General features: G+C 47.1%; 4 protein-coding genes and 1 non-coding gene across 9 annotated transcripts; all 5 read left to right on the top strand.

Moving 5' to 3' along the window:
* Positions 1-4,240: 4,240 nt before the first annotated feature.
* Positions 4,241-55,025, top strand: LOC145714938 (protein Shroom2-like). 5 transcript variants are annotated; one of them, XM_081794482.1, is made up of 7 exons: positions 4,241-4,368; positions 5,886-5,983; positions 38,790-39,369; positions 43,897-44,421; positions 45,328-45,499; positions 51,587-51,856; positions 54,759-55,025. In XM_081794482.1, the coding sequence occupies exons 3-7, from the start codon at positions 39,278-39,280 to the stop codon at positions 55,023-55,025; spliced, it is 1,326 nt and encodes a 441-aa protein (XP_081650608.1). In that variant the 5' UTR covers positions 4,241-4,368; positions 5,886-5,983; positions 38,790-39,277. The 5 variants fall into 5 exon arrangements, with proteins under 5 accessions (XP_081650608.1, XP_081650605.1, XP_081650604.1 ...); XM_081794479.1 differs by lacking the exon at positions 54,759-55,025 and adding an exon at positions 36,675-36,838 and having other exon boundaries at positions 51,584-52,311; XM_081794478.1 differs by lacking the exon at positions 54,759-55,025 and having other exon boundaries at positions 51,584-52,311.
* Positions 49,032-49,116, top strand: TRNAR-GCG (transfer RNA arginine (anticodon GCG)). Its single transcript has one exon. It is a non-coding gene; the product is annotated as a tRNA-Arg (tRNA).
* Positions 55,026-62,521: 7,496 nt separating the features above from the next.
* LOC145714871 (uncharacterized) lies at positions 62,522-85,983 on the top strand. Its single transcript, XM_081794407.1, has 3 exons — positions 62,522-63,211; positions 83,447-83,584; positions 85,241-85,983. Exons 2-3 carry the CDS (start codon positions 83,574-83,576, stop codon positions 85,956-85,958), a joined length of 729 nt encoding a protein of 242 aa, XP_081650533.1. The 5' UTR covers positions 62,522-63,211; positions 83,447-83,573; the 3' UTR covers positions 85,959-85,983.
* Positions 85,984-96,664: 10,681 nt separating this feature from the next.
* Positions 96,665-100,500, top strand: LOC145714881 (uncharacterized). Its single transcript, XM_081794412.1, has 6 exons — positions 96,665-98,443; positions 99,136-99,213; positions 99,358-99,469; positions 99,562-99,707; positions 99,801-99,885; positions 100,421-100,500. Exons 1-6 carry the CDS (start codon positions 97,220-97,222, stop codon positions 100,447-100,449), a joined length of 1,674 nt encoding a protein of 557 aa, XP_081650538.1. The 5' UTR covers positions 96,665-97,219; the 3' UTR covers positions 100,450-100,500.
* A 6,627-nt stretch (positions 100,501-107,127) lies between these two features.
* LOC145714903 (testis-specific Y-encoded protein 1-like) lies at positions 107,128-109,359 on the top strand. The gene is made up of 5 exons (XM_081794433.1): positions 107,128-107,324; positions 108,539-108,616; positions 108,773-108,884; positions 109,023-109,168; positions 109,274-109,359. The coding sequence occupies exons 2-5, from the start codon at positions 108,566-108,568 to the stop codon at positions 109,343-109,345; spliced, it is 381 nt and encodes a 126-aa protein (XP_081650559.1). The 5' UTR covers positions 107,128-107,324; positions 108,539-108,565; the 3' UTR covers positions 109,346-109,359.
* The last annotated feature ends 32,902 nt before the right edge of the window (positions 109,360-142,261 follow it).

Consider the following 142,261-nt stretch of genomic DNA (forward strand, 5'->3'; position numbering starts at 1 on the left):
CCCAGGGAGGCTCTGCGCTGTCAGCCCAGAGCCCGACTTGTGGCTCCAACTCACAAACCCTGAGACCGTGACCTGAGCCAACATCAAGAGTCGGACGCTTAACCCACTGAGCCACCCAGGCGCCCCTTGTGTTTTGTTTTTGTTTTTGTTTTTTTTGGGGAGTGGGTTGCAATTTTATTTTTATTTATTTATTTTTTTTCAATATATGAAGTTTATTGTCAAATTGGTTTCCATACAACACCCAGTGCTCATCCCAACCCTTGTGTTTGTTTTAAGAGTGATTTCACCAGTTCGGTTTCCTGTGTCCTTGCCCTAATCACACATTTTTCCCATTCATCCTGGTTCTCCCCAAACCTAAAGTCGCCAGGGTTGTGGTAGTTTTTCTTGTTTTTTGTTTCTTACCTTGAAGCCTGAATGTTCCAGCTTTGTTGAACTTTAATGAAAACAGTTTTTTCTTTTTTTAAATGTTTATTTTTGAGAGAGAGAGAGAGAGAGAGTAGGGGAATAGGTAGAGAGCTAAGGAGACAGAGAATCGCAAGCAGGCTCCACGCTCAGAGCCCCACACGGGGCTTGAAACCAGAAACTGTAAGACCGTAATCTGAGCCAAAATCAAGAGTGGGATGCTCAACTGACTGAGTCACCCAGGCTCCCCACGGAAGCATTTTTAACATGCTTGGATAAGTAGTTTTACCATCGAGAGCCATTAGCCTCCTATATACACTGTCACTACCTCATAGAATAACTGATTCCTTAACAAACATATCTCCCAGCTTGTAGCAACAAACCTGATTTTGTATTTCCCTGTCTTAGGCCCCATCCTGCTTCAGAACCAGTATTTTTGGCATTCAGGTACAGCTCCAGTGAACTCTGTCAAGTTAATGAGTCCCCTGAGCACGGCAGTGTTTGTTTTGCTAAGAAAGCCTGTGGCTTGGGTCCTTTATCAAATATTCCATTAACTGAGAGTTAAGAGGAGCTCTTGGTACTTTAATATTTGGGTGTGGAAAAGTAACGCTATCTCTGGATTTCCCCTTTTAATTTGAAAATTATCGTTATTTGGGGCACTGGGGCGGCTCACTCGGTTAAGCATCCAACTTGTCCTGGTCTCACTGTTCGTGAGTTCGAGCCCCACATCGGGCTCTGCGCTGACAGCTCAGAGCCTGTTTGGGATTCTCCCTCTCTCCCTCTCTCTCTGCCCCTCCCTGCTCTCTCTCTCTCTCTCTCTCTCTCAAAATAAATAAATAAATGTAAAAAAATTTTAAAAAGAAAAGAGAAAATTACTGTCATTTGATTGCTTCTTCGGTTTTGGTAATCCATAAGAAGAATCCTTTTATATGCTAAACCCCGGGGTCCACAGTCTTGTTCTTTGAGGGGGCAGGTAGGAAATATTTTAGGCTTCATGGGTCTCTGTCGGTTGCAGGTACCCAGCTCTGCCGTTGTAGCTCAGAAGTATTCACAAACAGTGTGTAAACAAATGGCCACAATTGTGTTCCAATCACAGCTTATCTGTGAGTGCTGCAATGTGAATTTCCTGTCATTTTCACGGGTCACAGAATAATCTTTTTTAAAAAATGTCTTTAATGTTAATTTATTTTTGAGAGAGAGAGAGAGAGAGACAGAATGCGAGCAGAGGAGGGACAGAGAGAGAGGGAGACATAGAATCCGAAGCAGGCTCCATCCAGGCTCTGAGCTGTCAGCACAGAGCCCGACGCGCAGCTCAAACTCACGAGCCGTGAGATCATGACCCGAGCCGAAGTTGAACGCTTAACCCACTGAGCCACCCGGGCGCCCCGGCATCTGGACGTTTCTGTGTGGGGCCAGCTGTGTTCTTGGTCCTGCTCTCCTCATTTGTCCCCTTTACTATTGCTCGCTTCAAAAGCAAACTCTTCTCTCTGGTTCTTTCCTCCTAGTTCTTCCTCCCATGACCTGTCTGGCACGTGGGAGCACACGAATCTACAGCGTACCTCTGACCACTTTAGTTCCCTGGGGAGCGTCGACAGCCTGGACCACCCTTCCCAGCCCTACCCCTCCAGACGCCTCTCCGCCGCCAGGTCCAATGGCAGCATCGACCACCTGGGCGGCCCGAGCAAGCGGGACTCAGCTTACGGCTCATTCTCCACCAGCTCCAGCACTCCCGACCACACCTTGCCCAAGGCTGATGCGTCCTCTGCAGAGAACATCCTCTACAACGTGGGCCTGGGGGAGGCCTCCAGGCCGGGCGGCCGGCAGGGCCAGGCTGCCAGTGACCCCCAGGGCCTGGAGGACAGGCTCGGGTACTTGCCACCCCGGGCCCCCCGTGACGGCAGCAGAAGCCCCAGGCCAGAGGACAGTCCTGAGACCAAGCTGGCCACCCCTGGGAAATCAAATTTGGGACCGGTTTGGTATGTCCCCGATAAGAGAAAAGCACCTTCCTCCCCTCCTCCACCACCTCCCCCTCTCCGCAGTGACAGCTTCACTGCCACCAAGAGCCACGAGAAGGCCCAGGGCCCTCCACTCTCAGACACCGCCAGTGTGCAGCACTTTCCAGGCCCACCCCGGGCCCAGCCCCGCAGTGACTGGAGATCAGAGCCCACCAGTCAGCAGTGGAGGCCGGCACGGCCCGGCAATGGGAAGAGAGTCGGGAGCTCGGGCCCTGCGCCCCACGTCCCCCTGGACGGTGGGGTGCCGACCCCTGACCACAGGCCGGGCGGCCTCCCGGGGGCCCCTGGCCGGCTTCAGGCCTCCCTGTCCAGCACGGACGTGCGTTTCCCGCAGGCCTCCTTTGGCTGCCAGCACCCGCGCCAGTACAGTGACGAGAGTCCCTTCTGCCACGACGGCCCCAGGGCCGCCTCGTCGCTGAGGGAGCAGCACTGTGTGGCCGTCCCTGGTGGCTGCCAGGAGCCTTCTGCCCACCGTGTCCAGGACGACGGCCCCGCTCGGCTCAGGTGGCCCGGTGCCACTGAGCAGAAGGGCGACAGCGGTGGGCAGAGCCGCTACTACTGTGTGACCAGCAGACAGTGCCCACAGGCAAGCGCCCAGGCGGGACAGCCCCACGAGGAATACTGGCAGTCTGACAGGGCCGCAGAAGCCCACGAACTCCCCACTGAGCACCCGATGGGCCACGGGCCCTGGGGTCACATCCGCCAGCACGAGGAGGAGGCCCCGCACACCCGTGAGAGCGACCAGGCAGCCAAGGGCCACCCCATGGGAAGCGAGGAGCCACAGACAGCCGCCCACTGGGCAGGAGCCGCGGGGAAGGAAGCCGCCGACGGCTTCCTGTGGGCCGCGGGAGAAAGCGGCAAGATCTCCCCTCAGAAGACACCTATGCTGCACTCGCTGGCCCGGGAGGGGGCGCGCCCGCCCGACGACGGCCCGGGAGCTGGTGCCGAAAGGCCGCCCCCGTTCGATGGCCAGGTGGGCAGAGCCACCCGGAGAAGCGACCGCTTTGCCACCACCCTGAGGAACGAGGTCCAGATGCGCCGAGCCAACCTGCAGAAGAGCAGAAGCACGGTGGCGCTGGCTGGGGCCGACGAGGCGGCTCGGGAGGCCAGCGGCTGGCAGGTGGAGCCGGGAGGCGTCCCCGGCGCCTCCCCAGAAGGTTCCTTCCGGGGCACCTATAAAGACCACCTGAAGGAGGCCCAAGCCCGGGTCCTGAGGGCCACGTCCTTTAAGCGCCGCGACTTGGAGCCCAGCCCGGCCGATCGTCCCGCGGGGTCAGCAGAGCCGCGGACTGAGGAGCACAGCACACATCTGGATGCCGCCCCCCACTTCTGGGAGGGGGGCCTGCCCAAGCCGTCCCCGTCTGGAGGGGGCCTGCCGCACGTTCCCCGCATTGGGGCCCGGAAACGGTTCACGGTGCAACAGAAGCTGAAATCATACTCCGAACCCAAGAAAATGAACGAGGTGGGGCTCGCAGGGCCCGATCGCCCCCACCGGCACCCGGGTGCGTCCGAGGACACCGTGGGCACATTCGCCGACAGGTGCAAGTTTTTTGAGGAAAGCAGCAGACCCATTCACCAGAGACCTGGGCAGAGGCAAGCGCTCTGTGGATTCCCGAAGGAGAAGCTGGAGAGGCCGCGGACAGCGGGCCACGGGTACGAGGGTGCAGAGCCTTCGTTCCAGAACAGGGCCCACACGACCTCCTTTGGAGAGAACCCCAGCAGTCACGGAAAAACGGCGAACATGGGAAAACCAGAACCGTCTCAGAGACTTGGAACCTTTACTGAGTATCAAGCCTCTTGGAGGGAACAGAGAAACACTCTAGAAGCCAGGAGTTCTGGGCGGTATCACTCAGCGGATGACATCTTGGACGCAGGTCTGGATCAACACGAGAGGCCACAGTACGTTCATGGAAGGTCCCGTTCCTCACCATCCACAGACCCCTACAAACAGGTAAGGTTTGTGCCCCAACCAAGGACGAGCTGCCCCGGGCTGCTGTCTTAAGGCACATGTAGGATGCCCTGAAAATACGATGGCCCAATGTCAGTGTCGCTTGTGTCCCGCCGTTTGGGCATCGTTTGTGTGCACCGGCTCTTCTCGTGTCAACTTGTGTGAAAGGTACCTGGGGACTAAACAGGTACATCCATGACAATTTAACTCCGTATCCGTGTGCCTGTCCTGAGTCCCCGGCCTCCCCATCGTCACTTGCTTCGGCTGTCTTTCCTCATAATTAGCTTGCCCCAACCATAACACCACGTAAAGAATTTGGGGGGAAGCCTAGAAAATGGTCAGTTCTCTGAAATGCAAAGGGGTGAAGACAGTGTATGATACATGATAGCCACTCTTCAAATGCTGAGGCCTTTAAAATTTTTAATATTTATTCCTTGTAGTATTTTTTTTCAAATATGTTTGGATTCCTCCAGAACAAATGTAATTAAACATGCAATGCATTAAACTGTTGCACTTTTTATAAGGTGAGAATTCTTTTTATTTTTTTTATTAAAAAGAATTTTTTTAAGTTTATTTTGAGAGAGAGCGAGTGAATGAGCAGGGGAGGGGCGGGGGGAGAATCCCAAGCAGACTCCATGCTATCAGCACAGAGCCCAGTGCGGGTCGCAGACTCACAAACTGTGAGATCGTGACCCCAGCTGAAACCAAGAGTCAGACGCTTTAACTGAGCCACCCAGGCGCTTCTATGAGCTAAGAGTCCTAATGCTGAAAGTTGACTTCAAGCTTTCTAGGAAATTTAAAGAAAACATTCCAGTGTCATCTCGCCTCTTTCTCTCTCTCTCTCTCTCAAAATATAAATAAACATTAAAAAAAATTTTTTTTAAAAAAGAACCAGTAGTAGGTTCAATACACAATATTCAGGGGGTGCCTAGCCTTAGTCGGTTGAGCGCCTTTTTTTTTTTTTAATGTTTATTCATTTTTGAGAGACACAGTGCAAGCGGGGGAGGGGAGAGAGAGAGAGAGACAGACAGAATCTGAAGCCGGGTCCAAGCTGTCAGCACAGTCTGACACGGGGCTCGAACTCAAGGACGGTGAGACCATGACCTGAGGCAATGTCAGACGCTTAACCGACTGAACCACCCAGGTGCCCCAAGCGTCTGTCTCTTGATTTCAGCTCAGGTCACCATCTCACAGTCCATGGGTTCAAGCCCTGTGTCAGTCTGTGTGCTGTCCGTGCAGAGCCTGCTTCAGATCCTGTCTCCCTCTCTCTCAGCCCCTCCCCAGCTCGCTCTCTCGCTCTCTCTCTCTCTCTCAAATATAAATAAATACTAAAAAACAACAGTTTGGAGAGCGGAGCTTGTGAACCCTGTGGCTGAGTGTCATTACAAGGCGGCAGGCTGCGTCCTCGCCTCCGCGGCACAGGCTCGCGGGGCAAACCCACAATGAGGGGGTTCATAATAATAGATGTCTTGAGGAAGGCAGCTTGATGATTCGGTGTCTCACTGTGCTGCTCTTGGCAGGAAGCTGCCATCGAACCACAACAGCAAGTGGGGGACGCTGGTGAGCACAGGCAACTTTCTGCCACCGTCCGGGCCGAGGAGGGACGCCCTAATCCGAGGTGGGTGAATTCTGGATTTGGGGTTGCTAAGAAGACATCTTGGAGGTGGCCTTCTCGATGGTGGGTGAATGCTTGGTTCACGTGATTGGGCCTCTGGTGGTGGTTTTTTTGCCAAACCCAGCATGGCTGCTAACTGGATGCAGTTTCCAGCACCTCAGCGTCCCCGCTGCAGACGTGGTGCCGTTTGAGCAGAGCCTGTAGCCCTGCGCCGCCTCCAGCAGAAGCGTCTCAAGGGCGAAGATGTCTTCTGATGCCATCGTGGCTTTTTTTTTTTTTTTTTGGTTCTTAAAATGGCTGCTGTGTTTTCTGTACAGTACGGTTCTTTATGTTCACAGAATGAGAAATCCAGTGTAATGTGCTTGAATGAAATGCTCTATCCAGAATGCTCGTTGAAAGGATGCTTTAATGATCTAGTACACAGCTGGGCTGCCGGGGCGTGGTCTCCAAATTGGAGTTGCCTGCGAAGATTGTCAGAAAGGAATGGAGCCAGCCTTTCTAAATCGGGCTTATTTCGAGCTCGAAAATAGAAATCAAGTCCGTTGGCTCCTCAAGAGGATCTGAAGGACTGGTGGATGGTAGCAGTGTTATTAGCACGTTGTGTGCCGTAGTTCTCAAATGTGGCCAGTGTAGCTGTTTGACTGTAGTGAGGATAGAATTTAGACTGATTAAGTAAATGAATCAATAGTGTCATCTCGCCCTTGATACGCACGAGGAGGGAGGGAGATGGAAGCGTAGAACACTGTAGGACCTGTGGTATCAGCTTATTTTGAGAGGGCTGATAGGGGCACCTGGGTGGCTCAGTCGGTTGAGCGTCCACCTTTAGCTCAGGTCAGGATCTCACGGTTCGTGAGTTCAGCCCCCACATCAGGCTTGCTGCTGTCAGCTCAGAGCTCGCTTCAGATCCTCTGTCCCTCTCTCTCTGCCCCTCCCCCATGCACACTCTCTCAAAAATAAAACATTTAAAAAAAAAGAGGGTTGATAGAACAGTGGAAATAAAACTACACAATTGGGTCACTGAATACAGATCTTTCTAATGCTTTGAGAATCTCTGGTGATTGGTGTGATATTCAAATTTAAACACTTAACCTCAAAATTCAGGGTTCTGTTGCAGAAATAACCAATTTAAATGTTTGCTTTTGAGAGCCTTCTATACTGGGGTTTTATTTCGTTTGGCTTTAAACTCGAGTGCTGTTAGCCTTACAGGAGAATATCCAATCTTTACGTGGCTCTGAGGGGACACGAGTGGTATTTTGTGTAGGAAGTCTGTGTAATTATCTGCATGGCTAAAACCAAGAATCCCTGGGTAAGAAGGAATGGCCGCTGAATAATACACCTATGGAATCGAGCAGATTCTGAGAAACACAATCACAGCTTTATTACTATACATTCTGGGTAAGTCACGTGCCCAGCAACAGCTGTACTCTTTCTTCCAAGCCCACTTCTAGGCTGTGTTGCAGTTGTGAGAGCGCTCGGTGCACCCTGCATGTGTGAGCTCTGGTTTCACCCCTGTGCTCCTGCCATGTATGTATTTCACTGATCCTGCAGAGGGTTTGTGTGGTGGTTAGAGTTAGCGCCCCTGCGGTGAACAGAGTCCTAATGAATAGCTCTAATGTACAGTGTGTGTGTGTGTGTGTGTGTGTGTGTGTGTGGTAAATGGCACTATCAATAGTGAAAGGGTCAAGAGGAACAGGGGTAGGGACCATATGCTTCATTTATCATTGCTGTGTCTTCTAGCAGACTGTGTAACCACCTTGAAGAAATTAGTTCCAGAAGCTTTCTGCTTTTGAGCTACAGACCCAGCAATTTTCAGAATTGTGTGCACTTTCAAAGAGTGGCAGGACTCAATGAAATTCTAGAATAGGAGCATTGAAAAGCCATTCCCAGTTTTTTTCAGAGAATGTTTGTTTTTTGAAGTATCAGTAAGAAATAATGTACTTAAAACATTAAATCTGGGAATAAAAGAAATGAAAACTCAGGTTAAGGACTGTCTTTTGCTCACCAAAAATAAAATCCTGTAATACAAAGATTTTAAGATACCTAATGTTTTGCATAAATTTTTTAAATGTTTTATTTATTTTTGAGAGACAGAGAAACAGCACGAGTGGGGAAAGGGCAGAGGGGGAGAGGGAGACACAGAATCTGAAGCAGGGTCCAGGCTCTGAGCTGTCAGCACAGAGCCCAACGTGGGGCTCGGGTTCACAAACTGTGACATCATGACCTGAACCGAAGTCAGACACTCAATCAACTGAGCTACCAGGTGCCCTGCATGAATTTAAAACAATATAAGTGTGTCTATAAAAAATATGAATCACTGGGGTGCCTGGCTGGCTCAGTCAGTACAGCATGGTACTTTTGATCTCAGGGTTGTGAGTTTGAGCCCCACACTGGGCGTAGAGATTGCTTAGAAATAAAATCTTAAAAAAAAATTACTGATCTGATAATGGGGCAGGATAATGAATGGTTTTCATTGTATTCTGTTGAGACAACAGTAGGGCATCAAGATAAGAGTTACTTGTTTACGCAAACCACATAGAGAACATTTTTGTGAGGGTCAAGGTTCTGTTCTATATAAAGATAAATAGGACAAAGGTTCTGCTCCCGAAGGACCTCACAATGTAGGAGGGAAGGACAGACACCCATACTTAACCACTGAAGAGGTGACACATAAGTATAATTTGGGTGAAAAGTTATGTGGTGCTTCAGAATCTTGGAGGAAAGAGGATGGGGTGACTTCTGGATGAGTCCTGGGGAAGACGGGTGTTTGAGATGAAATCAGCCCACTCCCATGAGAGCAAATCCAATCGCATGCACTTAGTACCAGCTTTCTCTGTGGTGGGCAGCGTCCCCTGCCCACACCCGACCCTCAGTCTCCTGGCTTCTGTTCTCTGAGGTTTTGTACCAGCTCTCCAAGCCCCATCATTCTGGCCAGCACAAGTCTGCTTCCTGCAAAGCTGCTCCCCCACTGACTTGGGGTCCCTCGTAAGTCGGATGCAGTAGCTTATTCTGGCCATCGTAACAAAATACCAGAGACTGGGTAGCATCCACAAAAAAAAAAAAAAATTTGTCTTCTCACTCTTCTGGAGGCCAGAAGTCCAAGTTCGAGATGTCAGCCTCATTTCCCCCTAGGCGTTTTTCATGACTTGCAGACAGCCACCTCCTCCCCGCGTCCTCACGTGGTCTTCCCTCCACGTGTCTGTGTCGTGATCTCTTGTAAGGCACCAGGCTGGATCAGGGTCCCCTCTGATGACTTCACTTTACCTTACTTACCTCTTCAATAACCCTCCATCCAAATAGTCACATTCTGAGGTCCTGGGGGTGAGGACGCAAGCGTATAAATTTTAGGGGGATACAGTGAGTCCGTAACACTGGGAGGAATGTCGTTTCTGCCTTATACCTTAAACCAGTGCTGTCTGCTACATCGGCCCTCTCAGGAAGTGTCACCCCATCACTGAGTGGCTGAGGCCACACCTGATAGGGGAGCATTTAAAATTTTTTAAATATTTATTTACTTGCTTCTTTCTTTCTTTCTTTATTTTGAAGTGGGGGAGAGCAAGAGCAAGGGAGGGGCAGAGGGAGAAAAAGAGAGAGAATCCCAAGCAGGCTCCGAGCCATCAGTGCTGAGCCCGATGCAGAGCTCAAACTCACGATCCATGAGATCATGACAAGGGCTGAAATCAAAAGTCCGGTGTTCGACGGACTGAGCCACTCGGGCGCCCCGTTGCGGGAGGATTTAAAATAAAAGGAAGAGGGAGGCGGCCATCCTTGAGTGTGGCTGGTGAAGAGAGAGGAATTTGGCAGAACCTCTCTGGAGGGCTTTTTGGTGGCCCGTAACCACTGCAGGCACCTTCTGGTGCACTGATCCCACTTTGAAGAGTTGCCCTTCGAAGTGAACGGCAGCACAGAGGCATTCCCCACTGAGGTGCGGACTGATGCTCACTTGGTGGGTGTGTTTGCACCCCACCCTTCCCAGTTCTCATGGAGTCACCCCCTTGGTGCCTGCTGGTCTCCTTGCCTGGATGGCTGGTAGTGCCTTTGAACGGGGTGGAGGTCAAAATCCTCTCTTTTGAGGGCTGAGATGGTTTGGGAAAGCACCCACTCACAGCCATACACATTTAAATACTCCTTACGTTAACGCTGTTCATTTTGACAAAGGCATTGGCAAAGTCTGCTTTTCCTCCTTTGGAGATCATCTTTTCTTCCTGTTAATTTTTGTAGACTCTTCTGGTCGGTTGTCTAGTTAAGGTGCCTTCCATTTTGACTCAAGAACCAAGTTCCTATTTCTTATTTTTTTAATTTATTTATTCTTAATGTTTATTTATTTTAGAGAGAGAGAGCACAAGTTGGGGAGGGGCAGAAAGAGAGGGAGACACAGAATCCGAAGTAGGCTCCAGGCTCTAAGCTATCAGCACAGAGCTGGATGCAGGGCTCGAACCCACAAACTGTGAGGTTATGACCTGAGCCAAAGTCCGTTGCCCAACCGACTGAGCCACCCAGGTGCCCCAGTTCCAATTTCTTCTAATGGGACCTAGCGTGGCACTCTATTTGATCCATATTAAGTTGGCTTTCCTACCATTAGTGGGTGAAGCCAAATGTCTTAATCAAACCTGAGTGATTAACTCAGGTTAGAAATATATGCACATCCCTGGGACTCCTGGGTAGCTCAGTTGGGGTTGAGCGTCCCACTCTTGATCTTGGCTCAAGTCATGATCCTAGGGTCACAGGATCAAGCCCCGTGCTAAATGTGGAGCCTGCTTACGATTCTCTCTCTCTCTCTCTCTCTCTCTCTCTTACTCTGCCCCCTCCCCTGCTCATGTGCACGCTTATTCTCTCTCTGTCTCTCTCTAAAATAGAATTTTTTTAATTAAGAAATAAAAAATAATATATACACCTCTCATCCATGACCAATAAACATTGCCTTTTAGTTCCCTGCCCTGCAGAAAGTACAGCCTGTGAGGGGGCATGATAGCATTCTTGTAGGGTGGTCACATGATTAAGCATCATTGCAAAAGTGGACATTCTAAAATGATGGCAGACTGAAAACTTGCCTCACAGAGAGGAGCAAGGTGTAGGGCCGGCAGAGTCCTCCCTGATGACCCAGTAGGGTCCTGGCTGAGTTGATGCGTTCCTTCTATACCTGCCTACCTCAAGGCCACCATCCATTCAGCGTCATTCATTTTTAGAAACTTTGGACAGTAGACGTGCCAAATACAGGCACGTTGTTTGGGGCCAGGATAAGGCAGCCTAATGGCAGGTTTCGCCTTTGCTCCTTTTCCTTTGTTGGCATTTTTATATTAGAACTTTGAAATCATTGTGTGTGCAGAAAACCGTTGGGGAATGCCAGGCCCACCAACGCTGAGCTCCCCACAGGATGACTGTGAGGACTGGCCCGCTGTCTGGCTCTCAGTTCCACCTCCTCCCCTTAGGACTCACAGGCTTGTAGGTTTCTATCCAGAGGGCCTCAGTGGCCGTTCTTTGTCTCTGAGGTTACTCCAAATTACTTGCCCCCCGCCCCCCGCCCTTCAATGAGGTTGTAAAGATTTATTTGTGGTAAGATGCAGACAACATAAAATTTCCCATTTGAATGTGTGCCATTCAGTGACATTTACTACATTGATGTTATGCAACCATCACCACTATCTAATCCCAGAACATTTTTGTCACCCCGAAAGAAAACCACCTACCCACTAAGCAGTCACTCCTGACATAGGCTTACTTTCTTTAACTTATGAGATAACTTGACGTGATCCACCACGTGGGGCAAGGGTACGTCTTACCAATACGCAGCTGTCGCCAGATGCGGGTGAGATGGGGACTCGGCTCTCGGCACTCACTTGCCACAGGCTTGGTTGTCAGGTTCTCGCACCCAGTCTCCAATCGGCTTAACCCCTGCATTTGCTGAAGGTCCACACACCTGAAATAAGAAAAGTCACCTATTTCTCTTAAGCGATTGAGATTGCGTCCCAATATTTCTAAGCATGTGTTAAAACTACACATCGCCCAGGACTTCATGGAAGAGCACACAGAGCCGGGGGCGTGTTTTACGTCTGTGCCCCCAGCCCCACCCCAATAGCCCTTTTTCCTCCCACTCCCAATACGGAAATCCTTGCCACCCCCACCAGAATTCAGAGGAAAGGAAGGCGAGGGAGGAAGACAAGCACGGGTAGTAACAGAATGGTTGCCTGAAAAATAGATCTCCTTCAGGGGCGCCTGGGTGGCTCAGTCGGTTGAGCGTCCAACTTCGGCTCAGGTCATGATCTCATGGTTCGTGGGTTCCAGCCCCACATCAGGCTCTGTGCTGACAGCTCAGAGCCTGAAGCCTGCTTTGGATTCTGTGTCTCCCTTTCTCTCTGCCTCCCTCCCCCCTCCCCCCTGCCCCCTGCTTGTGCGCTCGCACACTCTCTCTCTCTCTCAAAAATAAATAAACATTGAAAAACAAACCAAAAAAGTTATTGAAAAAAATAGATCTACTTCAGGTTTTCTCAAACAGCATTCGGAGCATGTTCTTGGGAATAAGCATGTTCTCCGTGTGCGTTTACTTTTCTGTCATTGTTTCCATACTAATTCTTCAATTCATAAAAGGATATTCTGGGTGATGTGCGTAACCGCACCCTGTACATGAGGGAGTGTCTCATTGTCAGTGGCACTCACATAACTGACCCTGGTGGGGAGGAAAAAACCTGTCCACATTCATCCATTAAGCTATCCTTCTAGATCGGCAAAAGATATCAAGGTGCCTGGCCCCCAGAGCTCCTTGTCCTGTCAGTCAAAAGAAAAGCGACGGGTGAAATGAGGCCTTCTGTGACATCCAGAAAACCGGTAGCTGAACTGGAAAGAAGTAGTGCTGAGTATCAGGTGGGGCCACGGGAGAAACAGTTTGTTCCCAGAAAACTCCCCCCACCATCGGATTAAACATTTGCTTTGTAGTCTTGCTCTCATAAAACGTGCAAATTTGTTTTGTGTTTTATAGCCTAGGAGCTATGAAAACAAAGAAAGTGAAATGTTTTATATTTAGACATGTTTCACAGTACAGTAAGAAATAATCAAAGCCGTATGTGAGATCGCATACGTCGGCAGAATCTACAGAGACACAAAGTACATTCATGTTGCCAGGAATTTGGGGTCGGGGGCAACGAGAATGGCTGCTGTGGTAGGTATGGAGTTTCTTCTGGGGGTGGCGAGGATGTTCTGGAATTAGATAGCATAGATAGTTGTACAACTCTGTGAACATACTAAAAAATACTGAGTTGTATACTTCCATGGGGTGAATTGTATGATATGTGGACTTTATCTCAATTTTTAAAAATCTGTGAACACTGGGATTCCACAAAAAATAAGTTAATTTAAAATAAGTCTGGGGGTAACAGAAACCCATGGGGGAGGGGAAGGAAAAAAAAAAAGAGGTTAGAGTGGGAGAGAGTCAAAGCATAAGAGACTCTTAAAAACTGAGAACAAACTGAGGGTTGATGGGGGGTGGGAGGGAGGGGAGGGTGGGTGATGGGTATTGAGGAGGGCACCTTTTGGGATGAGCACTGGGTGTTGTATGGAAACCAATTTGACAATAAATTTCATATATTGAAAAAAATATATAAATAAATAAATGACCCTTCCGAGGAGTCCCACATCTCCTGGGGAAGTGCCTGCCTTAGTATCATCCTGCAGCTCTCAGTTGTCAGTGGGGAGCAACTCTGAACAAAGGCCTCAATGAAAAAGTAGTAATAGGGTTCAAAAAAAATGAAATAAAATAAAATAAAATAAAATAAGTCTGGGGGAACCTGGCTGGCTCAGTCAGTGTAGCATGTGACTCTTGATCTCAGGCTTGTGAGTTCGAGCTGCATGGTGGTGTAGAGATTAATTAAAATCTTATTTATTTAAAAAAAATTAATGTTTTTTTATTTATTAAGAGAGAGACAGAGCACAAACAGGGCAGGGGTGAGGGAACAGAGAGAGAGGGACACACAGAATCTGAAGCAGGCTCTAGGCTTTGAGCTGTCAGTACAGAGCCTGACCCGGAGCTCAAACCCACTAACTGTGAGATCATGACCCGAGCCAAAGTTGGATGCTTAACTGACTGAGCCACCCTGGCACCCCAAAAATAAAATCTTGAAAATAATTGAAAAATGAAATGAATCTGGACATGACTCAAGTCTGAGAAATGCAGCTGTAGCTCTGAGGTCGACAAAGTTTGTAAAGGGTCAGACAGTGACTTTTCTTGACTTCGGGGATCAGACTATTCACGTTGTGATGGCTCAGGTCTTGCAGCGTGGAGGCAGCGATGGCAGGTACATACAGGAGTGTGTGGCTGTGCTCCAGAAAAACGTGGCAGAAAGGTTCGCCGGCCCTGGGGTTTGGCCGAGGGATGGCTGTCGGTGAGTGTACTTTTCAGGGTTGGGAATGCAGGTCATGAATGGAGCTCTCTTTACACATTCCAAAGAGCCTTCTTTTATGATTCTCTTGCCACATGAGATCCATTTCTCTTGTCATCTTCATTGTACTTGTCTCCTGGGAGGTGGTTGAACTTCTGGAGCTTGAACGGTCCACCGAGTAGAGGTGCTGGGGCTCCTTCACAGCGTAGGGGTAGAGGACGGTGCGGGATGCTCGAACCACGGGCTCCTTTGTGATGTTCTGACTCGCAGTGATGGTGTGGGGTAGGGTCCTCAGACCCTAATGACCAACTCGGGAAGGGCTCAAGGCTTCACCAAAACTTCCCAAGAGGCGAGGGAGAAGAGTTCTTCTGGAGTGTAAGTGCTAAGGTGCTTATCTTGTTCTGTTCCCTTTTTATTTGTGGAATTCTTCAAGAGCGCAAATGTTCTGTGTCAGTTAAAGACCAGGACTTGTATGTAATTTATTACAAGTGTTTATAATATAAAGTCTTTTTTTGTAATTAAAAAAAAAATTTTTAATGTTTGTTTATTTTTGAGAGAGAGAGCGTGAGCAGGGAAGAGGCAGAGACAGAGGAAGACACAGAATCTGAAGCAGGCTCCAGACTCTGAGCTGTCAGCACAGAGCCCCACATGGGGCTCGAACTCATGAACCGTGAGATCATGACCTAAGCCAATGTTGGGTGCTTAACCGACTGAGCCATCCAGGCGCCCCTTTTTTATTTAAGTTTAAGTTAGTTAACATGTAGCGTAGTAATGGTTTCAGGAGTAGAACCCAGTGACTCATCTCTTACATACGACACCCAGTGCTCATCCCAAAAGTGCCCTCCTTAATGCCCATCACCCATCTAGCCCGTCCCCCCACCCACCTCCCCTCCAGCAACTCTCAGTTTTTTCTCTGTACTTAAGAGTCTCGTATGGTTTGCATCCCTCCCTGTTTTTACCTTATTTTTCCTTCTCTTCCCCTATGTTCATCTGCAGTGTTTCTTAAATTTCACATATGAGTGAAATCATATATTTGTCTTTCTCTGACTTAATTCGCTTAGAATAAGACCCTCTAGTTCCATCCACGTTGTTGCAAATGGCAAGGTTTCATTCTTCTTGATCGTTGAGTAATACTCCATTGTGTGTATATATATAAACCACATCTTCTTCATCCATTCATCAGTTGATGGACGTTTGGACTTTTTCCATAATTTGACTATTGTTGAAAGTGCTGCTATACACATTGGGGTACATGTGCCCCTATGAATCAGCACTCCTGTATCCTTTGGATAAATACCTAGTAGTGCAATTACAGGGTCCTAGGGTAGATCTGTTTTTAATTTTTTGAGGAACCTCCTGTTTTCCAGAGTGACTGCACCAGTTTGCATTCCCACCAGCGGTGCAAAAGGGTTCCCCTTTCTCTGCATCCTTGCCAACTTCTGTTGTTTCTTGAGTTATTAATTTTAGTCATTCTGATGGGTGTGAGGTAGTATCTCAGTGTGGTTTGGATTTGTATTTTCCTGATGATGAATGATGTTGAACATCTTTTCACATGTCTCTTTGCCATCTGGATGTCTTCTTTGGAAAAGTATCTATTCATGTCTTCTGCCCATTTCTTCACCGGATTATTTGTTTCTTGGGTGTTGAGTTTGGTGAGTTCTTTCTAGATTGTGGATGCTAACCCTTTATCTGATATATTATTTGTAAATATCTTCTCCCATTCCGTTGGTTGCCTTTTAGTTTTGTTGATTGTTTCCTTCACTGTGCAGAAGCTTTTTATCTTGATGAGATCCCAGTAGTTCATTTTGCTTTTTTTTCCCTTGCTTCTGGAGCCATGTCTAGTAAAAAGTTGCTGCAGCCGAGGTCAAAGAGGTTGCTGCCTGTTTTTGTCTCTAGGATTTTGGTGGTTTCTTGGCTTACATTTAGGTCTTTCGTCCATTTTGAGTTTATTTTTGTGTAAGGTGTAAGAAAGTGGTCCAGGTTCATTCTTCTGCATGTCACTGTCCAGTGTTCCCAGCACCACTTGCTGAAGAGACTGTCTTTATTCCATTGGATATTCTTTCCTGCTTTGTCAAAGATTAGTTGGCCACACGTTTGTGGGTCCATTTCTGGATTCTCTATTCTGTTCCTGTGATCTCTGTGTCTGTTTTTGTGCCAGTACCATACTGTCTTGATGATTACAGCTTTGTAATACAGCTTAAAGTCTGGAATTGTGATGCCTCCAGCTTTGGGTCTCTTTTTCATCATTATTTTGGCTATTCAGGATATTTTCTGGCTCCATACAAATTTTAGAATTCTTTGTTCTAGCTCTGTGAAAAATGCTGGTGGTATTTTGATAGGGATTGCATTGAATGTGTAGATTGCTTTGGATAGTATCAACATTTCAACAATATCGATAACGTAAAGTCTTGCTACCGTTAACATAGCACAAACAATGAGTGTCCCAGTGAGTGTCCCAGACACCGTAATAATTATGCCTTGCTCTAGTAAACATAGTTGACTTGGATATATGAAAACCCAAATTATAAACCTTAGTATTATAAAAGTGCTTTCTCTTTGGAAATAATTCATTGAGGGCGTTCTTTAAAAATTCCGCAAGCACAACTAACGTCCAGATCTTGATCTCCAATAACCTTCTGGAATCAAAGCAACCAGTGCTCCTTGGGAGAATGGCTGGGTTTAGGGCTGGGCCAGGGAATATGCAAAATGAGCCTGGAATGTCTTATAGTGCCAAAAAAGTAAGAAAGCACTGAACTAAATAAGCCAATGACAGTAGGCACATGTCAAAAGGACACAGGAGCTGTCTTAAAGAGCTTCCTATGACCAGAACTGGAATAGTTAAAACAAGAAAATAATGTTGGATTATAACCTAGTGTATAAAATAAATATTCTTGCGTCCATACTGATATACACAAATGATGGAATAAGTGGGGGAGAGAAAAGGCAAGTCTGTGCAGAAAAGTTCCAAATAATCTGTGTAGTTTGTCTGCCCTCAAGGAGGTGGCACACAACTCCCAGCTCTTTAAATATGTACTGTGTAGAGAGGACAGGATGGAAAGGTGGAGGGAGAGAAGGACATATGCTAGCCCCTGCCAGGTGATACGCAGAGATAAGTTGTGTTGACAGCATGACCCTCGATGTCATGTAATGAGGATGGCACTTTACCTTCGTGATCTTACCCCAAATCCTATAACTGCAGCGTAATCGTGACAAAACCATCAGACGGATCCTTGTTGGGAGATGTTCTATAAAATGCCTGAGCGATATTCCTCAAAACTGTTAAGGGCGTCAAGAACAAGGAAATTCTGAGAAGTTGTTCCTTAGGAGAAACTGGGGAGACACAGCTAAATGTAAAGTGGTACTCTGGGTAGAGTCCTGGAACAGAAAAAGGACATTAAGTTAAAAAAAATTTGGGGGCACCTGGGTGCCCCCAGTCGGTTAAGCGTCCAATTTCCACTCAGGTCATGATCTCATGGTTCTTGGGTTTGAGCCCCACATCGGGCTCTGTGCTGACAGTGTGGAGCCTGCTTGGGATTTTCTCTCTGTCTCCCTCTCCCTTTGTCCCTCCCTCGTTCTTTCTGTCTCTTTCTCTGCCCTTCTCCCTCCCCTGCTCATGCACGAACTCTCCCTCTCTCTCTCGAAAGTAAATAAACCTTTAAAAACAGCAACCACAACTAAAAAACAATCTAAATCGAGTGTGGGCTGCAGTTAATATTAATGTCCTCAGACTGGCTCATTAATTATAACAAATGTAGCACATTAATGTAAGTTGTTAATTGTAGGGGACACTGGGTGTTGGGTGTATTGGAACTCTTTTATTGTCATATTTTTTCTGTAAGTCTAAAACCATTCTAAATTTTTTTTTAATGTGTGCTTATTTTTGAGAAAGAGAAACAGAATGTGAGCCAGGAAGAGGTAGAGACAGGAGACACAGAATCTGAACCAGGCTCCAGGCTCCCAGTTGTCAGCACAGAGCCCGATGTGGGGCCCAAACCCACAAACTGTGAAATCATGACCTGAGCCAAAGTCGGCTGCTTAACCAACTGAGCCACCCTGGTACCCCTAAAGCCATTCTAAAATGAAGTGTTTATGTAAAATTTTATTCTTGTTTTTTTAAGATTTTATTTTTGAGGGGTGCCTAGGTGGCTCAGTCGGTTGAGTGTCCGACTTTGGCTCAGGTCATGATCTCACAGTTCCTGAGTTCGAGCCCCGCATGGGACTCACTGCTATCAGTGCAGAGCCTGCTGCGGATCCTCTGTCCCCCTCTCTCTCTGCCCCTCCCCTGCTCATGCGCGCTCTCTCAAAAATAAATAAAACATTGAAAAAAAAAAGATTTTATTTTGAAGTGATCTCTACCCCAACATGGAGCTCAAACTCACAATCCTGAGGTCAAGAGTCACAGTGTTCCCCTGACTGAGCCAGTCAAGCGCCCCTAAAATGCTCTTCTTTTTGTTTGAATGTTTACTTTCGAGAGAGAGAGAAAGAGAGAGCATGAGTGGGGGAGGAGCAGAGAGAGAGGGAGACACAGAATCTGAAGCAGGCACCAGGCTCAGAGCTGTCAGCACAGAGCCCGATGCGGGGCTCGAGGTCACAAACCATGAGATCATGACCTGAGCCGAAGTCCGCCACTTATCTGACTGAGCCACCCAGGCACCCCCAAAATGGTATTCGTATAATGCATTTTGAGTTACTCAGTTTGTAAATATTAGGAACGTACCTTTTGAACAGTGAGTGGGGTGAAATATCTAATCAGCCACCATCTTACTGGACGTGTATTACATGGGTGGGTGTGCCCTGTGCACTGAGTGTTAAGGGTGTGGCCTGAGGCCAATTTTGCCTTGTCTTAGTAACAGGACCATGTACTTGGTAAATAATCAGTGGACATGAGCAGTCTAGAAAGAAGGTAAGCTTTGGGGTTGAAGACACAGGTTTAAATTCTCATTCTCATTGCATCAGGCCACCTCAGTTAATGACTTCATGTCCCTGGCCTACAGCAGCCTTCCTCGGAGACTTATTTAAATGCTTCCTAGATATAACATTAATGCATCGGCACAGTGCTGAAGATAAGTAGGTGTGGATAAAAGGAAAAAGTCACTCTTACGAATATAGCAGTAGGTACTGCAGAGTAGTATGTGTGACTCGGTTAAATGAGCAAGACTCAGAACTAACTGCCATGAATTTAGAAGAGGATGATAGAAGCAGGTTGAAAAGAGAAAACCCATCTTGAAGTTAGGTAAGCACAAGACTCGGGAGGGCTGGGACTGTCCAGATGGGAGGGCGCTGTTAGGGCCAGTGGTGGGTGGGAGCATGCTTCCTGTACTGGGGCAGCACTGAGGTCTTGGGCTGCTTTAGGAAGGGAGGTGGAGGGCAGGGACTTTAAATATGGATCATTGTGAACTGATGAACTGGTAAGTCACGGTCAGCCAAGGCGCGGTCAGCCTGTGACTTCTTTGTCTTCTTCACTGAAGGCTTTGCACACAGTAAAACTTCCGGAAATACTTTATCAGTTGTTTGGTAGATTATGTTCCTAATGAGTGTGTAATAAACCCAAGAGTATAAAGAGAATGCAGATAGATATAAAATAGGCTTTTCAGTGGGGTTTTTTTCTTTCATTGTTCTGTCTGATTTTATTACGGTTTTAGGGTCGAACAGTGTATCGCACATGCTATGTGATTAGCATAGTTAAATAGACAAAGCTCCATAAAATACATTCACTAGGCTTTCCTGTGTTTCCTCCTTTTAAACGGTAAGGAGGAAGACACCCGAGCCTTTTGGTAGCTTTAAAAGGGCAAGTCTTTGGGGGTGGGGGTTCTAAGCATAGAAGCCTTGGGAATGTTCCCCCTGAGGTCAGGAGTTGTTGATGAAGTAACATGAAATACAAGGGAGCCTTGAGTCAGGGAGGTTAGAGTTGACAGAGCCTGCGTGAACTTGTCCATCACGAGGCAGCAGGCACAGACAGGCCAGCTGCTGTGAGCATGGCTTTGAGGCTCCTCTGTGCCGGAGGCAGCTAGACCCAGGGGCTGCGGCAGGGTGAGGCTGCCCCGTCCCTGGAGGGAGCACCCCGCCGTGTTCCCGCTGCTCCACCACGCGCAGGCAGCCAGCGGGGAGCCGGTAAGAGACTCCCGGATTTGTTCTTAGGCAGCTCGCCCGGGATGGGACCCGTCGCCTCATGCCTCTGCTGCTTCCATGTGTAGTTACGAGTGTCTCTTTTGTTCTCCTGTCTTTACGAGCAGGTTGTCAGCTCAGGCAGCACAGTGGGTGAGATCCGGGGAGGTCTGTAAATGTTTTCCTTGTTTATTGTGCTGCCTGGAAATGAAAAATGATGCAGGTTGGGGTGCAGATTCCAGCTCTGCACGCACGCACGCACGTACGTGTGCAGACACGCGCCTGTGCCGCTTCTGTGCTTCTGGATCCATGCAGACTTCGCAGCTTTCGGTTTGGCAGCTGGCTAAACGTGCTCTGAAATGAGAAGGCAGTGGCTTTCCGTACCGCATTCTGGGCTGCGAGCCATGGTGCCGGTGAGACCGGTAGCCTGGGATGTGGGAGCATTGCTCTGCGTGAGATCGGCGGAAGGCCGGCATGGTGTGAACAGCGTCTCGCCTTTGCTTTTTCTGTGCCAGTAGGAAATTAGCATTTTCATGACCGAGGCACTGACTGCGGATATTGAAAGGAAATGGTGAGTCGGCCACATGGAAATGGGGGGGGGGGGCGGGCAGCAAAATCAGGTGTGCACGTTTAGGTATGGAACAATGCTCTGTGGCTAGATTCACACGTAGACTGCTAATTGCAGTGAAAAATGCCTAAATGTAGAAAATGGAATCAGTGTGGTTCTGAGTACTGTGCAGGTCTTAGGTTTTGCTCCCCACTGTGATTGTGACAGCTTAGAGGCATGCCGTTTCTTCACAGGTTTTACTGTACGTGTGCTCTGAGTCTTTACCTTCTATATTGTAAAAGAAAGATTTGTGAAATGCCTTTGCTATTAGCAGATGCTTTGGTGTCTGGAGGGAGGATGCCATTTTCAGAGAAATTGCTGCATGTACGTGTGTGTGTGTATGCTCACACATGCATACACTGTTTGAGTCTGCATTTACTGACTCCCATGGGCAGGCGTTCTTTTAAAATGCATATGTAGTGGCCATGCTATTGAGAAGTAAAAAGGAAAAGGAGTTTGAAGAAAGGTTTTCAGAAACCTATAAAATGGCCTGCCGCCTTCCACACTGAAGACTTACAGAATGAATGAATGAAACATGTCACGTAAAATATCTGCAAATTGGGTGCAGGTCAGATGAAGGGCTGGCATATTTCCCTTGCGAAGCAGAATCTTTGAGGGGTATTCTATAAATATTTCTCATTATTGTGTTGCAGAAAAGTATTCCACGGACAGTAGTAGGAGGTACATCTCCACATTTGCTTTTTGTCATGCATGGTGGAAGAAATATGGTTTCCTTTTCTCTCTCACATACATACACACTCAAGCTGACACACACCCCTTAAAAATTTGCAGGGTATCGTTATAGATGCACGAACAGAACACACATGTATGTTGGTGTTAACCATACAGGTTGTACGAGGCATCTCTTGCCCAGCTGGAGTGACATGGCCCTGGGAAGCGCCTGTGCTAAGTGCCCCCTGTTTAACATGGACTGGCCGCTTCCCCCAAATCCACCTTTGAATTTCAGTGGTGTGTTGGGAAGCTGATATGTTATGTGGTTTTTAGAATGCGTTTGCTTTACTTTCACAGCCTTTAATTCTTTGCCTCTTATGTGCATTAAAATTAAAGAAGGTCAAGGTGGTAGAAACCAGGGCTGCTATTTTGTGTCCACTGGATCAACCCGTCTTTCCCTGGTTAGTGGACACTTGGGTTTTCCAGCTGGCTTTTCCTTAGATAATTAGGTCCTTTCTGGGCAGCTTCTAGACAGAGCTGGAGGTCTGACGAGATCCTACAGTTACTTAGTTTTTTGCCTTTAAAAAAACATTTGCAGAATCTCTTGTGTTAATTCTTAAAGTTCACAAGCATTTTCATACACACACACACACACACACACACACACACACACACACACACATATCTTGGGCCTGAGCACATTGCATACCATGTTCACTTTACAGTAAGCAAACCGGGGCTTAAGTGCTGGATTCACACAGCCCTTGCGTGCGGTATGGCTGGTTTTTAATCTGTTGGGTTCCTGCGGATTCATGCCACCTCTGACGTTGAAAGGTCCTACAAGGAAGTAGGAGAGGAGATGGCGGTGCTTGTTGGCAAAGCTAGTCTCTTCTGACCTTTCATGTCTCAAATCCAGGATGCTTATAGTGCAGTGGGAAGGAATTGCAGTGTGGACTCCCGAGGGGGCGTGTGGTACAAAGAATCCCTAACCAGGCTGAGAGACTGGGGACGTGTATCCTGAGCTGCGCGGGTATAACTTGCAGACTGCCTTTCTGACCCTCCGTTTCTTTGTCCATACGATAAGGAGTTTGGGGCGCCTGGGTGGCTCAGTCAGTTAAGCATCTGACTTCGGCTCAGGTCATGATCGCAGTTCGTGAGTTCGAGCCCCGCGTCGGGCTCTGTGCTGACGGCTCAGGGCCTGGAGCTGCTTCGGATTCTGTGTCTCCCTCTCTCTCCACCCCTCCCCTTCCTCACACTCTGTCTCTCTCAAAAATAAATAAACATTAAAAATAAATAAAATCTTAAACAAAAAATTATTTTTTAAAGTGTAATAAGGGAGAAGACGAGTCCTCACAGGAACTTAAATGTATTATAAAGCAACAAGAATTCAAGTAGTGCAGCAGTGGTTGAAGAACAGACAAAAGTTAATTAATACAAGAGAATCAGTAGCCCAAAAATGAGCTTATTTTTTAATTGAAGATTTAATAACGCATGAAAAACAACAGAAGACAAAAAATCATGTCACGGGGCGCCTGGGTGGCTCAGTCGGTTAAGCGGCCGACTTCAGCTCCGGTCATGATCTCGCGGTCCGTGAGTTCGAGCCCCGCGTCGGGCTCTGTGCTGACAGCTCAGAGCCTGGAGCCTGTTTCGGATTCTGTGTCGCCCTCTCTCTGACCCTCCCCTGTTCATGCTCTGTCTCTCCCTGTCTCAAAAATAAATAAAACGTTAAAAAAAAATAAAAAAAAATCATGTCACATATGCTGTTGAAAAAAATAGATTAGGAAAAAAGTATATTCTTATTTTGTGTCATCTATCAAGTTAAATTTCATGTGGACTTAGGAGATTTTTTTTTTAATTAACTATAATAAGGGGCGCATGAGTGGCTCAGTCGGTTAAGCGTCCGACTTCGGCTCAGGTCATGATCTCACGGTTCGTGGGTTTGAGTCCCGCATTGGGCTCTATGCCGACAGCTCGGGGCCTGGAGCCTGTTTCAGATTCTGTGGCTCCCTCTCTCTCTGCCCCTCCCCCGCTTGTACTCTGTCTCTCAAATATGTAAACATTGAAAAAAAAAAGACTGAGAAAGCTTTAAAATACTTATTAAAAAAAAAAAAAAGAAGAAGGAAGGAAGGATAAAGCGTTTGGAATCACTGATTTCTGAGGTCCCTTGAGACCATACTAGTTTTTCATTCGCAGGGACAGAAGCCAGGCACTGCAATCCCCCTTGAGGTCACACACCCAGCCCCCAGGTTGTATTGTCTTAGTGCCATCAACATTCATGGGAAAGAAGACCTATAAATATAAGTCACACACACACACACACACACACACACACACACACACACACACACATATTAATGTCTTTGAGATCCATTTAAAATAAAACGAGCTCCTGTCTGCCAATGGTGTTCCTGCCTGCAGGCTTTGTTGATGGAATAGCAGTGCCCTTGACAGTCAAACCCGTCCGGTGTCCTGTGATAATGCCTCATAAAGTCAGCTGCTAACAGATGAAGTGCTTTGGGGTATAACTTGCATAACATTTGTTATTTAATGACTCTTGCAAAGTCTAGCCAGTGGGCCCTTAAACATACTCAGAGGCCATTAAAGATGGAATAATTAGAAACTCTAGGAAGGTGTTTTAACATTTATATCCACGTGCATGCACGTATATGTATATATGTGTACAACATAGGCACACTCACATATTAGACATTTTATAGAGTAATAAAGTATATAAGGTAAGCTTTTATGTACAATTAATATATCTAAAGCCTATTGGGTAAATAACCCATTTCCAAATGTGGTTTAGCTGAGTGACAATAATTAGACAATCCAATGTATAGAATTTTGAGAATTTGGGGTCACATACAATTGTGGTAAGAGAAAGACAGCTGAAGCAAATGATTTTCTCTTAAATTATGGGGAGACTAGGGGCGCCTGGGTGGCTCAGTCAGTTAAGCGTTCAACTCTGGGTTTCGGTTCAGGTCACGATCTCAAGGTTCATGGATTTGATCCCCACATCAAGCTCTGCACTGATGGTACAGAGCCTGCCTGTGATTCTCTCTCTCCCTCTCTCTGTGCCCCTCGCCTGTTCGCATTCTCTCTCTGTCTCTCTCAAATATAAATAAACATTAAAACAAAAAAGTAAAAATATAAGGAAGTTCTTTGGTCAGCACAGAGCCCTCTTCGGATCCTCTGTGCCCCTCCCCAACTTGTGTGTCCCTGTGTGTGTGCGCTCTCTCTCTCTCTCTCTCTAAAATAGATAAACATTTAAAAAAGAAAAAGTTTAGGGGCACCTGGGTGGCTCAGTCGGTTGAGTGTCTGACTTCAGCTCAGGTCATAATCTCACACTCTCTGAGTTCGAGCCCTGCGTCGGGCCCTGTGCTAACAGCTCAGAGCCTGGAGCCTGCTTCAGATTCTGTGTCTCCATCTCTCCCTGCCCCACCCCACTTGCGCTATCTCTGTCTCTCAAAAATGAATAAACATTAAAAAAAATTTTTTTAAGAAAAACTTTAAAAATATATAAGGAAGTTCTGTGTATGATGCGTGGCATTGTAAGATACGAATGTCCAGTAGAGGTCCTGTAGACTTTTAGGATTATTTCCACACTTTCACAGTTATATAGGTGAGGCTGCAGCAAACATCTTGTGAAATACTCATGTTCTGGCATGCTGATTTCCCTAGGATCAAATTCTAGATACGGAATTGCTTGGTAGGCTTTTGGAAAATACGCGCAAATTGCCTTCCATAAAGTGCATGCTGTTTGTGCCCTACCACCTAGTAGCCTAGGGCAGTCCTGCTTTCTCAAAACTCTGGCCACATCAGACATTTATTTGTTCATTCATTTATTTGTTTTTATGCTTATTTATTTTTTGAGAGAGAACAGAGGAGGGGCAGGGAGAGAGGAGGACAGAGGATCTGAAGCAGGCTCTGCACTGACAGCAATGAGCCCAATGTGGGGCTCGAACTCACGAACCCTGAGATCATGAGCTGAGCTGAAGTTGGACGCTCAACCAACTAAGCCAGCCAGTGCCCCAACTATAAATTTAAAAAAAAAATGTAATGTTTATTTTTGAGAGAAAGAGAGGCAGAGTGTGAGCAGGGGAGGGGCAGAGAGAAAGGGGGAGACACAAAATCTGAAGCAGGCTCCAAGGTCTGAGCTGTCAGCACAGAGCCCGACACGGACCTTGAACCCACAAACCGTGAGCTCATGACCTGAGCTGAAGTCGAATGCTTAACTGACTAAGCCACCCAGGCACCCACATCAGACATTTTAAAAGTTCTGTGATTCGACAGGAAAAGAGCAATTTCATTTTTAACTTGCATTTGCCCAGTAACTAGCGAAGTTGAGTTTGTGTCTTGTCTAGCCATTTGTATTTTTTCTTTGGTTCATTACTTTTCATATCTTGTGTTCATTTTCCTGTTGGCAGTAGGACCTCTCTCTTCATGATCATTGTTATTTAGGTTGCAGATAGATCCCTGAAGTGCGTTGTGTGCTTTTCAAACATTTAGGGTTGGTTATGCTTAGTTTTGTCCTTTTCTGTGTATAAGTATTTAATAATCATGCCATTGCCCCTGCCTGGTGGTTTTGCACAGTCCATTCCCATCCTGCTGGCTCCTGGCCCCTGGCAGTTGTGTACTAGCCTTTGCGTTAGTGACGTCACAAGCATAACCACCTGGGGCTCTGGGTCTGTGACCTTACTATGAGCTGTAGACTGCCACCTGAAACATTCTACAGAGTTTTTGCAAAGAAGATAAAACTGGTCAGGAAGAGAAGAACATAGGGGTTTCAGAGGAGTGTCTCACGTGATGTTGTAGACAGAGAGTAGGAGTCACAGATGAATGTCTACACCCTAGCTCAGGTTATCAGTAAGTCACGTAGGCTCTGGGGCTGCCGTGTCCTCACAGGCCAGGCAGAAGTACTGGATTTTCTCAGTTATGCTTGCCCTCTGCCAATGGACGTTAGGGTTAGGGTTGTGTGTGCTGAAGAATCGAGAAGTGCCTGCCTACCCAGTACCCCAGCACCTCCGGCCACCTGCTCTGGTTGACAGGAGCCCGTCTGAGGCACAGCTGTCAGACTTCCATACCTGCCAGGGTCTGCTCGCTTGAGCACTTTTCCATGCCTGTGCCTTTCTCCTTTTCGTTCTCCCTCATCAGGATGTTTTTATGTTCATTATAATGTTCCTGTTGTGAGTTTTGCTGTGGCCCACCGCCCCAAAAGCATTTGATTGCTCAGGGTGTAAGTGCGTCCAAGTAAAATACATAGAAGCCATTTAACTATAGATACAAACACATTGGAAAGAGTAAAGGGCTAGTCAGTCCCCAGTTAATATTTTTATTATGGTCATCGCTTTGTTGAAAAATTGAGGGGCTTCAGATTGTGTTTAATGGGCAAGGAAACCTAACTGCTTCTGTGAGTTGCGTCGGTTTCTATAGCATTCATGCAACGTGATGTGAAATTGCAAGGACTGAGTCAGGACACGGCTGCGCAGTAGAGCTGACGCCGTCCGCCTCTCATTTAAGACCAGGTCGGGGCATGGAATCTTCTCCCAGGCCTCACAGCTCCAGCATACTGGGTGTGTGTGTGTGTGTGTGTGTGTGTGTGTGTGTGTGTGTGTGTTTGCCCCTATGTTTTAAGTAGTATTCGATCAGAACCACGGGCTCTGTGGACAGGTCTTTGGGTGACATCAGTATGTTTCTGGTTACTGATCTGTATTTACGTGGTGATGTGCCAGGAAGCCTGCAAAATGGAATCAGGTACAGAGAGAAGCTCCCTTGAAGGATCTTCTCCTCTGTTGTCAGGGAAGATAATAATATAACAGATTACCGTAGACTTGGTGCTTAAACAACAGACATTTACTTTTCACCAGTTCCAGAGGCTGGAAATCCAAGATTGAAGTGCAGATGACTTGGTTCCTGGTGAGACCCGTTTCCTGGTTTGCAGACAGCTCTGTTCTTGCCGTGTCCTTACGTGGTGGAGGGCAGAGAGAGGGGCCACAAGCGCTTTCCTGTGTCTCTCTCTCTCTCTTTTTTTTTCTTTTTAGAGAGAGAAAGAGAGCACGCACAAGTGAGGGGGGGGACAGAGGATCAGAAGCAGGCTCCGTACTGACATCAGCGAGCCCGATGCAAGACTCAAACTCAGGAACCTTGAGATCATGACCTGAGCCGAAGTCAGACAGTCAGCCAGCTGAACCACCCAGGTGCCCCTCATGTCTCTTTTACAAGGGCACTCTCCCACTGCTGAGGGCTCCATCTTTATGCCCTAATTACCTCCCCCACGTCCCACCCCCTAACACTATCCCCTGGGTGAGGGGGAGTTAGGATTTAACATATGAATTTTGGAGGGTTACAGAAATAAATACTGTGATGTCAGGTAGTCAGAAGGCCCAAGAAAATCAGCCTGCCGGCCTTGGCTTCCTCTCCTCCCTTACTCCCTCCCTCCTTTCTTCCTGTTACCTCACTGAGTCTTTGCTGAAGCCTGCCTTGTGCCAGGGCACTGCGTTAGGCCTACGGACAGAAGTGGGTGTTATCACCGTATCCAGGAGAAGTGATATTCAACGGAAATAATACAGATAAATTGAGTATAGTTTGGGGACAAACAGGTAAAGATTAAGTCCTTATGGGGGTTCATCAGAAGAAAGGCTTGTTTGTCAACAGGTCCTGGAAATGGGGGCACCTGGATGGCTCCTCAGTTGGGCATGTGGCTTCAGCTCAGGTCATGATCTTGCAGTTCGTGAGTTTGAGCCCCACATCGGGCTCTATGCTGACTGCTCAGAGCCTGGAGCCTGCTTCAGATTCTGTGTCTCCCTCTCTGCCCCCCGCCCCACCCCACTTGCTTACGTTCTGTCTGTCTCTCTCAAAACAAAACAAAAACAAAAACAGGTCCTGGAAACGCTTCATGGAAAAGATTGGATCTTAAAGAAAATCGGAATGGTGTCCATGGGGCGTATTCTGAAGAGTGTGGATCAAAGCAGAGATATGGAAACCATGAGGCATAAATGGCAGGGGAGGGCCTTTGGCCAAAATGTATGTTGCAGGAACATGCATCCCTGAGGAGTGGCAGGTGGCTTGGGAGGGATGAGAGGGAGCCTGCAAGATCAAGCATGCAGTCTGGCCTTGATCTGGTGGTGGTGGCAGGAGGAGCCAGAAGTTTCTGGGGGACAGGGTCAGGCATATCTACTTTCCATGCTAATGGTGGCTAAAGCATATGCATGTTTGTAAAATGCAACAAGGGGAGGACAGAAGAAGAGTGGAGATGCCCAGGGTGGCTGATCCTTCCCATGGAATACTTTGCTCACAGTCTGGAAAGGTCACTGCAACGTGGCTTTGCTTTCAGAACATTAATTTGTGCAAGTCGTGAATAGATTCACTCTCAAATTTGTTGAAATGGGCATTTCCCAATGATTTCAGTAGGGTTTGATTTGTAGGTGTTTTTTTTCCCCCAAATGTTTATTTTGAGAGAGAGAGAGAGAGCATAAATGGGGGAAGGACAGACAGAGAAGGGAAGAGAAGGAATCCCAAGCAGGCTCCACGCCGTCAGCACAGAGCCTGATGCAGAGCCTGAACCCATGAACCATGAGATCATGACCTGAGCTGAAATCAGGAGTCAGATATTTAACTGACTGAGCTACCCAGGCGCCCCTGACTTGTAGTTTTAAGGAATTTTAATCTTCTACGTCTGCCTAAAGTTGGCTGTCCTTGCAGACAAACACACTACGTTACAGGGTTTTCAGTCAGGGCTGCAGTAAGTGCCTTAGAGCAAGAGGGAACTTTCTGGGGCAGTGCAGTTGTATTTTGACTTGATTGTGGTGGTGAATACACAACTCTATACATTTACCCAAACCTCCCATCGCTTGAAGTTTATGGTGTGTAAACAATACCTTGATAAGATTGTGGTGTGGTCATGGGATCGAGCTCTGAGTCGGACTCTGCACTGAACTTGGAGCCTGCTTAAGATTCTCTCTCTCTCTCTCTCTCTCTCTCTCTCTCCCTCCCTCCCTCCCTCTCTCCTTCCTTCTCTTTCTCTCTTTCTCTCCCTCCCTTTGCCCCTCCCCCTCTTGCATGCATGTGTGTGTTCTCTGTCTCTCTCTCTCCCAAAATAAAAATAAAAGATAAAATTGTGGTGGGGTGTGGGGAGGAATAGAGGTGGAGATGTTCTATAATGTCAAGACTTCCCAGATCCATAGCTAGATTTCTAGGAATACAAACACGTGTTTTTAAAAACTTAAGTGGCTCAGGAGAAAAGCTTGTACATGTAGGGCACAAGATGTAGGGTAAACCCAAATTCATGTATCACTTGTTCCCTGTGCCCTAATGTTTGCAGCTTTTAAGTTTGTATCAAGAACATATCATACCTAATAAAAACTTACGCAGCCTAGATGTTCCCGAAACTATTATTGAGGTAAATGAAGTGTCTGCCATAATACGATACTAACCTGATTTTTCCTTCTGACTGCTTCTAATGATTTGCAGTGACAGGTTGCAACATTCACCATGGTTCACCCAAGGATGTTCACAAGAGACCATTGCTCCCACTAATAGCTAAAAAGGAGCCATTGCAGTTATAAAATCATAGCTTTAGAGGAACTCAGCAGGCCCTCCTCTCTGTAAAGTCTCTCCTCTTTTCTCCCTTGGCATTCGCTTCATAGTACTTAGCAAAAGGAGTTAAAATTGTTTAGAAATTAATATCTGCCTTGCCTTTTAGAGCAGGGTTTGACAAACTACGGGCCAAGGCCCAAATCCCCTGGGCCCAGGGTTTGAGAAGCCTTTCTTGGTGGAGAATGAAACATCAAGGCTTTATCCCTCCAAGGCTGGTACCAAGGGGTACTTAATCTCACTGTGTCTTCAGAGGATGATCGTCTGGTTTCGAAGGGACATGCCAAGCCAAGGATTAAAGCTTCAGGCATAGTTTGTAATACTCAGATCAAGTGGTTAGAACAAGGGGAGAGAAGGAATTTGGGAGGGGAGGGTCCCATAAAGCAGAGATTCTCAGCACTGGCTTGACATCCAGATTCCCAGGAAGGCTTTTGCTAAGATAACAGATTTGCAGGCGTACGTGTCCTCATCAGCCCCTACCTCTGCCCCGAGCTGGCTTCTCGTGGAGTAAGTTCGAGGAGAGCTTAGATTTGCATCTCTGTAGCATCATCCCCTACGTTCCTTTAGAATGTTCTTGAGAATTGGAGGGGTGGGTTCAGGAAGCTGCTTTTTTACACATCTTGGAAAGAAATATGGACAGGGTAACCTCATGCCTGGGAGGGTCGAAAGCCTCTGACATTGATTACGTTTCCCCTGTTTCCTTTGATAGGCTTCAAACTGGTAATAGCTTCCCATGAGTTGCGGAAGGAGCTGCCAGGGTCTCAGAAGGCAGAGAGAACTTTTTACTGTATCTCTCGTGGTTTGTATTGTGTGTCCTGCTTCAGGTATTTTCTGGTCGGACTTGGGCCGACCCATGCTGAGAGTGGGGTCCTGGCTGGACCAGGGGATCCCAACGCCCATCAGAAGAGACAGCAGGGTGCGCTGGGACTGTGGGGTGACTTGTGGCACACACTCTTGTGTCCTGCGGTTTCAGAAGACTAATCGTGCCCTGCCGGGTCACCTACTTAAAGCCTGCAGACCACAGTGAGTGCAGTCTATAGCCAGCAGTGGAGCAGTGTCATTGGCCAGCCCCACTTCCCCCTGAAATCTTGATTTGATCAGTTCGGCTAGTTCTAAAACCTTGCAGTTCGGATCGGGCTTGCCCACTTTGAACTTTGCACAGAACGTATTTTTAGGAAAGCTGATAACGGAATGCCTGAAGAAAACTTTGCTAACCGAGCACGTGAAAATGTCATCTTTAGTCCATTTGTGCCTGTTTCTCACTGGTCTGGAGCTTTCATTGGCAGAGAGAATTTGCCTGATTTTGGTTCAATCAAAACAAAACAATTCATCAATTTTCAGGGGTGCCTGGGTGGCTGAGTAGGTTAAGTGTTTGTTTGACTTTGACTCAGATCATCAGATCATGATCTCACGGTTCGTGAGTTTGAGCCCCATGTCGGGCTGTCTACTGTCAGCATAGAGCCTGCTTCAGATCCTCTGTCCCCCTCTCTGTGCTCCCCCCACTCATGCGCCCTCTCACGCTCTCTCTCTCTCTCAAAAATAAATGAAATAAACACATTAAAACAAACAAAAATTTCCAAGTGTCACATCTTGGAACCAGGAACGAGTGTCTCTAGCTACAGAAATGAAAGAGGCCTGGAATAGATTCAAAACACGTGTTCTGAACACAGAGTTGGATGCTTGAGGGGTGGTCACAGACTACAGTCTCTAAATCTAAGTATTTTCTGTGATTGGACACTAGTCCTTCAAGAAATCTGTGCTTGTTGTACGTTCTGATTTGGATCCTCTGTGTGTGTGGAATCTCTCTATTAATCTGTTCTCCTCCATTTAACTACAAACATCTTACCAGTCTCTCTCAATTCAGCTTCATTCCTATTTACCACCCAGATTCCTGCAAGTAAAAAACAAAACCCAAAGGAAGCAAGTCTTTTTATCCATCTGTTAAGATAATGAAGAAGTAACATTCATCTGATTTTCTAAAGTGATTTCTTTCCCCGTGTGGCATTAGAATCACAGAAGAGAGAGCCTCTTTGGGTCTGACGCAGAGGGAATAACTTTAGTGGAGACGTTGCAGTAAAGAGATGACTGGATTGAAAACGATTTCAGCGCCCCTCCCCTCCCAGAAGGTGATTCTGCGAGACACGGAATTGGGACAGGACTCATGGAAACCGCTCTCTCCCTCATCACTAGTGTACCTGTCCATGCATTTGGTAGATGTCGTTTGCATACTTGGAAACTGGGATACGACAGCCAGACAGCCTTTAGCCTCCAGGGGCTCACCATCTGGGAAATCCTGTGGTAGTCTGGCATTTCCAAGGAAAGAGTGGGTGGTGCCATTATCTCTGGGTGTTCATGCTGTTGGAGACGTTTCTAGTCGTTTCCGTCCGTTCATCAGTGAATCGGTCGATTGCCTCTTTCGCTTCCATGCCTTGCCCATCATCGTCACCTTTTCCCACCTTGTTTGGCCCTGAGGGGTGCTGTGTAGACAGAAGACCTTCCTGCGTGTGCTTCACTGAGGCCATGTGTGTGTGCTGGGAGTTCCCCGGGGCACACAAAGATCAGCGGAGACACCAGGGACTCGTTCCGGAGACTTGTACTTGTGGCGTGAGCGTCCCGTGTCTGTCCAGCCACCTGGCTTGTCTGAATGTCCGGTGGCAGTGTTCTTCTAGAGACAGCCTGCCTGGTGGTGTTCCGTGCAGATACAGGGAGAGAAGCTGTAATTTCTAATAAACGGTTCCAGCCTTCGCAAAATCGCCGTCCTCCATACCCGCAGGCAATGGATGTGTGCCACCTAAAACTGTGAATGTCGACCTCCACCACTTCTGGGAGGCCTGTCTCTGCCTGGAAGGCAGCACTTCCGAGTCCTACCCGGTTGGCCTGTGGAGTCATTTTGTCCCGTGTAGACCTGGCTTTGCCACATACACTCGCAAGTACTGCTCTTGAACCGTCTCCAGTACGCCAGCCACCCTGTCCGTCGCTGGCATCAGCGGCGGGCTGGCTTTGTGAACGGTGGGAGTTAGCATTTTTCGCAATATTGAAATGAAAGGAGGAAACACCCGAGTGTTGTCTTCCACCGGAAGGTTGTTCTGTCTCTCCCCGTCGTTCACTTGGGCAGTTCCATCCCACGGGATTGTGGCGGTACCATAAGCGCCCCGGAGCAGCTGCCACGGGGATGCCCTTCCCCAGGTGGAGGCCTGGGCGGCCCTGCCTCGCCGTGCCGCGCTGTGGCGTGGCGTGGCGTGGCGTGGCGTGGGCGGGGGGTACGTGGTACTGCCACAGAGACCTGCGTTTGGGTCTGCTCCGCCACACGGGGCACTCTCCCGTTGGGGGCTCTGCGCAGCGTGTGGCCGGTGGGGGCCGCCACATGGATCCCGCCGCGCGGGGGGCTCTGCCGCCTCTGCCTCGCGTGGCTCCCCCCCGCGGTATCCCATGGTGAGGAAATGAGGCTTGGTGACACACTGTCTCTTGCCGATGTCACACAGCTGGTAAATGGTGCTGTGATGGGAAGCGTCTGCCTAGTGAAACCCCAAATGAAATGTGGGCCAGAGCCTCACCATGGCCTCAGACACTGAAGTGCATCAGGAGGAAGAGCCGTGAGCAGGAAATGTGTGTCCAAGTCAGAAGTGACCGTGTGTCCCTCTCCTCTCATTGTCCCTCTAAGTACAGAGGAAAGAAGGACCCTGTGGTACGCGTCACGTAAGTCATCCGAGAGCTAGAAATGTTTCTCTTTTCCTTGATGGAGACAATGGTTAACCCTACTTGCAAAGCAGTGCTGAATTAATTAGTGATTGCAGAGCAGTCTAAAAATGTTCACTTATGATGGGAATGTTCACCTGCAAAGTTATTTCTCTGAGAACCTGACTGGCTGCATCTCAGAAAATGCAGCCTCGCGGGGCGCCTGGGTGACTCAGTCTGTGAAGCATCCGACTCTTGATTTGGGCTCAGGTCATGATCTCACAGTTTGTGAGTTCGAGCCCTGTGTCAGGCACCGAGCTGACAGTGTGAAGCCTGCTTGGGATTCTCTGTCCCTCCCCAGCTTGCTGTCTTTCTCTCTCTCTCTTTCTCTTTTCTCTTTCTCTCTCTCTCTTTCTCTTTTCTCTTTCTTTCTCTCTTTCTCTCTCTCTCTCTGAAAGTAAATAAGTAAACTTAAAAAAAAAAGAAAAAAGAAAAGAAAAAAAAAAGAAAAGAAATGGGGTACCTGGGTGGCTCAGTCGGTTAAGCGTCCGACTTCGGCTCATGTCATGATCTCACAGTTTGTGAGTTCGAGCCCCACATCTGGCTCTGCGCTGACAGGTCAGAGCCTGGAGCCTGCTTTGGCTTCTGTGTCTCCCTCTCTGCCCCTCCCCCACTTGTTCTCTCTCTCTCTCTCTCTCTCTCTCTCTCTCTCTCTCTCCCTCCCCCTCTCTCCTCCCCCCCTTCCTTCCTCCCTCCCTCAAGAATAAAAAATAAACATAAAAGAAAGGGGAGGGAGGAAGGGAGGAAGGAAAGCAACAGAGCCTTGCTCCTTACCATTGTGCACAGTGACTGAAAGCAGCAGATGCATTTGTACGTTGATTTTGGGTGACCGTGTGCCATGGTGCATGCAATATTTGCTTGTGAGGCTTCAAGAAGATAGCCTGGTCTCCTGCCCTCCGTGGAGGCACTTATAGGCCAGTGAGGCGAGTGGAGACTGTGAACCACACAAGCATTGGAGAGTGAGAGCAGTCCTGGGCTACGGGTGACCAGGAGCAGAGGGCCTGTGTGAGACGGAACAGAAACCTGTGGCCCAGAGAGAGGAACCCAGGGCCACAACAGGGCTCATCACAAGCAGAAAGAACCTGGAAATAAAACCGTCACTTCTCGGATCTAGAAAGCACAGTTAGACATGGGGCTGACCGGCCGCATTCCCAAATCAACAATGTAGATTTGAATAATACCAGTGTTGATGGGATTCCCTGGGCATTTGGTGTGTGTGTATGTATGTGTCTGTATATAGTCTTTCTCCTTTTGGACTTCTGGTCATTTCTGCCCCTATCACAGGGTGTCTGGGGTCCTGAGCAGCATTTATGTGGCCTTGGGGCAGGGCAGGGGGTGGGGGTTCTTCTTCAGATGAGGTTTGTTTTGCTTCGCTGCCCTGCCTCGGACCTTTCATGGCAGCAGGCAGAGGAGAAAACAGCCAGGCGCTGGGGGGGAGAGAGAATCCCAAGCAGACTGCATGCTATCAGTGCTGGGCCAGACTTGGGTCTCAAACCCACGACCATGAGATCATGAACTCAGCTGAAATCAAGAGTCAGATGCTGACTTGACTAAGCTACCCCGGCACCCATCAGCTTTTATTTTAAAGTCTATTTATTTATTTTAGGAGAGAGAGAGAGTGCACACCAGCAGGGGAGGGGCAGAGAGAGAATCCAGATGAGGTTTGTTTTGCTTTGCTGCCCTGCCTCAGACCCAGGCGCTGGGCTCCCACCTGCCCAGGGGTTGCAGGTGTCCTGGGAGCCTCCTCCTGGAGCAGGCTTCTCCTTGATAAGGTGTCATTAGCATGTTCTGCATGACAGTGAGTGACCTGAGCTGCATATCAATTGCTGGGAGTCTGGAATGCAGCTGCCTTTTAAATGTTCCTTTGTATGGCTTGACTCACTGTTCCAGGCATTCCTAGGAGCTAAATGGTTAGGTGCCTTTGCTGGCAAATCCTTAAGACTTCTTATTTTCTTACTCTGTGTGGATCTTTCTATCACCATTTCTATCACCATTGACTTTATCCTTGAAAATTTTTAAAAATTTTTTTAAATGTTTATTTTTAAGAGAGACAGAGAATGCGAGTGGGTTTGGGGCAGAGAGAGAGAGGGAGACAGAATCGGGAGACACAGGCTCCGGGTTCTGAGCTGTCAGCATAGAGCCCGATGCGGGCTCAAACTCATGAGCCATGAGGTCATGACATGAGCTGAAGTTGGACACTCAACCAACTGAGCCACCCAGGAGCCCCTATCCTTGAAAAATTTTTCAACATTTAAAAAGGAAGGGCCCCGAGGTGCCTTGGTGGCTCAGTCAGTTAAGCGTCTGATTTCAGCTGAAATCATGATCTCATGGTTTGTGAGTTGGAGCCCCGCGTCGGGGTCTGTGCTGACCTCAGAGCCTGGAACCTGCTTCGGATTCTGTGTCTCCCTCCCTCTCTGCCTCTCCCCTGCTCACTCTCTGTCTCTCAAAAATAAACATCTAAAAAAATCGTTTTTATTAAAAAGTTATTTTGAAAACTTCTAGTTTCTCTTAGTGTGTACCTAGTATGTATGTTTTTCTTGCATATCTAACTTTCTGAAGCTGGGTTAATATTTTAAACTCTTTTGCTTGGCTGTTTTGTCACCGTGCATCTTCGAAGCCGAGGCCGTGTCTTCAGCGTCTTGAAAGCAGAGACCACACCCGCCCTCTCTCAGGGCCCCTGTGGGACTTGAGCTCTTCGGACTTCTCCCAGATGTGGACGGCTTCCAGCTTCTAGGTGCGGCCGGGGCCAGCCGTGTGTGGCTGTGCTCACGGCAGCACAAGGTGGGGAGCCGCCCCCGGCTGGCTGACGACGGGAAGGGGAGGGACTTGGGCATGGTCAGGGTTCTCCTCCAGAGCATCCGCTGAAGCTGAGGGGCCCTTTCCCCGAGGGACACGGTCAGAGGGACACGCGCCGGGCACTGGACTTTGTCGTGCAGCAGCCTGGCTGGGGTTGGGGCATCCATAACACCCAGGCCGGGCATCACATCCCAGGAGGCAGGCTCGCTCCTGGGCCCCAAGGGGGTGCTGGAATGAGGGGGAAAGCCTTACCTAGCTTGTTAGAGGGGGACGTCACTTACGGGCACCGGTGCTCTGTCTTCTGGTTCCCCCCGGCTGCCCTCGTTAGAGTTTGCTTTAACAGCTCTGAGGTGATCTCGTCAATGCCAAATTGCTCTTCCCTGAATGGAACGGTCCTTCAGAGGCTCCTTTTCTTACTGTGTCAGGTTGGAAGGAACTGTGCTGGCAAAGGCATGGCAGGCTGCTCTGTCACAGAGTTGAGAGTATTAGCCCATGAGTGAGCGCTGCTTGCAGCGCAGAGAAACGTGCTTGGAGCGTGTGCCTCCGTCCGGGTTTTGCGGAGACCTTCCTGCGTGTGCCTCTGTGCGTACTGAGCACACGCGTATGTGCATCGAATGTGGAGGTAGAGCTGGGAACGGGTAGCAGTATGGAATGATCAGTGAGCCACTGCAGCGCCCAAAGTCTTTGTTTTTGTCTCTTGTTTTAAATTTTATTTGAGAGAGAGAGAGAGAGAGCATGAGTGGGGGAGGGGGCAGAGGGAGAGAGAGCGAGAGTGAGAGAGAGAGAGACAGACTCTTAAGCAGACTCCACACTCAGCACAGAGCCCAACGTGGGGCTCGATCCTTTGACCCTGGGATCACGACCTGAGCCAAAATCGAGGGATCAAGGGTGGGACGGTCAACCAACTGAGCCACCCAGGTGCCCCATGTTTTTCTCCTTTTTAATAATATACGACTGATTGGGGTGCATGGGTGGCTCCATCGGTTAAGCGTCCAACGCTTCCTTTTGGGTCGGGTCATGATCTCACGGCTTTGTGAGTTCAAGCCCCACATCACACTCCACGCAGGCAGCATGGAGCCTGCAGGGGATTCTCTCTGTCTACCTCTCTCTCTACCCCTTCCCTACTCACGCTGCCTCTGTCTCTCTCAAAATAAATAAAACTTTAGGAGAAAAATAATATACTACTGATTTTAAAGGCTTTATTCATAAATTGATTTGAGGCTCATGTTAGAAAGCTCTATGCCTTTTTGTAAATGGCAATTTTCCTAAATAAGCCACATAAAAATACTGTTACATCAAGAAATAAATATTTCTAAATATAGCCATATGAGATTTTTCACCAGTGTTGTTTTTAAAAATGTGTAAAGGGGACTCCTGGGTAGCTCAGTCCGTTAAGCATCTGACTTGGGCTCAGGTCGCGATCTCGTGGTTCCCGAGTTGAAGCCCCACGTCAGGCTCCGTGCTGACAGCTCAGAGCCTGGAGCCTGCTTTGGATTCTGTCTCTCTCTCTCTCTCTCTCTCTCTGACCCTCCCCCAAACGCTCTCTGTCTCTGTCTCTCTCTTTTTCTCTCTCTCAAAAGTAAATAAACATTGAAAAAAATTTTAAGAGGTCTGAACCTTTATAAATAAATAAATAAAGTGTGAATTTTCTTGCCCCACAATGCAACTTGTGTCTGCAAGTACATGTCTGTACCTTAAGTGTGTGCGTGTGATTTTAGTATTTCCCGTCCTGTTACGTGAGGTAGCAACATGCAGCCTCCTGTGTGTGCTTGGACTGGATACCTCGCGTCACGAACGGCGGGGACAGGTGTGGGAAAACGTATCTGGCTTTCATTCCCGAAAATGAGTTAAGAAGGTCATCGAGATCTGGATCTAGTCCGGTTTGGAGAGATGCGGCTTGGCATCATGCGCTCACTTGTACACTTTCTCCCTGTAGACAAGCAGATGTCCGACGGCCGGCAAGCGGTGCGGCAGGACAGCAGGACTCCCGGACGCCGGCCCAGCTCGGTCAGCCGTCTCCCGCCTGGGGGGCTCCGGAGGTGCCCCCGGAGGCCTGAGGCCGAGCGGGGACCCTCCCTCGAGACTACAGATCCTCGGAGGGCGCGCCCTCGGCCCCGCACACCCGCGGGCAGGAGCCCAGGCCCTTGAGCGCCGCGCCCGTCCCCAAGCAGCCAGCCCCGCGGAGGCCGCCACCGCCACCGCCGCCCAAGCGTGAGCCCGGGCAGTTGGGGGGGCCTGGCCGGCGGCACCCCCAGCGGGCCCCCGCCGTCCCCCGAGGCCCCGGACGCGTGCGCCCCCCGCCCGGCCCTCGGCCAAAGGCCCGAAGACGGCGAGCGCGCGGGGAGGCATGTAGACGGTCACCGGGCCGGGCCTGAGCGCCAAGCCCCGCTCCCTTCCTCGCTGCGGGCCCCGCGCCCGGCCGCCATGGAGACTTCTCGCTCCCCTTCGCCCCAGTTCGCCCCGCAGAAGCTCACAGACAGACCTCCCCTGCTGGTCCAGGACGAGAGTTCCACCAGGTAGGGCCCTGGCCCCGGGCCTGCCCTTCCCTGGGCTCCTGCGGGAGGTGTCCCTGGTGTCCTTCCTGGGCAGTGTGGGCGGTGTCTGGACCCCATGGGGGACAACCCACAGCTCCAGGGGTCACGTGGATTTTTAACTTGGGGTCGGGGCGGGGGTGCCCTGTTCTCCAGGAGCAAAGGGGATGTGCCGCAGGTGCGGACTGTCCTCTGTCCCTGTGGTCCAGGCCCAGCGGTGGTGTGTGCCTTCCCTCCGGGCATCTGCCCATGAGGGCTGTGCTTTCCCTGAGCACTTGTCTGGTTGGAGAGTCCGGTGTGCAGTAAGCCTGACGCCTTCAGGAGACTTTGGTGTTTTTCATAATGTCCGGTATTTCCACACGTTTTGTAGGTTTATGTTTCTATTTTTGAGAGAGAGTGTGAGCAGAGGAGGGGCAGAAACAGAGGGGGAGACAGAATCGCAAGCAGGCTCCACGCTGTCACTGCAGAGCCCCAGCCAGGACTCATGCGGGGCTCATGTGGGGCTCACGCGGGGCCTCACACGGTCAAACTGAGATCAGACCTGAGCCAAAATCAAGAGTTGGACGCTTCACCGACTGAGCCACCCAGGTGCCCCAACACATTTTTTTTCTGTGTCATATGTGAAAAGCAGGGCTGGTATACACATGTTATAAAGGCAGAGGAAAAACCTGTTCAACTCCATGGCGCTGCTGTTAGAATTTCCGACGTGGACTTGTCTGCCGTGCCCGTGGAGACGTTGATAAATATGGTCAGGCAGGGACCGACCGGTCCCGAACACTGAATGTTTCCCTTTGCCGTCCTCTCAGAGTGCCTTTGAAGAACTGGGAAAGGGCAGAAGTGCAGAATTTTCATCTTGCTCGCTAGGGCCATGGTTGTCCATCTGGGGGAGGGTGGCTTTGCCCCCGGGGGGGCATTTGGCTGTGTCTGGAGAGGTTTGGGGGGTTGCAGCTGAAGAGCGAGTGTTGCTGCTGGCATCCAGCGGGCAGAGGCCGGGACGCCTCGCATCCTGCAGTGCACAGGTGAGCCCCGCAGCAGGGAATGCTCTGGCCCCGATGTCCCCTGCTGTCCAATATGGTAGCCACAGTCACATGTGGCCGTAGGAATGGAAGTTAATGAAAAACAAAATAAATTCTGTGCATCAGCTGCACCACGTGTGGTTAATGGCACACATGCCATTTATTTCCATCATCCCAGAAAGTTCTATTGGACCTTTTTGTTGTAGAGTCTCAAGCCGTTCTCTTTTTTTTAAGTTCATTGATTTATTTTGAGAAAGAGCATGAGCACGGGAGGGGCAGAGAGAGAGTGAGAGACAATCCCAAAGCAGGCTCCACACTCTCAGCACAGAGCCCAACGCAGGGCTCAGACTCCAGACCCAAGAGATCATGTCCTGAGCCGAAATCAAGAGTCAGATGTTAAGGGGCGCCTGGGTGGCTCAGTCGGTTGAGCGTCCGACTTCGGCTCAGGTCATGATCTCACGGTTCGTGGGTTCGAGCTCCACGTCGGGCTCTGTGCTGACAGCTCAGAGCCCGGAGTCTGTTTCACATTCTGTGTCTCCCTCTCTCTCTCTCTCTGCCCCTCCCCCACTCACGCTGTATCTCTCTCTCTGTCTCTCTCTCTCTCTCTCTCTCTCTCTCTCTCTCTCAAAAATAAATAAACATTAGGGCGCCTGGGTGGCTCAGTCGGTTAAGCATCCGACTTCGGCTCAGGTCACAATCTCACTGTCTGTGAGTTCGAGCCCCGCGTCGGGCTCTGTGCTGACTGCTCAGAGCCTGGAGCCTGTTTCCGATTCTGTGTCTCCCTCTCTCTCTGACCCTCCCCCGTTCATGCTCTGTCTCTCTCTGTCTCAAAAATAAATAAACGTTAAAAAAATAAAATAAAATAAATAAATAAACATTAAAAAAAATTTTTTTAAAGAGTCAGATGTTTAACCAACTGAGCCACCCAGGCGCCCCTGTTCTTTTCTTTCCACCTTGAAAATAACTCAGCAGAGAGGACACCACTGATAGCATCCTGTATCTCCACAAGTGTGGCCTCGTAACCACAGCTTCATCTGGGGGCCACGTCTGTGCTCTGTGTCATGCAGACTGTGGGCACCACTGAGATAACCTGTCAGTGGGAGGCAGCGTTGTCCGTTCTGAAGGGAAGAAGAAGCAATAACGTGGTCTGTGTGGCGGGCCAAGTGTGCGACACTGTTCCAGGCGAGCTGGCCTGGGCCCCTCAGGCCGCCTGCTTCTCGGGAGCTGGTCTGAGCTCCGCGGGCTCCTCGGAGAAACAGCCATGTGTTCCCACAGTGCTCGTGACCTGCGTCGGCTCAGGACGTAGGGAGTGGGTTTCATTTTTTTCTTGCCTGAAGCCAGTGTTGATTTTCTCATTCTGTCTTTTCCAGGAGCTTGAGAGGGATTTCAGTAAACAGGGACAGTGCCTATTGAAGATACTGGGGGGTGATGGGTACCCACATTATTTAGTGTCCCCACCCATCGTGTCTTTTGGGTCGGAAAAGGTTGCCTGTGCACCATGTCCCCTGCTGTATGAGTGCTCGCAGAGGGCCCGAATCCGGGTCAGTGTCTATACCCAGACCCACATGTGTACACTTTGTTCTTAGGAAGCTCAGTGAGGCACATGGTGGCCGTGCCACCTCCAAGAGCTGCTACCCAGAAAGTCGCTCACAGTGCACTGAATTAGTCACCGTCCCCACGGTGTGCCCCATCGGTCAATCCTGGTATGAGAGCGTGCGATCCCAGTGACCTGCAGGCTGAACAAGAAGCCGGGGAGGGGTCCTGGCCCTGCTCTGTATCCACGGTCAGCTACCGATGGGTCAGCAGGGGAAGGGTCAGGGTCCCCCTGTGTCAGGGCTTCCTGAGCTGCCGGTCATTTGGGCTCAGCTCAGAGATACTGTTCTTGGGGCGCCTGAGTGGTTCAGTCAGTTAAGCATCCAACTAAGCGTCTCATAGTGCGTGAGTTCGAGCCCCACGTCGGGCTCTGCGTTGATGGCGTGGAGCCTGCTTGGATCGATCCTCTATCCCCTTCTCTCTGCCCTCCCCCACTCTCAAAAATGAATAAACGTTTAAAAATTTAAAAGAAAGGGGTGCCTCGGTGGGGCAGTCAGTTAAGCGTCCAACTTCAGCTCGGGTCATGATCTCACGGTCCCTGAGTTCGAGCCCCACGTCGGGCTCTGTGCTGACAGCTCAGAACCTGGAGCCTGCTTCCGATTCTGTGTCTCCCTCTGTCTCTGCCCCTCCCCCACGTATGCTCTGTCTGTCTCTCTCAACGATAAATAAACATTAACAAAAATAATTTTAGAAATAAATAAAAATGTAAAAGAAATTGCCCTGCTCTCTGCTGACTTGGATCTCTTGAGCAGAGCTGCTCGCCTCATCTCCCTCCATGTCCGGCCTCTCCCTCCTTCCAGCTACCCCTTGACCATGAGTGTGCACGTGCTCCTGCCTGCTGGGGCGCCAGCCAGGGTGCAGGGCAGGCTCCCACCTTCACGCGCTGTTGAGCCGTCCCTGTGTGCCAGGCCCTGAGCCCCCAGCAGGAGTGCGGAGAGAGGAGAGGAAGCATTCCTAGCCTCTGAGGGATTTCAGAATGGGCATTCCTACCAAAACAAATGTTTCAACTCGTGTGCTAACACTAGGTAGCTGACTTTTTTACTTATTTGTTTTTCCAACGTTTGTTCATTTTTGAGAGAGAGAAAAGTGTGAGTGGGAAAGGGACAGAGAGAGGGGGAGACACAGAATCGGAAGCAGACTCTAGGCTCCAAGGTGTCAGCACAGAGCCCGACACGGGGCTCGAACCCACGAGCCGTGAGATCATAACCTGAGCCGAAATCGGACGCTCAGCCGACTGAGCCACCCAGGTGCCCCTAGGTAGCTTACTTTTAAATCTTTAACAGTCGTCTGGGGATTTTTTGCTTAAACTTCAAACGGTCCTCTGCTCCCCCATCTGCCCCTACCCCACTTGCACTTTCTTTTTCAAAAATAAACATTAAAAGAAAAAAAACATAGGCAATCTTTCTAGAAGTCTCCCGGCGGCCCCAGAACCACGCAGGCACCCGTGGGTATGTACTGGCCCTGCTTGGAGAGGCAGCGAGGGAAGGCTCTAATGATAACTGTGAAAGGAAGCCTGTTGCAGGTCCCCCGACAAAGGAGAATGTCACCGAGCAGGGCCTGTTAATGTTTGCACTATTATCCGCATGAAAACGCGTGTTAAACCACCCTCCTCTCAGTCAGCAAGCCCAGGGATACACCCCCGGCTCCCCTAGGGGTGTGGGTGATTTTGAAAATGGAAAAGGTGTCCAGACGCTCAGGGTCAGGAACGCAGGCCTCCTCGACCTCCATTCCCCGTCCTGGGTCTGTGATCACGGAGGCTCCTTCCAGCTCAGTGGCCAAAGGTCTTTGAGCCTGGGTTCCCCAGCCGGAAGAGCAGGTGAGGGACCAGCGGGTTTCTCTCCCGGGTAGGCGTCGACGGCAGGGCTCACTTTGCGTTTTCAGCACACGGCTCTTCTCTTTCCAGAATCGAGCGGGTGATTGACAACAATACCACTGTGAAGATGGTGCCCATCAAGATTGTGCACTCGGAGAGCCGGCCTGAGAAGGAGAGCCGCCAGGGCCTGGCCCGCGCCACCGAGCTGCCCACACTGCCCAGTGGGCTGGAGAAAGACCACATCAAGACCCTCAGCACCTCGGAGCAGTTCTACTCCCGCTTCTGCGTGTACAGCCGCCAGGGCGCCGAGCCCCCACCCCAGCCCCCCGAAGCCCCCGCGCCCACTGCCAAGGACAGCGGGGCCTCTCCGTCCGGGCTCAGCTACGTGAAGACCAAGGAGAGGACAGCCGAAGACCTGAAGTCAGAAGAGCTGGCCCGGGAGATCGTGGGCAAGGAGAAGTCTCTGGCCGACATCCTGGACCCCAGCGTGAAGATCAGAACCACCATGGACCTGATGGAGGGGATCTTCCCCAAAGACGAGCACCTGCTGGAAGAAGCCCAGCAGCGGAGGAAGCTGCTCCCCAAAGTCCCCTCTCCTGGGACCACGGACGAGAAGTGAGTAAGCACCGCCTTCGGGGGCGCAGTGTGGCCGCTTGGTGCGCTGCTCCCTCTTAGCATCTGGTTCGCTCCAGGGGGCAAGTGCCTTCTCCGTGTGTCTGTTTTCATGATTGCTTCTGGGGGGCAGGTTTCCGAAAGTACTGCCCAGTGCTTACTTAGCACGTTTTGGCCGTCCGGGGACCCTCCCAAAAGAAGCGCTAAGGCCCGTGGCTGGGGATGACGACTCTGAGGCCTGGCAAAGATGTGAGGATAGCGCAGCTCCTGCGATGCCCGCAGGCGCCTCTCAGAAGACAGCTCTTCTCAGCTGGGCCGTCGTCTCCCTCCAGGGGACACTTGGCAATGTCCGGGTACGTTTTTAGTTGTCGCCCCCGCGAGGTGCTCCCGGCATCCTGTGTGTGGAGACAGGGAGGCTGCCCAACACCGTGCGGTGGACAGGACACCCCCACAGCCCCAGGTGTCAGTCACGAAGGCTCCTGAATGTCCTAGTTACTAAGGAGGCTTTCTGTTCCCGCTTGTGGAACGGAGCGAACGGATGCATTTCCACGGTTTGGGGGAACGTGCTTTGCGACCTGTCTCATTCCGTGGGCCACCTGCACAGGCGTGTGCTCACATCTGTCCTGTTTATATCCATTGTGTCCGTACACGTCGTTAACTGACAGTAGGTGGGAGTGCCCGTGAGATGCCCGAGAGAGGGGCAGAGGGGGTGAGTCGGATCAAAGCAAGAGGGAGCAGACACGGCTGCAGCCAAGGGCTGCCCCTCCACCCCCCTTTGGCGGTCCCATCCCCCGGCTGTTGTCTTTTGGTTAGCGGCCCCATTGGCTCGTCGGGACCGAGGCCGTGAGCTGGAAGGGGGCACGTGCGCGTAGGGTCACAGCCAGTTGCGGTTCTGACCTTTTTACGTAGGAGAGAGGAGCCGAGCGTGCCGGCGGCCATGTCCCTGGCCACCAGTTCCACGTACTACAGCACTTCGGTCCCCAAGGCGGAGCTGCTGATCAAGATGAAGGATCTGCAGGAGCAGCAGGAGCCCGAGGAGGATTCGGGGAGCGACTTGGACCACGACCTGTCGGTGAAGAAGGTAGGAAAGGCCGTTGCCAATGAAATCGTGCTCGTTGGCAGAGAAGGGGCCGCACGTCACGGTCCAAGTAATCTGTGCCTTCCACCCTAGTTAAAATGCTGCGGACTTCATTCTGTGACCTTCGGCAAGTTACCTGTTCTCTTTGAATATCAGGTTCTAATACCTGCAGCCAGGAGATCACAGTCCCCACATAGTGCTTGTAAAGTGCTTTGTCCACCAAGCAGCGTCATTTCTTGTCTCCTAGAACTCCCAGGCGCTTAGGGGTACAGCAGGAGACCAAACAGAACGGAGCCCTTCCTTTCCAGAGGGGAGCCTCTGTTCAGCCCACATGAAAACAAATACACAGTAGGGGGTCGGCACACTGCAGCCTGTGGGCCACACCTGGTTTTGTGAGCAAAGTTGTATTGACGCACAGGCACATTTATTCATTTAGAGACGCTCTCTGGTGGCTTTCCTTCCACAGAAGCAGGGTTGAGTAGTTGCAGCTGACCACGCCACCTGGAACGTCGAGGATCTTTACTGTCTACCGCTTTATGGAAAGAGTTTGCCAACGTTTAATGTGGTACATTGGATGGTGAGAGAATCAAAACAGAGTGAAAGAATCGAGTGAAACAAAGGAAGGTGATTCTAGAGAGGGCTCCGGCGAGGGGATGATTGAACAGCGACCTAGAGTGGCGTGAAGGGTGAGCCGTGTGGATATCTGGGTGCACTGGGGGAAGGGGACCAGCCGCTGCGAAGGTCCTGAGGTGGTAGGCTCGTGACACATTGGAGAAGCAGCAGTGGCTTTAGCTGGAGCTATGTGGACCAGGAGGGTAGGACTGGAGATAAAGTCAGAAATGAGGTCAGGGACTACATAGTGAGTGGCCATGAAGTCATGGTAGGGACAGCATTACTGCTGTCAGTGTCAATGGCATTACTGCTCTGTTAGCTTTAAATCTCCATGATCTGTCAGCACGCCAGACCTGTGGCATCTAGGTGATTACCTAGTTTTTTAGGAAGGCCTTAGCATTAAACAGATGACGGGATTGCCAAAGAAAGTCCGTTTCGGAGGCTAGCACGTACTCTTTATTCCAGGGCCTTGAGCCCGTCAAATACTACCAGGGAAAGAAAAGGAGGGAAGCAGCCTTTTGTGAGCATTTGCCATATGCTTAGTACTTTGGAAAACTGCTTTCATAAAACAAACACTTTTTTTTTTCTTTAACAGAAATCTTACCAAAAGATTATGCGTGTATAGTTGGTGGTTTAAAAACACCACTGGCTGATTTCAGATATAATAGAAGAAATATTGTGACCCATGCATGAGAGAAATTTACTTTCAGTTTGGGGAATATTTGCTTTTTTGTTCAAGGGAATTAAAGGGAATAAAAGATAAGAATTTTAGTCCTGGGCTTGTATCTGGCTTCCAATCACATATCCAATTTCTTTCTTTTTTCTTTCTTCTTTTTTAATGTTTATTTTTGAGAGAGAGAGACAGACAGACATACCAAACGTGAGCCGGGGGGGTGGGGAGAGAGAGAGGGACACGCAGAATGTGAAGCAGGCTCCAGGTTCTGAGCTGTCAGCACAGAGCCTGACGTGGGGCTCGAACCCGCGAACAGCAAGATCATGACCTGAGCCGAACAAAGGCAGACTCTTTTTACGACATGGCCTTGTTTCTCGTGCTGTGATGAGTTTGGGGTGGGGCACGCCCTGGTACTACCCAGCCTTCATCTGGGTGGCTCTTTTCTCTTTCTGCTTTTGGGAGGCTCAAGTTGCTGGGCAACTGCCTCACCTTAGATGACTGCTTTGGGATTGAGATGAATCCCTGTGAACTTGGCTCCTGACAGCCTACTCCCCGCACCCGCCCAACCTACTCCGCATGATTATATTCTTGGGTTTTTTTAATGTTTATTTATTTTGGGGGCCGGAGGAGCAGCAAGAGAGGGGGCCAGAGGATCCGAAACAGGCTCTGAGCTGTCAGCAGAGAGCCCGATGCGGGGCTCGAACTCACAAACTATGAGATCATGACCTGAGCTGAAGCCAGACTCTCAACCGACTGAGCCACCCAGGCACCCTCGCATGATTAAATTCTTAACCCAACTGACATATCTTATTCCAGATGCAAATGTTGAGTAATTTCACAGTAAACAGCAAATGCTGTAAATCACAGTTCTCTGTGGTGTTAGTGACTCAGTAATCCTGCTTTTCGGCTTGATTTGACAAAGGCAGCTGGCACCCTGTCTTTTCAGCCTTCTTCCCATAACCCACAAATACACTGTGTCGTGTGGTTGTACAAAGTGTTCACGGTGGGGAGAAGGAGGTCCGTGCCGTGTGGATGTACCTGATGGGCCGTAACGGTAGAGCGGCTTGACCCCGAATCGCATGTGGACCCACGTGCCCAGAGGGACCTTGGCTGTCATGGTCCCAGCATCGCTGCATGCTCACAGAGCCTGAGTGCCAAATCGGGTGACCCTGTGTTTTAGGAGAAGGCTGAGGACACAGGGATGCAGAGAGGGAATTGTGGTGGCTGGTTGGAAGCATTACCCCAGGAAGGCGAAATCCGTTTTTACACCCGAGGCGGCTCAGGCACACTCTGCCCAGAAAGAGGCCCAACTGAGATATGGGATTCTTCAGCAGAAGCAGACACTCCATGGTCAACATCTGGAATCTGAGGGTTGTGGTTCTTCCCTGGAACTTAGACGTGGGCACGAGGCCCAGAGAGAAAAGACCTCATTCCCCGCCCAGAGGGGGACAAAAGTAGGTGTGCGGGGGGCACCGGAAACAGAGGTAAGGGGCAGGAGTGCACCTGCTGTGAGACCCAGGGTGGGCGGGGGGGTGGCTGGCCTCTGCCACCACTTGCTCTCCCCCCAGGCCCTCTTGAATGCCATGTGCTGCAGAACACAAGCGGATGGGCTCACGCGAGGCTCATCTGACGTGGCGGGTGAGGCCTGCTGCACCCCGGCTGGTGCGATAGCCAGTGATCCGTATGCTTCCTGGGCCAGGCCTTGTCCCAAGATCCCTGAAAGTCAGTGTCTGGCCCTTTATGGAAGAAGGGGAGGGTATTTCTAATAAAACTTTACGCACGACATATAAAGGAATCAGAGGAATTTGGGCTCCTTCCAAAACGCCCAGCTTCAAGTTCGCTCAGCTGTTATTGCAGGTTTTGAAGGCGCGTATCATGCATTGGTGTGAAATCTTTATCACGATAATTGCTAAAGAAGAATGAAACAGGAACGTTACCAGAAGCCCTGGCTAGGGGTCCTCACACATCCACAATCCTCTGAATTGCTTGAGGTGTTCACTCGGGTTACGGGTTGCCTGCAGGTGACAATTTGGAAGGTTCTCCATCCCTACAATCCATTTTGTGCTCTTCCCTCAAGTTATGAGTATCTGAAAAAGGCCGTCTTAGCCGTGGGACTCGAAGTTGACTTAAACCGTCTCCCCAGATAGGTAGGTAACCAGACGCACCGAGACACAAGCATCAGCCCACATTCTGAGAGAAAAATATCAGAACTGTAGACGCATACAGCTTTACATTAGTGAGGGAAGGGGCGCCTGGGTGGCTCAGTCGGTTGAGCGTCTGACTGCGGCTCAGGTCGTGATCTCACAGTTCGTGGGTTCAAGCCCCGCATCGGGCTCTGTGCTGACAGCATGGAGCCTGGAGCCTGCTTCGGAATCTGTGTGTCTCTCTGTATCTGCCCCTCCTCTGCTCTCCCTCTCTCTCTCTCAAAATAATAAGTAAAATAAATAAATTAGTGAGGGAAGACTAACTAGAACCTGACCCGAAAAAGCCCAAAGCAGTTTATAAATTCCATGTTGGGTGTTTTAGGAGAAAACCCATGCCGATTAATCTGCAGTGAGGACAAGGGCAGCTCTCCTCTGCAACTGCCTGCCATCTTAATCTGCAGGATACCCAGACATTGCGATAGGCCCTAGGCAGATTGGACCACGAGCAGGCGGTGCCCGTGCCTTTCCAGGCCGTGGACTTATCGTCATACTTACTTGTGCACGCGCATCAACGCCAGGTGGGGATTCTCGTCAGCGTCTCCTCCGCAGACAAAGCGGACACGTCGTCGGCTCCTGCAAAGCGTGCGATGGCTTGCTCGTGGTTCAGCGTGTCTTTCGCGCCGCCGTGTGACTTTGCCCACCTAAACTGTCATCGGGACAGGCGTTTTTTGTTTTTGAATTTTTGTTAACGTTTACTTATGTTTTAGAGAGAGAGTGAGGCAGAGCACGAGCGGGGAAGGGGCAAAGAGAGAGGGAGACACAGAGTCTGAAGCAGGCTGCAGGCTCTGAGCTGTCGTCCCGAGCCCACAAACCGTGAGATCACGACCAGAGCTGACGTCGGCCACTTAACCGACTGAGCCACCCCGGCGGCCCCATGACGGGCGGGTTTTACCCCACTGTTGTCTGTTAAGCCGGGGCACCTTCTCAGCCTGCACGCAGGACTGCTGATACCTGCCAAGTACGGGTACCTACCGCAAGCCGCCAGGCCGGTGATTGTCACGCAGGCACGCGTTCAGCTTTCGTGTCAGTCCTGGAGGTGCGGGCTCCTTTTCCCCTGTGCAGCCAGGATCACGGTCCTGGAGAGCTTGATGAGACGTCGCTCCCTCCGGGCGGGTGACTTCTCTCCGCTCGGCTCTGCCGGCTCCCTGTGGGGTTGGAGTCTGTAAAGGGCCCAGGACACGCGGTGACGGTGTGGGGGCACTTCATGGGTCCGCTTTCGATATGTGGCGTCCCTTGTTGCAGCGGGCTGAGCTGAACATCCTAACTGGACGTGAGCGTTCACATTCTGCAGTCTTCATCTGGGCTTGTGCACCTCGGCGCTGTGGCGTGCGGGGGTTCGCGGGGGCCGTGTGTGGTTCAGCACGTGGGGGTGAACACCCTGGCGCTTCTGCTGTGGGTGGGCCTGACGGCACACAGACATCCGTGCTCGGAAGACAGTGGTTTTGGCAGCCTGGGCTCACCTGCCGCGTTCCTTTAGAGCCATCCCTGTACGTTTCCCCAGATCTGCCAGAGGGGGCAGGACCATCTTTGCCACTCGAATCCTGCCACTTCAGCAGGAAGGCCGGTTTACATGTTTTGTTTTTCATTTTTGCCCCTCTAAAAGACAATCACTTAAAGGGCCTGTGGAAAAGGGGGGTGGGGAACTCACGTTTAATGGTCAGAGTGTCAGTTGGGTAACACGAGGAAGTTCTGGAGATGGGCGGTGGTCACGGTTGCCCACGACGTGAATGTACTTAATGCCACAGAGTGGTACGCTTAAAAACGCATAAAATGATAACTTTTGAGACTATAGCTTGCCATACTTAGTTTATTTTATTGTATCTAAAATATTTTTTTAATGCTTTTGTTTTTGAGAGAGGGGGGGACAAAGCATGAGTGGGGGAGGGACAGAGAGAGAGAGAGGGGACACAGAATCCAGAGCTGGCTCCAGGCTCTCAACTGTCAGCAGAGCCCGACTCGGGGCTCGAACCCACAAACCGTGATCGTTACCTGAGCCAAAGTCGGACTCTTAACCGACTGAGCCACCCAGACGCCCCTTTCTCGCCATATTTTTTAAAAGTTAGTAATATATGTGCATTTCGGTCACATTCAAGTCAGGTTGCTCTCAAAAGACTTTTCATTTTACTGACATCCCTTTATTTGTTTTAACTTTAAGTTGCTAGTTGTGTGTGGAGCATGTGTTCAAATCACGCCATTCAGTAGCAGGCGTGAGACTCCATAACTTGTGCACGTGTCAGTTCTTGCACCGGAAGATTGCAGACTATGAAGCACAGAATCTCACGTGGGCCCCGAGAATCCCGGCCAAGGTGAAGGTGAAATGAGGTTTATCTCGAGGGGCCACGTCCTACCTATCGCTGTGTGATAGGACACTAACGGGAGGAGAATAGGTTAGTTTCGTGTCTAAATGTCACGCCAGGGACTTCACCGGGAGTTGTTCTCCCTCCCCGGGTCTTAGAAAGCCTCTCTTAGAAAGTTGATGCAAAATCAACTCTTCCCCACCCAGGTCACTTACGTGAGACCACAGGGCCCGGGCAGCCGCTGTAGGTGCCAGGTCGGGTCACCCTAACGAGTGTTTGCATGCCCCCCTGTGCCCTACAGCAGGAGCTCATCGAGAGCATCAGTCGCAAGCTGCAAGTGCTTCGGGAAGCCCGGGAGAGCCTGCTGGAGGACATCCGTGCCAACAGCGCACTGGGGGACGAGGTGGACGCCATCGCCAAAGACGTGTGCAAACCCAACGAGTTTGACAAGTTCCGGATATTCATTGGGGACCTGGACAAAGTGGTGAACCTTCTGCTGTCGCTGTCGGGCCGTCTGGCGAGGGTAGAAAACGCCCTCAATAATTTGGATGACACTACTTCTCCTGGTGATCGGGTAGATACAACGTGTCTGACCTGGACTCGGCGGGGGGCGGGGCGGGAGGTGGTTGCGGGAAGGTTCCGCGTGGGGCGTCATGAGTTGGTGCCCTGAAGCCTCACGCGGTCCCTGCGGCGGCCTGTGCACCTCCCAGCGCAGGACGCCTTCGGGTGTCCAGGGCTCTCCCTCACTTTGCCGGTAACTGAGGGAGACAGGTGCTGGGGGGTGTGGTGGGCAGGGCCTGACAGGCGTGGTCATGGGACTGCAGGGCTGCTGTGATGTTCAGGAAGAACTGTGGGCTCCTTTTCACATCTTCTCACCTGTTCCCACGGATCATTACTGATAAGCGTCTCTTCCTAGGAAATAGTCTCTTTCACCTTTCTTGACCATGCGTGTAAGTGGGTCTCACTGAGAATGGAATGTGATGTTGTCGCTGCTTTTAACAGGAGTGCACACGGCAGTCTGGAAGCAGTCGAGGACTTGTCTGCCTCTTCCCCCTCTCTTGAGGTGTGCAGCCTGGAACGTGTCTCTTAGGGGGTTTGCAGAATGCAGGAAGTAATAGCCCCCTTGTTGGCTTCACTTCCTGGGTCAAATATCAGTAGAACATGGAGTTTGCTTCTCTGTGTAGGCCCTCAAATGATCATCTTTATTATTAATAAGGCTCCTTCTCTGAAAGGGGAGCAGAAGAGTTAGCCCTCTCCCTCACTGTAGGTGAGAGCGCTTTCAGGCGACCTAAATGTTCTTGAGCGCAGCTCGCAGACGTTGTCGTTCTGTGCTTAGCTAAGTCGTTGATGACTACCGTTTGAACATACTGGATAAGCATTGACAAAATAGCCGGGACCCTTGGGTGATGTTCAGATTCCACTTTCTGATTTCCTCGTCTTTGCCACGTGTATCTGAGGAGAGGAAGATAACGCGAGGGGTGCCCGGGTGTCTCCGCCTGTTGAGTGTCCGACTGGCTCAGGTCATGATCTGTGGTTCGAGCGTTGGAGCCCCGTATTGAGCTCTCTGCTGTCAGCACAGAGCCTGCTTGGGAGTCTCTCTCTCTCTGCTTCTGCCCCACTCACGTGTGCTCTGTCTCTCTCAAAAATAAAAATATTCTTAAAAAAAACTTGAACGAGAAAGAGATTCGTTTATACATAATTGGAATGTTCTCGAGTATTGATTTAAGTGAACAACTAGTGTGGTCTTTGCAACTCAGCTCCTCTATAATCGATCTTTCCCTCCGTGTGGGTGGAACGGACAGATACTTTATTTAGAATTTGGGGATGATGAAGGAATGCCAACGCTAAGGACCACGCATGTGGTCCTCCTGAGTACCAGGCTCTGGAGCCCTCAGCACGTCCCGGGGGCTCCCTGTGAATGGAGTGTTGCATTCCCCCAGCCAGGGGCAGTGAGGAGGCCCCGTCTCCAGCGGGGTTGGCGTTGGAGGAAAATCTGCGTCAGGCAGCGGAAGTTTGGAGACGCTAAGGTTTTCAGAGACAACATAGTGACTAGTTAAAAGACGCCGCAGAACGTTTTCTGAGGCTCCCTCCATCTTTCCAGACAGAAAATGTCCCCGTCGGGTCCTCTCCCAGCCTCTGCAGCCTCCTGTCCCTAGTCAGCCTGACTGGTTTTGTTTTAAGTTTTTGTGTATTTATTTTGAGAGAGAGTTCCTGCACACACCAGCACGGGAGGGGCAGAGAGAGAGGGAGAGAGAGAATCCCAAGGCTCTTTCCCCTGATGCGGGGCTCGGACTCACAACCCACAAGATCGTGACCTGAGCCAACATTCAAGAGTCGGACACTTACCTGACAAAGCCGTGCAGGCGCCCCAGCCGGACCGATGTTAATAATCCAAAGCACGCTTCTAGGGTCTGTTAGCACCTTTCCCTTTGGGTATAACGGATTTGCTTTGCCTCCTCTTTGCGTGAGAATTCCCTGTGCGCGTGACCTGAAGAGGGCGGTGTTGCACGGGAGTGGGCAGGGGACCCGACGCCCGCCAAGACAGTTTCTGCTTAGTGACCCGCCCACCAAGACAGTTTCTGCTTAGTGACGGTGGCCGCTCACGTTCATCGCGCGCGCTCTCTGTGTGCGGGCGTTTTACAGAGAGCCGCCACATGCTGGACTCTCACGGTGGCTGTTGGTAACTGTGCGTGGCCACGTTGCAAAGTGGCGGAATGAGAGCGGCTGTCCTGCTGCCCAAGTAAAAATCACACGGAGGAAATGAAGCCCCGGCCTCCCCCAGCCGACGGTGGGAGACTGAATGCACTCATCTCTTCCTTTCTTAGTTTTCGTTAAACTTAGAGAAGGCAGGGACCGTTAGGTGTGTATTTTGTGGAGAGACGGTGCGGCTGTGAGTGCCACATTTTGGGAACGGGGTCGTCCATGTCCCCCAGAGCGGGCCCGTGTGGGGAGCCGGGGAGTCTCCCCCGTCACCCTGCGTCTGTCCTGCCTGTCCTTGCTCCCTCACACGTGCCCTGCAAGCTCGCCCAGGGGCTCTTCTCCTGCGGAAGGGTGTACACACCCTGCTCCGCGAGTTCTTCGGAATCCGCGCCTTTTGCTGCATTTGCCGCGGTGTTGTCACGGGCAGGCCTCTGAAGCGCATGGGATCCCTAAGTCCTTTACACCTTTCGAGCCTCTCAGAATTCTGTCCTTATCTGTCCGGGGACAGCTCTTCTCGTCAAGGCTGTTCCTGTGAGCCGTTCCAGGCCAGTGGCAAGAAATGGGAGGCGGGACGAGCCTGTGAGCTCTCGAGGAAGGGCTGGGGCTAGCCGCGCCCGAGTATCTCCGTGCAGAGGCCGTCAGACCTCTGGTCCCTAACCTGGCGTCAGGGTGTCCCCTGAAGCAGCCCACAGCGTGGCCGGCATCTTGCGGTGGCCGCCCGGAGCCCCTGCTCTCGCCCTGGTCCTCAACGGGCTTGTCTCTCTCTCTCTCCCCAGCAATTGCTGCTCGAGAAGCAGCGGGTCCTCATCCAGCAGCACGAGGACGCCAAGGAACTGAAGGAGAACCTGGACCGCCGGGAGCGGATCGTGTTCGACATCCTGGCCAGCTACCTCAGCGAGGAGAGCCTGGCCGACTGCGAGCACTTCGTGAAGATGAAGTCCGCCCTCATCATCGAGCAGCGCGAGCTGGAAGACAAGATACACCTGGGCGAAGAGCAGCTCAAGTGTCTGTTCGACAGCCTGCAGCCTGAAAGAGGCAAATAGGGGGGCCCTCCCTGGCGGAGGCCGGAAAGTGCCCCTCTGAGCTCGGTTCCGGAGGGCACGCGGAGACTCCAGCCGGTATTTATGTCCTGCAACCCGAGTCGTCCCCTAGCGGGATGGCTGCTTTAGAGAAGCAATAACTTCCGTGTGTGTTTGCGATGGTCTATTTAGTGTGTTTTAGCTTCCTCGTTGAACGCTGAGCAGAACATCTCACCATTAGCCATTTTGCTTTGCCAGTTACCACACGTGGCCCAGCCTCCAGAGGGTGGCGGGTTCCCGCAGTATAGACTATGTAGTGCATGCAAGTGGTCCTTCTCACTGGTAGGGGTGCCCTTCCTCCCGTCTTCACATCCTGAACCAACCGCCCGGGAAGCAGCCTGAGTGAGTCTCGAAGGCGCATGAGCGGGGAACCCCTGGCTCCCGTCTTACCCTGCGATTCCTTACCCTGGGAAGCGTGGGCTGCCCCATTGTACCCCATTCGTCCAATGGTGTGGACCCTTCCTCGTCCTTCATTCAGTCTCCCAGCAAAACCACGATGATATGATGAGAAGTTACTAACCTTTTGGAAAGGGGAATGGTTTCCCAGTGGTTAAAAACCCACTGTGAAATGAACACCTTATGTGTTGGCTTCACGCATCCTGAAATCGCCACAGAAAGAATCGTGTGCATGCTTTAAAACACGTGCACAGCACAAGGAGCTTCAGTCCTGGCGTCACGGTTCAAGTGATCTTTTCCTGCAAAGTGAAAGTCCTCGGTCAATAGTGTGTCCAGTAGGAGTCATGTGCTCGCTAGATACTTGTTTCATGAGACCAACAGCATATTTCTGAAATTACCTTCTGCCTGTAACACTTATTTTGTGTGCGTATGGTTGTTAGTGACAATTGCCTACGTTTCTGTTTTTGCCTCTTTAATTAAATCTATTGCCATGCCGTAAGGGTTACTTTCCATTTACTTGTAAGAACCTTTCCTCTCTGCGCTTTCAGAGGCCCCATGGAGTATTACAACTCCCAAACTCGATCTTTTTCTGCCACAGTTTATAGATTCTGTCCCCTGTTAGCTGAAATCGCAAGTTTCTCAAGAGAGTCTGCTCACTAAGAAAACACTGTCATGCTGTCAGTTTCCAGTGGACAAGTCACAGACTGGGAGGAAAGATGTGCTAATCATGTCTATGACAAAGGATCTAGAACGTGTGAAGAACTTTCAGAAGCAAGAGAACAAACAGCTGGTTAGTACATGGGCAAGAAACATAACTGGGTGCTTCAGCACAGAGGCCGTGTGCACGGGCAATAAAATAAGCGCGTGGAAAGACATTCAACTGCCATCGGCTTGGTTATAACTTCTGTTTAATCTACGCCGATGTAGAGCTTCTTCACAGATGCTCATCCGATTAAACGCGTGGTAAATGGCAAGACAGCCCCTTGGACGACGTCATGTTGATGTGATGATCGGACATTTGTTTGATCGAGGGATCATTTGGATCCTCGTTTCCCCTATTCCCATGAAAGTTTTCCAACAGGTGGGGACACGTCCCTTTGGCCGCGGCGACGGTTGCCTTCCCAGAACACACGTGCACACAAATGTCTTAACAGACCGCTGTCTGTACTTGATGAGCCAGAGCGGGGGAGCTGGACCCCTGAGCCACAGCACTGACGTCTCTGCACCCCACGGGGGTCCCAAAGTGGCAAGCTTCAGTAACGCACGCAATAAACCCTCTTTTTGGCAATCCACTCATGCCAGAAAGCTCTATGCCTTTTCAGAAGTTTCCAGTCCTATTGAATTAAGCGATTTCTGACTTGAAAAAAAATCCCCATCCTGCCAATGACGTGTCCTCCTTTCCTCCTGCTGTAGTCCCTTCCTGTGAAAACTGGTCACTTCAGAGAAGGTGAAGTTGGCTGTCCACGGACCACTGTCATTCTCCTCAGGGGGACAAACACAGTAATTTCAGCGTGTTTTGCTTTTAATTTAGACAAAGCGTTTATCTGTGATCTTTCCCCTCGAATACAGTGAATCATTCTGATGATATATATGTAAAATGTGAGTAACAGGAGGTGTGTGTCTCTATCCAGCCTTTTAGGTCTTTTGAGGACCTTCTCTCACACACAGCAGTATACAGTGCTCTGTCCCCCTTGCCGCGAAGCACATGGGGTCACTGTCCTGTACCTTCCCCTGTTTGCCTCTTCAGCGTCTAGTCAGCAGGGACCCAAAGATTCCAGTGAGTCGATGTACATATCTTTGTACATAGCTATGTTATTGCATACAACAACAATCTGGTGCTAATGTTTTGCCCTTGGCATTCTTAGGTGGCGGCTGATTCCTCCCCCTCTGTCGTAGCACAGCTGTGGAATGCTCTGTATGGCGAGATTTCAGTCAGGGGTATGGCCTGTGGCTTTTATCCTGCAGTCCAGTGTGGAAAATGTGTACGTACTTCATGCTCGACCCTTACCACTTAGCTCTCATCGTATCGTCCTGCTTGACTTTTAACAGAATAAATGTGTCTTTGAGTGAATGGAGCATGTCTTTGACTTACCTATGTTCTATCTTTTTTTTTTTTTTTTAATCCAACTGTCCTCACCATAGGTCAAATTCTTAAGCCACTGATAAATTGTGGGATGGATTCTCTATATGTGTGTAACTTTAGGCCAGCCTAGCTAAGGCTGATCGGTTTGCAGGCAGGCAAAAGTCAGGGAACACAGGTTGTATCAGTCAGCCGTGGCCGTAGTGATGCTGCGTAACAAGCAACTGTGGTATCTCAGTGTGCAGTACGGTATCTCTTGAGCTCATGCACGCGGCGATTATGGTACTCTGCTCCGTGTGTCTCTCATCTTTCTCCTGGAACCGGCAGCCTGGCCTGGGGAAGTCTGTGGCGGATGCACGAGAGAACCGACCCGGGCACAAAGGTGTTTTTCCACATACCTGATTATATCACACCGCTAACCTTCCGTTGCCAAAGCAAGCCCCACAGCTGAACTCAGAGAGGTGGTGGGATGTGCCCCACCTCTTCGGTGGGAGGAGCCGTGTCGTCACGTGGCAGAGTGTGGGCACCAGGTGTGAAGAATTCGGGCCACTGATGAGCTGCATCTCCCACGCCGGCGTCTGCTCTGATGGGGTAGCGCTCAAGCGTCCTGGACCCAGAAGCCACGTCCCCAGGGCGAGGCCACCTCTGCCTGCCGCTCCCTAGTCGTATGGCCGTGACCAAGGTACTCGGGCTCTCCGAGTTTCGTCCTGTGTCACTGGAGAAGGCCTGGGGAGCTCAAGCAAGCACATGTTGTTCATGTGCTTAGAGGCCACACTAGGCCTGGAAAAAAGTGCTGCGGAGGCGTCTACTCTTGTGGGTGCATCATTCTCTCTGGTCTTGGAGGGACAGGCCTTCCCTGAACGATCTGCCAGAGCCGCGCAGGAGACGGGGATTTCTGTTGCATGGGAGGATGAGAAAGGGTTCTGGTCTGCAGCAGGTTTGCGAGGCGTCAAGGCTGGATGGGAGCGGGGAGTCTCTTTAATAAAAATTATTCAACGGGCACCTGGGTGGCTCGGTCGGTTAAGCGTCCGACTTCGGCTCAGGTCACCATCTTGCAGTTCATGAGTTTGAGGCCCGCGTGGGGCACCGCGCTGACATCTCAGAGCCTGCTTCAGACCCTCTGTCTCCCCCCCTCCCCGCTCTGCCTATCCCCTGCTCTATCACAAAAATAAACATTAAAGAAACAAATTTCATAAGTAAAAATTATTCAGAATTAGAGTGGATATTTACTGAGAATGAAAAACTCACAAGTCAGATTTTTTTTTCAGTGGATGAATACCACACATTTTGTTTTTATTTCTGGCTTCTGCCAGGTGACTTCAGCGTGTCTCCTTTGAGTTCTGGAATGGTCAAGAGATTACTAACTGGGGGCAGTTCAAATGCAGTCCGAGAGTGCTGCTGTGGTGCTAGGCTGGGCCGTTCTGCGATCTGTGTGCCATGTTCCATGACCCGCTGATGACAGCGTGCAGGGTTGCGTCCCGGAGAACTTGTGTGCTCGGGCTGGTGAACCACATTGGTGACGGCTTGGTCTTTGGTGCGGGCCCATCAGACTTGTACGGGATGAGCTGTGTCGGGTACCCTGAGACAGCCTGGGATATGGGGACACCAGACACTCGCTCCATTTTCAGACCTGTCTGCCGGGACTGCTGCAGGTCTGTACCTACAAGCACAGACATTCTGAGAGCCTGGGTTGTGCACTTCCCGTTAAGAGAAGAAAAGCAATGCACGGTGTGTTTATCGTTCGTGTGTGCTACATCTTGAGTCCCGGTGACCCACATAAACATCCCAGTCAACCCAAGCTGGATAGTGCGCCCTCTCCTCGTCTCCTCCAGGTCCCCCAGAGGCTTGTGGTCATTCCGGCACCTCCTGACACAGGCAGGTGGAGAGGAATGACATGGTAGACCTAACAGAACGTGATGACGATGTCTTTGGCAAATTTCACGAAAGCATAGGGCTGTGCCAGATAAACCAGGTCATCAGATTCAAAGACGAGGCCTACTAGATGGCGTGATCCGTCCCAGCGAGGACCACGTGGAGGTGTATTCAGGGCTGTCAGTCATAGCTCACTAAACCCTCAGCCCTCAGAGCACAAGGCAGGGTTTTGTGTATGTCTGTGCTTCTCTGCTTGGTGCCTGGTATGAGTGGGCGCTTAATTTATACACAGGTATTGAATGGGCGAAGAAATAAAACCGGTTACACAGTATGGATCACCGAGCAGCATGAGATTTCCTTTTTTTCCCCTCCTCCTGGGTGCCATGTATGGAACACCTGTGTGCCAGGCACTTGAGGTCGGGCCATGGAGCACGTGCTGCTGACTTAACGCACAGAGGGAAACAAGGACCGAGTTCGTCGCATTACCGTCTCAATCTTGCTGCCTCTACCTTTACCCTCCCAGGTTCTCCCTTCAGCCTCTTCTGCGTCGGTGTCCGGAGATAGAGGGATGTTGCATGGGTCACAGGAAGCGAGTGCCTTGATTTTATTACTGTCAAGCCTGAGACCAGAAAGGACATAGAACGCAAGGTCAGCAGGGAGGAGCCGATGGGGTGTGCCAATTTTTGAAGGTTCCAAACAGGAACAGCCCCTGGGATCTAAGTACTGAAAGGCACGCAGGATAGTCTCCAGAGAAAAGCCAAGAGGAAAACTATCCAGTGAGCCTGGGTGTCTCTGCTATGTATTTCTCTCGAAGAGATTCTCGGAGTATAGTGAAGTTTCCAAGGAAGCCTGCAATAAAGACTCGTTTTCAGATTCACTCAGGGTTTCCAAATGTACTTGAACTTGGATTGCTTCCACCCTGTGTTTAAAAAGTTAATATTTTGATTTATTTATTTTATTTTTGAGACAGAGCAAGCAGGGGACTGGCAGAGAGAGAGGGAGAGGGACAGAATCCCAAGCAGGCTCCGCGCTGTCTGCGCAGAGCAGAGCCCGATGTGGGGCTCGAATTCGGGAACCGTGGGACCATAACCTGAGCCCAAATCTAGAGTCAGATGCTGAACTGACCAAGCCACCCAGGTGCCCCCAATTTAATTTTTTTTTAAATTTTTTTTTTAACGTTTTATTTATTTTTGAGACAGGGAGAGACAGAGCATGAACAGGGGAGGGTCAGAGAGAGAGAGACACAGAATCGGAAACAAGCTCCAGGCTCCGAGCTGTCAGCACAGAGCCCGACGCAGGGCTCGAACTCACGGACCGCGAGATCATGACCTGAGCCGAAGTCGGCCGCTTAACCGACTGAGCCACCCAGGCGCCCCTGTTCTAATATTTTTAATCAGTCAAAATGTCAGCATATCTTGAGAGACCCAGTAATAAGGTTGGCCACCACTGGTGGTAATGGAGCACTGTGAGTGTTTGGTCTAGGGGGCTCCTGTCCCCAGAGGTGGGGGGAAAACCTAAGTCTGTCTGTCTCCGTATAAGGCCGCGGTCTTCAAATTCGATTTTGTGTAGATTATCCAAATAAGCTTTGGGTAAGATGGAAAATACACAACAACCACAAAAAACCCACATATGCACGTACGCGTGCACATCCGTAGCTAACAATATATGTTTAATATTCTGTGCCAAGCACATATTTGGCGTTTTCTCCCCACCAGTAGGACGTTTCTCCCCACCAGCCGGCGTTCGATTGTAGGTCTCCGGGCACACGCCTACTGTCCCCACATCCATTCCTGCCATCCCTATGGCCCCACCTTCCCTATTGACATCTCTCTGGCATGCCAGCCACCCCTGGTGACAGCTCTAGGACTTTCCCAGGAGACATGAAAGTCTACTAGGCCCATAGCACGCTCTATCCCATTCCACGCCCACAACGTTCTTTCCCATCCAGTGCAGGTGAAGATGCTACCACTGTCAGAGACCTGTTGCCATGAGACGTAATATATTCACCGGTCTTCCCTTCTTCTCTCTCTCCTGTCCTTCTTTTTTTCTCCCGAGAAACAGGAGTCTACTAATCATGTTGTTGAAGTCTTTACTTAGGGTGCCTGGGTGGCTCATTTCAGCTCAGGTCATGATCTCCCAGCTCAAGCGTTCAAGTCCCACATTGGGTGACCTCAAGTGGCTCAGTCGGTTACGCATCCGACTGGCTCAGGTCTTGATCTCACAGCTCCTGGGTTCAGGCCCCGCATCGGGCTCTCTGCTGTCAGTGCACAGCCCGCTTCGGCTGCTGTCTCCCTGCCTCTCTGCCCCTCCCCAGCCCGTGCTTTCTGTCTCTCAAAAGTAAATACAAACATCAAAAAAATTGTTAATAATAAAATAATCTTTTTACTTAGCAATGTTGGGAATTTTCCTCTAGTTATTTGTTAACATCGCGTTTAATTGCTGTGTGATAGCCCACTATAAAGGTACTCAATAGTTCATTAACCGTATTCTCAGAATGGGATTTTTTCCTATTTGTTCCCAGTTGTAACCTTGGTTATAAAGGTCATTGGGTGTGTGTTTCACTTACGTCTACATATCTCTCCTTGTTTGCTTGGGATAAATTCCTTACAGAAACACTAAGCGATTCTGGTGGAATTTTGGCTTGTATATAAAATCTAGTACCCTGAGTGCTGGCTAGCTGACATTATGTGATTTTTTGGTAGCCTCCTGTCTACAGAAGCCCCATTTGAAGCTATTCCCAATCTTCGGTCAATTTCTCACAAATGAGGAATTATTGTAATACTCCATGCTATTTTACCCACGTGGACTATGTGTCAACAAGCCTGTAATCCAAGCCTCAACTAGGAGGAGGTCCTTTCCCATGAATTAAGGGTATCTTTCCTAATATGTCAAATGTCCATGGTCTTTCACAACTGAATCTTGCCCTTGTGGGTACCACTTCTGCTAACACCTACACATATATGTTGCCATAGCTTTTTTTTTAATTGAAATTTTTGTTTTAATGCTTATTTATTTTTGAGAGAGAGACACAGCACAAGCAGGGAAGGGGCAGAGAGAGAGGGAGAAACAGAATCAGACACAGGCTCCAGGCTCTGAGCTGTCGGCACAGAGCCCGATGCAGGGCTTGAACTCGTGAATGGCGAGATCATGTCCTGAGCCGAAGTCAGACACTCAACCAACAGAGACACCCAGGTGCCCTGGTGTTGCCATAGCTTTACAAAAAAATTGTCATTACTTCCTGATGGTGTGGGTTAGATACCATTTCTGGGGGACAAGAGAGCAAATGAGTAGGAGACAGGTCTGAATCAGATACATCTTAAAAGTGGACTTTGATGGTCCATTAGTAAACATTACCCGCCCTCCCCCGCCAAAAAAGAAAACTAAAACTAAAACAAAACCAAACCAAAAGATGATATGCAAAGAGAATACATGATTCAGAAAAGAAACCAAAGAGGTGCGGTGATGAGTTACAAGACGGATGTTGCCTTGGAGTCCGGGACCTAGCAACCGAGAACTTGGAAGGCGCAGACAATGGGTGACAGAATGTGCTCACAGTTGAAGGCTGAGGAGAGGAGAGGGCCTTCAGACTGAGCTCCAGTCACGCTCGGTGGCTGAGTGCTCCTGTCTGCCCGCTCGGTGGCTGAGTGCTCCTGTCTGCCCAGCCGAGGGGCCGGCCATGGACAAGTGAGGACGCTGTGCTGGATAGAGGAACAGCCTGTGCTCTGCACGTCTGACCCAGTAGCTAGCCGTCGTCCTCCCCAGACTTCCGTTGCGTCAGAGACTGCGTCACTGGACAGTGGAGGTTCGGCCTTCTTTGTTGTGTGTGTCTTACTGTGGTGCAATAGGACATAATCTTGATCATCTTACCATGCGTTAAGTGTACAGTCCAATGGACGTTTAAAATGTTAGGTCAACACCACTGTCCCATCTCCAGGACATCTTCGGCTTCCCAAACTGAAACCTTGTCCCTGTTAAACACTAACTGCCCCATTCCTTTCTTCCCCAGCCCCTGGCAACCGCTGTCCTACTCTCTGTCTCTGTGAAGGTGCCCACTCTGGGGACTGCATAGAAGTGGAATCACAGTATTTGTCTCTTGGGGACTGGCTTGTTTCAGCGTAAGGTCTTCACGGTTCATCCATGTTGGAACAAGTGTCAGAACTTCCCTCCTCTTCAAGGCTGATAAATGTCCCATGGTGTGTCAAGACCACATGTTTTCTATCCATGTGTCCATGGACAGACATTTGGGTTTAGCATGAAGGGCGCTACATGAACGTGGGGTGCAGGTATCTGCGGTCTCTTCCGTTGGGTAGAGAGCAAGAGGTGGGATTGCCAGATCACGGGGTAATTCCACGTTTCATTTTCCGAGTCTGTGTTGTATTTTCTCAGTCCCTCTTGTATTGTGTTTTGACTCCTTGGCCACACGAGTGTTTGTTTCGCTCACTGTCCGTGATTAATTGGCTGTTCGTTGCTTTCACATTTTGATGCCCGGTCCTGGACTCTTCTGACACGGATTCGAGTGGCACCACATCAGTGTCACTCAGTGGTGAAGACTAAGGAAGGTGGAAGGGGCAGACCCTTTCCCTCGGGCCACGTAATCCCACTTAGAACTCTTCAGGGCTCTCTTCATTCTGCAGCCTCTGTATTGTGACACGGTTGTAATGGCATCGTGAGACAACCTCACGGGGATTTTTGAGGTTATTGTTATTTATTTTATTGGCGTTTTGTTGCCCCATTTCAAGCCTGTCTCACACATCCACAGGCCCACCTCTCCTGAGGCCGCTTCTCTACATGGGTCCGCACAATCTACTTCCTCTTTTCTCTTTTATATTCTCCAATTAGCCAACATGTGTAGCCCTCAAATTTAGTCTCCTTGGCTGGTGAAAATAAATAACTTGCCTATCTCTGGGGAAAGGCAGCCATATGCCATCCGTTCTACCCTTGGAAATGAAGACTTTCTGGGTGGCTGGGTGGCTCAGTCATGAAGCATCTGACTCCAGCTCAGGTCATGATCCCACGGTTCATGAGTTGGAGTCCCACACCAGGTAAGCACAAGCCCTGCTTCAGGTAACAAGCCCTGCTTTCTCTCTCTCTCTCTCTCTCTCTCTCTCTCTCTCTCTCTCTCTCTCTTTTCTCTCTCTCTCTCTGTCTCTTTCTCTCTTTCTCTCTCTCTCTCTCTCTCTACCCCTCCTGGGATTCTCTCTCTCTCTCTCTCTGCCCCTTGCCGACTTGTGCCCTCTCTCTCTCAAATAAAAAATTTAAAAAAGGGAGACTTTCTAATCTGAACCAAAGACATATCAGAATTCAGGCAAGTATAAGGTGTACGTTGCACATGGGAAGCTAATACCTGCTTGAACACTCCACCAGAAGGTTTCCCATCTTGGGGAAAGCATTTCAGAGTTCATGAAGCTCTGTTAAATGCAAGGGATGGAAATCCTATTCGGGTTACGAGCCAGAGACTGGAAAGAATAGTCATGTCTTAAACTTCACGAGGCCAGAAAACTACAATGAGGCTCACTTTCAAAGTGCCCCTTGTCGCCAAGGTTCCTTTGCACTGAGCATACATCGTGCTTCCATATACACAATAATCAAAACCCAAACAGACATGCAGTAACAAAGGTTACGAGAAGGTGGAGAAATTCGAGCCCTTCTACATTGCCGGTGGGATTATCAAATGGTGCCGCCACTTAAGAAAACAGTGTGGTGGTCCCTCGACGTGTTAGACATAGAGTTACCTTGTGACCCAGCAATTCCCCTCCTGCCAAAGACAAATGAAGACACATCCACGCAGAGACTCACATGTTAATGTTCACAGTAGCATCATTCATAGTAGCCCAGAAGGGAGAAGAACCCAACTGTCCATCACCTGCTAAACAAACTGGTATGTCTATACAGTGGAATACTACCAGGCCATGAAAAGGAATGGAGTCCCGATACATCTGTGGATGAACCCCTAGCACATTATGCTGAGTGGAAGCAGCCAGACCTAAAGGCCACATATCGTAGGACTCTGTTTATAGGAGATATCCAGAAGAGGCGTATCTGTAAACATGGAGGACCAGGGGCCGGGGGAGGGGAGAGGGGAGTGATTGCTAACGAGGACAGCATTGCTTTTATGCTTCTCTTGGGCGGGCCTTCCTTTTAGCGAATGGTAGACAAAATGGCTATACTTTCCACTCAGCTCCCGTGTCACAATGGCCTCATTCTAACACAATTTTCTCGAAGGGTTTTAGAATGTCAGGTAAGTGCATGTGTAGGTTTGTAAACGGTAAGTAAGCGAGCCAGGGGCTTTGATGGGATGAGATCCAGACTATCGCAACGGCATCCTTCAGAGTCCCCTTGGTCTCATCACATTGTGGGTTGGGCGTGGCCCGTTAGGAGAGAGGATGCCAGCTGCCTGATGGTGAAGGGGTATCAAGTCCCTGTGGCTGGTACCTCCAGAAAAATGGCTGGACGTGGCTCTCCTCTGGAGCCAAAGACAAACGTGTCAATTTCTCCACTTTTCCCATTAGGTCATGGAGCTTGATAACATTGACCTGAGAGCAAGAATGTTGTCACGTTCCTCTCGACCACACGGCATAGGTTTCAGAGACTCTAGGGTTTCAGTTAGGAAGTTCTGATTCTACAGGCCATCAGCGCTGGGTACAGTTTCTTATTTTTTTTTAATTTTTTTAATATTTATTTTTGAGAGAGAGAGAGGGAGACAGAGTGCAGGCGGGGAAGGGGCAGAGAGAGAGGGAGACACAGAATGTGAAGCAGGCTCCAGGCTCCGAGCTGTCAGCACGGAGCCTGACGTGGGGCTTGAACTCACAAGCCGTGAGATCGGGACCTGAGCTCAAGAGTCAGACGCTTAACCGACTGAGCCACCCTGGTGCCTCAAGATTCTTTAATTTCTAAAAATGACTGGATACTCAATACTATCATTAAGTACATATGATTATGGCATTTTTAGCTTACATTTGATCTTGCTTTATGCCTCCATTTATACTATCAGAGTTTGCATTTAGAAATGAAATAGTAGTCTAGGAATGTGAATTATTGAGGTGCCTGGGTGGCTCAGTCGGCTAAGCGTGCAACTTTGGCTCAGGTCATGATCTCACAGTTCATGGGTTCGAGCCCCACGTGGAATTCTGCGCTGACAGTGAGGAACCTGCTTGGGATTCTCCGTCTCTCTCCCTCTGTCTCTCCGCCCCTACCCTACTCTCTCAAAAAATACAATAGAATAGAAAAGGAATGTGAATTATGAGGGAATTTCTTCTGGTCTCAGACCCAGTGCACACATAAGGTATAGGTCTTCAATTTGATTTGCAAATTGGACTCTGAGGGGTTGGGGTGGGCAGGGGTGGCTTTTCTGGAGGCCCTGTGTGGCTCTGAACCTACAGACCTTCCAAGCAGTAAGCCCTCTGTCAACTTCTGCCTGCGGGTGCTGTTGTGGTCTTGGGGATGTTTGCAATGGCTGAGGGTTCTGGCAAAAGCTGAGTTTCTGGACAGTCCCACAGAAGATACTCTAATATCCCCGAGCTTGTGTGGGGTTCCTTCCAGGGAGGACAGTGAGGTGCAAATACGAGTTATTACAGAGTACTTATGTACCAGAATTAATTAATCCTCCATTGCTTTACAAGCTTAATGAAGCCTTTTGTATAGTTTTTATTAAAAAAAAAAAATCATGCTCATGCCAGAAGTACCTAAAAAGCTTGAACAGCCAGACCTCATTTAACAAGTCACAATCCAAGGCCACAAATACAGTGTTGAGTGAAAGAAGCCAGGCACAGAGGAACGCCTACTGCAGGATCCCTGTTTTGAAAAACAGGCAGAATTGAAGCAACACTTTTGGGGGCCCGTGCTGAAGGAAAGCCCTGTAAAGACAAGTAAGGAAGTGATTCCGTTATCTATCCTCCACCAGGTGGTGCCGACGGGGTTATTTGCCCCGTGCCAATTCACTGAGCAGTACACTTCGATTTTGTGTGCTTTTCTGTACAGATGTGATTCTTCACAATACAGATAGCCTGAACAACGCTAACCCAGTGAAAAATGTCTCTTACTAACTTAGCATATAGAGACTTCCAGTTGTGTTTATATGCACGGTGACGTTCTCTGTACTCTTTCGTAAGTTCCCGTTTGGGCTCGATCCATGGTCAACATCTTCCTTCCGTCATGTTTTACTGGAAACAGGAATCAATATAATCTAGAAGACTAAACCTGTGAAATGTTGGAAAAGAGGTCGAGAAAGTGGAGCCTTCGTGCATTGCTGGTGGGCAGTCAGAATGGTGTAGCCACTTGGGGAAATGGTCAAGCACTTTCTGAAAAGTTCGACATCCACCTATCATATACCCCACTAGTCCCACTCCAAGGGACCTACACAAGAGAAATGGGAATGTAGGCCCATACAAAGTGTTAAGAAGAAATGTTTATAGCAGCCCCATAATGGCCCAAACTTGGAGAGAACCCAAATGTCCAAAAACTGATGGGAGAACAAACGTACGTCCAATTCAATAGGACTCAGTAATCAAAAGAAAGAAACTCCTCACACATGCTACCGCACAGATGAAACCTGAAAATACTATACAAGACGAACAGAGACAACACAAAAGGGTACGCCTTGTTTGATCCCTGTTAATATGTTTCATGTTGGCGCATAGCTCCGTTTCATGGATGCAGCATGAAGTGTTTAGCCAAGCCCCAGGGTTAGACTTGAACCTGTTTCCCATTCTTCAATATTACAGATAGTGATTAATAGTGTACGACTAAATATCGGTGGCCAATCTTAATTATTTCTTTGGGCAAGCGCCCAGAAATGGAACTGCCCGTGTGATAGTCTGTCCATTTTAATCCAAATGGCCCTTCCCAAAGTTTGCTCAGTCTGTGTTCCTACCAGCAGGGCATGAATGTCAAATGGCACTGGTCTCAAACTATAGCACAGCTTACCACACAGTGGGGGTGGGGAAGGCACTCTTCCAAGCCTTGGAGCCCACCCTCATGACACTCTGTATTTGTTTGCAGTCCCCCTTCACCCCAGTAGGCAGCCTCCATGGTCTTGCTCATCAATAGGGCCAACCGCCAAGTAGCATGTTTTGCTATAGCCGCCATAGGATGGATCCTTACTGCCAATTACATGGGCCTTGTGGAGTGGTGAGTGTGGTACATGGACAACACCTCTCTCTTTCCCTCTGGCATGGTCTGTGTGGGAATGTGGAAAGACTGTATTTACCACCATGTGAACAGCTACAACAGAACCATAGGGTATCACCATTACACCTACCATGATACTTACCTCCCTTTTGATATTCGTGTTTCTCAAATTCTCCTGGTGGTCACCAGCCTCCTAGGTCTTTTGGGGAGAACCTCCATCATCTTTTCACTTAGGAATGTGTTCATGGTAATTCTTAAGGAGAATGCCACCATCAATTCATTTGTTGCCTCAGGAATTCTGAACATAGATTCTGGTATCTGTATTTCAATTGCTGTGATCTGGAATTACCGCTCCGTGATGAATGAAGAGGTATTGCCTTCCCATTGTCTCTCTCTATACCCTTCAAACCCAATACTCAGGAGACTGGCAGTGCCATTGTGGTGGCATGCCTGGCTGCCTTCATGATGTTGTTGAATGGGTTGCTTTTCCTATCTTACAAATTCCCCCAGGTTAACCAAGTGCATCCTGAAATTACAGAAATGTAAAATTCCTAGTTGCAAGTGCTTTGCAAATGCAAGATTACAAAGAGTTTATGGGAAGTATTAGGAAGATGCTCTACAAATAGCTCCAAGGATTCAAGACCATGCCAAAGTTTTGGGCAGAAAGTAGCCACCTGTGTCCCTCGATAATCCTCTGTGCCTTTGGTTCATTGATGCATGAGTTCATTGTTTGAATTACAGAAATTTCATTTAAAAAATCTTCCCTGGACACCAACTTGACAATAAATTTCATATTGAAAAAAAAACTATTAAAAAAATCTCCCCCGCCTGCCAGTTGGTCTTATTGGATCTGAATTTTATTTGTTGAATAAATAATCAATACTATGAACCTAGTGTATGGATATAAGATTTTCTGTGATTCTCACATTTCCCTCTTAAACTTCTGCTAAAAACAACCATGTCTATTTCCTATGTCATGATGATGATAACATTGTACTATCATGTAAATTTTCCCGAATGTGCAGAAGCAGAGTGAGTAATATAAGGAATCCACCATACCCATTATCAGACTCAACAATTATCAGGATTTTGTCACATTAGCTTTATATGTCCTTTCTTCTCCCCTTTAATCTGTTTTTTCCATCGTATGCCAAAGCAAACCCCAGATATGTGTCTTCATTCCTGTATGTTTCAATATTACGCTCTGAAAAATGGACATTTCCTTGCACAATCATATGCCTTAAAAACTTTAACAGCTATTGGGGTGCCTATGTGGCTTAGTCAGTTGAGCCTCTGGCTGTTGATCTCAGCTCTTAATCTCAGGGTCATGAGTTCCAACCCCATGTTGGGCCCTGTGTTGGGCATGCAGCATTTCTTGTTTTTGAGTATCAACTCAAATCTTGAATATGAACTTGTGAGATTGTTTCCATGTTTTTATTATATAAATTTTTCAGTGCATTCAGAAATGGACAGGTGATTACTTCCATTTCAAGACTGTCACTATGTTTCCAAAAGTATTTCATCTGTATCCTCCCTGACACTTACCAATCCCTCCTTGGATTACTTTGTAATTAATCCCTGGCAGTGTATTATTTTTATTCTTAAATACTTCAATACACATCTCTAAATACCAACAAATAAATACCAATAAATGTTAGTAATTCCTATTGTAATGAAGTATGCTGTTAGTGTTCAGATTCCCTTTATTGTCTCATAAATGTCTTTAATGTAACTGGTGGTGTCTATATATTCAAAGTGTTTCACTCAGTTGCATTGATTATTACTTTTGTGATCAAACTATTGCATTGTTGGCAGTAGAGTCACAGGGACATATGTCCTTTCACATGTATCCATCAGTATTATTTGAAGATTTTTAAATTTTTTTAAATTTATTTTTGAGAGAGAGACAGGGCATGAGCAGGGGAGGGGCAGAGAGAGAGGGAGACAGAATCCGAAGCAGACTCCAGGCTCTTAGCTGTCAGCACAGAGCCAGATGTGGGGCTCAAACTCACAAACTGAGAGATCATGGCCTGAGGTGAAGTTGTATGCTCAACTGACTGAGCCACCCAGGTGCCCCTAATTTAAGATTTTGTTTCAAAAAACTTTTATTCAAGACAATCATAACCTACTGATTCCGTCAAACAACTCTACTTTCTTAATAAAATTCTTTATATAAACCTTAGTTTCCTGAACAAAAAAAAAAATAGTGAAGAGAAGCACATATCAGTAATACAGTTAACAACTATATTCATCAAATGTTAGAAGTTAAAATAAAAGAATATTATTTACTTTGTATCCAATTACATTTAATGCCCATGGTTCTTAAGTTTGTGGACATTCTCTGTAAGACAAATACTACTATACACACAAAATTTTGCACTGGTTCACAGTTCTCTTTTGAAATCTTCATGGATCTTATTTTCTTTTTCTCTTCTCTTCTCTTCTCTTCTCTTCTCTTCTCTTCTCTTCTCTTCTCTTCTCTTCTCTTCTTTTCCTTTTTTTTTTTTCTTTTTTTCCTTTATTTTTAACCAAGCTCCATGCCCAGTGTGGAGCCCAATGGGGGCTTGAACTCAATGACCCTAAGATCAAGGCCTGGGTGCAAGACCTGAGCTGAGATCGAGTCTGTCACTTAACTGACTGAGCCACCCAGGTGCCCCAAGGATCCTATTTGCAAAATACGTGACAGTTGTCAACCATAGATTGCTCTATGGACATACTAGAAACCCCCCTTTCTCATAAAACTAATTTTTTAAACAAATTAATTTTACCAGCTAAAAACCTACCTGCAGTATTAATAAGTACAGGTACACCCTGCTTAAAATCATTTTATTAACCAGTTTTCAGTGACAGTTTCCATGTTTAACATTTAAGGGAAAAAGGGTTTGTTTTTTTTTTAAAGTAATCTCTGCACCGAATGTGGTGTTCAGACTCATGACCCTGCCCTCAAGACTTGCATGCTCTACACTGAGCCAGTCAGATGCCAGAAGAAAAGCATTTTTAATAAAGTCAAATCATTACTGAAATAATTTTCCTTTTCTTTTCAAGAGACATGACTAGAAAACATGTTACTATTTCAAGAGGAAGAATTCTGCAGAAACACTATCTCAGGAGCAAAAGAAATTCTCAACACAGTATGATCATGCAGCTATCTTTACAGTCTCGAGAATTTTGAGACATTAACCTGTTAATAATATGTGTGACTGTAATATATGGGAATGCTTGTTTCTTCAGCTTTTTGCCACTTCTGAGAGCTTGCCATCATGTTGAAGAAGACTGCTGAAGTTCATGGACATGATATTGTTTTCATCTCAGTTCTTTCAGCGTGTTTTTCAGTATGTTTGCAAACAACAACAACAACAACAACAACAACAACAACAAACAAAACAAAACTCTTAAGTCTTCTCCCAGAGCCTGTAGTTCTTTCATGGCTGATGCCTGTTTGGATGATGCTAAGATACTTCTGCAAAAACATTGGATTCTTGGCTACTTATACCATACTTGTTTTGCTTGAAAAATATGTTTTTGTATTCAGTATTTTTTTTTTCATGTTCTTCAGCTATGCTACATTCTATGTCATAGTAAAATTTTTGTAACTTTCCAATTCTCTGAGATTTCCATTATATACCAGCAAGGTTCTGCACATTGAAAACCCACATTGTGTCAGTATGCTCAGCACACATGGGTATTATCCATATTCCTCCTCTGGAATGCAGAGTTGCAGTATTTAATGAAACTGTTTACTAGCTGATTAATTCTCTGACCATCCCTAACAATTAAGAGAGACTTCCTATGAAGAATCATGATTCTTGTGGCCTGCACAGTTGTAGTGATGGTAGTTTCCATTCTATTTCTGTTATTCAAAATACCTTATTTTAATAATATTTTAATAACAATTTCTCTGTTATTTCACATACCATAAAATTTACTCTTTAACAACTACAAGTGTGTGCTTTTTGGTATATCCATATACCTGTACAGCCATTACACTTACCTGACTACAGAGCATTTTTATCACCCAAAAAGAAACCCCATTATGCAGTCCCATTTAGTCTTTGAGGCCTTTTTGTGCCACAACAAGATGTCCCAGGCGAATCACATACATCTGAGGCCCAAGATCTTGAACCCGCATGCCATTCCTGATCCTTAGACATGGGAATGGTATTTAGACACCACAGTTTAGGCACTGGTAGCTCTCATTCTTTGCTTGTCTTTATATGTAGGTATTTTAGTGGGAAGAACTAGGATACATGAATTTTTATGAAAAAAATCATCACATATATATGAAATATATATTTAACTCAATCTCATAGAATTTTTTCTAACTACAATTTTATATTGCCTTTCTCCCAGATAAAAAACCCAGTGATATTAACGTACTTATTTGCTTTATTCTGTGATATATAAAATTTTGACGATATTACCAATAATCATTTTTAGCCACAAGACTACTGAACAAAGCTTGTTTTTTTAAGAAAAAAGTTTTTTTTTAAGAGCTCTTTGCCTCAGGGATGCCTGGGTTGCTCAGTCAGTTGAGTGTCCGACTTCAGCTCAGGTCATGATCTCACAGTTTGTGAGTTCGAGCCCTTCGTTGAGTTCTATGCTGACAGCTCAGAGCCTGCTTCAGATTCTGTGTCTCCCTCTCACTCGGCCCCTACCCCAACTCATGCTCTGTTTCTGTCTCAAAAATAAATCAACATAAAAAAATTTAAAAAGAGCTCTTTGTCTCTAAAATTTATTGTATAAGATAAAGATACATATCATCAAAATACATTATACAATATTTTGATCATGAATCATTAATATCATTAACGATTAATGATGGTTGTATAGTTATATATGGTGGATAAGTAATTAGATTTATTCATTTCATCTTATTTTCTTTTTAATTTTTTTTACATTTCTTTTCAAATTGTTTTAACCTTTCTATTTTTTTCTTGAGAGACACACAGAGTGTGGGCAGGGGAGGGGCAGAGAGAGAGGGAGACACAGAATCCAAAGCAGGTTCCAGGCTCCGAGCTGTCAGCACAGAGCCCAACGTGGGGCTCAAAGTCAGAAACTGTGACATCACGATCTGAGCCAAAGTCAGACACTTAACCGACTGAGCCACGCTGGTACCTTCATCCTGTTTTGCATTTTTACGTTTGTGGTTTTGACACAGTTTTATTTTTGCATTTGTGAAAGATTTACATATTTTCAAAGTCAAATTTACTTTAAAAGATTGTCTGAATAAACTTCTGTTCCTATGCATATCCTATTCTCTGCCATCTTAGGTAACTTAAGCATTTTTTGTTTATTATCCAAAATTTTCTTTTGCAAATACAGGGGTTGTGTGTTTGTATTTATTCCATGTTTTTCAAAAGGCAACCATATTCATATACATATATCATATATATGTGTGTGTGTATGTGTATATATATATATGTGTGTGTGTGTGTGTGTGTATACCTATCTATCTAAATCTACATCATCTATATCTATCTATCTATCTATCTATCTATCTATCTATCTATCTATCTAATCAATAACTTCCTGCAGGATCACTTTGTCTTGGATATAGAGATCTTTCTCACTGTTTTATGGCTGCATGGTATTCCATTGTGTGGCTTTACCCTAGTTTATTCAGCCAGCTAGGTGACTCTGCATATATGCATATCTGTATTATAACTTTGTGCATACATACTTTTGTAGTTTTGCCAGCGTGTGTTTAAGTTAGGTTCCTAGGATGATTGCAGTTCTCCAAGGGGTGATACAATTCACATTCCCATGAGAAATCTGTGAGAATGCCTTATTCTTCACAGCTTTGTCAACAACAACAACAAAAAAAAACACCACAAGTTTTTTGAATTTATCTTTGGTGTCATAGGTGAGAAATGGTATCTCTATATTATTTCCAATGTATATTTTTCTTGTTAGTAAGAGTGAATATTTTTCCAAATGTTTCAAGGCGTTTTTTTTCATTTCTTTGGTGATATGTCTTTTATCTGTATCTGTGTAACATATTAGCCTACAACTTAGTGGCTTAAAGCATGTTTTAATTTGATTTATTTTACTTATGATCTTACAACTTCTGTAGATCAGTAGTTTGACAACAGCTTAGCTAGATCCTCTCCTTCATGGTCTCTCACCAAATGCCAGCCAGGCCTTGCACTCATTTGAAGGCTCAATGGGGAATCCACCTTATAGCTTACTTACATTGTTGTAATGTAAGTACATTTCATTTCATCACCTCCTCATTAGCTATGGGCTACGGTCTTCAGTTCCTTCCCAGATGGCCCTCTCAGTAGAGCTTCTCAAAACATGGCAGCTGCCTTTGTCAGAGCAGGTAATTGAGAGAGGAAGAGAGAATGCCAGTAGGATGGAAGTCATGATTGTTGTTTGTTTTTTTGTTTGATTGTTTGTTTGTGGCTATGTTTGTGTAACCTAATCATAGAATCACATGTTATCACTGTTGTCATTTCCTATTCATTAGAAGCAAGTGCTAGCTCCCGCTCACACTGCAGGGGAGAAGGTGAGGACATGAATATGGGAAAGGAGGGGATCATTGGAGTCCATGTCACAAAATGCCTACCACTAACCTGCTCATATTCCTAACCCGTTCTTATCCTGAGGTGTTGATATTCTTGATGTTTAGGAGAAATTAATATAGTAAGTGTATTTGCCCTTTGCCTTTTGAGCCTTCACTTACAAATATTCTTCTTAACTTGGCTTTTACTTGGGAGCTTTGCTTATTGCATTTTGTCATATGAATGCTTTTGGTAAAGCTTATATTGTCAAATTTATCAATCTTTTATTGCTTGTGGTATTTGAGTCATGATATATATTTCTCTATTCCCATGCTCTAAAGGCATTTTTTAAGTTTTTCTTCATTTTTTATGTTAACATTTCATTTTTATTGTATTCATTTGGAGTTTAACCTGATGTGTAGTGCAAGATATTAGGCCAGTTTTACCTTTTTAAAATGACTCTCCTGAGGCGCCTGGGTGGCTCAGTCGGTTAAGCGGCCGACTTCGGCTCAGGTCATGATCTTGCGGTCCATGAGTTCGAGCTCCGCGTCGGGCTCTGTGCTGACAGCTCAGAGCCTGGAGCCTGTTTCAGATTCTGTGTCTCCCTCTCTCTGACCCTCCCCCATTCATGCTCTGTCTCTCTCTGTCTCAAAAATAAATAAACGTTAAAAAAATTTTTTTTAAAAAATGACTCTCCTTTGGTGCCATGTCACCTAATAAAGAAGACAAAATACAAACAAACAAACAAACAAACAAACAAAAACAAGTATCTTTTCTACACTGATTTGGATGCTGTCTTATTTTCATAAACTAATTTCATAAATTCCATAGATATTGGGTCCATGTATGGACATTCTATTGGAATCCTTTAGAGCATCAGTGTATGACGTGCCAATAATATACTTTTTAAAAATTTTAAAGCCCTAATTAAATAAAATGCTATTGCAAGTAGTATGCTTATTCTCTCCCCATTCTTAGGATTTCTTAATTATTCCCATGTATCTTTAATTTTTAATGTTTATACATTTTTGAGAGACAGAGACACATCATGAGTGGGGGAGAGGCAGAGAGAGAGGGAGACTCACAATCCGAAGCAGGCTCCACGTTCCAAGATGTCAGCACAGAGCCTGATGCGGGGCTCAAACCCAGGAATTATGAGATCATGATACGAGCCAAAATCAGTCGATTAACTGCCTGAGCCACCCAGGTACCCCTTTCCCTCTTATCTTCACATATGAATTTTATACTCAACTTGTGTTACTCCAGACTGGAAAAAAAAACATGATTTTTTAAAATTAAGATCCTGCTAAGTTTGTAAGTCAACTGAAGGATAACTTACATGTTTATAACATGAGTCTCCTTATTCAAGAACGTGGTATGTCTTTTCCTCTCTCAAGACTTTGTTTGAAAATCGTATTTATTTTAAGAGAGCACGAGCAGTGGAGGGCAGAGAGAAGAGGAGAGAAATAATCGCAAGCAGGCTCTGCACTGTCAGTGTGGAACCTGATGTGGGGCTTGTACTCATGAGCCATGAGTTGAAAACAAGGGCTGGATTTTTAAACTACTGAGTCACTCAGAACCCATATTTACTTACTTTTTACTCTAGTGAGAGAGAGCATGAACGAAGGAGAGGGACAAAGAGAGAGAGAATCTCAAGCAGGCTTCACACCCAGTGCAGAGCTCTGATGCATAGCTTGATTCCAGGATGCTGGGATCTTGATCCAGGATCAAGAGTTGGGTGCTCAACTGAGTGAGCCACCAGACATCCATCTACTTTGTTTCTTGAGGATTGTTTAAGATAGTCTTTCTCCCCCACTGAGTAGTTTCCAGAATGAGGCAATTATGGAGAAAGGTGCTATACACACTTGCATTTGGATTTATGAACAAATGTACTTTTATTTCTCTTAGTAGATATCTTGGAGTAGGACTTGGAGTAGGGACATATGCTAAGTCTCACTCATTCTTAGACATTCAGTTCATATTTGCTTTTTCTAGTCAGCACTTTTATTTGTGTGTGTGTGGTTTGGGGCGGGAAATATCTCTTCTCTTTTGGTGATATCAATACAACTGTTAATGTAATTATTTTTAAGTTGTATTAGGAGTATAGGTCTTGTTTATACAAATTTAAATATATTCTTCCAGAACCCTCCCCAATAGGTATGACCTTTGTGGACTTCTTCTCCCAAACTCTATAGGTGGCCTAGTCAGCTTCGGCTCCCAGGGTAACTTCTAATCCCTTCTATTGGATTGCATTCCAGAATCATGCTTAAGACAGTCCTTCACCCACTGATGAATTCTTTCACCAAAAATTCATTGGGTATCTTTCACATGCAAAGTGCCACCAAAACATTTAACCAAGAGCCTTGATGATACCGAGTATATAAGACTTCTACCTTCTACTTGTGCTGCTTGGTTGCTAATAGGATTCACACTCTTCAGATGTTTAAATGACCTCAATTAAACTAAATGAATGACTGAAAAAACAAGGTTTTAATAGGTTAAACATTAAAATGAAGGTGACATACTCACTTTAGTCTAAAGCGACAGTCTATGGCCCACGCAAAATTCACAGAAGAGAAATCAGAGGGCTAACATGGAATGTCCTTCTTTCCAAAGAATATTTAAGTCTTTGACGGCATAGTGTTTGAACTTTTTTCCCCGTGGCAACATAAGTCTATCAGCTGTTTAAATATATTTTCCAAAAACACTGCCTGTAGACCCAAGCGGGCTGAGTGCTCTGGTAGAATGTTAAACAGGCACTTTGCCTTTAGGCTTTGTATTACGGTTTCTGGGCAACAAATTCTTCCTCTTGATGCAGATTTTGGAAAAAAAACAAAAACATTTTTTTAACGTTTAGCAGAGACGGAGAGAGAGAGAGAGAGACAGAGAGAGAGAGAGACACACACACACACACACACAGAGAGAGAGAGAGAGAGAGAGAGAGAGAGAGAGAGAGAGAGAAACAGAGTTCAAGCTGAGGAGGGGCAGAGAGAGAGAGAGAAAGACACAGAATCTGAAGTAGGCTCCAGGCCCTGAGATGTCACAGAGCCTGGCATGGGGCTCAAGCTCACAAACCACAAGGTCATGACCTGAGCAAAAGACTTACTTATGCTTAACCAACTGAGCCACGCAGTCACCCCTGAGATTTTGTAAAATTCTAATAGCATTCTCATATTTTTCTGCTGACCGTTACTTACATGACACCCTTAGCTCTCAAGTAGTGGGCAATGGGAGAAAATCCCATCCTTTTCCTTTAGTTAAAGAGTTCCTGGCTCCCTTCCCACGTCTTTGAAAAGACATGATGGCAAGTCTGAGGCCCATTCAGACTTTCAGGGTGGCCTAGGCCTGAGTCCCACATATTCTCCAGGAAACTGTAATGGCTTGTACAGCGGCTTCCGGGTAAACATCACGTTTCCCCCAACGAAACCTTCCACCGTAATAAGTCTAATTAAGGCCAACTTCACAGATAGGGGCTTCTAAAGCGGAGTTGTGTAAATTAAGAGGATCCATGCCGCAGGTTACTTGGAAAACATAAGGTTGTAGAAGACATGCTTATGAGAAAAGGCTGCCTCAACCCACTTCTCTCACAGGAGACGGTGACCACCAACAGAGTGACACACCTGCCACCTGTTGGTCACAGGGGAGTGGCTGAATTGCCTTTGGTGGGTGTTTGGTGGGTGTTTGAAGCTCTTTTGCCTGCAGTCTCAAGAGAGAACAACCCAGTGGATCATAAGGACTTTAGATACATAAAGCAAGGGGATTGCCATGGCTGGGTTTGCCTTGGGGGAGATGGGTAAAAGAAGAAAAGGAGAAAAATGAGTTTCAAGACCTCCCAAATTACCTCTTGGAACGATTATTTTTTACAGGAATAAGCAAAAAGAATATATCCTGTGTATTAGACATGGGAATGTATCTAGCACTGACTTAGGTACCAGAGGATGCTATGAGGGCTGGGGGCATTTCTTACATTCTTTCTCCCTCATGGATATCCTTCCAAGGTAATCAGGAGCAAGAGGGATTCCATATGGCATTTGGGCTGGAGACGAAATCGAAAGTGCCAGAATATTTGTTGTTGAGACTGGGAAATAGGGAGCCACATAAGAGTGACAGCACTCCCTGACCAAGGCAGGGAAGGTAGCACAGGCTAGTGCTGGCAACTCCTCATCCTCTCCAGTAGTCCCAGCTCAGGTTCCGAGGAAACACCAGGAGGTGACAGTTATCATAATGCCCAGTGACTTGATGTTTCATGGTTCATGAATTACTTTTACCTTTCTCTGTCTGGTAGCCCTGGAGAATGTGCTTGATTGCCTAAGCACCGGGAAGCACAGAGTTCCTGTGGCACAGAAAGGATGTGGGGCAGGTGGCTCCCATCCTCCACATGAGGGATCAAAATATAGAGATTCTAAGTGGCTTGTCACTGGTCAGAGGATGAGCTGGGATGAAATCTGAGGTCTTTTGACGGTCCTCCAACATAGTAGTCGACACAATAATAGAATTATCTGCGGGGTAGTTATTTTTATGCTCCAAAAGCTATTATTCACATGACTCAGTGTGCTATCAGAGACTCCACACCCCAACTCAATGCCCTCTGCATATTTCTCTAGGATATATGCTTTTTCTCTGCAAGAATGACACAAGTCTTGTGGAGAATACAAGTTTCCATCCACCTGTCTTTCCTGGCTTTCTCCTCTTCTAAAAGCCTCCCCCCAAACAGGGGAGCAGCAAATAGTGTGTGGGTTGTCTGTGAAGTGTTAAAAGTCCGTCTAGATTCCTGACTTGCCACATTTCTTTAGAAAACTAACTCTACAGGCAGGGGCAGCTAGCTAGCTGATTCAGTTGGTTGAGCATCTGACTTTGTCTCAGTTCAGGATCGGATCTCAAGGTTCGTGAGTTTGAGTCCTGCATCAGGCCTGTTGCTGTCAGCACAGACCCTGCTTTGGATCCTCTACCACTCACTCTCTACACGTCCACAGCTCACACTAGCTCCCTCTCTCTCCCTCTCTCTCTCCCTCTCAAAAAAAAAATCTAATTCTACAAAACACAGATTTCCTAACTGCTGCTTGAGCAAATGAGTTGACTTATAAAGGAAATATATGCTTTATTTTTAAAATATTAATAAACTCATCCCCCTAATAGCCCCAAACTGGAGACAACCCAGATATTCATCTACAGAAGAATGGGTACACAAATTGGGTGTGGCCAAACAACGGAATACTATGCAACAATAAAAATGAACAAAGTGATGATGCATTCGACAGCACAGGTGAATCTCACAAACGGTATGCCAAACAAAAGAAAGCTGACAGCGAAGATACGTTACATTCCGTGTGTTTCCATATATGTGAAGTTTAAGAATACGCAAACAGGGGCACTTGGGTGGCTCAGTCCGTTAAGCGTTCAACTTCAGCTCAGCTCATGATATCATGGTTGGTGGTTTGGAGGCCCACACTGGGGTCTGTGCTGACGACTCAGAGCCTGGAACCTGCTTTGGATTCTGTGTCTCCCTCTCTCTCTGACACTCCCCTGCTCACGCTCTGTGTGTCTCTCTCTCGAAAATAAATATACGTTAAAAATTTAAAAATAATATGCAAACACATTTATGGTAGAGGAAACTAGATTAGTTGTTTACACATGGGTGGTGGGGGGGGGCAGGCCTACTATTGACTTGACTATTGACTAGCAAGAGTCAAGAAAGAGGTTTGGGGGACTGGAATATTCTTTTCCTTTAAATGGAAGTTACTGTGGGAAATAGGTAAATCTTCCCTGAGCTGTACATTGAAGGGGAGTATTTTTTACTCTTTGTAAATTACACTGCAAGTAAAGTATGAAACAAAAAGAAATAAAAAAATGATAGTGTAAGTTTCTCTGTACTCTCCCTATTTGCTATAAATCTTTCTACCCTTGTGTCTCTTCTCTGCACAGTTCTGGCTCTGGTTCACTTTAATATCATGCTTACTGTGTGAGTTTTGATAATTTTGATCATAGCCTTAGATTAAAATTATATAAGTTTACAACTATAAGCATAGCTGGCAACAAAAGGGGGGAGAATAGAACCGATCTTTCCAACTGAAACAAAACAGAAAGAGGCCACATATGAGACCTACGTCAATATCTATCCATGCATCCCTGTCCACGGAAGCTTAAGGAAGGTGCATTCCTGTTGGCCCTAACTTTGGCTCCTGTCATGACACATCTTTCTTCCAATTCAATATGAACCTTCTTATAGTTTTCCGACTTAAGACTCTCATGAAGTACAGTGATTATTTTGATGTAGGTCCTCCAAAAATAAATTTCTCTTCTAGAAACACCTCTCCAAGTGGTGTTTCACTGCTCTGGTGCTCTATAGCATCTCTTGGAATGTACCTGGCACTCATAATTCACAGATCCGCACTTGTAGTCATGGAAAAAGAAGGACATTTGTTTGTTTGGTAAATCACCTGTAGGCCCAATGTGGGGCTGGAACTCACAAGCCTAGATCAAGAGTCACAGGCTCTGACAGCTGAGCAACCCAGGCACCCCAAGAATAATTTGACTTATTTCCCTTACAGTTTGGCAGCTACTACTACTCTGTGTGTCCTTAGAAAGGCTTTTTTTTTTTTTTTTTTTTTTTTTTTTTTGCCACAGTAGGGAAACTAACGTGCTTTATCTTTTTCCCTGGTCAAGGAGAGCCTTGAGACATCTTGGGGGTCATTTTAGTTTAATCATTTCATCTCATCTGTGAAGAGCTTACATGTCATTCACTGGATGGTCCAACAAAGAAAGTTAAGTCCAGGCCCCTGTTGTTCTGACATAACCCAGCATCTTCACATTTTTACCACGGCCTACTAGTGTCTATGCCATCGGCTTTTAAAACTGAGTTTATTTCAGTATCACTTTGATTATGAATGAAAACTCACAATATGGGGTAATGGCATCCCCGACATCATACCTGTCTTTCCATGCCACAGTGATATGGCTGTGTGTTTGTGGGAAAGCAAACTTGTAAACGTTAACTGCTTGTAACTTAGAAATGCAGGGACGGTGTTGCCAAACCACGGGGTGTCATTTCTTCGATAGATTGAACACAACTTTGCTTTGTTTTTTTATAAAATACCTGCTTTTTGTGTCACTTTTTATGGTAATAAAATATCTATCACAAAGAATTTTTCATTTAACCATTTTGAAGCGTTCTGCAGCATTGGCGACATTCACGTTGTTGTGCAACCCTCACAACCATCCATCTCCAGAATTTTTTCATGTTCCAAAACAAACTCGGTACCCATTGAACACTAAGTCCCCTTGCCATCCACTATTGAACTTTCTGTCTTTATGAGTTTGATTAGGTTACTCATAGAAGTAGAACCATAGAGTATTTGTTCTTTTTGTCTGACTTACTTCCCTCGTTATAATGCCCTTGAGGTTCACCCGTGTTGTAGCAGGTGTCAGAATGTCCTTCTTGTAGAAGCCTGAATATCATTCCGGATATGGATAGACGACATTAGCTTATCCGTTCATCCACTGACGGGAATCTGTGTTGTTTCCACGCAAGCTCTTGTGAATAATGTTGCTACGGACATGAGTGGGCAAATATCTATTTGAGTTCCTGCTTTCTCTTCTTTTGGTTATACATATCCAGAAGTGGAAGGGCTGCACCACATGGCAATCCTAAGTTTCAATTTTTGAGGAATCTCTGTACTGTTTTCCCCAGTGGCTGTGCTATTTAACATTCCCACCAGCAATGCACATTGTTGACTAAGCTTGTAATTTATTTTCCGATATGTTGCTGTCCTTCAAGATTCAGCTTCATTTTTTATGGGACATAAAATATGGGCCACTATTATAATTGACATAGAAATTGTCTATGTTTTTTAAGTTTACTTATTTGTTTTGAGACAGAAAAAACAGAGGAGAGGCAGAGACAGGGAGAGAGAGGGAATCACAAGCAGTCTCTGCACTGCCAGCACAGAGCTCCACGTGGGGCTTGAACTCACAAACTGTGAGATCATGTATGACCTGAGATGAATCCAGAGTCAGACGCTTAATGGATTGAGCTGTCTAGGCACCTGTATTTTTTATTCTCTTTGGATGTGAATAAATGCCATCTGGTATCAGGAGAGTCATGAATAACTCTGTCAACACCAAGAGCTCTAGAGTCTGGCTTTGCCATTTATGTCTGTGTGACCTAGAGTAAGTTACTCAACCTCTCGGAGCTCAAGCCCCTCGTTTCAAAAATGGGGTCATAACTCTATATCTATCATTGGGCTGCTATGAGAATTGAAATGTGTTAATGTGAATTATCTGGAATAGGCAATGACCTTTACAAAATGCAAGCTATGTATAATAAACATTTGGTAAGAGGCAGGGTATGTTGGGCTTTCTTCGGAGCCCCAAACTCTACATTAATTGTAGCTTTTTTTTTTTTACTATAGGTTGTTCGTCTCTCCTTGTGGATCTTTGAAGGTTGGCTTGACATTTTCCCCTTCCAGTTTAAAATTTCCTGCTGCTACGAAGAATATTTACCATTCTTTAAGCTTCTGCACACTGGAGTCCTTCTACATGGCATATGGGTAATATGTTAACATAAGATACAGGGAGTGTTTAAAATTTGATCATCAGGAAAAACATGTTCTCATTCCACTGGTTCCACACACAGATGCACCCAAACTTCCTTGAACTGGCATACTTTTCTGCATTTGTAACATTCTTCGTCCTGATTCTTCATGCTGTCAAAACTCCTTGGTCTTATGGACCATTCGCTCAGACCTCTATGGGCAAGGAAATATCATTCCTGGAGAGTGAGGTCATCAAACTGGCCGTCAGCTCCAAACTCATCTTTCTAATTTTACTAAAACTGCTGCTTTCATGCAATGAGGAAGTGCATTCCCCAGAAGATTATGGAACAGAGAGGATACAGTGTTGGGGATATCAGGCTTCATAGCAAGGAGATGTAGTTTGGAGGGTCCTAAAACTCTTCTACGTGGGTGGTTGTTTATGTTTCCCACTCAGCATTCCACTCTGAGCATTCCTCTCTGTCTCATTCTTTCTGCTAATCAGCAGAGGGAGAAGCCCTAGGAGTATCATTTTCTGATTATCCTTGCCACGAACTCCAAGGATTAAAACTGAAACAGATGCAAACAGGTTGGGCCACAATCTAGATTTTGCTTTGTAAGAGATATTTGCTTCATGCAAAACACACCAAGCTATTTTTAAGTTGTACCCTTAAAAGAAGCCAACGTCTAAAGGGAGAGTTTTAAGCAAGGGATGGATTAAGAAAAAGTAAATAGGCATGAATTTTTTTAAGTAGGCTCTGTGCCCAGTGGAGGAGCCATGCGGGGCTTCATCTCATGACCCTGAGATCAAGACCTAAGCTGGGATCACAAGTCCGACAACTGACTCTGCCACTCAGGCACCCTTAGCATGATTTGTTGTGTGCAACATGTTACAGATCATCAAGGTTATGTTTATTCTGTTTTCCATTTAAAACTATGCACCATACAGATTATAGAAAATATGAAAATAAGAAGGAAATTCTCTACTTCTGTCAGTTGATCAGGGTTCCTCTTTTTGTGTGCATCCTTCTAAACTTTCAAAAACGTATGCACATATCTATACTTGCAGATATATAAAGAAAGTTGTGTGTTTTCTTTTGACGCAGATTGTCATACCATATGGATTATTTTTCATTTTGCTTTCCCATGGAGGTTTCTTCAGGTCATTTACACGGATTCACTCCTTCTTAGTAATGGTCGTGTAATATTTCACTATAATCCTTGATGTACTATAATTTAGTTAATGATTCCTCTATTTGTAGACATTCACTTAATTCCAATTTTTCTCCCTGATAAACAGTGCTGGGAAAAAAAACCACATCTCTCTATGTATATTTTTGCAAACTCTTAGCAATAACTTGGCAAAAGTCCTGGAATTGGAGTTGCTAGACAAGAGATATTGAACAGTTTGGTGGTTGAGAGATATGTCACACTGTGTTCCCAGAATGGCATGTAAATTTATACCGTCACCGGGGTCATTTTATCCTTACATAAACATTTAGAACACTAATTGAAAGTGAATACATATATGAGACTATTAAATATGACGCATAGACCAGAAGGACAAGACATAAATACTGAGCACTTTCGGAACTGTGACTCATTCATTCTGATTCTTTTTTCTCTTTGGTGTGTTCCTGCTTTGATTTCATGATGCCTCTACCCTGTCATCAGTCAACTGGAATTGAAGCACCTGTTCCTCAAACTGATGGGCCTGTTTTTCAGTTATCTGGCCTGGGCTTTTGGCATCAGTCTAGCCAACAGCAGATCCTGGCACGTGTGGGAGTTTAACAGCAACATTGTTTCCATTGTGTACATTGGACTTTGGGAATATTTCTACTTTCAAAAATTTAATATCTCTGGTGCAATTGTTGAGTTGCCTATGTATGACAGGATCAATGGAAGCTGGGTGATTTCAGATGAAATCTGGTATGGGCAGGGCCTGATATTGTTGGCAAATTCTTTGAATTGCGTAGTCCTGATTTTTGGTTCAGTGGCACTTGTGGTCCACTGGATCCATGTCCCATACCCAGATTTCCTTCGATTGTGTTACAACGTCTCTGCCTTCTTTCTCATCTGTAGCTGTAGTTGTACTGCAATTACAGTGAGCTGGAATTTTGCTGTGGATTTTTATGGCCAAACCACCCTTGATTTCCCACTTAGTTTTCCCATTGGAAAAGAAATGCTGATAAGGAAACGCTTCTCCTATGTATTCCCACTAGGAATCACAACTGCCACCCTCTCGCTAATAAGTGCTGCCATGTTCTTCTGTGGAACATTTTCCACGAAACAGAGGAGTAAAGTGAAACCCATGACTGTACGCAAACATCCCCCAATGAAAGGTGTGAATGAAGGTCCTACTGTTTGCAATGGCTGCCAAAAAATTTCTTGAAGAAATGTCCTACATACATATAATATTGTTGTGATCATCTAAAATAAAACCTATTTGTTTTCAGGGTGTGTCTGACGTTTTATTCTCCTCTTCTACATTTTTCTGCAAACAACTTCCTTTCTTTGAAGCCTTTCAGTTTCTGAAATGTGTAGGCAAACATGTTGCGTGCATACACTTTCAAAAAATAAAGTTAGGAATAAAAAATATTTGAATGCTGCAAACACTCGGGTGCAAGCAACAATGCATGCAACAAACTCTAAGTTGAAACTTAGATTTTAAATAAGCCCACGTATACACACAGAAAAATAATCATGTCAAGAGCTTAGAGATCTTTAAGGCATTATAATTGGTTGGGATAGAACGGGATTTCTCAAAATCAGCGCCAATGACATTCTGGGCGAGATTTGTTGGGGGTGGGGGAGTATGTTGTGCCTTGTAAGAGGTGTATACCCATCTGTTGCCTCTACCCACTTGGTGCAAGGGGTGCTTCCTCTCCCCTTGTGTTGAGATAATAAATCTTCAGACATTTCCCAATATCCTTGGGGTAAAATTCCTCCCCATTGAGAACCTCGGGGTTTCAGGTTGCCAAAGGCCCTGGGTAATGAATGCTATGGCATGTTGGGAGGATTTTGAGGAAAATATTAAATAAAATTGCATTGGATCAGTATATGATAACATCCTGGGCCTTTCATTACCTTAAACTCAGGGGTCTACTGGGAGGGATTTTGTTCCCTCCACCATGGAACATTTGGCAATATCAAGAAATATGATTTTTGAAGTATAAAACTGTATAGTAGTGTTAGGTGGCTAGCTAGATAGGGGGTAAATATGAAGAAGTTTCCTGAAACAGAGCCTGGAAGATAAAGATAATTTGAAACATGGAAGCACTTACAAGGCCTTGAAAATAGAATGAGAAGGCTCTGTGTGTGTCTCCAGGCATTTCAGTGGAATACAGACTGTGAAAATCTTGACATTTGAAGTGACGTTGAAATTTTTCCAGGGTTGATGAAATAAGTGCGACCTCAGAATGCGAAAGTACACTGAGTCTTGAGTAGATTCACACCTACCCTAGTGAAAATGCAGCAACTTCAGACCCATGGAGAGATCCTTAAACGGCACTAGAAGAGAAAACAGAAATTAAATGATAAAACATCTACAATTAGACCAACAAATGCCATACTTCTCAACAAAGATCAAAAACAGTAAAATGTTCTCTTCAAGGTGCTGATAGACTATAATGGTCAATTGGTAACTCTGTGTCTACTAACCCACCACTTGACAATAAGGACAGAACAAAGACATTTTCAGATAAAGAACATAGAAAAGGAGCCCTTTGGGAAGACAGTAATTGCGTCCAGAATGAAGGAGTTGAATCAAAAGCAATCATAAACAAAGAAATTGGTGAACAGATGGGAATATCTAACCAGCACTGATTATAATTTTAACATACCAATGCCATGGAGGTCACATATGGCACGTTAGACAAGAGAGGAATAATTAGGACTAATGCTTTTTTAATTGCTCGTTTATTTTCAGTCATTGAGTAACTTGATATTTAATACAATTGAGTATATATGCTCAATGCTAAGGATAACCACTAGACAACTAGGAAGAGGATGAAAAGAAATTGAAGGCATAGGGACTGGAAAGATGGAAACAAAAGTGTAAGTTTTCCAAGACAGCATGATTATGTAGGAAATCCAAGAAAAGACTGCATAGTCATGATTTCATTCATGTGAACTCCCTAGGATGAGTTAAGTTGGCAGAGGGGCAGAGGGGCAGGGGGACCCTAAGCTCGTATGGTCCTTCAGCAGAGCTAGATAAATATCAAATCATTACGAACACCCAGGAAATCAACCTGGGAGCTAAGAGAACAAAACTGCAAGTCAACAAGTCGAAAAATGTCCACCTCATGGAAGATAGGAGCTGTGTAGAGCTGATTTGGAGCAGAGAAGAACTGTCGATGCTGTGGATGGAGCCCTGCTTATAAAGATTTCCACAAGTTCCTTTACGCAGCAAAGCACAAAATCTGAAAGTTTACAAGTCTGCCATCACCAGGGTTATGCCTGCCTGACTTTTTCACTGTGGGGAAGGAAGGCAGTGACCCAGGTGCAGACAGCGTGGCTTCACGGTCCCCTTTGTCGCACAGGTAGAAAAGGTTCCCCTTCTTTCAGTGCATTGGGGCATGGCAGCAAGGCCTCCCTCATGAGAAAAACTCATGGCTCCAACATGCCACACTGTTCCCAGATGTAGAAGCAGAGACAGTGGCTGAGGCCATCAAGCTTTGTTGTTGGCCTTCTGCTGCAATTTGCCACGAATTCCAAACTGTGTGGCCATCAATCACTTTCCTGGGATGAACTGGAAAATGGGAAAAGGGTGGTGAGATTAAGCAGTGTTCTTTGATGCGGGAGTCCCTACTATTTGGAGTTTAGGCATCCAGCGTGTCCCTGAGATAAAGCATGGGGATACTATGCTGCCTGGCAGGCAGAAGGACTCAGGCACAGAGTGAGGGAAAGGATCTTATGAAAGCCAGGTACACAGGAGTGGTGATTGTTTGCTTTACCGAGATAGCTTCCCAGAAAATGGCAAGGACAAACTCTCCATTCCAGGGATGACGAACCAGGGAGATGCCATTTCCTGCCCCACCGATCATCAGTGACTGACCTCGGTGAGCTAAACAGTGCCAATAAGTGGCTACTAAAGCCACCTACACCAGGACTCACCCCTGTGCACCTCACAGGTGCATCTCTACTAAGGCATGAGATTAAGCTCAACATAACCACCGTCCCCCAGAACACCAGCACAAAACCCTCACTCAAAACAAGTGTACTGATTAAGAAGCGGAATCCTGCAAGAAGCCTGAAAGAAAGAACAGAAAGAAGAAGTAATGTCCAGGGATTTAATCAATGCAGGTATAAGATGTCTTCACCAGAATTGGAAACAACAATCAGGGTGCCTGGGTAGCTCAGTTAGTTGAATGTCTGACCCTTGATTTTGGATCAGATAATGATCCTAGGGTCATAGAATCAAGCCCTATGTTGAACTCCACACTAAGTATTGAGGCTGCTAAAGATTCATTCCCTCTATCTCTGCCCCTTCACCCAATTGTTCATGCTCTCTCTCAAATCATTGTTATCGTCGTCACCCTCCTCCTCCTCCTCCTCCTCCTCCTCCTCCTCCTCCTCCTCCTCATCGTCATCATCATCCATCATCATCCAAGATTTTTAAAAATAAAACAAACAATCATAATGATACTTGCTATCCTAAAAAAGCATAAAACACACCAGAGAATCCTTGCTGCAGATGTACAAGAACTAAAGTCGAGGCAGGCTGAAATTTTAAAAGCTATAACTGAGATGCAAGCATGAATGGATGCCATGACAATGGGGATGGATGAAGCAGGGGAAGGAATCAGTGATATAAAAGATAAAAAGTATGGAAAATAATGAATCTTAAAAGAAGAGGGAAGGAAATAATTGAATCACAAATGTAGACTTAAGGAACTCAGTGACTCATTAAAGTAATATAATTTATTTCATTGGAGTCTGAGAAGTTGAGCAGAGAGAAAAAAGTGCAGAACACTTATTTCAGCAAATTATAGCCCAACACACCCCTGATCTGGGGAAAGTCATAGACATTGAAAGGCAAGAAGCTCACAGATCTCCCATTAAATTAAACCAAAGCGAGCCATCACCAAGATATATCGGAGTCAGATTTATAAACTATAGAGAAAAGGAAGGAATCCTGAAAGTAGGAAGAAAAAAAAAACACACAAAAAAACCAAGAAACAGACAAAGAAACAAACAAACAAGAAAACAAACAAAAAAAACACCTAAACCTACAAAGGAAGACAAATCAAATTCACAGCAAATCTGTCCACAGAAAGTTAGTAGGCCATACATGAGCTGCAGGATATATTCAACTGCTAAATGGGAAAACTATTCAACCAAAAATACTCTATTCATAATGGAAGCACTGATAAGAGATAAGGAGTCCCCCTAATAAAAACTAAATGAAGGTGTGACCGCTAAACCAGACCTGCAGGAAATATTAAAGGAAACTCTTTGAGTGAGGAAGCAAAGAACACAAACAACAAAGTCTAGAAAGGAACAGAGAAAACCTCCAGAAATGACAAGTTTACAGGTAATTACAATGGCAGTAAAGTCATATCTACTGATAATCTGACTATAAATGCACTACTAAATGCTCCAAACAAAAGAACCAAAGTAACAGAATGGATTAAACAATAAGAACTATCCATATTCCGGTTACCAGAGACTCATTTTATATGTAAAGCCACATGCAGGTTGAAAGTGATGAGATAGAGAACAATCTATCAAGTTAATGCACCTCAAAAGAAATCTAGGGTAGACATACTTATATTGGACAAACTAGACTTTAAACCAAAGACTATAAGAAGAGGTGAAGTTGGGAAGCATATCATAATTAAAGGGTCTAACTGTCAAGAATATCTAACGATTGCTGTGTCTCTGACATCTTTCTTCCTTCTTTAGGAAAGCCTGGCTTGCTAGATAGTTTCCTCTTCTGACCGGCTTTGCTGCATCCCAGAGGTTTTGAGTTGTGGTGCTATCATTTTCATTGACTTCCGTATACGTTTCAATTTCCTCTTTAAACCGTTGGTTAGCCCACTCATTCTTTATGAGGATGTTCTTCATTCTCCAAGTATTTGTTCCCTTTCAGAATTGTTTCTTGTGGTGGATTTCGAGTTTCGTAGTGTTGTGGTCTGAAAATATGCACGGTATGATCTCGACCTTTTTGTACGTACTTAGGGCTGATTTGTGTCCCAGTATATGATCTATCCTGGAGAACGTTCCATGTGCACTGGAGAAGAAAGTATATTCTGCTGCTTTGGGTTGAAATATTCTGAATATATCTGTTAAGCACATCTGGTCCAATGTGTCATTCAAAGACATCGTTTCCTTGTTGATTTTTTCATTAGATGATCTACCTGTCCATTACTGTGAATGGGGTGTTGAAGTCTCCTCCTATTATGGTATCACTACCGATGAGTTAAAATGTTTGAGATTAATTGATTTATATATTTGGGTGCTCTCACATTTGGCACATAAATGTTTACAAGTGCGAGGTCTTCTTGGAGGGTAGACCCCTTGATTATGATATAAGCCTCTTCTGCATCTCTTGATGCAGTCTTTATTTTAATGTCTAGATTGTCTGACAGAAGTATGGCTACACTGGCTTTCTTTTGTTGACCGTTAGTATGTCGGATGGATCTCCATCCCCTTATTTTCACTCTGAAGGTGTCTTTACATGTAAACTGGGTCTCTTGTAAACAGCATATTGATGGATCTTGTTCTCTTATCCATTCTGTTAACCTATGTCTTTTGATTGGAGCATTGAGTCCATTGACATTTAGAGCGAGAACTGAAAGATATGAGTTTACTGCCATTATGTTGTTTGTAGAGTCGGAGTTTCTGGTGGTTATATGATTATGAATATATTGAATATATATTCATATTCATCATGTCTCCCCTCAGAGTGTCCCCCTAAAAATTGCATGCAGGACTGTTTTAGTGGCCACAAACTCCTTTAATTTTTGTTTGTCTGGGGACTTTTTCTCTCTCCTTCTATTTTGAATGACAGCCTTGCTAGATAAAGAATTCTTGGCTGCGTATTTCTCCTATTCAGCACTTTCAGTATGTCCTACCACTCCTTTGATGCCTGCCAAGTATCTGTGCATAGGTTTCCTGCAAACGTGGTCTGTCTTCCCTTGTAGTTTAGGGACTTGTTTCCCTTGCTGCCTTCATGATTCTCTTCTTGCCTGAGTATTTTGTGAATTTGACTGTGATATACCTTGCTGAGGGTTGTTTTTGTTGAATCCCATGGGGGGTCCTCTGTGATTCCTGGTTTTTGATGTCCGTGTCTTTCCCCAGGTTACCAAAGTTTTCTGCTACGATTTGCTCACATAACCCTTCTACCCCTATTTGTCTCCCTTCCTCTTCTGGTACCCCTAGGATTCAGATCTGGTTCCTTTGGCATGAGTCACTGATTTCTCTAATTCTTCAGTCGTGCTCTTTTCCTTAAGCTCCCTCGATTTTCCTGCTTCCATATTCTCCATAAGTTTGGCCTCTATATTGCTGATTCTCTGTTCTGTCTCATCCATCCTTGACGCCGCGGCATCCAGCCGTCACTGCAGCTCAGTTATATCATTTTTCATTTCATTCTGGCCAGTTTTTACTTCATTTTTTCTCTGCACAAAGGGACTCTAAACTCCTTTGGACTCCAGCTAGTATTCTTACAATCGTGATTCTAAATTCTGCGTCAGACACCTTGCTTGCATCTGTGTCGGTTAAATCTCTGGCTGTCGTTTCTTCATGCCCTTTCTTTTCAGCTGAATTCCTTCCTTTTGTCATTTTGAGGGGAGAAGAGGAATTCATGAGGTAGAAAAACTTAAATGAAAAAAATTCAAATTAAATATTAATATTAAAAAATTAAGCACGTGAATAGAAAAAGTAGAAAAATGATGCTAGAGTCTAGGCATGTTTTGTCTGGGTGTTGAAAATGGTTTGATACAGTTGAGGAAAAAAACAGGGGGAGGAAAAATAAGAAAAAAATAATAAAAATTTTAAGATGAGAAATCGTTTGAGAATTTGAAAAAAAAAATACACTGAAGTAGACTAAAATGAGATGATGGGAGTAAAACAGATTTTGTGAAATATACACAAAAATATACACAAAATATACACAAAAAATACAGAATAAAGTAGAAAAAGTTAAAGAAAATTAGTAAAAATTAAAAAATATGTATCTTTTGTCTTTCTGTATTCAAGAAAAAGAAAAGAAACGAATTAGAGAAAAAAGATTTAAACTAAGGAAAAAAAGGAAATAGTTTGAAAATCTGAAAAAGGGAATACACTGTAGTACACTAAAATACATTATGGAAGTAAATAGAATTTGGAAAAAATTACATAAAGCAAAACATATAGCAAAAAGTGAAAAAATTATTTTAAAGGAAAGTGAAAGTGAAAATGAAAATTTTCACCTTCTGCAATCAAGAACAAGAAAAGAAACGAAAAAGAGAAAAAAGAAAACAAAGAAAAATGGAAAACGTTTGAAACATTGAAAAGGTGAATAAACTGAAGTACACTAAAATACAATATTGGGAGTAAAATAGAATTTGAAAAAAAGTACGCAAAAGTACAAAACAGTAATATAAATTAAAGAAAACATATTTAATGAGAATTGAAAATAAAAATGAGTTTTCTCTCTTGCTGTATTCAAAAAACAGCGTAAAAGAGAAAAGGAAAAAAGGAATGAAAGAAAGAGAGGAAATTGAATCGATGGACCTGCTAACAGATTGAAGTAGGACTGAAATTATTTCTCTTTCTCCTAGAAGTCAGTCTATGTACCGCTTTATAGTCCATAAACTAAGCCGGGTGTGAGACTTGTGCTGCTGAGAGCGAAGGTGGCCCAGCTAGGCGGGGCTCCGTGTAACCGCTCTGTTGTCCACTAGATGGCGCTGCCAGCCCACTGGGGTGGATTGTTGCCACTCTCCTTGGTGCATATGCACATGCCCAAGAGCGGTGAAAATGGCGCCGTCCAGCTACCCAGTCTGTTCTCCTGGATCAGCAATCACACACCCGTCCTCTGTCTTCAGCTTCTGTCCACTGCGCGCTTTTGCATTCTCCGTGACCAGGCCCCAGGGAGTACCTCTCTCCTGAGTTGCGTCTCAGATGCGCTGGTTTTCCGGGCCCCTTACTTCTGAAGGACTGCGGCTTTGACCCGTCCCGTCCCTCTGCAGAAGGGTCTCACCGAGCAATGGCCGAATGAGCAATGGCTGAACGTAGGCTGCACCTAGGAACGCTTGCTGGGCCCTGCTGCTGCCAGTGCTCCGACACTATGGACCAATGCCAGCCCGCCCCACAAAAAGTTTGCAAGTCAGTGTAACCGCAGCATTTCAGGGATTATGGAAAACCACAACACACATCTGGCACCAGACTTCACGACACTTAACGACCTTGTTCCAGCACCAGCAAATGGGGTGTGCATGGACCAGGTGGCTTCAACAGTCCCTACCAAATGTCTTTCCAGCAGTGGAACCACCTTTTTCTGAGTGGCCTGAGAACCTCCTACACGACCCTGTTCCTGAGAATTAGCCCTTCCCACCACAGCACTGCCAGGCATAGAACTGCGGATTTGCAGACTTTGCGCACCCCGTTTACAGTCTGAATGGAATTTAAACCCTCCTATTTCTCCTTTCTCCCATTTCAGTTTAGTCCGTGCGGCCACGTCCAATTTTCCACATTCTCTCCACCTGCTTTGGGGATGGGTGGGTTCCCTGTATGCTCTGCCCCCGCTTCCACCTGCCCAGTCTCCTTCGCCTCTCCGCGCACAAAAGCACCTCCCTTCCCATGCCTCCTCGCTCTCCAAGTTCACTTCTGCATGCCACGTACCTGCTGAATTCGGTGGTTCAGGATATGCAGATTGCTGTGCTAATCCTCCAGTCAGTTTCCTGGGTGGGTAGGATGGTTTAGTGTTGGTCTGGCTGTATTTCATGCACGCGAGACACTTAAGAAGCTTCCATGCTGTCTGCCATCATCTTGGCTCCTCCCCAAAGGGGTGAGATCTGTAGTACCCGTTCTCCAACATCAGCTATCCCACAGGACAGACCTGGTCGGTGACAAACCTGAAAAGGACATGTAGCAAAAAGGGAGGCCACCCTGGAGGGGGAGGCAGAGAAGTGGCTCCGGACCTGGGAGGGGAGGCAGGGGCTCAATTGCCGGAGCCACGCCCACTGCCCTCCTGCTGATTGCTCCTGAACAGCAGCCCACTGCTCACCTAGGCAGAGCTCCTTCACCCCAAGGACACATGGTCACAAAGTTCACTGCCTCTGCCTCTGCCTCTGCCCCACCTGCACGTCAGCCAGGGCCACTGCAGTGTCCGAAGGGCCACAGGGCCGTGGGCATGCTTCCCAAATGCTAGTGGGCTCCGGAAGGAGGCAGCAGGCATGTAAAAGCCTTGGGCCTGGACACTCCACCTGAGGGCCTAGTCTGGAGCCTCATGCCTCAAGTTCCCTTTCCTTGTGCTCTGTGTCCCTAGCCTGAGATTGGGCTAGGGCCCCAAACCGCATGAGTCATGGTCCGCAAAACACTGACATTCCTGACAATACCAGGCCTCCATTCTGCTGGAAGAGGGCGTTCAAGGGTCCAGGAATCACAGCAACACCCCTTCTCTCAGTCCCAGATACTGACGCTCATTCATAAATGAACACACACACACACACACACACACACACACACACGTACAAACACGTACAAACACACTTCCTCCCTGTGGCTATCTCCAGTTGTGACTTACTCTCCTTCCTCTGCCTCCTTCGGTATCCCTCTGGTCTCTGTCTGTCTCTTTGTCTCTGTGATAGTTTTCTTTTCAGAACGCTTCCTCCCACCCCACCTCCGTCTCTCTTTCTCTTTCTCTGTCCAGTCCTTGTACCGTATGAGTTCATCTGGGCTCCCGTGTGCCGTGCATGTCCATATGGACATAGTAGGCTGCTGACGGCACAGGGCTTCGGGGAAACACGCAAAGAAACACACAAGTAACAGGGGTGAGAGCACATCCAGACCTCCCAAGCCGTGACTGCCTCCAGGCAGCCCACACAAGCTGGGTATACATGTGAACCGTGAAAGGTCAGTCCCTTGGCCCTTGCCCTGTAGGTTGCAGCCAGCTGGGAGGTACTGAAACCCAAGACACTCCCCAGGGTTGAGAGGGGCTGAGGTGAGCGCAGGGGTCGATAGGCTGGGAACCTAGTCGTGGCTGGTGTTTCTCCACCTGCCACATTCCAGTTTTGTCGGTACTGGAAGGTTGGTATCAGTTGTGGCTGTCTTTCCTTGGCGTCTCAGTGCAAGCTTCCTTGACCCAATGGAGATACTGAATCTGCCCTAGTTTTCAGCCAGCTTTGGCCGCCAGCACAAATGCATGTGTTGTGTGAGGGGGGAAAGCAAGTGTGAGTCGTGGGAAGGAGCTAGCCTCGCGAGCGGGATGTGACAGAGGGCACGTGTGAGTGCAGAGGTCCACTAGAGTGTCTGTGAGTGTATCGTGGCTGGCGCCTTTGAGTACTTTTGCGTGAGACCCGGCGTTTGCGCTGGCAGCGTGTGCGTGTCTGTGTCCACGTGCCGCGTGGCCGTGCATCTTTGTGCCTGAGTGAGTGTGCGTAGGCCGTTGGGGAGCAAAGGAAAGAGACTGGGGGCTTTCCTGATTTGGTGCGTACCGGGGTGGTTCAAGTGCCAAAGTTCAGAGAGTGCCATCCCTTTGCTCCTGGGATCGCGCATGATAGGCAGCCTCCCCTAGGGTGGTGTCCTCTCCATGTCACACACCTCTTGTCACCGAGTGACAAGAGTTTTCCCTAGCGGGAACAGTGTGCCCTAGCGGGTGCACTGCTAGCCTGCTGTCATGACATACATGTCTTCTTGGAGTAGGGATGGACGTAGGGCGTATGCAAAGGAGGCAGACCAGATGCAAACCAGGGTGCAGACAGCGGGCGCACAGCTGAAATGCGTTTCACGGACAGCTACGCTGACCCGCTCAGTGGATTTGCCAGACTATGGGCACGATGACCAAAGGTGGGGGTGTAAACGTGAAAAGCGTGGAGGTCCCCCTTTTCCCGTGTGTGTAGATAGCCTCGTGCCCAGGCCGTACGGGACGCCGAGGGGGGGGGGGGGAATGTGAAAGTCCCCTTTTCATTGACAGAGGCCAAACAGGGCACGCAGAGGGCTAAGTTGGAGGCCCCTGGAGGCGCCGCACTACCGAAGCCCGGGGCTCACTGTGTGCCGTTACACGCTCGCAGCAGATTCCCACCGCCCTGAAAGGTGGGGCCGCCGACGCCACGCCCACTGCCGTCCTCATGATTGGTCCTGGAGCCAGGCTGGGAGTCTGGGCGTGGTTTGCAACGCCCTCAGCTTCAGAGCCGCATGCGCACTTCTCTCACCACAAAGGCCTCTGCGGCAGCATCACCACAGCGACAGCCACCGCCGTGGCTTCCTGGGTACAGCGCCTGTGCGCATGCGCCCCCTGGGCCCTTGGTCCACGGCAGAAGGCGGGAGGGCGTTGTCAGCCATTGTCGTCAGGGCTCCACTGACTGGGTCTGGTGAGGGAGGCCCGTGCTTTCACCTCCTGCCGCTTCGTTTGAATCTGCCCCACCTGCGGTCCTGGGCCAGCTCCACATGGCGAAGGATGTAGTGTCTGGAAAATGTGGCAGTGCCCCGTAAACTGCGGTCGCGTTCGTCATGGAAGGCGGTAGTCAAGAGACCCGGGCTCGAGGGCATACAGTATTCCTGGACGCGACTGAGGCGCCACACGACGATGGTGTCGGGGCCAGAATGCCCCGAAGTGCACAAGAATATCCGGTCCGACGTGAGACAGAGGTGTCCGGCCGAAGGGAGGATTTGAAGCTGCTGGTGGACAACATAATATCGGTGGCGGAGCTGTTGGGCCTGGTGGAGGAGGGAGTTGAGGCGGCGGCCACAGAAATACACGTTCTTGCAGATGAGAAGGATGACCAGAGGAAGCATGAGGAAGACGAGGGACAGGCGGGGGAGCAGGATAATTATGTAGAGGAGGGACAGGAGGAGGAAGAGGAGGTGGAGGATAAGGACCAAGAAGAGGGGGAGGAGGAGGAGCGGGAGGAGGACGAGGAGGAATGGGAGGAGGAGGAGGAGGAATGGGAGGAGGACGACGACGAGGATGAGGACGAGGATGAGGAAGATGATTTTCAAGAGGAGGAGGAGTGGGAGGAGGATGACGATGAGGATGAGGATGAGGATGTGGAAGATGATTTTCATGAGGAGGAGGAGGACGAGGAGGAGCAGGATCATAAGAGAAGTAGGAGGAGGAGAAGTAGGAGGAGGAACAGGAACAGAAGGATTAGGAGTAAGAGGAGAAGGAGGGGGAAGAAGGTCAAAAGCCGACGATCAGGGGGAGGAGGAGCAGGGGCAGGAGCAGCAGCAGGAGGAGCAGGAGGCCTTACAAAAGGAGCAGAAAGAGAAGGGGGAGGATCAGGAGCAGAGAGATTAGGAGGAGGATGGGGAAGAGTTAAGGGAAGTTGCGGAGCAGGAAGCGGGGGAGCAGGGGCAACAGGATTTACAAGAAGAGCTGCAGGAGGAAGAGGCAAAGCTGGGAAAGGAGGAGAAGGAAGAGATGGAGCTGGGGCACGAAGAGCAGGAGCTGAGGAGCAGGAGAAGGAGGAACCAAAGTGGAAGGAGCAAGGTGGCTGGTGCCTGGGGAACGCACAGGAGCTGCACGTGAAGCAGGAGGAAGAGACGCAGATGAGTGCAAGCCTACATCCTTTCCTGTCCTTGCTCGAGGCTCTTCAGACGGAGGTGCAGCCCTTGAATACACATGCCAGCCGGGAGGACTCTCAACTCAAACCCAGCATATGGCAGAGGCGGCAGCGTCATCTGCAGCAGAGAGGTGCCCTTATCCAGGGCATCCGTGGTTTCTGGGCCAAGGCTGTATCCTTCCTGCTGCTGGTGGAGGGTCCAGAGGGGGCTGGGCTTGCGCAAGAGGAAGGAAAGGGCGGTGACATTTAGAGGAACCCAGGACAGGGACTGGAGCTAAGCCGCGCTCCAGTGGCCGGGAACGTGCAAACGTGATCCCATCCGGTGGTCCTGGCTCTGCAATGAGTGTGGGAGGAGGGCAGTGCCGGGGTGGGGGAGGCATGTGTGCTTTACGTCGCACCTGGCACGGAAACAGCGCTGGGAGAGTGGGGCGTGGCGGTGGAGGTCCAGGCCAGGTCCGGGAAATGACCGAGGGCTTCCTCCCACACAAAGCCGCGTGGGGGCACGTTTCTGGGTCCCGCTAGGCATCTTGCTGCGGGGAAGGCGATGTGAATGCCCACTGGTCGGCGCGAGACCGGATGTGTGCTGTCTGGCTGTGTGGAAGTAAGCGTCCTCAGTGTCCTCACGAGCACACAAAGCTAGGCGTGGTTGCGGGCGTCTGGGCATGCACAGCCTCCTGTGCGTGTCTAGCAGAGCCCTGCGCGATCCTGAGACCCCGTGGGCCTGGACGCAGCCTGTGGGGAGGGCTTGAGACCCTGGGGGAGGACGCCAGTCCCGGGGGGAGGACGCCTGGATGCTGTCCACACTGGTTCTCTGGTTCGAGCTCTCTCACGCCCAGCACCTGAAGGCTCTTTGACCTGCGGCAGTTTGTGAACCACCCTCAGATGTCAGCCCTGAGTAGTAAGCCCGATGAAAGCATGCTTCGCCACATGACCAATTTGAAGGTCGGCCTGGGAGTGGGAGGTGGTGTGGGTGGCTGGCTGTGTGGGGAGGGGAGGTGGTGGGGAGAAGTGATGTGTTCCTTCCTCAGGGGAGGGCGGGTCTCCTGGAACAAGATTTCACATTTCTGCCCCACTGTACCACGGCAGGTGGAGGAACACAAGTTTCCCAGGGAATGCCGGAAGATCCTGCTGTTTTTTGGCAAGAACTCCTACTTCCAGAATGAAGTCGTTACGAAGGAGTATGTCCTAGGCCTTGATGGTAAGTGTCCACTGACTGCATGGGTGGCAGTGGGTGGAGGGTTGAATGTGATAAGTTCTCTGGCGCCTTCTCACATACGCGTCTTCCTGCAGGGTATAGGGCGTCTCATTCCAGTCCCATCCAGTGGTACCCAAGGTACAGACAGGAGGCCTACAGACGCAGGCATGACAACAGCAGCCTCAACTTCTTCAACTGGTTCTCTGACCACAGCTTTGCCGGCTCTAGCAGGATTGCTGAGGTGGGGCCCTGTAACAAGGAAGGGAGGTGATTTTCATGGGTTCCCCCACTGCGTGGGATAGCTACCTGAGGCCTGGCCTGTCTCCCCTACCAGATAATCATAGAGGATCTTTGGCCCAACCCCGTGCCGTATTTCAAGATGAAGGAGGCCCCAGGAGAGAGAACTGAGAGGGAAAGAGGTGAGCAGCCAAGGGTGTGGGCACGGAAATGTGTGCCGTGGGGTCCAGGGCACAATTCTCTTCTGCATGGAGGCACCGAGAATGACAGCGGCCCAGGAGGTGACCCCAAGTCAAAAGGGCATCAGCCTGAGACAGGGAGTCTTAAGAAGTAACGTGTCCAAGAGGCTTTGCCCCTTTGGGGAGCCTGAAGGTGGGAAGGGGGCTAGACAAAAAGAATGAGCAAAGCGGGACAACCAAAGCTGGCTCATCACATAGCACGGTGACAACTGTCATTCCCGGACCTTGAACCCCACCCTCAGGCCTCCTACCACCATCCCACATGTTGTCTGGCTTCTGGATCCCCTTGTCAGCTTTGGCACAGCTTATCACACCCTCCCATCCTACTTTCCGTTTGGAAACATTCAAGCAACCTTACTCAGGGCCAAGATAAGACTCTCACCTGTCCTGTGTGTGTGTGTGTGTGTGTGTGTGTGTGTGTGTGTGTGTGTGTTTCTGTCTGTCTGTCTGTCTGTCTGTGTGTACCCATATATCCCAGGGATATGCACGATCTTGAGAAGAGTATGAAGGAGCGTCGCACTTCATCGACCCCAGTGGAAACCCTTCCGATGCTCACCAATGGTCCACAAGATTCTCCTGGCCATGAAATAAGGACAAGGGTGGTGGTGACACGTGGCGCAGGGCGGGGGTCCAATACATTTGAAGAAATATAGAATGGGAGATAAACAGCATGAAGTGTTTGTGTGTGTCTTCCTCTCAGGTTCGCTCTGGGGCGTGTCCATGTATACATGCGGCTGTCCAGAGGTGTAAGTGTTCTGTGCCTGCACACTGGAGTTCCAAGGAAGGGCGGGACGTAGGACATTGTCCGTAGGGATGGGTCACACATTGGGATTGCATGTGAGGTCAGTAAGATTGAAGCAATGGGGACTTGGGTGAGGGAGGCCAGGGCACAAACCTGAGAGCAAGGCCAGTGCCCAGGTTCATAGCTTTCCTGTGAAAATGAGGAAATTCAAGGAAACGGAGAGGCCAGCACAGGCCAGGGATGTCCAATATTCAGGGTTTGGGCATGTCCATGATGGTGCCCCCAGAATCCCGCATGGGGACACCCTCAGTCATGTTGACTGAACCGCCACACAGAGAGGAATTCCCAGGGTTGATTACCCTCTGGTTTTCAGACGTCTACCAATGCAGACTGTCTTGTGGACAAGGTCAGGATCTCAGGACCAGCCACACATATTTGAGGGATTGTGAGCAGGTTGTAAGATTGGTGTCCAGGGGAAGGAACCGAGGGACCAGAGGCAGAGTGGGTGGGTAAGACCGATGAAGTTCTGCTTCAGGCAGAGTTGACAGGGACAACATACACACTGCAGAGAAAACAGCCCACTACAGTCTCACGCAACTCCAAAATCACAGCCAACTTTTCTGGTTCCACTTCCTGAAGCTGAGCCTCCCAAACACCGCTTCACTTATTCTCACACACACACACACACACACACACAAGACTCCTGAAGGAGTCCTAGTGCTGATGCCCTTGTGTGAACTTTGCTGTTTCTGAAAAGACCTCTGGTTATGAATGGGTGGCCCAGATTGCAAGCCAACAGAGGGGAGGGTCGCGGGGAGGTGGGGCTCTTCAAGGGCACGAACACGCCAACCTCTCCCGTGTGCCCTCTGCCCTCTCATCATCAGCCGTGATGAGTCGGGAGATGCTCTTCCTCTGTGTCCACAGGCTTAAGCCGTGTGTCCAACACGCCATGTGAGACCTGTGAGAAGACTCCCAAGTGCAAACACCAGCAGGCGCTCAGGGAGGTCGCCTCGTCCCAGGCAGCCTGTGTTCCTTTGCCTGAGTGCCAGGACAAAGGCTGCCTCAGCCACATAGGGAACGATGGACTTGTGAGGCCTTAGCATTCTGTGCAGAGGTCCCCGGCAGGCCTGGAGCTTAGAAAGGACTGGGACGAGCCTCACCTGCGAAGACGTGAGTGCTGGGATACTCCTTACACAGCAGATGGCTGCTTGCCAGAGATGTCTGTGCTAGGGATGGGGCAAAAGCTCCACCGTGCGAGCAGTGCAGTAGACAGAGTTCAGCCTTGTCCATCGCAGGCTCTTCTGTATCCCCAAGTAACACGGCCCCCAGCACAGCGTGCCTGAGACTGACATCCCGACACTAATATTCCTGTCTCCCAAGCTGCCCAAGCTCCCCAGGATCCCCACTGCACAGCTCTGCAGTACAAGAGGCTTCTCTGCAGTGGCTCTATTCCAGAGAAGGCGTGGGCAGTCCCAGTGCATGGAGGCCTCTTGCCCCTATCATATGCAGACAACATGGTCAGCGGGGTGTCAGCACGCTGTGGAGTTGAGGATCTGTGCGACCAAGCCTTACCTCTTCCAGGGCAGAGGCTGTCGCACTCTCTAGAAGGGAAGGCAGGCCTTTCTCTCGCTGCTGTCTGCACACTGGCTGGAGAGGCACGTCTTCTCAGCTGCTTGATGGGTAAATGTCAGGGTACCCTGGAAAAGCTCCCAGTGCTGACCCGAGTCTTTGGGTGTGAACATCCAAAGAAAGTATGGCCAGTGATTGTGCAGTGGGAATACGGCCTCAGTGGTCATGAGGCTGGGCCCTTTGGGGCATCTTCCTGCACAAGCAGGCCGTTACTTGATAGGTCTTGCCGAGCAGGAACACTTTAGGGGACAGGTGAACACAGGGTCCCCCACATGTTAATATCTCCAGCCAATACCTCCTTAGGGGCCAGGGTGACGTTTCCGCCCGGCCTGTCCCAAAGACAAGGTACGGACAAGGTGTGGGTGTGGAATGCACTCACGGCACCCAGAGCCAAACCCTCGAGTGTGGACACTTGAGGTCCGTGGGCAGAGGCCTCGGTGCTCTGTGTCCGAGGGATTACAGCCCTCATGCTGCACACCCGGCATCCCCGGGTGTCCTCCCGTATCCGCAGCTCTCCCCGGGGAGCCCTAGGGTCCAGGAGCTGCTAAACCCCCTGCACAACTGTATCTGCTGCCCAGCGGCCTCTTCCACCCCAACATCAGCGTGTGTGGGCTCCAGAGTGCTGTCCCTCGAGAGAGGACACCCTCAGCAATTCAGGAGCCTTCTGACTTCCATGTCTCTGAACCACACGTGTCTCATTGGCCTGTCGGGATCGTCACGTTGTTCTCTGTTCACAGGAAATGTCTCGCATTGCCTGTGCTCCTCTGTCTCCCTGAGTGAGCCCTGGCGTGTTTGTGTCTTTTCCTGGCTTTGCCTGTGCCGACACCTCTCTGGTGATGCCTCCTTGCCTGGCCTAAGTGGGCACAGCTGTACCCGTGTAACCGCCTTCGTCTCTGCACACCTGTGTGTTGGGTCAGCTGTGGCTCTGGTGGCCTGTCTTGTCTTTGGTGTATGCTTCTGCGCTTGAGTGTGCTTCCCTCTGCATTCAACCCCTTTCTTCCACTGACAGATCCAGTTGCTGTCCTGCTGTCAGGTGGAGGGGCTTCTGCGTGTTCTGTTCTATGTTCCAGGAGCCAGAAATCCTTCCGTGCCTGTAGGACCTTCGTCAGAGGATTGGCCATGCACTCACTGCCAGCCAGTGAATGTCCCCAAATGCAGCTGGCTTGCTGTGAGCATTCCGTCACACCTCTATTTTCTGTCCTTCTGTTTTCAAACCCTCTGCGCCCGAGGGGCTCAAACGTCACTGGCCTGCACGTTGCAGATGCAGGCGTAAATTGTGAAAAGCGGACCGGCAACGTTTTCCCACTTACTCTTTTGCCACGTGGCATGTTCCTGGCTGGGAGAGACTTCCCCCTGCCAGTGTGTGTCTCGTTTCCGTGTGCCTCCTGTGTGTTCTGGTCCCTAATTTGTCCATTACGTCCTACCTGGGAGTCTGATTCATGTTTGCAGGAACGAGGCTGACACCTTTGACTGCTGGGTTCTGAGCTCAGCTTAGTCCACCAGGACTAGTGCGTGCCTGAGGGACACAACGGGCAGTGACGGATGTGCCCGTATCCTTCACGTGCAAGCGCTCCGTCCAGCCACCTTCACCGGGACATTTCTCAGCGACCCCTCTTTGTTTGTGGTGAGAGCACTTGCCTCTGAGAAATCTGACGAGGCGGTGAAGCATTGCTTACGGCTGCCCTGTGCAAGTTAGATCTCCAGAACTCATGCACATGGCATGACTGCATCTTCACACCCGAGGCCCGACACCTCCTCATCGCACCCTCCCCTGATTAGCACCACTCTACTCTCTGGTGGACTGCATGCCTTTAACTCCTTTAGTCTCCTCAGGAATCCATCAGGCAGGGCTCACCACCACTGTGCTTCTGTCAGGGGCTGGCTTCTTTCAGTGAGCCCAGTGCTTTCTGCACTGATGCTCAATGCACCCGCAGAAGGGTGAGCCACACTAAGCCCGGCGGCAAACCCTTTGGCCCTACGTTTCCCACATGTGTGCCTGGTGGCAGAGGTGCACAAGGAGCCCGCCTGCATGCGTCTCCCAGGTCCTCCACAGGGTACAAAGTACCGCCTCAGGAGGCTGATCCGCATCACATGGGCATAGCTCTGCTTGCACGTGTTAGCCTTTCGTATCATACAGGCAGCCCAGACTTAGAAATCCTGCTACCTGCTTACAACTATCCAGCCCTCGTGCTTCTGCAGACGCTCTGTGTCTGTACAGACATTTGAGTCACGGTCTCGTGACCTTCCAATACAGCTTGATGGTCTGTCCTTAGCTTACAGCCTGGGATGCGGTTCTCACTCATTGTCCTCCCCTCGGGTGCGAGTTTCCTCCATCACTGTGGTGGAAGGTAACCTTTATCACCATACGTTGGCTTGAAATTACTGGGCGGATCACCTGTCTGCGTCCGGGGATCCGAAGGAGACCTTGGCTCTTTTGCTCACGGTCCACCCTTTCTCTGTGATGAGTCGCTTTGGATGAGAAGCTTGCCAGAGGCGAGGGGGCCTCAGAGTTGAGCACATTTCCTGGGCATCTGTGAGAACTTCGTTGGTTCCACTCGGAAAGCGTTCACATTCATGGATGTGCAGCCTCTGCTTTTGCTTGAATTTGCCGAGCTTTGGGACGTGATTTCTTCCCGCACGTGCTCTGCCTAAATCTCTGCTGTGTCTTTCCGGCAGTCCCGTTTCCTGTCTCCTGCTGGTAAGTACAGGGCTTCCAGCAGCCCTGTGGGGAACGGGTCCTTGTTTTCTTCCCTGCGGTGCCCTCTTCCTCACCCCCAATGACCTCATTGCAGCTTCCTTCTAGTTCAGCGATCGTTTCAGACTGCCCTTAAGGTCCAGGTGGGAGCGGTGCCTTTTGTGCTGAGGGCTGACCACTGTACAGCATTCGTCTATGTGCAAATTGCACAGGTGAATTTCACCAGGTGAAAGTGCACACTGCAGTTGCCCTGTCTTCAGAGTCAGCCCACCTGTCTCCGCCTCGGCTGCCCCTGCTCTCCTTCCTCCTACCCTCTCCTTACCTCCCCCTCCCTTGTCTTCTTCCTGTCCCTCCCTCCCACTTTCCTTCCAGCTCTCTTTGTCTTCGTCTCCCTCCTCTCCATCACTAATGCCTCCCCCTGTCTCCGCCTGTCTTCCTTGTAATAGGTGCCCCTCTGTCTCTTCTTGTCTTGCTCCTCCTCCCTGTCTCTCCCGCCAATCTCCCCGGACTCTCCCTCTCCAGGCCGGTCTTCCCCTCCACTCGTCCTTCCTTCATCTGCTCTGCTAGCACGTGTCTCTCTCTCTCCCTCTATAGCTCTGTCTCTCTGTGTGTCTCTTTTTCGCTGTCTCTCTCAGTGGACCTTCTGTGTCTGGGTGCATGCTTCTTCAGAATTCTTGTTGGTGCCTGGGAAATGGGAAGGGATCTCGTCTGCTTTCGTGTGTACTAGTGAAAGCAGGCACAGGGCTTTCTCAGAGACAGACACAGACAAGTTTGCAATTCTCGGTGAAGGGCCCCTACGTGCCCTGCGTGGTTGGAGTCGTCCTCCTTTTAGTGGAAGGTTAGATTTCAGGACCGGAGCAAGCTGCCAAATCCTACTACCCCATCTCCCTGGCGCTCTGTACGGAGATCAGTAGGGCACCAGTGGCAGATGGTGCTCTGGGGGTTGTTCTTTGCTCTGAATTGCAGTGCAGTGAGGTCTACTGAGCTGTTTTCTTGCAAGGACATGGCGGTGGGGTGGGTCTAGGGTGGGTGTCACTGGTTCTGGGTGGGCACCCACCTTACTGCCGCCCTCAGCCTGACGGCCAAGGAGGAGATACCGTGCGGACGGCTATGTGGCCCCGGTAGGCGTGACACTAAGGACTTCTCCAGGCCTTGCCCCAGCTTCATGAAGAAGGGGCAAGGGACGGAGCAGGGAGTGGCTCACGGCGTGGACGATCCTGTGCTGAATGCTCTGGTGCCCGTAGTGAGGCCTGGCACCTTGGCACTCGCTCCAGAGCCTGGACCGGCCATTGGCGCGCGCTTGCTGGCGGCCAGCACCCTGTCTTGCTGTCTTGCAACTGATTGCTCCCCGAACCTGGCCAGCTGGCCTGACCTGCCCTGGAACCACTTCGCCCCCAGGCCGCATGCGCACACTCTTCACTGCCTCTGTCTCGGCCCCTCCTCCACAGCAGCCACAGCCAATGCGGAGTCCTCAAATCCCAGAGCCTGTGCGCCTGCGCTCAACTTTGGCGGGCTGCGGCGGGAGGCTTCAGGGAGCTCATGGTCTTGCGGCCAAGGCTCCCCCCACCTGCTGCCGTTTCCTGTCCTTGTCCTGAGGCTGCCCTAGCTACACTGGGGCCGGGGCCGAGCGTCATGGCCAGCGTGTCGCGGTCCGGACAAAGCGGAGATTCCCGCCGACCCTGGGCCCTGATCGTCCCGGATGCGAAAGGTGGAGAGTCCCGGCCCCGCGGGAATGCAGGGGCGCTGGAGGGCGTGGGCTGGCCGCAGTCCCCAGGTTCAGGGACGGCAAGCGCCCATCCTGTGCAGGAAGCCCAGGCCGGGTGTGAGATACAGGTGGCAAGCCCAGCGGAGGAACTGGTGCTGATATTGGATAACGGAATGGTGGCGGCTGAGGTGGTGATCGGGGAGGAGGAAGAGGACGGCGAGGCGACCAAGGATGAGGTGGCTGGAGAGGAGAATTCTGAGGAAGCCAAGCCAGAAGCAGAGGACATGCACGAGGAGGAGGAGGTGGAAGTTGAGAGATAGCAGCAGGAGGAGATTCAGGAGCAAGAGGAGAAGCGCGAGGCAGATGCAGAGGCGGAGGAGGGGCCCCAGCTCTCACAGCCACTGCAACAGCAAGAGCCAGCGCTGCGTCCTGCCTCAGCCCAGGACCCGCTGGCAGCGCTGGAGCGTCTTCAGCTGGAGATCAGCGCTGGGAATGCCCAGGATTCCAGGGCCTTATGGCGGCTGAAGCGCAGGATTCTTCGGAGGCGGATTTCTCACCTGGATCACAGAAGGGCCATCATCAAGCACATCCCTGGCTTCTGGGCCCAGGCGGTATCCTTCCTTGTGCTGGTGGGTGATGGCGGGGGCTGTTGTGCAGGAGGGCTGGGCACTGAGAGCAGGGTGCCTCAGGGCGATGGCCCCCAGAGAGGAGAGCTGGGGAATGGTCCCTGGCCCTGGGTTGGTGTGGTCTGGGATCCAGTGTAAGGCCTTGGACAGGGGCGGTTGTTGGGGATGGGGGGACTTGGTGACTGGGTCTGTTTCCTCTAGGTCTCCGCCAACGTTGGCCTGCAGGCTGGTCTCAAATATTACTTGCAGACACGAGCCATGTGTCCCCATGCTACCAGAGCTAGGGTAGCACAAAGCAGCCTTCACTCAGAGCAGATAAGGCAAGGAAATATTTCGCTGCAAAATGGGAGAGTTACACAGGCCGCACACCCACCTTCACATTCACAGGCTGTGCACGTTTCCTAGCAGTTCCTTCAAAAGAGAGCATTTCAGACACACACTCATGACCTTTAGTGGAACCACGCCACGCCCCTTTGCCAGACAGTAGGACGACTGAGACCCACTCCGAATGGGGTACAAGCTGCCTCCTCAGAACCTGACACACACACACACACACACACACACACACACACACAGAGAGAGGATTCTCTCCTGGTATCTCCACCCCTGCTTCCCTCTCTGTCCTCAGGCTCCGGCTCGGTCCCACCCATGTCTTTCTCTCCGGACTGGCTGTGTCACTGTGTCTAATCCTTTTCCCTCCTCGGCCCTCCTCGTCCGTGCTTCTCGATCTCTTTCTCCCTCCCACACCCTCTGCTTGCAGCGTAAGTGTGCAGTCGGGTTCCTGTAAGCCATGTTATTCCATCTGGACTCAGGAGGCTGGTGACAACATAGGTCTTCACGGGAATATGCCAAGAAACCCAGCCGTGAGGAGGGGTCAGAGCACATGCCGACATCACAAGCTATGATGGGCTGCTGGCAGCCCACACAGGTCAGATATAGGAAGGAACTGTGAGGCGTGCAGGCAGTGGAGTCTCTCCCTGCTGTGTGCAGACAGCGTGGGAGGTACAGGAAGCCAACGGACTGCCCAGTGTCGATGGGGTCTGATGCATCTGCAGAGGCTGAGGAGTGTGGGGACTAGTGTTTCCTGGTCTTTCTGCACATGCCGTGATCTAGTCCCTTGCTCTTAGCCTGGGAGGGTTGGAGGGGGGCTGTGTCTGTTTCCACAGCATCTGAAGGCACAGCTCCTTGACACAGCACAGATTCTGAATCACCCCCAGTTGTCGGCCATGATCGGTGCCCAGGACAAAGACGTGCTCAGCTACGTGGTCGACTTGGAGGTGAGACCGGGGAGGCTGTGGCTGGGGGCCGTCCCGTCGGGGGTGGGATTTGGGCAGGAGAGGGTGAGGCAAAGGTGCTCACCCTCACAGCCAGGCAAGTAGCTCAGGACCCCGAGGGAGGACACTTGCCCCCTCCTGTCCCATTGCTCACGGCAGGTGGAAGAAGTGGGCCATCCCAAGTACCGCTGCAGAGTGATGTTTTTCTTTGGGGCCAACCCGTACTTCCGGAACCCAGTGATCATTAAGGAGTATCAGCTGAGCTTTGCTGGTAGGGTGTGGGTCCCATGATGGTGCGGGGCAGGGGGATGAGGAGCATGAATCAGGGGCAGGAGGGAGGGGGAGGGGGAGGGGCAGGTGGGTGGGGAGGAGGCCATCAGCTTGCTCCTCAAATCCTCTCTTCCTGCAGGCTACAGGACATCGCGTTCCACTCCAGTCCAGTGGTTCTGGGATTATGAACGTGGAGCTCCCAGTCGCAGGCATGACCCCACCAGCCTTAACTTGTTCAACTGGCTGTGTGAGCACAGCTGCCCAGGGGCGAACAGGATTGCCGAGGTGGGGCCCCAGAGGCCTTCGTCAGCAGTGGGGATGTGGGTGGCCCCCGGCCAGAGAGGAGAGTGGGCTATGCCCAATGTGGCGCCGGCCTGTGTCCTCTTCCAGATCATCATCGAGGACCTGTGGCCCAATCCCCTGCAGTACTACCTGAGGGAGGAAGGGACCAGAAGACAGTGATCTGATGTGCTCACGTGTCGGTGAGAACCCCAGTATGCGGTGTGTTGACCTGCGTGTTGTATGGGCAAGGGAACGTGGGCCACACATTGGCTTGCAAATGGAAGGTCCGGTGACACAGGGACACAGGTAGCATGGGGAGAGGGTGGGAGGATGACAGGGGACCTGCAGAGACTCAGCTGCAAACACACAGAGGGTCGAAGCCTGCAACCCAAATGCAGTTGTGCTGTGGGCTGGGGCTTTGGAGAGCAACTCGGGAGGAGCAGTGCTTCACCACAATACTCCCCGTGGATGTCCGCCCTGTCCCGGGCTTCCCCCTGCTCCTTCAGTCTGGATTTGCCTGCCAGTCTTTGGGTCAGGAGCTGCCGTGTCCCCAGGCGCCACTGTGGTGAGAATCTCGCACTTCCTTCCATGTGCCCCACCACGCCATGTCCTCCCGCAACCCGACAGCCATTCTTAGAACTGGTCCAAGGCCATTGGGGGCTGGAAATGACTCCCTGGGTGAGAAAGCAAGGGGGATCGCAAAAGGGCGAGGCACAAGAGTGACACCATCTGGGATGTATCTGCAAATATCCCGTATCATTCTTGGTGTCTGTTGCGTGGGGGTGCGTGTGTGCGCGTGTACGCAAATGTGTCTGTGTGTGCCCACATGCGTCAGGGGCTCTGCATCTTTGTGGGCGTGAATGGCGCAGAGCTTCTATCTTTGCCCATGCAGAAACAATGGAGGACGCCACCAGTGCTGGAAGAGATGGGTGGATGAGTCTCCTGTCTTCTACGTGCCCCGGAGAGAATTGAGGAAGAGATAACGTGTGGCAGCCTTGAAGAGTTTCCACGATGTTTATGTGGACACATACAGGAAGCTAAAAACCCTTCTGTTTTTGGTGTGTGTGTGTGTGTGTGTGTGTGTGTGTATGGGGACCTGAGGAGGGACGATGAGGAAGGGACCTGAGTGTGACTGTCCTGCCGCTGCCCGGGTGATTCTGTGTGTGCAGGAGAGGTGCAGTACTGGCGTGGGGCCGGTGTTGCCATGTGCACAGAGGCCTGCCTTCTTGGGCAGGAAGAGCCTGGAAGGAGGAGGAGGAAGAGACAGACCTGTTATTTGGAGATTTATTGTATAGGCCAGAGCCGAAAGGCAGGGAAGGGGATTGCACAGTGGGACCAAATTGGTCCATTGGGTCGTGGTACAGTGTGGCCAGGACTCGGGGGGTTTCAGCCAGGACCCTTGATCCCAGAGGGGTGCTGTGTCCTTGGTGAGATAGAATCCAGTCAGCAAAGCCTCCAGTCAGGATCAGAGCTAAGACCACATGTCCCCGGACAACTCAGGAGCAGGCAGGCTTCTCATAGTCGATGCCAGTATACCTTGCTGCTGCCTCCCACACCCGGGGCTCCTTTGACCCCGAGCCCTGTCCTCAGACAGTGGCTCAGGATGGGAGATGTGTGAGGGGGAGGGGCAGGTGTGGGTTGTGGGCAGCAGCGAGGCTTATGAGTGGGAATTCATGGAGAGAGTACGCCCGAGGGCAGAGATCCAGCGTGAGTTCGTGCGAGTGTGTGTGGGCGTCTGTGGCAAACTGGGCCTGAGATCCGTGGTGGTGCCGGCAGTGTGAGCGTGCATATGTTTGTGCGATTGCGTAGCGGTGTGTCTCTGTCTGTGCAGGAGTGGGTGGTTAGGCCACTGGAGAGACAAGGAGAGACACAGCGGTCTGTGTGAATGAGGTGCTTATGTGGGACGGTCAGGTGCCAGAATACAAGAGTGCAGTCCCTTCCCTCCTGAGTCCTGATGGTAATCGCTGGGATGGGTGCAATCGTTGCTGTGCCAGGGGGCTCAAGTCAGGATGCAAAAGGGAGATTGGTGCAAGGTCAAGAGGGGGGCCGAGGGGAGGAAAGCCTGTGTCCAGTGGCCAGTGGACCACTTGTGAGTAAGTGTGCTTGTGTGTGTGTTAGTGTGTGTCTATGTGGGAGTGAGTGTGTGTGTGTGTGTGTGTGTGTGTGTGTGTGTGTGTGTGTTGAGTGGCTCTGGTGGGCCGACAGTAGCAAATACGTAGGGGCTACATGGTGTGCCCAGGCTTTGTGCACAGGGTAGCTAGGGAACCCAACCTGTCAGGCTACGTGGTGTGCAGAGGGCGTAGGTATTTCCCTGGAGGGAGCCGTCTAGCAAAAATCTCTGCTCTTGGCAGACGAGCCATGTTTTGTCACCAGTCAGCTCTTCCTTGGGGCTCTCCTCTCTGCTTCCTGTGCACCAGGCCCAGGGAAAGGGAGGAGCTTGGACCCTGGACCTCAGGTGACTTGAGTCCCCCAGGGGTGCCATAGCAGGGTGATGTGGGTGATTCATGTGTGGACGGGCAGGTGAGCAGCCTGCCAGCTGCTCTCTGAGGGGACAGTTCCTTGCCAGCAACACCTCTCCCCGCAGCACAAGATCACCACTGTCGCTGCAGCTGGGCTGGGGACATGTCAAGGTGTGTCCCAGAACTGTGTTCCCCTTGCATGTAAGTGGTGCCAGAATGCGCCTCTCAGTCCCTGTGCGGGTGACCCTGATTAGCCTCAGGCTTTGTCGACTCCTGGCCTCATGTAAATGGGGAACTGGGTTCCTTTCTCAGTGTCTCAGCGGTTGCATGTCGACAGAGGATGCTGTGGACATTGTGGTCAGGATTCTGACCGGGCTCCCCCCGCCCTGCCCCAAACCACAGTGGGCAGCACATGGCCCACTGTGTGTGCGCTTTGGGGAGTCTAAAGCCATACAGCCCCTCCAGTATTCTTCTCAGGTGGTGGAGGGTCAAAGGGGCGTAGGGAGGAACACTGGTCCCAGTCTGCTGCCGGCTGTGCCCACAGGTGTGTGTGCCCAGCTCCTTGACGCTGAAGCTGCAAGGCTTCCGCACTGCCCCCAAAGCCCCATCCCTAGAATTTGCGTGTGGGCCAGATGGAAGTGAAGTCCCAGTGACCCTGCGGGATCGCAGCGGGTGGTCTCGTCTGTGCCTGGCCACCCACCTACCTGCCTTCCCCGCAGCCCGTTGCCCCCATACAGGGCTTTCGGTAAACACGCGGCCACCGTCCAGCATGAGAGGAAAGGCTTGACGGTGTCCCAGTACCGCTGGTCATGTGTTGGCTGCTGCCAGCTGACAGCATGGAGACCCCATGGCCCAGTGGAGGATGTCCGACCTGTCCTACAAGGAACTGGGGACGACTGTACGGATGCATCAGGTCCCATGCAGTAACCTAGGCCTGACCTTATCCGCCTAGGGGGTGATCGAAGAGCCTTGGGGTCCCAGGCCTGGCATATGTGTCGGTGAGCTTCCTCCTGGATGGCGCTGCCGACACAAGGCTGGCTGGTCAGGGGTCGCGTGTGAGGCCCGTTGGGTCCCGGCCTCTAGGTCCGATACTGCTGTAGGTGTTGTTGAAAAGACAGAGCACGATATGACCATCCCTTGGGTGTCGCTGCACCGGGGATCCCGTCGCTGCTCCCAGGGTCCCACTACCGAGTCTCCCCGGGAGGCCTGGGAGGTTGCCAGGCTCCTTTTGCAGGGACACAAAGGCTTGTGAGAGCCCATCCGCAGGGTCCGGTGCTCATTGCGGATGACTTGGGGGCAGTGCGAGATCTATTGCTCCCGTCCTTAGAGGAGATTGTGGTAGTCTTAAGGGACAAAGATGTGCCTGGAGAATAGAAGGATGTCCAGAGGAAGCATTGGAGGAGGAAGAGGACGACGAGGAGTAGGAGGATGAGGAGGAGTTGGAGGAAGAGGATTGGGAGGAGTTAGAGCTGGAAAAGAAGGGTGAATGATTGGGTGCAGGAGAGGGAACAAGTGGAGGAGGAGGATATGCAGGATCAGGAGGAGGAAGAGCATGATTAAAGGACAGGAGCAGCTGGCTGGCGGGGGGGGGGGGGGTAAAGAGGAAGAGGAGAAAAGATAAAGCCAGGGCTGGAAGAGCAGTAGCAAAAGAGGAGGAAGAGAAAGAGGAAGAGGTGGAGGAGGAGGAAGAGGTGAAAGAGGAGGACAAGGAGGTGAGGTGGGAGGAAGAATAGTGGGAGGAATTAGAGGAGGAAGATTAGGAGGAGGAGGGGGAGGAGGTAGAGGTGGAGGACAGGAAAGGGGAAGGTGGAGGGGGGAGGAGGAGGAGGGGAGAAGAGGAGAAGAAGGAGTGAATGACTGTGTGTAGGAGAAGGAACTTGTGGAGGAGGAGGAAGTATAGGACAAGGAGGAAGAGGCCAGGAGCCAAAGGAGCAGGAGCATTGGGGGAGGATGTTGTAGAGGACAAGAACAGAGGGAAGAGGAGGAGGAGAACAGATAGAGCCAGGGCTGGAAGAGCAGTAGCAGAAGAGCAGGAGCAGAAGGATGAAGAGGCTGAGGAGGAAGAGGTGGAGGAAGAGGAAGAAGAGGTGAAGCAGGAGGACAAGGAGGTGGAGTTGAAGGAAGAGGAGTGGGAGGAATTAGAGGAGGAGGATTATGAGGAGGAGGGGGAGGAGGTAGAGGAGGAGGACAGCAGAGGAGGAGGAGGAAGGGAGAGTAGATGGAGGGGGGAGGAGGAGGAGGGGAGAAAAGGAGAAGAAGGAGTGAATGACTGGGTGTAGGAGAAGGAACTTGTGGAGGAGGAGGAAGTATAGGACAAGGAGGAAGAGGCCAGGAGACAAAGGAGCAGGAGCATTGGGGGAGGATGTTGAGGAGGACAAAAGCAGAGCAAAGAGGAGGAGGAGAAGGAGGGAGAAACTGAGGAGGAAGAGGTGGTGGAGGAAGTGTTGGAGGAGGAGGAGGAGGGGGGGGAGGAGGAGGAGGGGAGGAATGAATGACTGGGTGCAGGAGAAGAAACAAGTGGAGGAGGAGTGTACAGTTAAAGGTGACATTACCAAGACAAGTGAGTGCTGACGAGAAGTCATGGCTCTTGCAAAATCAGGCTGAGTTTTGATCATCTTACCACCGGATAACTTCCATCTAGGGAAATTCTTTAATGTTAATTTCAGCTAGTGCAATGTTGACTTGCTCCCCAACCTAGAATGTGTTTGTATTCCTTCTGAAGGTAGGAGTGGAATCAGAGCTGAATAACAGGCATTAGACCCAAATCTAAAGATGAGTGTGTCAATGATTCAAATGTGAGGATAGCTTTTCCCTTTGGTAACAGCTTTCAGCTTTTTCAAATCTAACTACTGCACTTACTTGTTTCCTTTAACACAGGAAGTACAAAACTCACACACATTCCTTCAAATTTAGTTTTGTACATGTAAACTCACATGGATTTAATGCAAACCTCACCGAGCTTACCCAAAGTGAAAATTTAGTGTTGAAATTTGGCAAGTTCTTCATCGAGAACTCTTATTACTTGTATACATTCTCAGATAGTTTAATATACGTATCAGCATATTTTAAATATATTTCAGAAAGAAATGATAAAAAGACCCCAAATATCTAAGGAAGTCTAGAAAACCTCCAACAGTGAAAACTACCTAATAAATCAACTTAACCTCACCTCCTGCTGTCTCTTTCTTCAACTAAACCCACTCATACATTACCTTCTCATCATTTGTCTTTTGGCTTTCTCAGACCACACTCTATTTTCAGGATGTTAAACTCGCAAGTACCTCTCAGCATATATATTTATTTTCAGCCCACATGCCTCCAATTGATAGCATTTATGAAGCATTTTCTATGTGTTCACCCATTAACATCCTTTTTTAATCCTTTCAGTAGTCCAATAGTTTATTTTACTAACCACATGTGATTCTTCAGGAAGCTAAAGCACAGAGCATTTCTGTAACTTACGTACAGTTCTAATGGTTTCCAGTGGTCAATCTTTCATCCCACCACAGTCAATGTGATCCACAGTTAGTACACTGCTGCCTCCAATTATTGATAGGAACTCAGACACAAAGACAAATCCAGGGCACATAATACTATGAATCCTGCCCTTGCTAGCACTCTACGTCTACCCGCTAGGCTGTAATGAAAATTCTGGCTTTACTTTATTCTCTAGGACAGCCTTTACTGCTGCTACTCTTATGCAGCACACTTACGTTCTTTTATAATATAAAAACACGTGAGTGTTAGGCTTTCTATCACTACTAGACGGGGGTTGGAGTCAGGACTCAAAATGAACTTTGATGCATTTTTAAAGTCTTTATTGTGGCAAACTGGGTAATGGTTTGGACTCTGGCATGAAGCATTGTCTCAGAGATTCACTAGATCATCAGACTTGATATTGACATACTGTTGACTCCCAAAATAGCATAAAAACCATATCTCCAGGCTTCCAGGATGTTGCCGTTAACAAAAGAAATAAAAATTTCTCACATTGCTTTGCGATTCACATGCAAACATAAGATTCCATTTAAAAAACTTTCCAACATCATTAGAAGAGCCAGACACTGTATATTTTCTAATATGTATTTACAGTTAATACATTAAAAAGAAAAGTACAAGCAGATTGTAAATCTTAATCATAAGTACACATTAACTGTCCAAGAACACAATTCAGTTCCATGACAAACAACTGAGTTCTAATTCCCATAAGACATGAAAATCTACCAAAAATATTTTAAGCACACAAATAAAGCAAATATATTATATATATGTTTTTTATCTCCACTATATAATATATATACCCACTAAATAATGTAAATATTATATATATAAATTATATATGCACTAAAAACACTCATTTTACGAGCTCCGTGGCAATCCTTGGAACACCAAAAAACTATGAGTTCAAAATTGCTCAGATTTCTTTGTATCCAAATATGTTTCACGCATTTTTATTCAACAGTGTTCAGAACACTAGTACTATTATTTGCACACAGCAAATCAATATGTGTCAGCCACCGGTTTAAATTATACTGGAACAATTGTGTACTCAAACTTGGACAAAACACACAGCACAATAGTGACAGTAAACAACAATGAAGCTTGCTCTCTACAATTATAACATTACTGGTTCTGTAAGGAAAATTAAGTTGCTGGGTGACAAGTAGAAGGGGGATAAAAATGACATCAGGAATTCAAAAGCTTATTTGAGGTGCCAGTCACCACATATAGGCACTCAAGCATAGCAAGGTCATAAACTTCCTAGTTACTTGTGCCATATGAGATATAAAGGTACGAGAATGAATAAAGACTATGGGATTTATTTCAAAAATCTGTACAACCTAAGCACAGACTCGTTTTAGAAGACAGTAAATGAATGCCTCACCAGAAAGGCCACCGTGTCAAGTTCCTTTTCACGGTCTGCCCAAAAGGATACATAAAATACTTTCATTTTCCTATTAATATATGAATCAACTATATTAGTTGTTTCTTCACATTTTATAAGTTGTAAAACAAAACTTCAGCAAGGTTTTGCTAAAGAAAACTTGGCAAAAACAAAGATTTTTTTTTTTACATCCTGTTTTTTAAACTAGAAATGGCAATATTTTTTAAGGGACCAGCTAAACAACATATTGAATTCAGGATGGACATTCAGATCCAAACCGAAATCAGATAGCCCAGATAACCCAAAGCATGAATGCAAGTTCAAGTGCAATAAAATAACAAGGTATAGCAGGGATAAACTAAGATTCTCAGTTAAGTTCAAATAACTGCATGGTGTCAATGGTTGTGTTTCAAAGCTGTGCTGAGCAAAGTTATCCTCCCAGCTACATCTAATTTCAAAACCCTCTGGGAAGCTACCTCGATAAGCTGTATGTTGAAATTACATTCTAATATGGTCATTGGATTCATTTTTAATTATTATACAACTATATACAATAGGGAAGTTGTACAAATATGTATTTTTTCCTCAGGGGCTAATTAGCTAAAACAGTTAATTTGGGAAGGGTGGGGGAGAAAAACCTCTGTATTTGAAATACCATTGGCCATGGAAGCTAGTAACGAAAATTTATATAAGCTTCCTATGAAACGAGTATAATTTAACCCTCTGAATCTTTTAAATAATTATTCACTTTTATTTACTCATGTGGCAGTATTTGTAACAACACATTATCATTGAGTAGTGAATAAAAGAATATGAGGCTTACTGAAAACTGTATATTAGGAAGCTATGCCATTTGAACTCTACAAGCCCAAGAGTCAAAATCACAACTCTCGGGGCACCTGGGTGGCTCAGTCGGTTAAGTGTCCGACTTCGGCTCAGGTCATGAACTTACGGTCCGTGGGTTCGAGCCCCGCGTCGGGCTCTGTGCTGACAGCTCGGAGCCTGGAGCCTGCTTCAGATTCTGTGTCTTCCTCTCTCTCTGACCCTCCCCCATTCATGCTCTGTCTCTCTCTGTCTCAAAAATAAATAAACATTAAAAGAAAATTTAAAAAAAAATCACAACTCTCATTATTCCCCTAAAAAGCTGCCAAGCAGAGAGAAACCGTAATATGGAAGATTTAATAGGTCATGTTTCAGCCTGGGATGGATGGTTCTATTGAAGAATACTTAAACTTAAAAGAATAGTGGTACAAAATCACTCCTTGGCCCTTCCGATATCGCAGTAAAATCTGGCTGCGGCACCACTGACTAAACACCATTAAGTCTTGCTGCCACCAATAACTGAGGTCACTTGGATAATCAAGAATTCCATGCTGGGCCACAGGATATAAACACTATCATAAAAGTGAAAAGTACTCTGTGTGGCTCTCCTGTTTGATCCCTGTGGTCTTTGATTGTCAAACAAAAGACCAATACCTGCTAACATAACTGTGCATGGACATAAGATAATAAAGGAGAGTCCTGGAGCAAAACTGTTAACCAACCGCCATGATATTTATAAGAGTGATGCATGGTAATGTGGATATTTCCTGTTATCCAACAACAATGACAAACACAAGTGAGGAAAATCTATTTTGCCCAAAGATAACCTCAACCAGTTATTTGGTGCCAAAAAAAATGTACCACCGCTCTAGATCAGTAATACTTCAGAGAATTCCAACAGCTATTATGTATGCAGGTTTAGTCACCACGCTTACCCCTACTCATTTACACTATGTGATTTCCATTTTAAAATAAATTATCCTGGAAAGATTCCCAGATCAGTATGTGAGATTGGTACAAGGCCAAGTCATTTCCGAGTGGATTCCATCCATGTCCATAACCAGTTTTTCATTCATTTATTTTTTGAAATTCACTCATTGGTTTTTAATAGAAACCGTGTGGTTTCTCAATGCACTTCAATTTTACCCACTTATAAAGAATTTCCCAAGTTAATTTTACTAAACAAAACTTCCCGAGTGTCTACCATTTCCTTTAGGAGCTCAGTAAACATAAACATTACATTTCAATATAAAATCTTTAGAAACGTCTTAAGAATGTGTACACAGTTGAACTTTGAATCTTTTGGTTTGTAATCACCGAGCCCATGACATTCAAAGCCATACAAATCCTTACATTATTAACAGTGATACGCTTGAATTTCTTAGACAATATCCTTGGTCAAAGCGTTGGAATCCAGTTAAAACTCAGAAAGGTGTGGGATTGAGAATACCCACTATTGCAATTGGTGTTGAGAATACCAACTATTGCAACAACTTTCCACACATATTCGATCTTTCGTCCAGAAAGAGTGGCAGTCAAAAAAGGAAAGAAAGAAAGAAAATGAGGCGGGAGGAGCCGGGAGTTGGGTGAACAGCAAGGAAATTCTAGCTTTATTACACAAGCATGGAACCAAATTCCTTTGGAGGGGGTGGGGGTGGAAGTCTGACGACTTCAGACCAATGAGGGAACAAGAGAGCACATGGATCTGCCCCTACAGTCCTGGAGACATCTCAATCTGGGGTTAGGAAGAAAGGGGACCTCCCTTGCGGTCCAGGGGTCTCCTCCCTCCGCAGACCCGGTGCTGGGAGGCAGCAGAGGGCACAGCTGCCTGGGAGTCCCAGAAGGCGGCGCCGCATCCCGGGGGCGCGGGCCTGGACCATCCGGTGCTTCTTCGCCCATAAAGTGCACTAGGGGACGCGGTCCCGGCTGTCCCTGGTTCATCCCTCCAGGCACAACCCGCCCCGGGGCTGAGAGGTCGCGCGGCGGTGGCCCGCATCTCACGCCCAGGCACTGGGAAGCGGCGGAGTCTCACCACGGGTTCCAGGTTCACTCCCAGGACTTGGCGCGCCTGGCGCCGCGCTTCTGCCAGGCTGCTCTCGACCCACACGTCGCCCGCTACGCGAATGGTGGGGAAGGTGGTCAACGTCGGGGTGGCCGCCCTCCCACTCTCCTCCAGGGTGCGGCCCCTGGAGCAGGGCCCGGGTGCCGCGGGCTTACGGGGGCTGCTGTCCTCGCGGGACGGTGGCGGCGGGGGCGGCACCTTCCTCTGGCCGACCGCCACCTTGCGGGCTCCGTGGCGCCTCCGCCTGGCAGCTGGCCGGCGCGTCTGGAGGCGGGCCTCGGGGGGCTGGTGCCGGGGGTCCGGGACCAGGGCCAGGAGGGAGGAGTAGCCGTAGACGTCCTTGCTGCGCAGGATGTGGGGGGAGAACTGGTGCTTGAGGCTGCAGAGGTAGCTCCAGAGCTCCGCGTCTGAGCTCATGAACTCCGTGCTGCCGGGCAGGAATAGCTTGAAAGCGTCGATCAGCGCCTTGGTGCTGTTGGCCAGCGACAGTCGCGACGGTTGCCACCGCATGTACACCACCTTCTCCTCAGGCGCCTCCAGCGCGGCCCCTCCTGCAGCGCTAGAGGCTCCTCCCCTGGAGGCAGAGGCCAGGGCCTTCCCGGGCCAGCGCCGCCTCCTCTTCATGCTGCTCAGGATGTGAGGCCGCTAGGGGCCGCCCCCGCTTGCCAGGTCTCGCGGCCGCCACAGGGCCCTGATGAATTTCCTACCATGAAGCCAAATCAGGCGGCAGCCTGTGAGAGTTACACCGCAGTTGCTAGGAGACCATGCGCTTTGTGAGGTCACAATGTCTGCATATCTTATCACGGTGGGCTGCCCAAAGCTGCCTTAGGTTTGGCTGTGTTTAAGATTATGCCCTTGAGAAAGACCTGTACCTAGTCTTACCTGAGAAGGCCCATAATTCTTCACGAGTTCAAGAGGGTTGTCTTAGAGGTGAATGCACGGGTGCTTCAGCCTCCATTAATTCCATCTAACATGAAATGACACTTAGCGGTGGACAGTACACACACCTTGCAATCAAACATGACTCTAAGAGGGTTTTAGCTAATTAAATGCCTTGTCATGCAACGCACTGAAAGCCAAATTGAAATAACTACTCTACCCTTTCAAAGAATACCGATGTACTGTGCCTTGCTTAGGGTTCCATACGTGTGTTGCTACAGCTCACAGTTCAGGAAGCTGTTCTTCACAGCAGCAGCAAACAGTTTGCCTAGTTAGTATCCATGCTCACTTTCATGCAGCGTAGGGAAGACCGAGTCATTGTGTGCTTAAGAGCAAAGCGTCAACGAATTCTGTGTGAGTGGCCAGTAGGGCATTCAGTGCCACTAAAACCTATTCACTACCTACCAATTCATGAATATTTCAGGTAAGGCATACACAAGGTAGTAAGAGAACGTATGGGATTCCAAGGGTAGAAAACGTGTTACACCGTCCGTGTAAGTGCTTTTGAAACCAACCAGCATAGTCCATCCATCATCACCACATACACAATTCATTCACAAAATACTACAAGGACCACCTACCATGATCAACTGAAATCCATTTGGTATGAAAGGATGACTCCAAACTAGGTGAATCACTAAGAGTGATTAGTCATGGTAACAATCAGAAGAGAAACTTGCCAAGGTCAACGTGATACATGTGAGAGGCCTCTGTCTTTATTCAGCTCCTTTTCTTAAACACACAAACAAAACTTTCATCTATGCAGCTTAAGCTACTACTACCTCACAGTCATAAAGTGCTGAAAATGGAAAGCTATCCTCATATTCAGTAAGAGCAACCCCTGGATTTTTTTTATTAAATGTAATTTATTTTCAAATTGGTTTCCACGCAACACCCTGTGTTCATCCCAACAGGTGCCCTCCTCAATGCCCCTCACCCACTTTCCCCTCTCCCCAACCCCACGTCAACCCTCAGTCTGTTATCAGTATTGAAGAGTCTCTTATGGTTTGCCTCCCTCCCTCTCTATAACTTTTTCCCCCCATCACCTTCCCCATGGTCTTCTGCTGAGTTTCTCCAGATCCACACATGGATGAAAACATATGGTATCTGTCTTTCTCTGCCTGCCTTATTTCACGTAGCATAATACCCCCCAGTTCCATCCACGTTGCCACAAATGGCCAGATTTCATTCTTTCTCATGGCCAAGTAGTATTCCATTGTATATACATAAACCACAACTTCTTTATCCACTTGTCAGTTGATGGACAGCTAGGCTCTTTCCATAGTTTGGCTGTTGTTGAAAGTAGTGCTATAAACATTGGGGTACATGTGCCCCTATGTCTCAGCACTCCTGTACCCCTTGGGTAAATTCCTAGCAGTGCTACTGCTGGGTCTTCGGGTAGGTCTATTTTTAATGATTTGAGGAACCTCCACACTGTTTTCCAGAGCGGCTGCACTAGGTTGCATTCCCACCAACAGTGCAAGAGGGTTCCTGTTTCTCCACATCCTCACCAGCATCTATAGTCTTCTAATTTGCTCATTGTAGCCACTCTGACTGGCATAAGGTGGTATCTCAGTGCGGTTTTGATTTGGATTTCCCCGACGAGGAGTGCTGTTGAGCATCTTTTCATGTGTCTCTTGACAATCTGGATGTCTTTTTTAGAACAGTGTCTGTTCAAGTCTTCTGCCCGTTTCTTCACTGGATTATTTGTTTCCTGGGTGTGGAGTTGGTGAGTTCTTTTGATAGGTTTTGGATACTAGCCAATTATCCAGTATGACTTTTGCACACATCTGTTCCATTTCGGTCAGTTGCCTTTTAGTTTTGTTGAGTTTTGTTGATTGTTTCCTTCACTGTGGAGAAGATTTTTATTTCGATTAGGTCCCGATGGTTCATTTTTGCTTTTAGTTCCCTTGCCTCTGGAGATATGTCAACTAAGAACTTGCTGACGCTGAGGCCAAAAACGATTTTTCCTGCTTTCTCCTCAAGGGTTTGATGGTTTCCTGTCTCACATTCACGTCCTTCATCCATTGTGAGTTTATTTTTGTGAGTGGTGTAAGAAAGTGGTCTGGTTTCATTCTTCTGCATGTTGCTGTCCACTTCTCTCAGCACCGTTTGTTAAAGAGACTATCTTTGGGGTGCCTGGGTGGCTCAGTCCGTTAAGCGTACGACTTCGGCTCAGGTCACGATCTCGCGGTCCGTGAGTTCGAGCCCCACGTCAGGCTCTGGGCTGATGGCTCAGAGCCTGGAGCCTGCTTCCGATTCTGTGTCTCCCTCTCTCTCTGACCCTCCCCTGTTCATGCTCTGTCTCTCTCTGTCTCAAAAAATAAATAAACTTAAAAAAAATAAAAAAAAAAAAGAGACTGTCTTTTTTTCCATTGGATATTCTTTCCTGCTCTGTCAAAGATTAGTTGGCCATACGTATGTGGGTCCAATTCTGGGGCCTCTATTCTATGCCATTAAGTCTATGTATTTGTTTCTGTGCCAATACCATGCTGTCTTGATGGTTATAGCTTTGTGGTAGTGGCTAAAGTCTGGCATTGTGGTGCCTCTCACTTTGGTTTTCTTCTTCAGTATTACTTTGGCTATTCAAGGTCTTTTGTGTTTCCATACACATTTTATGATTGCTTGTTCCAGCTTGGAGAAGAATGCCGGTGCAATGTGATTGGGGCTGCATATAATGTGAGGACTGCGTTGGGTCGTATTGACATTTTGCCAATATTTATTCTTCCAATCCACGAGCATGGAATGTTTTTCGCTTTCTGTGTATCTTCTTCAATTTCCTTCACAAGCTTTCTATAGTTTTCAGCATACAGATATTTTACATCTTTGGTTAGGTTTATTCCTAGGTATTTTTTGACTCTTGGAGCATTGTAAATTGGATCCGTTTCTTTATTTCTCTTTCTGTTGCTTCATTATTGGTGTATAAAACACAACCAATTTCTGTACATTGATTTTGTACCCTGCAACATTGCTAAATTCATGTATCAGTGCTAGAGGACTTTTGGTGGAGTCTGTCGGATTTTCCATGTATAGTGTCATGTCGTCTGCAAGAAGTGGAAGTTTGACTTCATTGTTGCAAATGATGACACCTTTAATTTCATTTACTGTCTGATTTCTGATGCTAAGACTTCCAACACTATGTTCAACAACGGGGGTGATATTGGACATCTCTGTCTTGTTCCTGATCTCAGGGGGAATGCTCTCAGTTTTTCCCCATCGAGGATGATATTTACTGTGGGTCTCTCATAAATGGCTTTTATGATGTTTAAAGTAGGTTCCTTCTATCCCAACTTTCTTGAGGGTTTGTATTAAGTAAGGACCTTGTATTTTCTCAAATACTTTTTTCTGCATCTATTGACAGTGTACTCTAGTTCTTATCTATTCTTTTATTAATGTGATGTAGCACAATGATTGATATGTGAATATGGCACTAGCCCTGCAGGCCAGGAATGAATCCCACTTGATCATGTTGAATAATACTTTCTATATGCTATTGAATGTGTTCTGCTAGTATCTTGTTGAGAATTTTTGCACCCCTGTTCATCAGGGATATTGGCCCGTAATTCTCCTTTTTTTCTGTGTCTCTTTCTGGTTTGGGAATCACAGTAATGCTGACTTCATAAAATGAGTCTGGAAGTTTTCCTTTCATTTCCATTTTTTGGAACAGCTTGGGAAGGATAGCTATTGTCTCTGCTTTAAATGTCTGCTGGAATTCGCCAGGGAAGCCACCTGGTCCAGGACTCTTATTTATTGGGAGATTTTTGATGACTGATTCAATTTCCTCACTAGTTATGGGTGCGTTCACATTTTCTATTTCTTCCCGTTTGAGTTTTGGAAGTGTGTGGGTATGGAGGCATTTGTCCATTTCTTCCAGGTTGTCCAGTTTGTTGGCATAGAAGATTTTATAGTGTTTCCTTATGATTGCTTGAATTTCTGAGGGATTCGTTGTAATAATTCCATTTTCATTCGTGATTTTACCTATTTGGGTGCCCTCTCTTTTCTTTTTGAGAAGCCAGGCTAGACGTTTATCACTTTTGTGTATTTTCTCAAAAACGCAACTCTTGGTTTCATTGATGTGCTCTACTGTTTTCCTTTAGACTCCATATTGTTTATTTCTGCTCTGATCTTTATTATTTCTCTTCTTCTGCTCAGTTTGGGGTGCCTTGCTGTTCTGCTTCTAGTTCCTTTAGGTGTGCTGTTAGATTTTGTATTGGGGATTTTTCTTGTTTCTTGAGATAGGCCTGGATAGCAATGTTTGTTGTTGTTGTTGTTGTTGTTGTTGTTGTTGTTGTTTTGTTTGTTTGTTGTTCCCTGTCAGGACTGCCCTTGCTGCATCCCAAAGGGTTTTGATTTTCATTTGTTTCCTTACATCTTTTAATTTCTTCTCTAATTGTCTGGCTGACCCATTCATTCTTTAGTAGGATGTTTTTTAACCTCCATGCTTTGGGAAGTTTTCCATATTTTTTTTCTGTGGTTAATTTCAAGTTTCATAGAATTTTGTCCTGAAAGTGTGTATGGCATGATCTCAATTCTTTTATATTAATAAGACTGTTTTGTGACCCCAGTATGTGATCAGTCTTGGAGAATGTTTCATGTTCACTTGAGAAGAAAGTATATTCTGTTGCTTTTTAATGCACAGTTCGCAATATATCTATCAAGTCCTTCTGGTCCAATGTATCATTCAGGACCATTGTTTCTTTATTGATTCTCTGTCTAGATGATCTCTCCACAGCTATATTAAAGTCCCCTGCAATTACCACATTCTTATCAATAAGGTTGCGTATGTTTTTAATTAATTGTTTTATATATTTGTGTGTCTCCGAATTTGGTGCATAGACATTTATAATTTTTAGCTCTTCCCAATGGATAGACCCTGAAATTGATATATAAAGCCCTTTGTCATCTCTTGTTACAGTCTTTAGTTTAAACTCTACTTTTTATGATATAAGTTGGCTACTCTAGGTTTCTTTTGACTTCCAGTAGCATGATAGGTAGTTCTCCATCCCCTCACTTCAATCTGAAGGTGTCCTCATGTCTAAAATCAGTCTCTTGTAGAAGCAAATTGATGGGTCTTGCTGTTGTTGTTGTTGTTGTTGTTGTTGTTTGTTTGTTTTATCCATTCTGATACGCTATGTTTTTTGGTTGGAGCATTTAGTCCATTGAAATTCAGTGTTATTATGGAAAGATATGGGTTTAGAGTCATTGTGATGTCTGTAGGTTTCATGCTTGCAGTGGTGTCTCTGGTACCTTGTGGTCCTTGCAACATTTCACTCACAGAGTTCCCCTTAGGATTTCTTGTCAGATCGGTTTAGTGGTGATGAATTCCTTCAGTTTTTGCTTGTCTGGGAAGACTTTTATCTCTCCTTCTCTTCTGAATGAAAGGCTTGGTGGAGAAAGGTTTCTTGGCTCCATATTTGTCCTATTCATCCCATTGAAGATTTTCTGCCATTCCTTTCTGGCCTGCCAGGTTTCAGTAGATAGGTCTGCTACTACCCTTAAGAGTCTACCTTTGTCTATAGGGCCCGTTTATCCCTAGCTGCTTTCAGAATTGTCTTTATCCTTGTATTTTGCCAGTTTCATGATGATAGGGCACGCAGAAGATTGATTGATTCAAGTTACATCTGAAGTGACTTCTCTGTGCCTCTTTGATTTCAATGTCTGTTTCCTTCCCCACACTGTGGAAGTTCTCAGCTATGATTTGTTCAAGTACACCTCTGGGCCCTTTCTTTCTCTCTTCTTCTTCTCCAATGCTGAAGATATGGATATTGTTCTCTTTGATTGCATCACTTACTTCTCTAATTCTCCCCTCTAGTGCTGGATCTTTTTTTTAATCTCTCTTTTTCTCAGCTTTCTCTTTTTTCATAATCTTATCTTCTAATTCACCTAGTCTCCCTCTGTCTCTTCAATCAGTGCTGCAGCCACCTCCATTTTTTTGTGCACCTCAGTTATAGCTTTTGAAAATTCATCTGACTATTGTTTAGTCCCTTGATCTCTGTAACAATAGATTCTATGCTGTCCTAGATTTTTTTTCAAGCCCAGCAATTAGCTTTATAACTATTATTCTAAATTCTTGTTCATTTATATTGCTTAAATCAGTTGTGATCCATCCTTTAGCTGTCGCTACTTCTTGGAATTTCTCCTGAGGAGAATTCTTCCGTTTCATCATTTTCACCTAGCTTTCTGTCCCTTACCTGTTTTCAAAGCCTGTTGTGTTCTCTGCACCTGGAGCACTGCTCTGTTAAATTGGGGTCATGCGGGGCGCCTGGGTGGCTGAGTCAGTTAAGCGTCCTACTTCGGCTCAGGTCATGATCTCACGGTCCGTGAGTTCAAGCCCTGCGTCAGGCTCTGTGCTGACCACTCAGAGCCTGGAGCCTGTTTCAGATTCTGTGTCTCCCTCTCTCTCTGACCCTACCCCGTTCATGCTCTGTCTCTCTCTGTATCAAAAATAAATAAAAACGTTAAAAAAGTTAAAAAAAAATTGGGGTCATGCACTGTCCAGGGTTTTGCCCTTCAGGAGGTGTTATTTCGGAGATTGTTACTTGCTTTCTGTGGTTGTGACTTTGGTTATTTTATTACCCTACTCGTAGTAATGTTTTGGACCCTCCACCACGTGTGCTTTAACTTTTTCCTTGGAATAGCCCTGTAAGGAAAACAAACCAAAGCACAAACAGGAGCAGTCTGTTGCCAATGGGAGGATTTCATTCTCTCTCATTGCCAAAGAGTACCACATTGAATGTATAAAACATATATTCTTTTTTTTTAAATGTTCATTTATGTTTGAGACAGAGACAAAGTGTGAGCAGGGGAGGAGCAGAGAGAGAGGAAGACACAGAATCCAAAGCAGCCTCCAGGTTCTGAGCTGTCAGCATAGAGCCTGACGTGGGTCTCGAATTCACGAACTGTGAGACCACGACCTGAGCCGAAGTCAGATAGCTAACCAACTGAGCCACCCAGGCGCCCCTAACCATATCGTCTTTTTCCGCTCTTCTGTTGATGGATATTTGGGCCCTTTCTATATTCTGGCTGTTGTTGAAAGTGCCTCTAAAATATTGGGATAAATGTGCCCCTTTGTATTAGCATTCTTGTATCTTCTGAATAAATCCTAGATTTGATTTCTGGGCCATAAGGTAGTTGCATTTTCAATTTTTTGAGGATCCTCCACACTGTTTACCAGAGAGGATGCACCAGTTTGCTTTCCCATCAACAGTGAAGAGAGGGTTACTCTTTCTCCATATCCTCACCAGCATCTGTGGTTTCCTGAGTTGCTCATTTTAGCCACACTGACTAGTGTGAGGTGGTATCTCAGTGTGGTTTTGACTTGTATTTTCCTGATGATGAGTGATGTTGAGCATCTTTTCGTGTGTCTGTGGGCCATCTGGATGTCTCCTTTGGAAAAGTGTCTATTAATGTCTTATGCCAATTTTTTCATTGTATTACATTTTCCAGATGTGACTTGGGTAAGTTCTTTATAGATTTTGTATACGAACCCTTTTATCCAATATGTCATTTGCAAATATCTTCACTCATTCCATCGGTTGCCTTTTAATTTTGTTGATTGTTTCCTTTGCAGTGCAGAAGATTTTTATCTTGATCAGGTCCTGATAATTCATTTTTGCTTTTAATTCCTTTATCTTTTGAGACATGCTAAGGAAGAAATTGCTGCAGTTGAGGTCAAAGGTTTTTTTTCCTCTTTTCTCCTCTAGTGTTTTGACGGTTTCCTGTCTCACATTTAAGTCTTTCATCCACTTTGAGTTTATTTTTGTGCGTATTGTAAGAAAGTCGTCCAGTTTATTCTTCATCATGTTGCTGTCCAGTTCTCCCACCACCATTCGTAAAGAGACTGTCTTCTATCCATTGGGTTCTCTTTCCAGCTTTGCCAAAGATTAGTTGGCCATACACTTGTGGGTACGCTTCTGGGATCTCTATTCTGTTTCATTGGTTAATGTGTCTGTTTTTGTGCCAATGCCATACTATCTTGATGGTTACAGCTTTGTAGGAGAGGCTAAAGTCTGGGGTGCCTCCCACTTTGGCTTTCTTTTTTCAACATAACTTTGGCTATTCAGGTTCTTTGGTTGTTCTGTGCAAATTTTAGGATTGCTTGCTCCAGTCTGCAGAAGAATGTTGGTACAATTTTGATTAGTATTGCATTAAATGTGTAGATTGCTTTAGGTAGTATTGACATTTTAAGAATATTTATTCTTCCACTCTATAGGCATGGATTGTTTGTTTGCTTGTTTGTTTTTTCTGATTTTGTTGTGTCTTCATCATTTCCCTTCATGCATTTTCTATACTTTTCACCGTACAGATCTTTTACATCTTTGGTTAGTTTTCTTGCTAGGTATTTTATGGTTCTTGTTGAAATTGTAATTGGCATTGATTTCTTGACTTCTCTTTCTGTTGCTTCCTTATTGGTGTATAGAAATGCAACCAGTTTCTTTACACTGATTTTGTATCCTGTGAGTTTGGTCAATTCATGTATCAGATCTAGCAGCGTTTTCATGGAGTCTTTTGGGTTTTCCGCGTTCAGTCTCACGTCATCTTTGAAAGGCCAAAGTTTGACTTTCAGTGATATATGTTCAGTTAAGTGTAGTTAAAAAGAATTTACCCTTTGGGCTCTATGTTAACTTCATAATTGCACAATAAGTGAGAAATAAGCAAGAACTGTGCATGTTATCCCACATTAGTTTTGGTAACTGGAATCTAACGCTTTAAAATCTATTGAATTCCTCATGATATGGATAGAAGTATGAAACATCTAACTTCACCCAGTGCACACGTGTGTATTTGTAAACACATATGCTAAACAGCAAAATTGTAATACTAGTGAGGTGTACCAAATTTTACATGTTCATGGTACAGATAATATTGTTTTACCATCTTTATGGTAGCAGCCCAAATAAGACATTTGGAATCAAGGAGATAATCCAGAACCTACAGGGTACATGCTTCATGCTCTATTCTGGCTTTCAAATAAATGAACAAATGGAATTAAAAAAATAGATTGCACTGTTAATCATGTTTATTGCAATTGTGCAATAACTTTTCATGGACTCTAGCCATAATAACAGTGCATGTGAATAGGTGTTGGAAATAACACACTTTGTTTGACATGACCAAACTCACTAGAAACATATACTTTCAAAAACTTTTTAATTTTCAATATTCATTTTTTTCAGTTATTCTATGAGGCCCAATAACTTATTACTCCACATGTAGAAGAGCAAAGGTAGAAATGGTGAACTTTACATGTGTTACTATTGCTATCACATAATATTATTTGATATTCTAGAATTTTAAACAACTATACAGCTGCACGGCTCATGCTAGGTATTTAAACCTTGACATATTTTAACTTTCTGTTTTTAATTATTTAATAGTTTTTTAGAATTAGCTTTTGCTACAATCTCATTACTACTAACTGGGGTAATGGACGTCCAAGTTTCCAGCTTATCTGTTTTTGTATCAGTAATTAAAATCAATCTCTATGTCATTGCATTTTTAATTAATCATGGCTATGTTTTAGTTCTTTCATCACTGCAATAATAAATTCTCTGTTGTCTTCTATGCCTTTTTTCAAGCCCAGTGATGAATCTTATGACTATAATTCTAAATTCTTGTTGTTATACTGCTTTTATCTATTTTGATCAATTCTTTAACGGTCACTTCTTCCTGGAATTTCATCTGAGGGGAATTCTTCCATTTCATCATTTTGGATAGTTTTCTATCTCTTGTGTGTTTTAATGTTTTTGTTGTTGTTGTTTTGTTTTGTTTTGTTTTATGTGCTCTGCACCTGAGAGCACTGCTACATTAAAGTGGGCTCATCCCCTCTCCATGGCCTGGCCCTTCTGGAAGTGTGTTTTGGAAAGTGTTACTTGCTTTGTGTTGCTATGACTTTTGTTGTTTGATTTCTCATCTCAGAGTGATTTTTGAAAATCCCACGAGGTGTGCTTTGATTTGCTCCTTGAAGTACCGAATGAAGTAATTGGAGGTTTGCACTATCTTGACAGGGGTTAAAACACCTTAAGTTGCCATGGATAGAGGTTCTTGCCCTTCCCAACAATGGGGGTTACTCCTGGTAGTGAGATCCTGGAGATGTGATGGCGCCAAAGCCCCGGCTCCACACAGACGGCTCCTCCAAAAGGCTCTGGGCAGCTGTGCTTATGAAAGCCGCTCATTTTCTGATTTCCCAGAGGTTACCTTGGGCAAAATTGTGGATTTTTTAAATTACCTGGCCCCATCAATTTCTTCTACCAGTCAGGTTTTAGATTGTAGGCAAATTATATCTCAGAGTTTGCTTTTCCAACTTGTAAAGGGGAAGTATATCGCCTATGTTCAGTATAGTTGTGAGATTATAGGTAATGCCTGTAAAATGTGTGGAAAAAATCCTGGCACATTACACTCAATAAACACTGCATTTTGTTTTGATTTCCTCATAGTTGTCACTACATCCATACAAACTGTATCTCCAGGGTGGGGTCTTTTGTAGGTTAAAATGTAAGCTACACCATAGAAGCTATCAACAAGGCAAACTGTTTTTCCTATGCTTGAGGAGGTGACCCTTCCCTTTTTTGTATATGAATACTAAATTTGGTGGTAGAGATTATTGAAGACTTGAATGTATATTGCAGTCCAGCACACCGGGAGATAGTTAAAAATCCCCTATTTCAGGCACTGTGGATATACATATTGAACACCTTAGGTGTCAGGTGCTATTAGGTTCAAGTACACAGTGATAATCAAACATGCACGCTCCATATATTCAGGATGTTTCAAACCTTAGCTACAAAAGGTACATGTGTAATTACAACTTGTGGCAAATGCTGTTCAATAAAAGACTAAATGTTATGAGAAGGAATGGCACAGGGGACAAAATGTCGATTAGAGGATTGGCCAACAAAAGTTTCTTGGGGACAAAAGTCCTTTATTCAAACTTGGACCCGTAGCAAGAACTGGTAAGGAAACTAGCGAACACAAAATTCATTCTAAGTGGCACCTACATGGGTCTAATTTGAGAAACCAGGAGAAGAGACGGTCCCAATCACCTAATGAAAGGAGAATGAGGAAAGATGGCATTAGAGGGGTGACAAGGCAGGACTGCCAACGTCTGGTGGTCACGTTACAGAATCTATGTGTCATTTTGAGTACAGTGAAGATTAGGGGATTGTTTTAAGCAGACAAAAGAACTGCTCAGATTCAGGATTTTTGGATTGCATTCCAGATGCAGTGAAAAGAATGAATTGGGATTTTGGTGGGAAGGGAAAGGCAGCATGGAGCTAAGAAAGAAAATGGAGAGCAGGCAGAAGGTGTTGAGAAACTAGCTGGCTTGGCATACGTTGGAGGTGGAGTTGAGAGCCCCTGCTGCTGAATGGATCACAGGAAAGACGTTGAGGAGGGGAGGACTGACAATGAGTCTCTTTCCCTCTTAAGCAACTGAAGATAATGCCCCATTAACAGAGAAACGCAACAGGGGTCTTAAGTTGGTCATGGATTTCAATTGCTTATTGATTGGGTATTAATTCATACACTTAGAGAACTTTGCTTAGAATTTTATCTTTTCATTGTTTTGTTTCTACCAAATAGCTTCGTTATTACCATGTTGAGATTCTAATTGATGGTCTCCAATTCTTCGCTGTTAACAAGACCTTCTTACATAAGAGTATGGAATTGATGGGTTATGTAGGCACATCATCTTCTACCCAGTCTTTGTCATCGTCACATATATTTAATGACCACTGTTATAGAAGAACCTCAAGCTCCAACAGGGTTGTTCTCATTGTTCTCAGAATGCCTGCCCCTCCTTTTTTCCTGCACATTTGCTTTTGTCTTCTTTGTCCTCCTCCTTTCTGCCTGCCAACTAGAAATTTTGTCATCCTTTAAGTTCTTTGTGCTATGCCTCTGAGACACCTTTACTGATCAGCTCAGTTCAGTGGACTTCTCCTGACACATTAAACTTGACCTTGAAGTCTTAGTGTGCTTTGTATGGTGTTGGATTTTTTCTACCCTCAAATATCATAAGTTTCTTGAAGGCAAGGATGAGGTCTTCCATGCTTCCAGAAACTTTTATAAACACTCAAACATGGTCAAAGTTTAGAAATCATTCTTGGTGAAGTGGATGAGTCAATGTCAAATGAGGTGGGAGGGGAGTCGGTTGAAGGAATATTCGGATTCAGGCGCAAACTTGAAACATTTACACCACAAACTAAAGGCAATTACCTAACTTCACAAAAATAATATTAAGTTTCTTCACATATCTTCACGTTTCACGAAAGAGTTATATCATGGCCTCTGTTTTCTCCTACCTCTCAATGCATATTAGAGACTGAACTTGAAGGACGTGTTTTCAGTTTTGTGGTACTTCAATGTTAACTTCTGCTGTACTTTCTAGAGTCACATTGTTCGTTTTTGGTTTTCATTCTCTGAAATATATTCACCAAGACAGATTCTGGGCATGAATCCAAAAAGCAGCTTCAAACAACTAGAAAATTAAACAGCGCCAATCAAATTTTCAGTTGTAACAGTTACTATTAAGCAGATCTCATTTAATTCTGTCTTTATCTGGACCATGGAAAATCAACTCTTGCCTTTTCCAGTCTCAGTATTTATGGAGCTGGGATACCAAACTAGGGTATGTCTAGATATTTGATACCCTAATCCCCCACTCAAGTGTGCTGTATCATGGAACACGTATTTTTAAAACATGTCTGAAGTATTTTTCTTTGAGAATTTGGGGAATTTTCAACATAATATGGAAGCCATGCAGAGTATCTTAAAGCCTCTATAGGTATTCTTTTTGTGTAGGAGCTTTAAGAAAAAAAAAAAGAAGAAGTAAAGCGATGTCAGTATGGCCACAAAATAATTTTTACATTGCATTTTATTGTCCAGAAAGAGGAACCCATTGAGAATTCCTTAAACTGGATTCATCTCCTCTTTTTATCTGGGGATTTCAACATCTACCCTAGTGGTTCTTAACCCAAGCTCAAATTAGAATGATCTGTGGAACTGACATCCAGGCATCAGGGTGATTCTGATGTACAGCCAGGGTTTAAGGCTAAGGCAGCTAACTAAACATTAACGTGCTGCAGTAGATATGCTTCATGCTGAGCACAGTAAAAGGGAAATGTTCATAGCAGCCTTCCGTATAATAAGTACAGTATGGAAACATACATTCCACATGTGAATCAACAGTAGAATGGATAAGCAAATTGTTAAATAATCATATAAGAGAATAAAATATGGAAGTACCAATAACTGAGTTACAGCTATGCAAAACAACATAGATGAGCCTTATAATGTTGAATGGAAGAAGCCAGATCTAAAGAAATGCATATTATTCCATTATATTTTTAAAAAATTCAAACATGGACTAATTTAATCTCTGTTGCTCAAAGTCAGGATATTGATTACATTGGGGAAGGGAAATGGGGCAGGAATGGGGAGTGATCACAGGGAGAGAATTTATGGTGCGGGTAATGTTCTCCTTTTGGAGTTTCATGGAAGTTAGAGGCCTAAGGTTATACAATATAAAATTATGTATTTCCTTTACATTTTCAGTATGTCCTTAAACCTATATGCTAAACTAATTGAAGTTCATCTGTATTAAAAACAATAGAATCCTTTGAAACGAGCTCTTTTACCAAAAAAATAAATAAACAAATAACAAAAGTTGACAGTGGGATGGATCATTATGGGTCTTGATTTGCTACTAGTTCTTGTTTTGTTTGTTGGTTGGTTGGTTTTTTTGTTTGCTTGTTTGCTTGTTTGTTCGTGTTTAATACGATGCAGTCCTGGAGCAGACCCACTTAAGATGATATTTTGGAAGTTAATATATTAATTAGAGTAAGTGGGTTGATGAATCTGTTCACTAAAGTCTTTCCTAAAGCCAATAGCCTATGGTGTAAAGCCAATTATATGATTTTCAAACAAATGTAATTTCTTATACACTCACAGTTTTTACGGACTCCTGTGTGGCTCAATTGGTCAAGCATCTGACTTCAGGTCAGGTTATGATCTCATAGTCTGTTAGTTTGAGCCCGGAATCTGATTTGGATTTTGGATTTTCTTTCTCTCTCCCTCTCTCTCCCTCTCTCTCTCTGGCCCGGTTTTTACTCTTTCTCTCTCTCTTAAAAATAGATCAACATTTAAAAAATTAAAACAATAAAAAATTAAAAAAATAATGTTGATTTTGAGACAGAGAGAGTACAAACAGAGAAGGGGCAAACAGAGAGGACAGATGATCCAAAGTGAGTTTTATGCTGATAGCACTGAGTCTGGTGTGGTGCTTGTATTCACAAATTGTGAGATCATGACCTGAGCAGAGGTTGGACACTCAGCTGACTCAGCTACCCAGGTATCCCTAGACTCCCATTGTAATCTAGACCTTAGCAACGTTAACACTGGACTATTTGAAACTATCCTTGATATGTTGAATGTACCTAATAAATGTATGAAATTGAAACACTTTATTTATTTAAATGATACTAGACTGAATCATTTATTTGAAATGTTATTTTATGACTATGGTACTCTTAAAGTTTATTGCAGAAAAGCTAGAAAATTAAAAATAAAAAAGAAAGAAAAATGGTCATAAGTCAAACACCTGGAGATAAGCATATCTAAACACCTTTTTTATGTTTATATATTTTTGGCAGAGAGAGAGAATGAGAGAGAGATGAGCAAGAGTGAGGGATGGGAGGAGAGAGAGAGATAGAATCATAAGCAGGCTCCACGCTGTCAGTGCAGAGCCTAATATGCAGCTTGGTCCCACACACTGTGGAATCATAACTGAGCTGGAATCTAGAGCCAGATGCTGAACCGACTGAGCCATTCAGGTGCCCCTGGAGGCAAGCACCTCTAACACTGTGGTATAATCGCCAGGGAAGAGGTATATGTACATGCATTAACCAAAATTAGCTATGTAGCTGTGAATCCCATTTCTGGTCATCTAGTGATACGAGCATTTCGCTAGGTCATAAATGCTCTGCAGGGCTATGAATTTTAAAGGCCACATAGCATGCCATAACCTATTTAAACACTGCTATTGATCATTTAGGGTGTTCCATTTTCTTGCTTCAATTAGTTGCTACAAGTAGAATTAGCTTTTCATGGTCTAGACACGGTTTAGTAAATGTCAATTAAAAAATAAAAAGATCTGCAGCCGGTAATGTGAGGCAGAGGAACAGGTATGACCAGATTTGGCTTCACCTTGTCTATTGCTGGCAGTCTTTACATCCTTCTCTCCCTCATCCTCTTTTTCTCCTCCTTGACCCACAACCTCCACCTCTTTATTCCTCCTTCTTCTCATCCTCGTTTCTCTGTCTATACTGGCCTCCTTGCTTCCCATCAGTACACACATTCACACTCCTGCCTTGGGGAATTCATGGGTCCTTCTGCCTAGATCACCTTCCTGTCAGCAGGTAGTTCTCTCATTTCCTTGAGGTATTTATTCAACTGACACCTTTTTCAGCAGGACCCTCTGTGTCTGGTATTTCACCCTGTCTAGTATTTCACACCCCCTCCCCCAGTTCTTATATCCTCTCCAAGATGTATTTCCTTTTTTTCCCCATTCATTATTCTCTACCATAGTTTCTATTTCCATTATCTTTGTCAGTCTCACCCACTGGACTCTTAAGGACCAAGATCACAGTGATCCTTGCTCCTTTTGTTCACTAGTGGATCCTCAGGGTGTAGACTGTGTTGTCTCACTCTAAATGCTCCAAAAGTATTTATTGAATGATTCAATGAACCAACAGCACTCCTTTCTTATGAAAGTTTTATAATTTTGTACTTTACACTTACATCTATGATCCATTTGAGTGAAGTTTTGTATAAGTTATGAATTTAGGTCAAGGCTTCTTTTAATTAATTAATCAATGAACCGATTGATTAAACAATTAATTACTTAGTTCATTGATTACTATTGCATACGAACACTTAATTGTTCCAGTAACACTTGATGAAAGACTATATCCCTTTTTCTGTTAGGTTGGCTATATGTCATTATCAGAAGTTGGGTGAGGATGCTTGTGTATGGGGTCAGTTTCTGGATTCTCTGTTCTATCTCTTGACCTGTGTCTCCATCTTTCTTCAATATCACACTGCCTTGATTATGGAAGGTTTATATTGAGTCTTAAAATTGTGCAACATGAGTTCTCCAACTTGGTTATTTTTCAGAGCTGTTTGGCTGTTCTAGTTCCTTTGTCTTTTCACACACATTTTAGAATCTGCTTGCTGATATCCACAAAACAATCCTGGGATTTCGACTGGGATTATGTTGAATCTCTAGATCAAGTTGATAATTGACATCTTACTAGCGAGGCTTCCATGGATAGATATGGCATATGTCTCCATTTATTTATATCTTCCCTGATTGATCCAATCAGCCTTCTGTGGCTTTTAGCATACAGATCCTGTGCATGGCTGTTAGATTTAAATGTAAGTATTTCAATGTTTGGTGTGATATTAAATGGTTCTTTAAAAGCATTTCATATTCTAATTGTTCATTGCTTATGTATAAAAATAAAACTGAGTTGTATATATTGACCATGTATTCTGGGGCTTATTTAATTATGGTTGAGTTCTAGAAACCTGATGTATACCCCTTAGAATTTGTTTCATGTTGATAATCACATGATTTAAGAGTTGCGGCAGTTTTCAGGGCACCTTGATGGCTCCATCAGTTGACTACCAGACTGCTGGGTTCAGCAGCTCAGGTCATGGTCCCATGGTCAGGGGATTGAGCCCCGTGTGGGGCTCTGTGCTAAGCATGGAGCCTGCTTAAGCTTCTCTCTCTGTCTTTCTGTCTCTTTCTCTCCCCGTATCTGCTCATTCTCTCTTTCCAAAATACAAATTGAAAAATAAATAAATAAAAGAATCGAGATAGTTTTTATTTTTACTTTTTCCAATCTGAAGGCCTTTTCTATGCCTTTTTGTGAACATGCCACGCTTGTAATCAGGGGAGGTACTGATGTTTATGTCGATTTGTACACAGAACTGGCAGATTCCTTGCTTGTATTGTCTCCTTCCTTGGATTTCTCCCAAACTTTCCCCAATCAAAATAGGATTCAGAGGGACCCTATTCTAGTTTCGGTTCAAGATGGCTGTGTAGGAAGGCCTTGAACTCAACTCCTCCAAGGTGAAAGAAGATTTCAAGTACCTCCATATTGACCTTAAACTTTCCAAATGATTAACTTTTTCTTTCCAGCTTCTCTCCTTCTTTATGATTCTTTATTTTTGAGACAGAGGGAGACAGAGCGTAAGTGGGGGATGGGCAGGGATAGCAGGGGACATAGAATCTGAAACAGGCTCCAGGCTCTGAGCTGTCAGCACAGAGCCCAATGCGGGGCATGAACCCATGAACCATGAGATCATGACCTGAACTGAAGTAGGATGCTTAATCAGCCGAGCCACCCAGGCGCCCCCTCCCCACACTCAGCTTATCTCTTAATTCAGGATCCTGAAAGCAAACTATCACCTGATGGGAACTGAATCTACCCCTCTAGCATTAAGGACTGCCTGAGCCAATAAGACTCCACCCTCAAGCCCACGACAATGACCAACCTGACCTTAGTGACCACCTGTGTATACCTACCTCTTTTTGTCCCACATTTTCCTTACATAAACCTGGAAGTATTTTCAGCACGTTAGAGGGAGTCTTTGATGTGAGTCTGCTGCATTTCTGGTGTCGGCCTCTGAATAAATTTCCCATTTGTTTCACCTCCACTAGTTCCTTTGAATTGCGATCTTGTCAGTAATGGGTAGCCAAACCTCACCTTTTTTGGGTCCCCTGGAGCTAGGGGCTCTTGTGCCTGAACTCCCTGACTACATTTCTGGTGAACCAGCCAGAAGGTATACTTCCAAATTGTCCAGCTCCCTGGGGATTGCACCCATTGATATAACAATTCCTCCTGAGGAGCTGAGGACTGACTGCACAGATTGTGCCTAACAAAACATAGAAAATCAAAAGACAGGAAAGAAAGAAAACAGCAAGACAGAGAGACAGTAACAAAGGAAACACTCACCCCTAACGTTGCCAAGGGCAGTTGGGGAAGGACCAGGAACAGACTCCTCTGTCTTTGGGCAGAAAAAAGAAAGAAAGAAAAAAACAAAACACAACCCTGCAGTTTGAAAAGAGCAACTGTCATGTAAAAGAGAGCATTAGAACTCTGTCAATGACAGAGGAGCCACAGGAGTTCTCTCTGGGTCATAGAGACGGGAGAATGGCAGGGTTACATTTTACATCCACAATTTTTAATGTTTACTTATTTTTGAGAAGCAGAGAATACAAGCAGAGCAGGGGCAGAAAAAGGGGGACAGAAGATTCGGGAAAGGCTCTACACTGACAGCATCAAGCCCAGTGTGGTTATCAAATTCATGAACTGTGAAATCATGACCTGAGCTGAAATCAGATACTCCATCCACTGAGCCACCCAGCTGCCCCACATTCTCCATCCACCTTAAAAGCATAGACCAGAGCAGGGTCCAGTTGCTGTAGCTGGCCTGCTGCCTCAGTAAGTTCCAGGCACACAATACACACCAGCCCCAATTGCACTGGACACACCCACACCCATGACATGCTTTCCCCCCTTAAACAATGCACTTTAAAGAGGAACTAGCATATAAAAAGAGCCATTCCTGGACTGTAACCCACCTCAGCTCCCACGGCCCCTTCAGGGCACCCTCTCAGTGAAAAGTCCTGGTACACCCTAGTTTATATCCACTTCAGCTTCAACTATATTGGCAAAGTATCCTCTGCATGTACAGCCCCAGGTGCCTTCAGCTTTTACCCACTTTAGCTTCACCTATCTTGCCCAGGAGCCATCTGCATAGAGAGATCAAGGACAACCTGACCCCCAGACTGCTTATGTTCTAGCCACCCTGTACAGGGCACCTATACACAGCACCCCAGCATGCCTCAATGTGCAATCATTTCAGCTTCAGCTGTCCTGCCAGGGTACCCTCAACACACAGAATCCTGGGACACCCCAGTCTGCGTTCACTTCAACTTTAACTATCCTGACAGGGCGCCTGCTATGTAGAAAGCCCCAGGATCCCCAGTCCATGCAAGCCACGGCTTCCGCCAGCCAGCCAATGTCACCAACTAGCACACAGAGTCTACCCAGGGGGACAATCATATATAAGACAATTCCTTCAAGTGTAGGAGAAGTAGCTGCTCTGCCTCATCTATAGAAACAAATGCAAAAAGGTAAGCAAAATGGAGAGATAGGGAAATATGCTCCAAAAGAAAGAACAATAAAAAACCCAGAAAAGAGCTGAAACAGAGGGAAGCATTGTGCCTCAAGTAAATAAAGAATATAAATTAATGATGGTCAAGATGCTCGCCGGGCTGCAGAGAAAAGGCAAGAACTAAGTGAGACCCTTAATTAAGAGATAGCAAACACACACAAAATCAGAGTTCAAGAATATAATAGCTGGAAAAAAAAAAACACTAGAGGGAATCAAGAGTAGAAGATGGCATGCGGAAGGACATATCAGTGATATGGAAAACAGATTAAGGGAAAGCACCCAAAACAAACAGCAGAAAGATTTTTTTTTTTAATGAGGATAGGTTAAGGGATACTTTGGAAATATTAAGTGAGCAAAAATCCACATAACAGGGATTCCACAAGAAGGAAAAGGGGTACCAAAATTATTTGAAGAAAAGATAACTGAAGACTTTCCAAAACTGGAGAAGAAAACAGACATCTAGGACAAGAAGCACCGAGTTCCAAACATGATGAAACCAAGGAGCCCCACACTATGACACATCAGAATTAAAACGTCAAAGTTTAAAGATTAATAAAGAATTTCAAAAGTTGTAAGAGAGAAGCAAAAGTTACCTAAGATTTGAAAAACAAATCACAACAAACAAACACCTAAAGGTGTCAGCTGATATTTCAGCAGAAATTTGGAATGCTGGGAAAGAGTGACATGATATCTTCAAAGGCCTGAAAGGATAATCCCACGACCAAGAAAACTTTACCTGGAAAGATTATCATTAAGATTAGAAAAAAAAAGAGATAAAGAGTTTCTCAGACAGAAGATAAAGAAGTTTATCACCACTAATCAGCAATGCAAGAAATGTTAACGGGGGGAAATCATAATTAGATATTACAGAATTACGAATAAAAAGATGTAAAATATGACAACATACACATAAAATTTGGAGGAGGGACTTAAAAAAGTTACTCTTTGTATTTTATTTTACTAAAATAATATGTTTTATTTCATGTTTGAGAGAGAGAGACAGAGTGTTAACAGGGAGGGACAGAGAGAGGGGGAGGCACAGAATCTGAAGCAGGCTCCCGGCTCTGAGCTGTCAGCACAGAGTCCAACGTGCAGTTCAAACTCACATATTGTGAGACCATGACCTGAGCTCGAAATCGCACACTTAACTCACTGAGCCACCCACTTGCCCCAAAGGTTAGTCTTTTTAAATTTCTCGAATGTGTTTATATTTAAGTGACCACCAAATTAACATAGACTGCTGTTTCCTTGGGATGTTATATGTAAGCCTTGTGATAACAAACTCAAATCACAAAATACATGAAAAATAAAGAAAAAGAAGGCCAAGTAAAGCACAACACAAATCCATGTATGAGAAAGAAAGAGAGTACGGAAAAAAAGAAACAGAGACCTACAAAAGCAACCGGAAAACAAAGAACAAAATTACAATTAGTACATAACGGTCAACAATTACTTTAAATATAAATGGCTGAAGTGCTCCAGTCCAAATACGTAGGGTAACAGCATGGACAAAAAACAACACTCATCCATATGCTGCCTAGCATGGACTCACTTCAGACCTAGACACATACAGACTGAAAGTGAAGGGATGGAGATACATTTCCCGTGCAAATGAAAGCAAACAACAACAAGGACAACAAAAACAACATCAAACAACAACAATACCTCAGAACCAGGTAGCAACACCTATATCAAACCAAATAGACTTTAAAACCCTCAATAAAATATTAGCAAACACCTCTCAACAACACACTAAAATGATTAAGTGGCTTTTATTCCAGGGAAACAAAGATGGCTCATCCAATCCATCAACATAATATCCCTCCTCAACAAAACGAAGGGTAAAAATCATATGATTATACCAATAAATGCAGAAAAAGCATATGACAAAATTTAACATGTATTCACGGTAAAAGTTCTCAACAAAGTCAGAGGGGCAGACATGCCTCAACACATAAAAATATTATTTTATATATTGTTTATATTAAGTTCACACCTAACATCTCAATGGTGAAAAACTGAGAGCTTTCCCTCTAAGATCAAGAACAAGATAAATATGTCTACTTTTGCCACTCTTGTTTAATATAACACTAGAAGTCCTAGCCACAGGAATCAGATAAGAAAAAAGAAATTAAAGTCATCTACCTTTGTAAAGAAGCTGAACTGTCACTATCTACAGATGACATGAGAATATGCATAGAAAAGCTAACACTTTCCCCCAAAAACTACTAGAAGTAATAAACGAATTCAGTAAAGTTGCAGATACGGAGTTGATACACAGAAATTGGTAGGGTTTCTATATAATAATAATGAAGTCACAGAAAGAGAAATTAAGAAAACAACACCGTTCCTAATTGCACCAAAAAAAAGAGAGAGTAAAATAGCTAGGACTAAACTTATCCAAAGAAGTGAAAGACCTGTAGTGTGAAAACCATGTCAATGATGAAATTGAAGATGACACAAACAAATGGAAAGCTATCCCATGATCATGGATTGGAAGAATCAATATCATTAAAATGTCCATATTACTCATAATTATCTACAGTTTCAATGCAATCCCTATCCAGATACCAAAGGCACTTTTCACAGAACTGAAACAACTAATAGTAAAATATGTATGGGACTGCAAAAGACCCTGAAGAGTGAAAACAATCTTGAAAGACAAAACCATACCTGGAGGTATCAAA

This window comes from Panthera onca, chromosome Y, assembly GCF_046562875.1.
Source record: "Panthera onca isolate mPanOnc1 chromosome Y, mPanOnc1 haplotype 2, whole genome shotgun sequence".
Taxonomy (NCBI): Eukaryota; Metazoa; Chordata; class Mammalia; order Carnivora; family Felidae; genus Panthera; species Panthera onca.

Coding starts and splice junctions, on each gene's coding strand:
- LOC145714903 (XM_081794433.1), top strand. CDS start 108,566: ATGATCGGTGCCCAGGACAAAGACGTGCTCAGCTACGTGGTCGACTTG. Junction 108,617..108,772: donor GCTACGTGGTCGACTTGGAG/GTGAGACCGGGG, acceptor TGCTCACGGCAG/GTGGAAGAAGTGGGCCATCC. Junction 109,169..109,273: donor GGGCGAACAGGATTGCCGAG/GTGGGGCCCCAG, acceptor GTCCTCTTCCAG/ATCATCATCGAGGACCTGTG.
- LOC145714938 (XM_081794482.1), top strand. CDS start 39,278: ATGGAGACTTCTCGCTCCCCTTCGCCCCAGTTCGCCCCGCAGAAGCTC. Junction 39,370..43,896: donor CAGGACGAGAGTTCCACCAG/GTAGGGCCCTGG, acceptor TTCTCTTTCCAG/AATCGAGCGGGTGATTGACA. Junction 51,857..54,758: donor CTACTTCTCCTGGTGATCGG/GTAGATACAACG, acceptor CTCTCTCCCCAG/CAATTGCTGCTCGAGAAGCA.
- LOC145714881 (XM_081794412.1), top strand. CDS start 97,220: ATGGAAGGCGGTAGTCAAGAGACCCGGGCTCGAGGGCATACAGTATTC. Junction 99,214..99,357: donor GCCACATGACCAATTTGAAG/GTCGGCCTGGGA, acceptor GTACCACGGCAG/GTGGAGGAACACAAGTTTCC. Junction 99,886..100,420: donor GAGAACTGAGAGGGAAAGAG/GTGAGCAGCCAA, acceptor CATATATCCCAG/GGATATGCACGATCTTGAGA.